The 116,434-nt window shown below is 44.9% G+C and overlaps 2 protein-coding genes across 2 annotated transcripts in view; one reads left to right on the top strand and one right to left on the bottom strand.

Moving 5' to 3' along the window:
* Positions 1-2,814: 2,814 nt before the first annotated feature.
* On the bottom strand, positions 2,815-74,867 carry XPO6 (exportin 6). Its single transcript, XM_070954802.1, has 24 exons — positions 74,851-74,867; positions 57,642-57,732; positions 56,217-56,329; positions 54,642-54,839; positions 52,947-53,106; positions 50,832-50,909; positions 47,010-47,463; positions 41,861-41,987; positions 38,543-38,652; positions 34,433-34,541; positions 33,686-33,778; positions 28,659-28,728; positions 25,318-25,477; positions 24,890-24,982; positions 22,826-22,970; positions 20,247-20,393; positions 18,168-18,357; positions 14,126-14,281; positions 13,239-13,353; positions 11,469-11,640; positions 10,270-10,431; positions 8,446-8,544; positions 6,496-6,726; positions 2,815-3,639 (listed from the first exon to the last, which is right to left on the bottom strand). The coding sequence occupies exons 1-24, from the start codon at positions 74,851-74,853 to the stop codon at positions 3,538-3,540; spliced, it is 3,378 nt and encodes a 1,125-aa protein (XP_070810903.1). The 5' UTR covers positions 74,854-74,867; the 3' UTR covers positions 2,815-3,537.
* Positions 74,868-97,559: 22,692 nt separating this feature from the next.
* The window catches only part of SBK1 (SH3 domain binding kinase 1), an 83,305-nt gene continuing 64,430 nt past the window's right edge, over positions 97,560-116,434 (top strand). Inside the window, exon 1 of the mRNA XM_070955235.1 lies at positions 97,560-97,621. Within this exon, the coding sequence (XP_070811336.1) occupies positions 97,560-97,621 (62 nt within the window). The remainder of the gene's footprint in view (positions 97,622-116,434) is intronic.

Genomic DNA, 116,434 nt, shown 5'->3' with positions numbered 1-116,434 from the left:
TCTCAAGCTAGGAGGACAACATTAGGTTTTTCTCAATATTGGTGTTTTAGGAGTGTCTAACCCCCAAATAGACAGCATACCCTGTTTTCCCCAAAATAAGATATCCCTTGATAATAAGCCCAATTGGGCTTTTGAGCGCATGGCAATAAGGCCAAGCGCTTATTTCAGGGTTCAAAAAAATATAAGACGGGGTCTTATATTCGGGGAAACACGGTACTAAAAAGCAGAGACATCACCCTGCCAACGAAAGTGCGTATAGTCAAGACTATGGTTTTCCCAGTTGCAATGGATGGCTGTGAAAGTTGGGCCATAAGGAAGGCTGAGCGCCAAAGAATGGAGGCCTTTGAACTCTGGTGCTGGAGAAGACTCCTGCGAATCCCTTGGACTGCAAGGTGATCAAACCAGTCAGTCCTAGAGGAGATCAACCCTGATGGCTCTTTTGAAGGCCAGGTCCTGAAGAGGAAATTCAAATACTTTGGCCACCTAATGGGAAGGAAGGACTCACTGGAGAAGAGCCTAATGCTGGGAACAATTGAGAGCAAAAGAAGAAGGGGACAGCAGAGAAGGAGGTGGCTGGATGGAGTCACTAAAGCAGTCGGCGTGAGCTTAAACGGACTCCAGAGGATGGTAGAGGCCAGGAAGTCCTGGAGGAACGTTGTCCATGGGGTCGCGATGGGTTGGACACGACTTCCCGACTTAACAACAACAAACCTCCAAATATCAAAAACACGGCTCGTTTCACTTGGCTCGACACTGTCCAAATATATCGGTGTCCTCGGTCGATCGATCCCGATAAAAAAATACGCACGGGGTAAACATTCAACTTGCAACTAACCAGCCTTTTCGCAAGCTGCTGATCCCATCCTCAGGCCAGGGACACCAAGGCCGGCTTTGGGGCCAAAATCCACCTACAACCATGGACTGAGATTGCACGTTTCAGCACCTACAAGTCGAAGAATAAAGGCACGGAGAAAAAATATGAACCCACAGGATTCCAAAGATCCGGTCTGCCCAGAACGTCCTATTTGGAAACAGAAATCACCAGCGAGAAAAATCCGGAGCTACAGAATTAAAAATAAACCCAGCAGCATTGAAAGCCCAGCACTAATCCATGGTCCGAATTAATACAGCAGAGGGATTCAGGGATCGAAGCTGAGATATCTGTGGTTTAGTTTATCCATCTTTTCACTAAATGGCCTTAAGCATCTCACTCAGCATCCGTTTATCCGTTAGGACAGGGGTCTGCAACCTTAAGCACTCAAAGAGCCATTTGGACCCATTTCCCACAGAAAAGAAAACACCGGGAGCCACAAAACCCTTCCTGTGCCTGACTATTTCTCGAGCAGCCACAAAACTAGCATACGTAGTTGAATTAAATGTTCTGTTTTCTTCTGAAACTTTTCTTTTCTTGGCCTATCAGGGGTTGAAAAGCTCAATAAATCGTGTACCGGCGGGTGTTGCACATTGGTGGTTGTGACGCATATTTTGAGTGACAGGGAGCCACAGCAGAGGGGTGAAAGAGCCATATGCAGCTCCAGAGCCAGATGTGGCTCCAGAGCCGCAGGTTGCTGACCCCTGAGTGAGGAGAAACAGAGTTTTCTGTTATTGGGCTATCACAAAGAAAAGCATGTCTTTTTTTTTTTTTTTTAAAAATCAGTATAAAATAATGCAGGATACAGGTAGTCCTTGACGTATGACCGCAATTGAGCCCAACATTTCTGTTGCTAAGTGAGATGTTTGTTAAGTGAGTTTTGCCTCATTTTATGACCTCTCTTGTCACTTGTTTTAACGAAACAAGTTGCTCGCCTGAACCAGTAGTAAAAAAATGCTTAAAAAGTTAAAAAAAAAAAAAAGTTCCAACGATCAGCTGAGCGATGTGTAATTCTCAGAACTTTTTTTTTTTTTTTTAGTTTTAAAAGCATTTTTAAAGCATTTCTCCGGAACCAGTAGTAAAAAAATGTTTAAAAAGTAAAAAAAAAAAAAAAAGGTTCCAACGATCTCGCGTCACTCAACTGATGGTCGAAACTTTTTTTTTACTAACTTTTTTTTTTGAGCAAACCGGCCCAAACCGGTAGCATTTCACCCCTGATGGGGACCCTCCAGTGATAGCATCTGGATGTCCTGGGACCTGAGATCCTTCTATGAAAGTGAGGCTGCTGTTGTGGTCTGCCCGCAGCCTGCGGAGCTGGCAGTGGAGTCGGACAGTGAGGAGGCTGAGGAAGAACATGGGCCAGTCCTGGAGGCTGCGGAAGGCCCGGATGAAGGCTCTGTGTCGGAGGCAGAGATGTGGCCAGGGCCATCTGGGAGCAATGCGCTGACTCCGGAGCCTCCAGAGGCTGACAGCAGAGAGGAAGAGGAACAGGAGGAGCCTGTTCCTAGTACACGCATGAGAAGAGCTGCCAGAAGGCAAGAGCAGCTCAAGCAAAGAGGACGACTCGGGAGTAAGGCCAAGAGATGATTGGCCCCTCCCATAAGGCTTAAAAGACCAGCAATGGCTCTTGGGCTCTTTGTCGGAAAACAACGTTGATAGATTTGTTTCTTGTCTTGCTGCATTTATTTCTTGTCGGCGTCTTCTGCTTCTGAACTTTTGCCAAGAAAAGCCTTTGGCAGGTTGCCTAATTAGACCAAGGTTGGTGATAAGACTGAAGAATTGTGTCATGAAGAATTTGTTTTGAATTAGTTTGGACTACGCTGAGAATGAGTTAATTCTCAGCTGTTCTAACAAAGTCTGTTTGTTTCGAACTGATTGCGTCTGATAACACCTATTTGGGCCTGGGTCACAACAGCTGCTTTCCCATCTGTTTAAAACAACAAAGTAAGCATTTTTTTTATTTCCATTAAGCACAGTTTAGTTATCACAATGGAATGATGAGGAAAATAAAAACAAAAACCACGGTTTTAAAAAATCATAACAAAAAGAAACAGAGGTCAGTCTGTTGGTCTCTCTCTTTCTCTCTCTCTTTTCCTCTGTGAATTTCCACCAAGGGCAGGGAGGGTTCAAGGCATTGTAAAAACAGAACCGGAGGGGGGGGAGGAGGATGTTATTGGGGAGGGACCGTCCTTTCAGCGACGGGGGGAGAAGGGCAGGGCAGCAGGTGGAATGGCATGAAAGTGGGAAGACCCCCCTCAAGTATAGACTTTGTGGTGTTTCTGCCTCATGTTTGTTACACAAGACGAGTCACCGAGACCTGTAGACTTGAATCAACGCCACGGTATTTAAGACACAAAACACCCAGCCGGGGGGGGGCGGGGGCGGGGGGGCGGGGAACACGGCCAGTCTCCGGGTTTCCGAGTCCCCTTGCGGGAGGATAGAGCTGCCGACTCAGCCGTTGAGGTCGAGATGGGAGGAAAACGGAGGAAGGGGCACGGCCTTGGCCTTCCGTGCCCTGACTTGCACGTGGGTGGGTGGGGGACGCTCCACACCCACCCGGAAGGGCTTGTCGAGATCGGAGGAACAGAGGGCAGCGGCCACGCCAGGTCCACTCCTTAACGGGAGATGGGAAACGTCGAGTCCGTCGTCGTCGTCATCGCCGGCGGCTACAACTTCACGGTCCCTGGAGGCAAACTGTCGTTGCAGAGTCTGTAGTAGCGCAGGTCGTTGACCAGCCTGTGCACATTCTGGGTGAACGACGGCAGATCCTGGGAAGGGGGAAGAAAATGGCAGAAGGAAGCGGGTTAGAGCCAGAGGAGGAGCTTTGCTGGTTAAGCTCTGGTCAGCTGGAGGCTCAAAAAGGCTGCTTAGAATAGGAGCATTTCCCTGGTGCTCTCTGAGCTTGGTTGTTTTGTTACAGACGTTTCATTACCCAACTATATAACATCATCAGTGCTAGAAGGGAGTGCGGTTTAGAGAAGGAGAAGGAAGAGGAGAGGGAAGAGGAGGAGGAGGAGGAGAGACTGTGAAGACCTTGATGCTCTCTGAGCTTGGTTGATTTCTTGCAGACGTTTCATTACCCAAGTAGGTAACATCATCAGTGCTAGAAGGGAATGGGGTTATTAGCACTGATGTCACCTAGCTGGGAAATAAAACAGTCTGCAAGAAAACAACTAAGCTCAGAGTCTATGGAAATCCTCCGTCATCCAGGTCATGGTTGTCCCAAAGGTGCTTTTTCAAGAGGCAACTGGACTTTCTGGTTTTCCTTTGAGCTGAAGAAGCTTCTTGGATGAGAAGCGAAACGTCTTCAAAGAAAAAAAAAAGTCCAGTTGAGCTACAAACATTCTCCTTTTATTGATTTTTTCCCATCATTTTTATGGCTCGGTTTTATTAAGCTTTTAATCTCCGAATATTTTCTTGTATTTAAGTCCCAGGGAGTCCAGACTACCCTGTGAAACTTTGGGACCAGTAAAATAGCAGATCCTATAAACAAATCCCTACATAATGGATTTCACACATCACACTGCCTCATCGCATGGGCTTCTTGGTTCTGGCTCAGCATGATAGGAGGGATCCAGCCCCGGGGCTTTGTAAACTTAGTGTCAACTCGCAAAGCATTCCTGGCCTGCTCTCGAGTTGCCATAGGCAAGGGGTTGGGAAACCGAGGAAACAGCACGGCAGCCAAAGACAGATGCACATTCCAGACTTCTCTCTCTCAAGGCTGTATCCCAGGGTTACCCACAGCAGCCGGAGGGGAGTGATCTCTACAATCCACGAAATTGCCGAATGTGATTGATGACACGCCCTGGGGGGAGGGGGGAAACAGGGTCATGATTGGAGCGTAAATTATGTGGCGCAGAGCTGGCTTCACTTGGGAACCTGCCGACATGAAACTCCTAATAAATAACTGGATTTCTTTTGGAGCTTGGCTCGAGGCTCGTGATTTAATTAGGGCACCCATCGAATCCTGACACTTAGTTTATGGATGAGTTTGATCTGTGTGAAGGCTTTGGTGGGAAAGAGGGCAGAGTATGATAGAAAATGCTCAGTTTTCAATAGGATCTTATCGGAATGTAAGTGCATTTGGGGAAGGCTACATTTACCAAATACAGCTGTAATCCTTGATTTACAAACACAACTGAGCTGAAAATTTCTGCCACTAAGCGAAAAGTTTGTTCAAGTGAATTTTTTGCCCAACTTTACGACCTTCCTTGCCACAGTTGTTAAGCGGATCACTGAAGTTGTTAAGGTAGTAACAAGGTTGTTAAGTGAACCTGGCCGCAAAAGGGGATCACGTGACCCTGGGACACTGCAACCGTCATAAATATGAATCGGCTGCCAAGCGCCTGAATTTTGGTCGTGTGATCATGGGAATGCTTCAAGCGTCGTAAGTGTGAAACGTGGCCCTATGAAAAACGGTCATGGCTAATTTTTTTCAGGGCAGCTGTAATTTCGATCGGTCACTAAACAAACAATGATTACCTGCAAAACCTCATAAAGGGTTGTTTTTTTTTTAAACTGAGGACATTTTGACTTTACCAGCCTCCACGGAAAAGCAAATGAGATTTCTCAATCAATTTTCTTGGTTTTTTGCATCATTTGATGAAAAGTCACCGAGCCAATGTAGAAATACGCAAGTAAACAATTCAAAGTCCATGGTTCTGGGGAACGATTTCTAATTTTTTTACGATTCTCGGAAAACAAGCCATGGTCTTCCCAGCTTCCCAGAATGCCTCCCAGCAAGAGGACTGGGTGGAAATAACCCCAGGAACAGCTCAGGATGGCTTATGGAATAGGAAAGCTGGCATGCCACGGACAGGGTTAAAATGCGATGGCCCTCCCAAGGAAATTCTACAGGCAGTCCTCGATGTACGACCACAACTGAGCCCAAAATTTCTATTGCTAAACGAGACAGTTGTTAAAGTGAGTTTTGTCCCATTGTATGACCTTTCTTACACAGCTGTTAAGTGAATCACTGCGGTTCTTCAATTAGTCACATGGTTGTTAAGTGAATCACTGCAGTCTTAGTCACATGGTTGTTAAGTGAATCACTGCAGTCCTTCAATTAGTCACATGGTTGTTAAGTGAATCACTGCGGTCCTTCAATTAGTCACATGGTTAAGTGAATCACTGCAGTTCAATTAGTCACATGGTTGTTAAGTGAATCACTGCAGTTCTTAGTCACATGGTTAAATGAATCACTGCAGTCCTTCAATTAGTCACATGGTTGTTAAGTGAATCACTGCAGTTCTTCAGTCACATGGTTGTTAAGTGAATCACTGCAGTTCTGCAATTAGTCACATGGTTGTTAAGTGAATCTGACTTCCCCATTGACTTTGCTGGCCAGAAGGTCGCAAAAGGGATCACATGACCTCGGGACACCGCAGCTGTCATAAATATGAGCCAAGTGTCTGAATTCTGATCATGTGACCATGGGGATGCTGCAACGGTCGTAAGTGTGAAAAACGGCCCTAAGTCATTTTTTCCAATGCCATTGTCTAACTTCGAATGGTCTCTAAAGGAACGGCCGTAAGTCGAGAACTAACTGTACTGGCCACCGGGGATAAAAGAGACCGTCGGCCTTGCGCAGGGCCAGCCCCAACCCAGCTTCAGCCCAAATTCACCCTGTCCATTTTGAAGTTCCTCCCGAGGACGTTTTTCTGGTTGGTGTCCACCCTGTCGCAGCCGGATAAAAACCCCGGGAGGAAAGCTGAGTAGAAGCTGTCGAAGTCCACGGAGGCCATGTTGTAGATGGCGATGCCGATTTCCTCTTGCAGGAGGTCGTGGGATTTGTGGACCAGGACCTGAAGCAGCACGTTCACAAACTGAAAGAGCATCGACGCCCGGAAGAGCTTCTGCAGCAAACGGGAAACAAAAAAATGTGTCAGGCCCGGAAGCCATCTTTTGCGTTGGGCCTTCAGGCCTGCCACGTTTACTACTGTGGGACTGTATGGAGCATAGGTGATATGTAGCCATAATAACATTCCTTTCTCAGAGAGTCAAGGACATCCTGCCCTGCACCTGGAGGGGTATGACTGGGAGGCATCTCCAGTTGGGATGGTGCTTTGATTGGACCATGGGATGGACATGTGGGTGTTGGGAAGGGACTTGGACTTTCCTTTGGGTGGGGAAAACCTGGAAGCTTTCAGATTCAGGTTTTCCCAGATGTGCCAATATGACATCTCTCATAAAATGGAACTTTGAGGAAGCTCAAGACTCAGAGTTTTCTTTCGTTGGGGGTGTTACTTGGAACCTTGACAAAACGGGGTGAAAATGGGGGTCCTCCCCCCCCAAATCTACCATTTCATTACAGGTCTGGAAGACATTATCAGTCATCCAGGACATGGTTGTCCCAAAGGTGTTTTTTTTTCAAGAGGCAACTGGACTTTCTGGGGGTTTTTTCTTGGAAGACGTTTCGCCTCTAGGAGGAGGTTTCGAAGTATTTCTAGCTGGAGTACCAGATTCTGTAACAGCTTTGTTCCCTAGGCCATCCTAGGGATAGGATGGTAAACTCGCAAGTTTAGTTTTTCTCGCCATAAACATGTATAACTAGACTGTGTTGTTTCTCTGTGTCATATAATATAAGTTGGTATATACATAATTATATATGTATGTATGTATGTATGTATGTATGTATGTATGTATGTATATATGTAAGTATGTTTTATCTTGTCACGTTTATGTAGTGTAAAACTGGAGGTGGTGACCCTTTAAGAGCTGTAAAGATAAAGGTTCCCCTCGTACATATGTGCTAATCGTTCCCGACTCTAAGGGGCAGTGCTCCTCTCCGTTTCAAAGCCGAAGAGCCAGCGCTGTCCGAAGACGCCCTCCGAGGTCATGTGGCCAGCATGACTCAACGCCAAAGGCGCACGGAATGCTGTTCCCTTCCCACCAAAGTTGGTCCCTATTTTTCTAGTTGCATTTTTTTTACGTGCTTTCGAACTGCTAGGTTGGCAGAAGCTGGGACAATAACGGGAGCTCACCCCGTTACACGGCACTAGGGATTTGAACCGCTGAATTGCCGACCTTACAATCGACAAGCTCAGCATCTTAGCCACTGAGCTACCGCGCCCCTCTGTTAAGAGCTGTACGCAATGACATTTCATTTTTAATGTCTGCCAATTAGTGTACATTCAAAGTGACAATAAACTATTCTATTTGTAATTTCTGTTATTTATTTCCATTATTTATTATTTATTACTTATTATCTGTTCTGTTCTGTTCTGTTCTGTTCTGTTCTGTTCTGTTTTATTCTATTCTATTCTATTTTATTAAGCTTCTTCAGCTCTGACTGGATGGTGCCTGAAGAAGCTTCTTGGATGAGAAGCAAAATGTCTTCAAAGAAAAACCAGAAAGTCCAGTTGCCTCCTGAAAAAAAAGAGGCAACTTTGGGACAACCATTTCACTGCAGACATATTTGCCTTTTGGTGGGGAGTTTTTTCAGAAATGGCAGGTGTGCCAACCTCTCGCCAAGCCAACAGTCCTTCCTATGCAGGAAGTTGTGGGGAAGAATCTTTTCTGTTGTCTGCAAGCTTATCCACCTCTTCTGGCTTTCAGAATAAATCGCTGCTCACCTTGTGGTACAGTTTTTGCTTGGTGTTGAGAGTCTCCAGATAGAACAGGTTCTGCTTGAACAGGTGTATGTCAGGTTGCAGGAAGGACTGGCCGAACGCCTAGGGAAGAGAGAAGTCTCAAGGCTGCTGGAGGTTCGCAGGGGTTTGGGAGAACGTCTAGCTAAGATCCTGTGCAGTCTGAGAACCCCCAAATCCCACTCCTGGCTGGCCCCACCTACCCACCCTGCCCCTCCCCTCCCAGGAGTCCCCACGCGGACTGTTTTGGATACAGGTAAGTGCAGGGCGCGCGCGGAAGCTTGGGGAGGGTGAAAAACGGGCCTACCGGAAGTTCGGAAGTCCAGAGGCTGCGGAGGCCATTTTCACCCTCTTGGAGGCTCAAGGGAAGCCTCCGGAGCCTGGGGAGGGCAAAAACGCCCCCCAGCAACCGGACAGAGAACCCCTTGCTAAAATTTTTGAAGCCCACCCCTACTCAGAAGAGTGTGGCTGAGGCCCAGTGGGAAGAAGAGAGATACCCCCGGGTAACTAAAACTGGAAGCTTGTGGCAGCACAGAATGTGGACTTGCACTAAAGGAATCCTTCAGCCTGTCTTGAGAACAGCGTGCATTCAATCTCTGGAGCGAGGGAATTCTGGGAGTTGAAGTCCACATATCTTAAGGTTGCCAAGGTTTGTTCTGGAGTAAACCACAGTACCATTTTCAATAAGTTATCCTAAACCAGGGTTTTTTCTGGCTGGTCTTATTCCATCCTCTATACCGGGGGTGGGGGTCTCCAAACCATATATGGCTGGTTGGCAAATCCTGGGAGTTGAAGTCCACAAGTCTTAAAGTTGCCAAGTTTGGAGCCCCCTGCTCTATTCTCTTGTGACCCACACAAATCTACAGATTCTGGAAAGGCCATCAGTAGCTGCCAACCGTGCCCCAAAGATGCAGGGGAGCTAGAAAGGCGAGAAACAGAAGAAAATCTGATTTGTCAAAAGAACCAAGAGCAAAACATCCTTCCGTTATAGCAATAGCAATAGCACTTAGACTTATATACTGCTTCACAGTGCTTTTACAGCCCTCTTTAAGCGGTTTACGGAGTCAGCCTATTGCTCCCAACAATCTGGGTCCTCATTTTACCCACCTCGGACGGCTGGGAGGCTGAGTCAACCTTTAGCTGGTGAGAATCGAACTTCTGGCAGTCGGCAGATTTAGCCTGCAATATTGTGTTCTAACCACTATGCCACCATGGATGGATGGATGGATGGATGGATGGATGGATGGATGGAAGGAAGGAAGGAAGGAAGGAAGGAAGGAAGGGCAACAGCAATAGCACTTAGACTTATATAGTGCTTCACAGTGCTTTTACAGCCCTCTCTAAGTGGTTTAGAGACAGCCTCTTGCCCTACAACAATCTGGGTCCTCATTTTATCAACTTCGGAAGGAGGGAAGGCCGAATTAATAGCAATAGCCCTTAGACTTATATACGCTTCACAGTGCTTTCCAGCCCTCTCTAAGCGGTTTACAGAATCATAGCCCCCAACAATCAACAATCTTCATTTTACCCACCTCGGAAGGAGGGAAGGCTGAGTCAACCTTGAGCCTGGTGAGATTCGAACTGCCAAATTGCAGGGAGCCGGCAGTCAGCAGAAATAGCCTGCAGTACTGCACTCTAAGCACTGCGCCACCGCGGCTCAATAGAATGACACCAGCCAGGGCATAGAACAACTCAAAGAAGCAGTGCAAGATCAGAAGATGTGGAGAGAGACCTGGCCCACAGAATCGCCGAGGGTCAGGCGTGACCGAATGGATAACATCATCATCATCATCATCATTGTTATGATACCTGCATAATGGCACTGAACTGGGCTTCGTTCTCCATCTGCTCCTCAGCTACTCCTCTCTGGACGCTGGCCAGGACGTTGGACTTGAAGAAGTACCGCCAGTTGTGGTGCAAAATCCGAAAAAGCAGCTCGTAGAGTTCAGCTTTCACATCAGGAGATGACCGCTGGGGGGGGGGAATGACAAGAAAAGCACACGGGGGTTGGAACGGGTTCTTCGGACGGGACTGTTTGGGTCCAAGACAGATGAAGAAAGGCAAAGAGTTTGCCAGAGAGGGATGCTCGCTGCAGGGTAATTTGAGATGGTAAACATATCTAATACTTCCTTCTCCTCATATTTTCCCCACAGCCAGGAATCAGGTGGGTTGCGCTGAGAGAGACAGACTGGCCCAAGTTCTCTCAAATGATTTTCATGCCTAGGGTGGGACTAGAATTTATGGTTGCCTAGTCATTGGCCCAAAGTCACCCAGCTGGCTTTCATGCCTAAAGTGGGACTAGAACTCTCAGGCTACCTGGTAATTGGCCCAAAGTACCCAGCTGGGTGGGCGTGGCCATGGTGGGTGTGGCCTAGTCGGCCTCCTGCACCATGACGGGCAGGGGGGAGGAGGGTGTTTTTGCCCTCCCCGGGTTCCAGAGGCTTTCTTCGAGTCTTCGGGAGGGCAAAAACGGCCTCCCCAGGCTCCAGAGGCCCTCTGGAGGCCGGAAATGAGCCCGCTTCTGGACTTTCTGAACTTCCGATATGCTCATTTTTCACCCTCCCCGAGCTTTTGCGCGTGCCCTGCTCTTACCTACATCCAAAATGGCCCAAGTGGGGACTCCTGGGAGGGGCGGGATGGGTGGGACCAGCCAGGAGTGGGACTTGGGGGTTCTCCGAACTGCGCAGAATCTTAGCTAGAGGTTCTCCCGAACCCCCAGCAGCCCACCCCTGGGTGTATCTAATAGTTATGTAGATTTGTGCTTTAGTCTGGCAAGATTCCTGCCTACGGGTGAGCAACAAGAAAGAAATCACTCCAAAGTAACTCCTCGTGTCGTTCTTAGTTCCTTGCACAAATGGACTGTCTCGCTTTGCTTCATTGCTTTGCCAACAAGCATTTGCAATTTGGATGAATGATAAGCCAAGTCCTCAGCAGCTACTCCTCTTTCCCACTAATGTAAAAACCAACTACATCTCCTAGTTTTCCCCCATTGAGGCTGCTCGTCCTACCTCGGCGACGATCGGATAGACTTGCTCCATGCAAAGTGCAATGATATTTGGTAAGAAAGGCTTGAACACTTGGCCGGGTTCCTGCACCACGACCTGAAGGATCTTCAGGAACTTCTCCACCACCCGGCAGCCGGTGCTCCCATCGTGAAGGATGCTCTCGGCCAGCTGCTCCCTGTGGCAAAAGACACAAAAAGCTGGTAAGATAAATCTGCAAGTGGCCTCGACGACTCTCTAAAAGGTTGCAAATGACCAGCTGTCTGCAAGGAGTATCAAGCCTTCCATTCCCCAATACCATCCAGTCAGAACTGAAGAAGCTTCTTGGAGGAGAAGTGAAACGTCTTCAAAAAAAACCCAAGGAAGTCTGGTTGCCTCCTGAAAAAAAGCGCCTTTGGGACACGAAGCTGGTGACTTTAAAGAGATACTCAAAGTTGGGTAGGTCTCTGAGACCGTAGATTGGGCCAGGTTCAAAACTCTGCAGGCTATTCTGTAGTAAATTCTGGACCCAAGGAAACCCAAGTATAGTGATGGCAAGAGCCGGCCAATGATTTATATATTTGATCTTTTTTAATCCCACCTTTATTATTTTTAGAAATAATCCGAGATGGTAAACATGTCTAATTCTTCCTTCTCCTCATATTTTCCCCACAGCAAGGAATCAGGTAGGTTGCGCTGAGAGACACAGACTGGCCCAAACTCACTCAAATGATTTTCATGCCTAGGGTGGGGCTAGAACTCTGAGTCTCCTGGTCATTGACCCAAAGTCACCCAGCTGGCTTTCATGCCCAAGGCGGGACTAGAACTCTCAGTCTCCTGGTGATTGGCCCAAAATCACCCAGCTGGCTTTCATGCCTAAAGTGGGACTAGAACTCCCAGTCTCCTGGTGATTGGCCCAAAGTCACCCAGCTGGCTTTCATGCCCAAGGTTGGACTAGAGCTTTGTCTCCTGGTAACTGGCCCAAAATCACCCAGCTGGCTTTCATGCCTAAAGCGGGACTAGAACTCACAGATACCTGGTTCCTAGGCCAACACTTTCGCCACAAATCCAAATTGGCTCTCTAGGATATTTTAGTTCTATTCCCAGGGCAATACTTATTAATGGGATGACCTGGTTTACAAAGTGACTCCTTTGATCTGGAGGAATCACTGCTGAAATCAATCAAATCAAATCCTTTATTGTCAATGCACAACGTATGTGTACAATGAAATTGAATGGGCTTCCCTTGGTGCAGCCCCCCCCCCCCCCGAAACACACAATACATCTCCATAAATAACTCAATAAATGAAAGCAATAGAATCCCTAAACCCGAATAAGTAATAACTAACACACATTCCCAAATATCCCCCTACCCCAAATTTCACACCAGTTCAGTTAATAAGCCCTTGACGGATGAACTGGCACCTGCTTTTCCAGTAGCAAACTCTCCTGCATAACTACTAAAGACCAGGGGTGAAATCCAGCAGGTTCTGACAGGTTCTGGAGAACCAATAGCAGAAATTTTGAGTAGTTTGGAGAACTGGCAAATGCCACCTCTGGCTGGCCCTGGAGTGGGGTGGGAATGGAGATTTTGCAATATCCTTCCCCCAGGAGTGGGGAGGGAATGGGGATTTTGCAGTATCTTTCCCCTGAAGTGGGGTGGGAATGGAGATTTTGCAGTATCCTTCCCCTGCCACGCCCACCAAGCCACGCCCACAGAACCGATAGTAAAAAAATTGGGATTTCACTACTGATAACAACCGATGTGTGCGTCTGGTATTTCCACAGAGGCATTACCTGGTAAACATGTTGAGGAATGTTTGTATCACCTGCTCGGTGAAAGGCACCCCCATCTGCACCCTCAGACTTTGGAAAAGGGTCAGGAAGAAGCTTAGCATTTTGTCTGTGATGTCTGAAAGAAAAAAAAAAGGGAAGAGGGCAAGAAGGAACAAGGATCAGAGGATTGAAAACTGCTCTCCTTCCCCAGTGAGTTTTTCCAGTGTGTGTCAGAGGTGGGTTTCAGCAGGTTCTGGAGAACCGTTTGCGGAAATTTTGAGTAGTTCGGAGAACCGGCAAATACCACCTCTGACTGGCCCCTCCCCCATCTATTTTCTGCCTCCCGAGTCCCAGCTGATAGGGAGAAAATGGGGATTTTACAGTGTTCTTCCCCTGGAGTGGGGTGGGAATGGAGATTTTGTAGTATCCTTCTAGAGTGGGGAGGGAATGGGGATTTTGCAGTATCCTTCCCCTGGAGTGGGGTGCGAATGGAGATTTTACAGTATCCTTCCCCTGGGGTGGGGAGGGAATGGGGATTTTGCAGTATCCTTCGCCTGGGGTGGGGAGGGAATGGGGATTTTGCAGTATCCTTCCCCTGGGGTGGGGAGGGAATGGAGATTTTGCAGTAACCTTCCCCTGGAGTGGGATATCCTTCAAGACCTTCAAAAGCAGGTCCATGACTGAAGCAGGGCACAATTGATTAAATACAAGGACTGAAGAATAATCAGATCAACATTAAGTTGAAATGGAAATGACGCCCAGTTTGAATTTTTGTCCTGCTCTTATCCTTCTTCTTTGGAGCACATCTATGATCTGCTATCCAGGAAAAAAACCAACGTGATCCTGATTTAATTTAAGATGGACATACGAAGTTCAACCGGCTGGCAAAAGCCGGTCTGAGTTTATACCTGACTGATGAATGAAAGCTGGGAAGAGAGCAAGGGAGACCTGGACAGACTCCTGCAGCGACTGGTAGCAGATCTGGCGAGACTTGGTGGCTTCCCCGGAGACACTCTCCACGATGTCTTCCAGGACGCTAAGAGTCTGGTGGATGAGGACTTTTGCTGCAAGATCAAGAGGAAACATGCTGTGACTATGCTGAGATAAACAGTAAAATGAAGATGATAAATGTTAACAGTTAAAATAATGTGTAAATATCTTAATGATTTATATTTTTAAGATATATCCATCCATGCTAAAAGAAAAAGAAATTGAAATGATATTTGGTTAAGGATTTTAAGATTTAGGTAATGGGTTTCAAGACATTTTTAATTAAGTAGAATTTATGGCAATAATGGTATAGAATATTAAGTTGTGCTATTTGGAAATTAAGATTTGAGGCGTAATAATAGAAAGGTAATTGATTTGTGTAAATTAATATAAGCTAGACATTTTTTTTGTTTTCTTAAAAAAAAAAAAGATGGTAACTAGTGGGGATTTGGGAAAAACTTTTGTTAAAGAGAAATTAGTAATTGTACCTACTTAGGACCGGATCAATGGCTCGTTCTGAAAGGATGTATTGTATGTTTTTGTGTTTAAAAAAATAAAAAATTGTTTTTTTTTTTAAAAAAAGAGGAAACATGCCAACCGTCACCCCACAGCAGTATCAGCAGCTATATTCAGGGGTGGGCTTCAGATCCTTTAGCAACGGGTTCGCTGCCCCATTGCTGGGTGGGCATGGCCATGGTGGGTGTGGCCTAGTCATCCGCCTGCACCTGTCAGAACGAGCACAACTCAAAGCGCACTGACGATGTCTCCTCGAATGGTGACGAAACGGTTGCAAACCAAATTGCCAAGCTCGGAGCTCAAACCAACAGCCTAACTACCAACCCGAGCTACTAATATTGAAACACATTTCATCCTTTTACAAAATGTCCTCCCGTTAAGGGCACAAATGGCAGCCTTGAGCATTCCGAAAGAGTTTTAAACTCAAAAACAGGCCCCCAACTCTGTCCTGAGTCAACATACTTCTAAAAGTGCTCCAGACCATAGCTTTGCATGTGTACAAGATGTTACGTGGAACTTTGCATCGAATATATAAATTTAAATAAATAATAATAAATTTATTTATTTATTTGTTTATTTGTTTATTTATTTATTATATTTCTATACCGCCTTTCTCCCGTAGGACTCAAGGCGGTGTACAGTCAAGAAAAATATAGACACACAAACATCATAAAATTGCTAATTAAAATTATTACTTAGTTTGGTCAATTAAATAAAACCCAGAATTAGATCATTTATGATTTAAAAAATCATTCACATGTTCATATGTTTAGCCCCGCCTGTTGGAACATCCGGGTCTTGAGGGCACGGCGGAAAGTACGGAGATCAGAGATATTCCGTATCTCTGGGGGCAGTTCATTCCAAAGGGTTGGAGCCCCCACAGAGAAGGCCCTCCCCCTGGGAGTCGCCAGTCGACATAATTTGACTGACGGTACCCTGAGTAGTCCCTCCCTGTGAGAACGAACTGGTTGGTGGGAGGCTATTGGTGGCAAAAGACGGTCTTGTAGGTACCCAGGTCCTAAGCCATGGAGCGCTTTAAAGGTGATAAATAACACCTTGAATCGCACCCAGAAGACCACCGGGAGCCAGTGCAGCTCGCGTAGGAGAGGTGTTACATGGGCGTAACGAGCTGCGCCCATAATCACCCGCGCGGCTACATTCTGGACCAGTTGGAGCCTCCAGGTGCTTTTCAAGGGGAGCCTCACGTAGAGAGCATTACAGTAGTCCATACGGGAGGTAACTAGGGCATGAGTGACCGTGTGCAAGGCGTCCCGATCCAGAAAGGGACACAACTGGCGGATCAGGCGAACCTGATAAAAGGCACCCCTGGCCACGGCCATCAAATGATCTTCTAAAGATAGCTGTGAATCCAGGAGGACACCCAAGTTGCGGGCCCTCTCTGTGGGGAGCAAGATCTCATCCCCTATTGTCAGTGATGGTACCAGCTGACTATACCGGGACGCTGGAAGCCACAGCCACTCGGTCTTGGAGGGGTTGAGTCTGAGCTTGTTTCTCCCCATCCAGATCCAAATAATAATACAGCCCAAAATAAAACATTTTGTACGCTGCTAATTACTTACGATAGCTACGCTAAACATCACCGGTACTGGTTGCATACAATTACTGTATTTTTCGGAATATAAGACGCACCAGAGTATAAGACGCACCTTAGTTTTTTGGGAGGAAAATAAGAAAACAGCTGATTGGCAGATGGATCGGCCTCTCAGAATACCCCCATCAGCTGTTCCCATAGGTGAATTTTAGCAACAGGTTCGTTGGTTGTGAGCTCTGTGCCTTGCTATTTTTCTGCCTCTGAAATTTCTGAAACTCCATTTCAGAAAAAACTTTTTTTCTGCCTCTGAAAAAAGCCTCTGAAGCTCTGTTTGGAGACTTCTTTTCTGAAGCTTCTTTCAGAGGCTTCTTTCTTTGGTATTGGTATATAATTAATTTATATAACAAATTATTAGTATATAAATTGGTATATAAATTCCGATCTGTTGGCTATTGTGTCCTTCTCCAGATTTGTTAGCATAATTTGGTTAGAACCTTTACTGATTCTTTTTTTGTTGCTTGCCATATTTTAGATAAAAACCTTTTCTTCTGAAGCTTCTTTCAGAGGCTTTTTTCAGCCTCTGAAATCTCCATTTGCGAGGCTGGGCGGAGCTACATTTGGAGTATAAGACACACCCAGATTTTCACTCTCTTTTTTGGGGGGAAAAAGATCCATCTTATACTCTGAAAAATACGGTCAGTTCAAACCAGATTTAATACATTTACTTATTTATAGCAAAAAGCCTTGACAAAGCTTAGGCTAATACAGCTATTAGTACAAACATCATTTGCAAATGATAAAAAAAAAATCCAATTTAAAAGCTTTCAACACCCCCCCCCCCCCAAAACAGGCTTTATGTTATTTTAATACCTCATCCCCAAACATTATCTTTTTATCTGAAAATGGATAGCATTTCTCAAAATTTCGGGGGGGGGGGGGAACCCAGCCTGTTCGAGTTTTCAAAGAAACCTTGGGAACATGAGCTGTTGGAACAAGTTCCTTGAGGATCAAAAAAGGAATTTTTAAGCTAAACAAAAAGTATATTTGCGTTATGTCTGCCAATTTCTAGCCCCGCCATCAGCTTGTGGGGGAAATTAATCTCCTTCTGAGCGAAGGCATCATGCCAATTGGTAGTTCAAGCTTGCTTTTTTTATCAACTTTGTGGCTTGTATCTTACGATTTATATTAATTGTTTTATTTAGTGTCCTAGTACGATTTATGTTGATTGCTTATCCTATGACTATCACTAAGTGTTGTATCTTATGATTTATGATAAATGTGTTTTATGATCATTATGATAATGATTTATTACTTATTGCCTGTGTGTACACTGAGAGCTTATGCACCGGAGACAAATTCCTTGTGTGTCCAATTACACGTAGCCAATAAAGTTATTATTCTATTCTATTCTATTCTATTCTATTCTATTCTATTCTATTCTATTCTATTCTATTCTATTCTATTCTATTCTATTCTATTCTATTCTTTTCTTCTAATTCTAATTCTAATTCTAATTCTAATTCTAATTCTAATTCTAATTCTAATTCTAATTCTAATTCTAATTCTAATTAATTCCACTCCACTCCACTCCACTCCACTCCCATACTATCATGGAATGGTAAACCTCTGTGTCCAGTATTTTGCTCCTGGGTTGTCTCAAAATAGTTTTTTTCTGAATTGTTTTTATACCAGAGTTATAATTGCATTCAACAATGAACTAAAGGGCCACCATCAGTGAGCTGTTGGACAGCAATACTTGGTCTGTTGTGTGGATGTTTGGGTGGTTTAGGGTAAGGAATTTGTGGTGGGTGGGAGTGTGTTTGGGGATTGTTATGTGTGTTGGACCTGGTCTTTGGGTGTTAAGTGAATTTCGTTGCACTGGGGTGACTTACTATTGTCCTGCTGATTTTTCCTCTGGGGCAAGATGGCACTGGATTTCAGGCTGCGGTAATCCCTGGTGAGGGCCGATACGAGGCTGGCATGGTTAGTTGAACGAATGGCCCACTGCTGTTCGGCCTCCGGGAGGTTTGGCCACGGTAGGAGCAAGATGTTTGACAGTGATCTGCACAGGAGGATTTGGGCCTGCAGAGAGGAAGATCAACCAAGCTGAAGGCCAGAGAGAGGAAGGAGAAGAAGAAAGATTGCGCAACTAGAACAGGGGTGTCAAACTCAAGGCCCGCGGGCCAGGGATGGGTTCTACTTATCTTTACCACCGGTTCGCAAAGGGATCGCGTGCGCGCTCGCTTTGCTTACACAAGCGCCTTCCTTCTGCGCATAAGCAGATCGCTGACGATGACATCCGGGGCAGTGGGCACTGTCTCCCACTTGGTTCTTGTGAACCAGTCCGAACCAGGGGCAACCTTGGTGGTGCAGCGGACTAAAGTGCTGTTAAGTGCTAGCACTTAGCTGCCAGCTGCCTGCAATTAGTGCAAGTTCGAATCTCACCAGGCTCAAGGTTGACTCAGCCTTCCATCCTTTCGAGGTAAGTAAATTGAAGACCCGGATTGTGTGGGCAATAAGCCAACCGCTTTGGAGGGGGGGGGCGAAAGCCCTAATAAGCAGGTATATACAAAAAAGTATGCGGGCTATTGCATACTCAGGGTAAGCCGCCCTGAGTCTACGGAGAAGGGCGGCATATAATTTGGATTAATAAATAAATAAATAATAACCCACCACTGTCACGGGCTGAAACTAGCTCATGGGATGCTTAGATCTAGCCCGTGGGGCTGCCCTAGAAACAATGAAGGACTGGCCTGTGGTGCTTCTATCAGTGAAAATGGAGCTCGGGAGGGCTGCACGCGTTTTAGCTGACAGAGCACTTGGGCCGCCACAGGCACCCCGACACGAGTGACGGCAAGCTGGCCATGCTCACCTTGGCCACGCCCACCCCTGGAGGTCACACGCAACCCTGATGCGGCCCTCAACGAGATCGAGTTTGACACCCCTGAACTAGGAGCTGCTCTCTTGACCATGGTCAGAAGGTTATGGTATGGCAGAATATAAAATAACAGAGATTGAACCAGTTATCCCTCTCTTATTTTTTCCATTTTTTAATGCTGGGACACAGTTGGAATCCTAAGGCTGCAAAACTTTAGTAAAATGACTGAAATTCAGGAGACAGAGAGAAAAAAAAATACTACTTAACACAAAGTCAGACTTTTGAAATGTTTGACAGACTGCTGATTCTCTGATATTCCAAAGAGGAAAATAGCAAAGCAGATGGTAGAAAAACAACTGTTCATGGGGAAGCCACAAAGTTAAGCGAATTGGGTTCTGAGTAGGACTAGCAGGTCTGAGGGAAGGGAGCCAGTTTTGTGTAGTGGTTAAAGATACAGAATAACAGTGTTGGGAGGGACCTTGGAGGTCTTCTGCTCCAACCCCCTCCTCAAGCAGGAGACTATAGCTCTGACTCAGGGGTGAAATGCTCCCGGTTCAGACCGGATCGCCCAATCCGGTAGCGATGGCAGCAAGTGGTTCGGAGAACTGGTAGGAAAAATCCGGGCCCCCCTCCCCATGCCCAGCTGAGCTACGCGATCATCAGAGGCTTTTTTTTTTAACTTTTAAAAGCATTTTTTCTTCAGTCGAAAAAATGCTTTTAAAAGTAAAAAAAAAAAAGTCTCTAATGATCGCACGGCTCAGCTGGGATTGTCAGAGCCTTTTCAAAGCATTTTTTCTATAATGTCTTCGGCCGAAGAGGTTGTAGAAAAAATGCTTTTAAAAGTTTTTTTTTAAAAAAGTTGGCCACGCCCACCCAGTCACATTACCCCCACCCCCACCAAGCCACGCCCACAGAACCGGTACATTTCACCACTGCTCTGACTACACAAGTTCCAGACAAATGGCTGTCCAATCTCTTTCTGGGATTTTGTTTCAAGGAACGAGAGCGAAAGCACCGGGTTTGAAACGGACCGGAATGCCTGGCGCATCTAATCGTGATGCCTGAGCTTGGTCCTTACCAAAGTCGTCCTTACCTTATCCGAAAGGCGTTGAGTAGAGCTGTCGGTAATCCTGTTGAACATTTTCTGCACGGTTGGGATGCTAATGAGAAACACGGGCCGCACCGTGGTGGCTAAGGAGACAAGCAGATGGCAGGCCGACAAGAGGAGCTTCTCCTGTACCTGGAGGGAGGGAGGGAGGGCGGGCAGGGTGGGAGGAGAGAGGGAAGCGAGAGGAAAAATGAGAGACCTCAGCTTCCGATGGGGAAAAAAAAAAAGGCAATAGAATAGAATAGAATAGAATTGAGTTGGAAGGGACCTTGGAGGTCATCTAGTCCAACCCCCTGCTCACACAGGAGACTTGTACTACGGATTCGAACCTACGGACCTTTCTGATCGACAAGCTCAGTGTCTTAGCCATTGAGCTACCTAGTCAGGCAGAATAGAATAGAATAGAATAGAATAGAATAGAATAGAATAGAATAGAATAGAATAGAATAGAATAGAATAGAATAGAATAGAATACAGAATACAATATGGAAAAAGAGAATAGGAATAGGAATAGGAATAGGAATAGGAATAGGAATAGAATAGAATATGGAAATAGAGTAGAGTAGAGTAGAGTAGAGTAGAGTAGAGTAATGTAGAGTAGAATAGAATAGAATAGAATATGGAAATAGAGTAGAGTAGAGTAGAGTAGAGTAGAGTAGAGTAGAGTAGTGTAGTGTAGTGTAGAGTAGAGTAGAGTAGAGTAGAGTAGAGTAGAGTAGAGTAGAATAGAATAGAATAGAATAGAATAGAATAGAATAGAATAGAATAGAATAGAATAGAATAGAATAGAATTCTTTATTGGCCAAGTGTGAGTGGACACACAAGGAATTTGTCTTGGTGCATATGCTCTCTGTGTACATAAAAGAAAAGATACATTCATCAAGAATCATAAGGTACAACACTTAATGATAGTCATAGGGTACAAATAAGCAATCAGGAAACAATCAATATCAATATAAATCGTAAGGATACAAGCAACAAAGTTACAGTCATACAGTCATAAGTGGACGGAGATGGGTGGTAGGAACGATGAGAAGATTAATAGTAGTGCAGACTTAATAAATAGTTTGACAGTGTTGAATGAATTATTTGTTTAGATGGCATTCGGGAAAAAACTGTTCTTGTATCTGTTCTGTTGTTCTGATGTGCAGTGCTCTATAGCATCGTATAGACACAAGAACAGTTTTTTCCCAAACGCCATCATTCTGCTAAACAAGTAATTCCCTCAACACTGTCAAACTATTCACTAAGTCTGCATTACTATTAATCTTCTCATCGTTCCTATCACCCATCTCCTCCCGCTTATGACTGCATGACTGTAACTTTGTTGCTTGTATCCTTACGATTTATATTGATTGTTTCCTAGTATGATTCGATTGCTTATTTGTACCCTATGACTATCATTAAGTGTTGTACCTTATGATTCTTGACGAATGTATCTTGTCTTTTGATGTACACTGAGAGCATTTGCACGAAAGACAAATTCCTTGTGTGTCCAATCACACTTGGCCAATAAAAAATTCTAATCTAATCTATTCATCTTTCATCACCAACGGTTCTACTGATTGTGGAATTTAGGAGCGGCCATCTAAAATCTCCAGAAGTGAAGATTTTTGGGGAGGAGAAGCAGCTAAGATTCCGCCTCCCTCTTATAAGACAGACCTAACCTCCCAACTCCAGGATCTTCAAGATGTTGAAATGGACCAATTCTCCAAAACACAAAAGACTGGGCAGAGAGAGAGAAGCAAGAATGAAGTCAAGGTCTGCCTCTGATTCTGGGTTGGGATGGTGGGAAACTTTATTTCAGAGATCCCTGTCAATCAACTCCCTCACCTGTCACACTCCTCCTCCCTCCTCCCCCCCCCCCCGCCAGAAAGGAAGTTTAGCAAAGCTGAACATAGGGCTCTGTGTTCTGCCCCAGCTACGGCCCCAAAGAACACAGCACACACAAAGTTTCTACAAAACTTAATTTACTAAAATAACTCAGTCTTTTTCAAAACAAAGGCTGTTAATAAGCCTACAAGAAACCAAAGATAAAGTAATCACAATCTTACTAAGGTTGGCAGAAAGCCCAGAAGCAATTTGCAGAGAATCCGGACGCGAAGGAGAGTGAACTAAAGTTGTTCCCTACAAATTGCTTCAGTCGGCGTTCCTCCTTAAATAGGCTAAGGGAGTGACCAATTAGCCCCAAGCCTTACTCTCGAGGAGACCTCCTCCTAAGGAGTTACTCCTGTTGTTTGGCAGCTCTGCGCGCCCGTGCATCGAGAAGAGGCTCCTCCTCTTCGTCCTCTTCACTTAAAGGAGCTTCTGGAGGTTCTGAAGGCCCTGGCTGAATCCCTGCCTCTGGCACCACATCTTCTCCAGCCTCCTCACTGTCTGACTCGAGTGCCAGCTGCACAGGCTGCTGGCGCAACACACCAGCCTCCTCGCTGTCAGAGTCAGCTACAATCTGCACAGGCTGCTGACGGGCCACTACACTTTGGAGCAAGAGAAGGGATCCCTCAACAGATAAAAGCAATGCCTGGCCAAAGGAGGAGAAAAATGGAAAGCCGGGCAGGTGATACCTTAGAACTGATCAACGGAGCAATCGCTTCCAAAGCAGTGGAGACCAAGGAGACAAACTGGGTCAGGTTCTGATGATGAACCTCGTTGTAGAACTGAGCCAGCCAGTGGCAATAAGCCTGCAGAGCTGCCAGGGATTGTGCATGTCTGGAAAGAGAAGAGACCTTAAAAGTTAAAAAGGAAGGAGAAGAGTTGGGGAGGGGTGTGTGCCCTAAGGCTGTTGTTTCTCAACCGTGGCAACTTTTAAGACCAGTAGGACTTCAACTCCTAGAATTCCCCAGACAGCCATGCTGGTTGGGGAATTCTGGGAGTTGGAGTCCACCGGTTTTAAAGTTGGCATGGTTGAGAAACATTGCCATAAGGCAAAGTCTTGAGACCTCGGAAGGACGACAGGGTTCAAGCTGGGCCTCTCCTGTACAATTCTCCATTCATCATAAATTTTAATTAATTAACAGTAACAGAACTGGAAGGTACCTTGGTGGGCATCGAGTTCGACCCAGTGGTGAAATCCAAATTTTTTTACTACCGGTTCTGTGGGTATGGCTTGGTGGGTGTGGTGTGGCTTGGCGGGTGTGGCAGGGGAAGGATACTGCAAAATCTCCATTCTCACCCCACTCCAGTGGATACTGCAAAATCCCCATTCCCTCCCCATTCCTGGGGGAAAGATATTGCAAAATCTCCATTCCCACCCCACTCCAGAGGAAAGATACTGCAAAATCCCCATTCCCTCACTACTCCTGGGGGAGGGATATTGCAAAATCTCCATTCCCACCCCACTCTGGGGCCAGCCAGAGGTGGTATTGGCTGGTTCTCCAAACTACTGAAAATTTCCGCTACCGGTTCTCCGAAATGCTCAAAATTTCCACTACCGGTTCTCCAGAACCTGTCAAAACCTGCTGGATTTCACCCCTGGTCCAACCCCCTGCTCACGCAGGAGACCTGTACTAGGGATTTGAACCGCTGAACTGCCGACCTTTCTGATCGACAAGCTCAGTGTCTTAGCCACTGAGCCATCTAGTCAGGCTAGGTGAATGAATGTATCTCAAATTATACAGATTGGGTTTATTTCCCAGAGGTGAAAAGGGAGCGATTAGGTCCTCATTAGTAAGAGTTAATGCACCCAAAATGTCCAGCATTAGCACAATAACATTGAGAGCTTTTCTCATGTCCTTTTGCGAATGGGACGAAGGGCAAAAGGGCTCAAGATACAGGAGCTTATTTAGCTGGGATGAAATAAGCAATACGGAGGACATCTGATGCAAAGACAGCAGGAAATTAGCAGAGAGGGTAGGATTGAAGAAAACAAGCGTCCCACAATATTTGGGGCAAGGGAAGTGGTTTCCTGTCAAAAGCTACCAACAGCTTGCTGATAGAATAGAACAGAATAACAGAGTTGGAAGGGATCTTGGAGGTCTTCTAGTCCAACCCCCTGCTTAGGCAGGAAACCCTACACCACTTCAGACAAGTGGTTATCCAACATCTTCTTATAAACCTCCAGTGTTGGAGCATTCACAACTTCTGGAGGCAAGTTGCTCCACTGATTCATTGTTCTGACTGTCAGGAAATTTCTCCTTAGTTCTAAGTTGCTTCTCTCCATTGCTTCTTGTCCTGCCCTTAGGTGCTTTGGAGAAAAGCTTGACTCCCTCTTCTTTGTGGCAGCCCCTGAGATATTGGAAGACTGCTATCATGTCTCCCCTGGTCCTTCTTTTCATCAGACTAGACCTACCTAGTTCCTGCAACCGTTATTTGTATGATAAATGGGGGCATGTGGGAGAAGAGGACACAGGAAGAACACTTCCTTGAAGGCTGTCAAAGCCTGGGAGAATGACTTGATCTTGGATCTTGAGAAATACCATCTGCAGAATGCCTGGAGGTGGCCTGGTTGAGATGACTCAACCACGGTTAAGCCCATCTCATCCCAGAATAGGCTCTTGGTATCTCCGGAAGCAAGGCTCAAGGATGATCCGTTATAGGAGGACAACATTTATGGGGTTCAATAAAAGGCCCGGAGTTTAGGAGAGCATTTCTAGTGCCTTTTAGTGTTGCGGTTTTCACATCATACTCACACGTCAATAAGGTCAGGTTTTAGTACAGATGGCACCGCCGTTTCAATGTTATAGAGTTTAATCTGGGACCCGTACAGTGTCACTTTGACCAACCTGGAAGATCAGGTTAAAGGGAAGGAGGGAGGAAAAAAAAGGAAGTGAGTTGCAATTTATGAATGAACAGAATTTTGCTGCTTGCTATAACATCAGCTGAAGAAGTTTCTTGGATGAGAAGCGAAACCTCTTCAAAGAAAAACCAGAAAGTCCAGTTGCCTCTTGACTTTGGGGCCTTTGGGGCAAAGGCTGAAGCATCCGTAGCCAACAGCAGGGTGCAGCACATAAAGGAGGGGGGTGGGAGGTTCTGGGAACTGAAGTCCACCCATCTTAAAGTGGCTGAAAGGTTGAGAAACGTCACTTTGGGCAATTATGTCCCGGTGGGTTTGACTTACCTCTCCACCACGGTAAGAGCATCGCTGAACCTGGCTGCGAACATGTCTCCAGTGAAGTACTCCGCTAGCCGTCCCACTGCCTGTAGTAAGGAGCTGAGGTCCCGCAACGAGCAGTGCAAACGCCGGCAGTCGTTCTCCGCGGTGATGTTCAGTCGGTGGCCTGGAGGGGCACCCCACATGCCTTGATGGGAAAACGTGGGGACGGCTTGTCCCATTTAGCAAAAACCCTATCGAAATGGGCCTCTGCTCCCCCATTCCCTAGGTCAGGTGACAGCAATCTGCGGCTCCGGAGCCACATGCGGCTCTTTGGGCTCTCTGCTGTGGCTCCTTGTCGGGTGATCCCACCACTGGCTGGCCCCGTCCCTCGCCCTCCCCTCCAAGTCACTCCTCGCCTGGCCTGAGAAGGTAAAGGTGACGGCAGGGAATGGAGAAGTAGCCGGGGCAGAGACAGAGACATACAGAGAGAGGTGGGGGGAGAGAGAGTCATAGAGAGATACAGAGAGCCGGGGAGGGAGGGAAAGATGTCAAAAGGGTTTTGTGGTTCCCCCTGTTTTTTAACAACCGGTTCTCTGCCCTAATGAGTGGCTGAGTAGGTGTGACTAGAGGGTCATGTGACTGATAGAAGTGAGAGATGTTGAGTTAGCCACGCCCACCCAGGTTTTGTGGCTCCCGGTATTTTCTTTTCTGTGGGAAACGGGTCCAAATGGCTCTTTAGAGTGTTTAAGGTTGCAGATCCCACCCACTAGGTCCAGGGGTGAGCATGGCTGGCTCAGGAATTCTGGGAGTTGAAGTTCATGGGTTGTAAAGGGGCAATAGTTACCCCTCCCCCCCCTCCCTGGACTAGTCCCAGTTTTGCTCTTAATGGAATTTAAGGACTGAGCTTGTCCAGAACGATAACCCTGAAAGCATACGAAGCTCTCAAGTGGAGAAATCTAATTATAACGTTCCCTTTTGCAGGAAATGAAACAATTATTGGGATTGCATTACAGGCATTTGGTCTAAGGAGTGGTTTTGCCCATTGCAGTTCTGAACTGGAGACTCTTTCATGGCTCCAATTAAACGAAAGGACGATTCTGAAAAAGGATAGTCTTACTTTAATTCTCCCTCATCCTTTGCTCGTCTTCCTTCCTTTGAAAGCTTCGGGCCCTTTTCAGAACAAGGCAACTTTACGGTACCACAAGCAACGATCCAAGATTCAAACCCCAAATCTTGAGTTTGCGCTACAGGCGGTCCTCGACTTATGACCACACTTGAGCCCAAATTTTCTGCTGCTGACTGAGACGGTTGTTAATTGACTTTTGCTCCATTTTACACAGCCAGCGTTGTTAAATGAATCACTGTGGTTGTTAAGTTAGTATCACCATTGTAAAGTAGAGTAGTGGCCAAAATTGTGGGAACCTTTTTGGGAAAAGTGTATTTTTGAGGTTTGATGGCTAATAACATCACTTTTTTTGTTTGGAGTTTCAAGATAATCCTATTCCACTGCTGGAATGGCCTGGGAATAACCCAGACCTTAACCCAATTGAAAATCTATGCAGCGGACTCAAGAAACTTGTTAGTCAGAAGCGACCCAGCAATAAAACCCAGTTAATAGAAGCCATCATTCAATCTTGGTTTCACATGATAACAGCTGCAGAACTAAAAGACTTGGTTCACTCCATGGGAAGACGTTGTAAGGCCGTAATTCATGCTTAAGGTTACCTAACTAAGGATTAACTGACATGGGGATCATTTTTGTATATATCGTTTTTTCTATGTGTTTCACTTTTCTTCTTTCTACTGTAACTGCTATTCCAATAGCAAATCCTTCATAAAAATTATTGCATTATATTCTTGATTAAATTATCTTTGCATTGATATATAATTTTATGGTACTACTCAAAAAAGAAGTGGTGTTATTAGCTAGTTTTAGAAAATAAACTTTTCCAAGAGAGAGAGAGAGAGAAGGGGAAAGGAGAGGAAGAAAGAGAGGGGAAATAAGAGTAGGAGAAAGGGTTAGAAAGAGAGAAAGATGGGCGGAGTGGGGGAAAGGAAGGGAAGGAGAGAAGGAAAGAAGAAAGTTGAAAAGAATAGAAGAAGGGAGGGAAGGGTAAGAGGGGAGAAGGAGAGGAATGGTTGTTGAGGAAGAAGGGAGATATGGAATGGTAGAAGAGCAACTCCAAATGTATTTTAAACTTTTAGGATGAAGAATGAACCAATATGGAAACCAAAAGATAATATGTGTGATAAGAATGATTAAAGAGATTGTACATTTATGTATGTTTTATGAGAAATAAAAATAAAAAACTTTTATAAAAAAAAGAAAAAAGAAAATATACTTTTCCCAAAAAGTTTCCACAATTTTGGCCACTACTGACTTTGCTGGTCAGAAGGTCGCAAAAGGGGATTAGGTGATCCTGGGACACTGCAACCGTCATAAATATGAGACAGCTGCCAAGCACCCAGATGCAGGCTCTTCCAAAACGTCCTTTTCAGTCCTCTCCTTTAAAACACCATTGTCAATCAATGTCAAGCTACCACCTCATTTTGTACTTTCCTATGTCTCCGTAACGATTCTGGAGACTGTTAAAAATGGTTATTAGCTTGGAATGGAGACGGCAATAACGAAAAGCTCAAAGCTGATTTATGAATGCATGTTCTTCTGCGGAGCACAATATACCCTTCATCAGATATAGCCAGGTATAGTTTCTCAGAGATAGCCCCAAGAAAGGGGCGTACATTTGACGCAGCTGTCAGTTCGGTGGGGAAAAGGCGATGGGTAAAATGGCAAAAAAGAGAAATAGGAAACAGGCAGATCCTACGTATTCTGGCCACTGACAAAAGGGTTGTTAGGAGTGGCACCAGTATTTTAGCAATGATGAATGGTACATAACCCTTGTATGAAATCCTGCCCTCTCTCAAAGCTGGGAAAATGGGTGTTAAAATTCCCCATCACATTCTAACTGAGCTGTTCTTCTGTGCCAGACCCTGATCTCTTTCAAGAGAGATATGTTTTCAGCTTCTTTCAAATTCCAGTAACTGAGATCTTTTCCCTTTAATGCCCCGACTCTTATAACAATAGCACTTAGACTTATATACCGCTTTACGGTGCTTTTACAGCCCTCTCTAAGTGGTTTAGATTCAGCATATTGCTCCCAACAATCTGGGTCCTCATTTTACCTACCTCGGAAGGATGGAAGGCTGAGTCAACCTTGAGCCCTGTCAAGATCGAACTCCAGGTTATGGCAGAGTTTGCCTGCAATACTGCAATTTAACCACAGTGCCACCAGGGCTCCTAATATTAATGAATATTGGTCACATTGAATTGACCTGAGACTTCAAACACAGAAAGTTTATCTTACCTGTCCCTGAGGTGACAATGAACTGTTGGAGTCCTAGATACACATCCAGATTTTCCTGGAGCACTGGAAACTAAAGCAAAAAAAAGGAAGGTGTAACTACAAGAGCTGAAATTAAAGTCAAAATGGATGACACATCTCAAGCACGATGAATGGGAAAAAAAAATAATTCAGAAATTCAGTTTGAAAGCTCAGCGTAGCTCCATGGCATGGTTCCCAATCTGGCCTTCTCAGCAAGTGTCCAAGCACAATTTCTATTGTCTATGGAGATTCTCAGTCATCCAGGTCATGGTTGTGCCAAAGGTGCTTTTTCAAAAGGCAGCTGGACTTTGTTTTTCCTTGAAAGGGAGTCAGAACTGAAGAAGCTTCTTGGATGAGAAGCGAAACGTCTTCAAGGGGAAAAAAAAAGTCCACTAGCCTTGTTCAGCTTGCCCAGTTTGCTCCTGGGGAGGAAAGCCATGGCAAAGCTAGACCGCATACTAAATGGCAGAGACATCACCCTGCCAACAAAAGTGCGTATAGTCAAGGCTACGGTTTTCCCAGTTGCAATGGATGGCTGTGAAAGTTGGACCATAAGAAAGGCTGAGCGTCAAAGAATGGAGGCCTTTGAACTCTGGTGCTGGAGAAGACTCCTGCGAGTCCCTTGGACTGCAAGGCGATCCAACCGGTCAGGCCTAGAGGAGATCAAACCTGACTGCTCTTTAGAAGGCCAGATCCTGAAGAGGAAACTCAAATACTTTGGCCACCTAATGAGAAGGAAGGACTCCCTGGAGAAGAGCCTAATGCTGGGAAAGATTGAGGGCGAAAGAAGAAGGGGACAGCAGAGAACGAGGTGGCTGGATGGAGTCACTGAAGCCGTCGGCGTGAGCTTAAATGGACTCCAGAGGATGGTAGAGGACAGGAAGGCCTGGAGGAACGTTGTCCATGGGGTCGCGATGGGTCGGACATGACTTCACTATTAACAACAAGCCTTTTGAAAAAGCACCTTTGGGACACAATTTTGATTATTTCCAGACAAGCATAGTTCTTTCAGGGCAAAATCACTGGAAAAACATTTTTCAAGAGGAAGAAGTATTTTCCAGTCTGACCTACACCATGTCTTATTTAAAGCCACCTTGGAAATTCATTTGTAAAAAGTAAGTTTTAAACCTGGAACCACCAATTTAAAGCCTCGTCATCTTTAGGCTACATTGACACACGCCATTAAGTTTGTTGCTTTTCGACAGGTAGTGTTCTGATTTTTATCTGTATTTTTAATTATGGATTATTGCCATGTGAAATTATTTAGACTGTTTCATTAGAGATTTAAGGCTGTTTTATTAGAGATTGCCACAAGCTTCTTTCTCTCAACACAGCAGGTATTGAATAAATAAATAAAATGTCTGGAGTGATTTAGTTCCCTGCAGGAAAAGTCATCTCGTCCTTTTTAAGCAATGGGGAGAAACAGTGGGGAAACCCCCTGGTCTCTGCAAGATGTGCTTGTCACAACCAAGAAATTTAAAGCGATAATTTCAAGGCAAGGACCGTGATGGAAGCTGGCAGGTATGCCCCAGTTTCTCAGCAGGAGATGATTATGAAACGTACAGCGCAGGAATCATAATCAGCTTTTCTTTCCAGGAACCTAGTTAAACCAACATTAGGCTGACTTCCTATGGTTTGCCTCCAGCTGTCCTGTTTTATTTGTGCAAAATTTTCCCATAAAGGTAGTCTTTGAGACTTATGTCTGTAATTGAACTCTGGTGCTGGAGAAGACTCCTGCGAGTCCCTTGGACTGCAAGGCGATCCAACCGGTCAGTCCTAGAGGAGATCAACCCTGACTGCTCTTTAGGAGGCCAGATCCTGAAGATGAAACTCAAATACTTTGGCCACCTAATGAGAAGGAAGGACTCACTGGAGAAGAGCCAAATGCTGGGAATGACTGAGGGCAAAAGAAGGGGACGGCAGAGAAGGAGGTGGCTGGATGGAGTCACTGAAACAGTAGGGGTGAGCTTAAATGGTCTCCGGCGTGAGCTTAAATGGCCTCTGGTAGAGGACAGGAAGGCAGTTGTCCATGGGGACATTTCGCTTCTCATCCAAGAAGCTTCAAAGCTGAAGAAGCTTCTTGAATGGGAAGTGAAGCATCTTCAAAGAAAAACCAGAAAATCCAGTTGGGTCAAGGTAGGGGTGGTTTCAAAAATTATAGCAAGGGGTTCTGTGCCCGGTTGCTGGGTGGGCGTGGCCATGGTGGGTGTGGCCTAGTTGAACTCCTGCACCACGGGGGGTGGAGGGGGCATTTTTGCCCTCCACAGGCTCTGGAGGCTTTCCTCGAGCCTCCGGGTGGGCGAAAACGGCCTCCCCAGGCTCTGGAGGCCCTCTGGAGTTAGGCCCATTTTTCGCCCTCCCCGAGCCTCCGCGCACCCCCTGCACTTGCCTGGATCCAAAACGGGCCACGTGGGGACTCCTGGGAGGGGTGGAGTTGGTGGGGCCAGCAAGGAATGGGATTTGGGGGTTATCCGAACTGCACAGAATTTTAGCTAGAGGTTCTCCTGAACCCCTGCGAACCCCTGGGTCAAGGACAAAGTTTATCAGAATAGATTTGGTATTAAAATGTGAATTAAGAGACCCATGGATCAAAACTCTATGATGCACTCAAAGATTAGAACGGACATAATAACGGACTTCACTCCCGTAGTAAAATAAGGCAAGGAAGTTACCCTTGGGTAGCAAGTGGGAAAAGAAACAAAATCACAATGCAGGAACACTCTCCAGAAGTAACAAAAAAGAAAACATTGCTGTTTCTTTTTTGTTCTAGCGTGCAAGAGATTGGGAAATGCTCTTCCACTCAACGGGACATGGCATGTGCCCGCAAAGATCCATCCGTCCACTAATAAGAAGAAACACAGAGCGGCTTTCATTTCTCAAGCTTGCTTTTATTATCTGCACGGTGGCTAATCACATGTTTCCAATGTTATTGGAACAGGGATGTGAGATTCAAAAAGTTACAAAACAAACAAACCGAACATGCTGAAAAAACCAATCACGTGAGCATATCGCAAATAAGGAAGGAGAACACATTGGAAACTAGTGAAAAGGGAGCACTTCCACTGCGGTTAAGTAGTAAACCAGTGGGAACAGTTGGGAGTTTTACAGAGGCCTAAAAACGAAGTTGCTTTTATCTATTTGGGTTCCCAGATCGGAATTTCCCTCAAATCTTCTCTGTATAAAAGTTTGCCAAATACTCTCGCTTGATTTCTTACCACCTCATTTTAGGCACGATAAACTTTTTAGCACGATGTTTTTCCATGGCGAGTTGGGGGGAAAAAATTAAACTTCTAGCTCTATAGCAATAGCACCTAGACTTATATACCTCTTTACAGTGCTTTACAGACCTCTCTAAGCGGTTTACAGAGTCAGCCTCTTGCCCCCAACAATCTGGGTCCTCATTTTACCCACCTCGGAAGGATGGAAGGCTGAGTCAACCTTGAGCCTGGTGAGATTCGAACTGCCAAATTTGCAGGCAGCCGGCAGTCAGCAGAAGTAGCCTGCAGTACTGCACTCTAACCACTGTGCCACCGTGGCGCTACCGAGTGTTTCTCAACCATGGGAACTTCTAAGAGGTGTGGGCTCCCCATAGCTGCCTGAGGAATTCTGGGAATTGAAGTCCACCATTTTAAAAGTTCCCAAGGCTGAAAAATACGGAATAAAATTAAATGAATCAGAAGAAAGCAATGAGCAATGAGTGCCCAGAGCAAGCGCAAGAGATGAGATCCAGGACAATAATCACAAAGGGAAGGATTAACAAGGGTGTCACCCTGTCGTGTTTAACGTAACTTCTTTTACCTACTCCTGTTTTCAAATAAACCCCAAAAGTTAGACTCTTCTCCCAAATACCATAAATAGGATTTTCCAGGCTACATCCAAATGGCAGGCCAGGTTCCACCCCTGCCAGGTAGCACTGACAGCCTGAGACATGCTGGTTGAAGAATTCTGGGACTTGAAGTCCTACACCCTTTAAAGTTGCCAAGGCTGAGAAAGACTGCTTTAGTGTATCCTGCACAGAGCAGGGAATAGGACTAGATGGCCCTCCCTTCAGGCTTCCTGGGCCTCTGCCTGGCCTTGCTTCTAGCTTATGTGACTGATAACCCTTTAGCAGGAGGTCATCCGCACTCCAAGTCCCTTGCATCTAAATTATATCCTTATCTATCACAGGATCAGAGTACTGTATTTTTCGGACTATAAGACGCACTTTTTTGTCTCCCAAAAGGGGGAAAATGTCTGTGCGTCTTATAGACCGAATATTGCCGAAGTCCCGCCCGCCCACCCGCCGCCCGTTTTTTGGCTTCCGCATGCCCTGTTTTGGGGCCCTTTTTTGGCCCATTTTCAAGGCTTTCTTTGGCCCATTTTCAAGGCTTTCTTTGGCCCATTTTGGGGGCTTTTTCCACCCCTTTTTTGAGGCTTTTTCCACCCCGTTTTCAAGGCTTTTTTCGGCCTGTTCCCCCCCCCCAAAGGGCTGAAAAAAGCCTAAAAACGGGGTGGAAAAAGCCTAAAAAACGGAGTGGAAAACTCCTCAAAAATGGGCAGAAAAAAGGCTGGAAAAGGCCAGAAAAAAGGCCTGAAAATGGGACACATGGAGGCCAAAACCTTTTTTTGTCATTGTTTCTTCTAAATTTAGGCGCGTCTTAGTCCGGTGCATCTTATAGTCTGAAAAATACGGTAATTTAAGCCTCTAAAACCGTATCACCCAGCTACCTTCCATGACATAATGCTTAAGGTATTTTTCTTGCACTGGTCTTTGTATTGTCAGTATGAGTTCTCGGTAGGAGCCCTTGTTGGAAGATAATTCTGCTGAGTACTGATGAGCTAGGTACTGTTTGTTAATTGGTGCATTTAACCCAGAATTTGGCATATTTTGCAAGTCTAAGGGGACACCGTCATGCGTTTTTATTTGTTCTGGTCTCTGGTCTAAGACTGTAACAAACTGATTCACTAGATGGCCTCTAAGGTCCCTCTCAGCTCTTTATTATTTTATGATATTCACTCCGTCCACTTACCAGCGTAGAGAAGGCATGAGTTGGCAAAAGCTCCATAACTTTGGCCACAACTTCTAAGCTCTGAAGGAGATACCGCTGCCATTCGGTCTGTTGCTGTTAAGGGGGTAAAAACAAAGACGTAATCTGCCATTTTTTTTTATTTCCTTCAAAGCCGGGCTCTTAATTCTAAACCTGGAACCTTATTGGAACAATGGAGGGGAGAAAAGCAATTATATTATGAAGTCAAAACAGCTCCAAAGAGAAAGGTTCTAATCTCCCCATGCCGGTTTCCAAATCATGGGAAATATTTTCAGCATGGTGGATGGTTTAAAGATGATGTTACCCGTTTGTGATCTAAAGCAGGGGTCCCCAATCTCCAGTTCATGGACTGGCACCGGTCCATAGCATGCCAAAAACAGTCCCATGCAAATAAGCGAAGCCCCCCCCCCCCCATCTTCATGATGCAGGCAGCATGTGAAACCACTTTCTCTCCACTCCGCGGAAAAACCTCTCTCCACGGAACCGGTCCCTGGTGCCCAAAAGGTTGGGGACCACTGATCTGAAATGGAACAGTCCATTTTATCTCATTTCCCTTCAGGGCAACAGGAGTTTGATCAGGGGTGTCAAACTCAATTGCAAAAGTTTAAAAAAAAAAAAAAAGTTGGCCACGCCCACCCAGTCACATTACCCCACCACCACGCCACGCCCACAGAACCGGTAGTAACAAATTTTACATTTCACCCCTGCTTCAAGGACTCCGTTTCTTACATCATCATCCAGCGTCTCGTCGTCCAGCTCTTCCAACTGGGCCTGGTTGTACCTGAACTGTATTCGGTTTAGTACTTCGGTCAGGAGCAAAACCAAAGCGTCCTCGTACCTGGAGAGGGGGGTGGGTGGGGTTGGGAGCAAAATGGTCCAAAATGAGGAAAGAAAGAAAAAAAAAGGTTCGTGTGACCTCACGTGTTGCAAGCAAATACTCCAGCTGGCCCTGCTGGAAAGAGGAAATCGCCAAGTAGACAGCAACCCGACTTGTTCGAAACCCCGTTTCCTGTTCGTGAACTTAATCGAAGGGTTTCCTCAAAGCATCGTGCGTGTGTGCAGGCAACGTGGCCTGCTCTGAATTTTGCAAAACAAAGAGAAGTTCCCAATTTATTGAGATTTATCCCATACTGAGGATACCGGGTCCCTGGAAGCCATTAGTGAAACAGAGCCTTTAAAAAAAATGAAAAAAAGTTCTCAGGGATTGGAAGCTTTTTGAAGCTTATTCCGATGTCGCTCGTCTCCTGTGAGAATAGATCAGGCTCTGGGGCTTGTTTCTGTAGGACAAACACCTGTAGGACAAAAACGCTCAGGACATTCTCTCCTGGGCTAGAAGGACAGGCAGTCCTCGATTTACGACCACAACGGAGCCCCCAAATTTCTTTTGTGGAGTGAGTTTTGCCCCGTTTTACAACCTTTCTTGCCACGGTTGTTACAGTACTGGCTAAAATTGTGGAAACTGGCTAATAACACTTTTTTTTTTTTTTGAGTTTCAAGATAATCCTATTCCACTGCTGGAATGGCCTGGGAATAGCCCAGATCTTAACCCAATTGAAAATCTATGGAGCCGATCAGGGGTGGGTTCTACTTATTTTTACTACAATTCATAAGTTCGCAATGGGACTGCACGGGCATGCGCAGAAGCTTCCTGACGACATCTGGATTGGTGGGGGAGCCTCCCACCGGTTTTACTACCGGTTCTTGCAAACCGGTCCGAACCGGGGATAACCCACCACTGGAGCCGACTAAAGAAACTTGTTAGTCAGAAGCGACCCAGCAATAAAACCCAGTTAATAGAAGCCATCCTTCAATCTTGGTTTCACATTAGAACAGCTGCAGAACTAACAGACTTGGTTCGCTCCATGGGAAGACGTTGTAAGGCTGTTATTCATGTTAAAGGTTACCCAACTAAGTATTAACTGACATGGGTATCATTTTTGTATATCTTGTTTTGTCTACGTGTTTTACTTTTCTTCTTTCTACTGTAACTGCTATTCAAATAGCAAATCCTTCATAAAAGTTATTGCATTACATTCTTGATTAAATTATCTCCCCATTGATATATAATTGTATGGTCCTACTCCCCCCCCCCAAAAAAAGTGGTGTTATTAGCTAGTTTTAGAAAATACACTTTCCCCAAAAGGTTTCCACAATTTTGGCCACTACTGTATGTGAATCACTGCAGTTGATAAGTGAGTAACCCAGTTGTTAAGTGAATCTGGCCTTCCCCGTTGTCTTTTGCTTGTCAGAAGATTCCCACGAGGGGATCACGTGACTCTGAGGGCCACTGTGACTGTCATAAATGTGAACCAAGTTGCCAAGCGTCTTGAGTTTTGATCTGAATAAGACGCTGATCTGAATTGGATCATAATAATGGTACCGGTCAGGCAGGGAGCCGAATAAGGCAACTGGCAGCCTTGGTGATCCCGGGATCCTGCAAATACGATGCTCTAATGAATACACAAAGCGGTGAAGTGGCTACGCTAAGCAGAAGTCTCGAACGCTGGCCCTGTGTTGCAACTGCCCTCTCATTTACATGTAAACATTCACTTTACATTTCCTGTTCCCATGATTGCTGGAAGAGCTACAGCAAAAGAAAGGCTCTTCCACACGAAGAGGAATGCAATCTTATTTCTGCTTGTTCGTGCCTCGCTATTACAGGGACAGCTGGCTCGGCTGGCTCCGTTCGAAGTCATCTTCTACCACCTCTTACAATATTAGACAACACAGTATCAACAGTAGAGACCTTCAAATTTCTAGATTCTACCATATCGCAAGACCTAAAATGGACACCTAGCATCAAAAACGTCATCAGAAAAGCACAACAAAGAATGTTCCTTCTGCGCCAACTCAGGAAGCTCAAACTGCCCAAGGAGCTGCTCGTACAGTTCTACAGAGGAATTATTGAGTCTGTCATCTGCACCTCTATAACTGGTTTGGCTCTGCCACCCAACAAGACAGACGCAGATTCCAGAGGATAATTAAGACTGCAGAAAAAACAATGGCTATCAACCTGCCTTCCATTGAGGACCTGTATACTGCACGAGTCAAAAAGAGGTCTGTGGAAATATTTACAGACCCCTCACATCCTGGACATAAAGTGTTTCAACTCCTACCCTCAAAATGACGCTATAGAGCACTGCACACCAGAACAACTAGACACAAGGACAGTTTTCCCCCAAAATGCCATCACTCTGCTAAACAAAGAATTCCCTCAACACTAACAAACTAGTTACTAAGTCTGCATTACTATTAATCTTCTCATCGTTCCCACCACCCATCTCCTTCCACTTATGACTGCATGACTGTAACTTTGTTGCTTGCATCCTTACGATTTATATTGGTTGTTTCCTAGTATGATTTGATTGCTTATTTGTTCCCTATGACTATCATTAAGTGTTGTATCGTTTTATTCTTGATGAATGTATTTTATTCTCCTTATGTACACTGAGAGCGTATGCACCAAGACAAATTCCTTGTGTGTCCAATCACACTTGGCTAATAAAGAATTCTATTATTCTATAAAACTCAGATTGAAAGAATCTGTTAAGAATTGTTCCAGACTTAATGGGCCAGACCACAACATTGTCCTCTGATACATTAGCTTTTTTGTTCTCAAACTTACTACAGGGAGTGCTTGAGGACTGGAGGATGCACTTACTGGATATTTAATATGTATTTAAGATGCTGCGCATTCCAGACTGACTCCTACCAGTGGTTTCAAGTGAAACAGCTCATAATCCCATGTGCCGACTGTAATTCCACATGCATGGACTATGGTTTCTTCAATCTTTCCCAAGCAAATAGTACAGGCAGTCCTCGACTTACGACCACAACTGAGCCCCAAATTTCTGTTTCTGAAGGGAGTTTTGCCGCAGTTTACGGCTTTTCTTTGCCACAGCTGTTAAGTGAATCACTGCAGGCGAAAAGTTAGTAAGCCACTTTGTGAAGTGAATCTGGTTTCCCCACTGACTTTGCTTGTCGGGAGGTCGCAAAAGGGGATCACGTGATCCCGGGGACACGGCGACCATCGTGAGTCAGCCGTCAAGCAACTGAATTTTGATCACGTGACAGTCGGGATGCTGCAGCAACAGTTGAAAATGTGAAAAATGGCCATAAGTCACTTACGTTGTAACTTTGAATGGTCACAAAATGGGCTGTTGTCAGTGGAGGATTACCTGTACTCGAATAGAATAGAATAGAATAGAATAGAATAGAATAGAATAGAATAGAATAGAATAGAATAGAATAGAATAGAATAACAGAGTTGGAAGGGACCTTAGAGGTCTTCTAGTCCAACCCCCTGCTTAGGCAGGAAACCCTCCACCACTTCAGACAAATGGTTATCCAACCTCTTCTTAAAAACTTCCAGTGTTGGAACATCCACAACTTTTGGAGGCAAGTTTTGCTTTGGAGAATAGCTTGACTCCCTCTTCTTTGTGGCAGCCCCTGAGATATTGGAAGACTGCTATCGTGTCTCCCCTAGTCCTTCCTTTCATTAAACTAGACATACCCAATTCAAGCAACCGTTCCTTATATGTTTCAGAATGTCTGAAGGCAAGATGGGTACCACAGAGCAATGACAGAGAGATTCTGTGAGAATACACCTTTGGTATTGATACCTGGATGATTGTGTTTAGAGGCCGTAATTGTCCAAACACAAAGCACATAGCTAAAAGACCTTCACTGTTCTGAGCATCCCTGCCAAGGACCGTGAAACCTTCAAGGGAGACAGACAGGGGAAAAGCACTGCAAAAAAACAATGAGTCAAATAATCAAAACATGTCTTTTTTTTTTTTTTTTTGGTACCCTACCTGAACAGCAAACTCGGTGGCTTACCTGTTGAGTACTGCTTCTTTATCTGCCAAGCGATTCTTTATTTTACTGGTCAAATAGTCCAAAAACAGGGCCCAGATGTCTAAGCAGGAAAAGTAACCTTCATGCGTGGGCTGAAAAAGGCACATGAAAAACAGGTTGTTTAGCCACACAACTGGTGGTGGAACAGACACATTTGTAAGTCATTTCGTTAAAAAACAAACTTAAGTTTTCCTGTCCTATTCAGAGGTTTTGTTTTCTTTTTAAGGGGCACATTCTGAATAAACCTGGAGCATCTTTCAGCTCTGTGGTGGCGAAATAGTTAGAATACTGCTCTTTAGAAGGCCAGATCCTGAAGATGAAACTCAAATACTTTGAGAAGGAAGGACTCACTGGAGAAGAGCCTAATGCTGGGAAAGATTGAGGGCAAAAGAAGAAGGGGACGGCAGAGAACGAGGTGGCTGGATGGAGTCACTGAAGCAGTTGGCGTGAGCTTAAATGGACCCCAGAGGATGGTAGAGGACAGGAAGGCCTGGAGGAACGTTGTCCATGGAGTCGCGATGGGTCGGATATGACTTCACAGCTAACAATAACAACAAACTACTTCTGCCAGCTGCCTGCAATTTGGCAGTTCAAATCTCACAGGGCTCAAGGTTGACTCAGCCTTCCATCCTTCCGAGGTCGGTAAAACGAGGACCCAGATTGTTGGGGGCAATGTGCTGACTCTGTAAGCTGCTTAGAGAGGGCTGTAAAAGCACTCTGTGAAGTACTATGAAGCTATGAAGAGGTATATAAGTCTAAGTGCTATTGCTATTGCAGGCTAACTCTGCCCATTGCCAGGAGTTCAATCCTGACCAGCACAAGGTTGACTCAGACTTCCATCCTTCCGAGGTCAGTAAAATGAGGACCCAGATTGTTGGGGGTAATAGGCTGACACTGTAAAGCGCTCAGAGAGAGATGTAAAGCAGTGTGAAGCGGTATATAAGTCTAAGTGCTATTGCTAATCCCATGGATTCTCTGATATTCTTCTATTATTCAGCTGTAGGACACGGATGGGCCACTGGTTTACAACATTCCATGGAAATAACTTCCTTTTCTGCTTATTTATTTGATTGGGGACTATACAAAGTCACAGCTACATCTCCACACTATTGTGCAATGAATCATATTTGGAAGGAAAGCTCGCCTTTACCTGGTTGGTTGAAATGGTCCATCTTCCCAACCCACAACCAATGGGAGCATTGCTCTAAAGCAGTAGTGTCTGTGTGGCAACTTTAAGACATGTGGACTTCAACTCCCAGAATTCCCTAGCCAGCACGAAGTCCACATTATCTTAAAAGTTGCAAAGGTTGAGGAAAAATGGTCTAGGACTCTGATTATAGGTTTGATTACAGCACTGAGGGGTGGATTTTAGGAAGACCTGAGTTGGAGACAGACCCTCCTGGAGAAAATTGGTAACTGCTAAGAGTCAAATCTGACTTGGTGGTTCATAATCAATCAGTTATGACTTCAATTTTAGGTAAAGGTAAAGGAGTCCCTGCAGATTTTACTCCGCTAGTCATTGCCAAATATAGTGTGTGTGTGTATGTGTGTGTGTGTGTGTGTGTGTTTATCTCCATTTCAAGGCCTTTGAGCCAGCGCTGTTTGAAGACAATTGCACGATCACTGTTACCTTCCCACCGATGTGGTACCTATTTATCTACTCACATTTGCATGCTTTCAAGCTGCTAGGTTGGCAGGAGCTGAGGCGAGGATGGGAACTCGCCCCATCATATGGCGCTTGGGTCTTGAACCTGGGCTGCCGGCTTTCCAGCCGACAAGATTGGATTTCTGAATCATTGATTCCATGATATCAAGTCAATGTCATCTTTTAGCAACCACAGCTGGGCCCTTTAGGCCTCTCAAGTGGTACATTCATTGCTCTTTTCATTGAGTACCTACACCTTGCTATTGGCCGTTTTCTTTGTTTTTCTTCCAACTTTCCTAGTAATATGGATTTCTGAAAAGAGCTGGGTCTTTGCGCTGATTAGGTGGCATCATTATAGTGTCAACATTAAGCAACCACCTAGATATTCTCAACAGGGACCCTTCCCCAACCTGGCCCTTCAGGGATTGCAATGGTTCATCCATAGTCACTCTGATCAAGTCCATCAAGTTCCTGGCTTTCTTCCTCTTTCCTTCCCTTTCACCTCTTTCCTTTCACCTTTCACGAGCATCACAGGTTACTCAGGTGAGCTGGGTCTTTTTTTGCAATTCTGACTAATTATATGCCAAGGGTTGATTCTTGGTGTCTACAGGAAGTCCTCAACTTACGACCCCATTGAGCCCAACATTTCTGCTGCTAAGTGAAACATTGGCTAAGTGAGTTTTGCCCCACTTTACAACTTTTCTTGCTGCGGTTGTTAAAGGAATCCCTGCAGTTGTTAACTTAGTAACGCGGCTGTTAAATGAATCTGAGTTCCCCACTGACTTTGTGTCAATCTTTGAATCCAACCTGGCAGCAGCCATTTTTTTCTATTTCTCCGTTGCCACAGAGACGGGGGAGGGGGAAGGAGGATGAAATGCATTGCTAGACAAAACACCAAGCTTTCTCGTGGGAACCAAGGTCATCTCTACAGGTGGTGGATAGAGACGGGGAGGAGTGCCTGGAGAGCCCACCAATTAACTTAACTGGCCAACGTGACCTGTGACTTTTGGGGAGGGAGCGATTTCCTCTTTTTAGTTATACAGAAACCGGGGTTAGAGTTGGTTTTCCATTTGATTGTGCCGATATAATGTACCCAATAAAGAAGTTCTTAGAGAAAGACCTCAGCCTCAGAGTTCTGATTTGCTTGGATTTGTTAGTCAGGATCATCACACTTTGTCAGAAGGTCACCCAAAAATGATCACATGACATCAGGACGCTGCAATTGACATAAATATGAGTCAGTTGCCAAGCACCTGAATTTTGACCACCTGACTATGGGGATGTTGCAATGGTTGTTAAGTGTGAAAAATGGTCACAAGTTGCTTTTTTCAGAGCCGTTATAACTTTGAACGGTCACTAAATGACCGTTGTATTTGAACTGTTGTAAGTTGAGGACTACCTGTACATAGATAGATCTTCTCCAAGATGGGAAAACATACATACGGTTTTTGCAGAGGACGATCAAAGGTGGGCACTATTTTGAAATACAAGGTTAATAAACAAAACAGGAAAAAAAACAATCAAGAGTTCCTCATGCAGAACCGCTGAACCCAAATACACAGAAAATAGTTTTGCACCTTCACAGAAATATATTTCTATGCAAGACAGCGATCACGACACGGGAACAGAGCTGCCTGTTTCAAAGGAGGGAGTACCTGATGAAAGGTGTATTTGAACAGCAGTGAAAGGAATTCAACCACAGGGAACTGCGAGTAGGACTCGATCCTTCTCAAGTGGACACTCACAAAAAGGCGTAGAAAGTCAGTAAACTTCTCTATGTAGCTGCAAGAGAAAAAGGAAGGAACACCAGTAAGCGAATGGGGAGATTGCTAAGAAAGCAACGAAGAATAACGAATTAAAAGCCACTTGATTGTTCTTTGAAAAGATAAACAGATTCATCGTCATTTTTAACAACTGAATGGAAGCTCTACGGTTATTACCTATGCAGCGGGCAACCCTTCCTTCCATTATTACCTGAAACAGCAGAAAAAGATCTTGTTCAAAAGCAACTTTATATTGCTTGTTTAAGCTAAGAGCTTCCACAATGAAACCCCCTTAATGGTTTAAGCATTTCACCATTGCTGATACTGGGTGGAGAAATTGGATTAGTTAAGAATTCTGTTCAAGTTTGAACCTACAGCATGTTGTGATCTAGGCTTACTGAGTCATTACAAGACACAATTAGTCCCAAACAAACCTATTTTATTGTAACAGCTGAGAATTACATTCATTCCCAACTGAGTCCCAATTAGTAGCAAAACAAGTTCTTTGGAACTTGTTCTTCGGGATAATCACCAACCTTTATCTTCTTTGATACCCTGCCAAAGGCCTTACTTGGCAAAGCCCCACTAAGTTCAGAAACAAACAAAAGATGCTGACTAGAAACAGAGTTAGCAACATTGCTTTCCTGCAAAAGGCCCAAGTGCCTCGGTTTCTCTTTTAAGCCTTATGGAGGGGCCAATCATTTCCTGGCCTTACTCCCGAGTCGTCCCTTTTGCTTTAGCTGCTCTTGCCTTCTGGCAGCTCTGCGCATGCGTGCACTAGGAACAGGCTCCTCCTGTTCCTCTGCCTCTCTGCTGTCTGACTCTGGAGGCTCTGGAGTCCACGCATCATTCCCAGATGGCCCTGGCCCCCTCTCTGCCTCCGACACAGAGCCCAACAGAAGTTTCTACCCTGAACAGAGGGCAGGTTGAAAGCCATGATATTGATTTCCTTCTAACAAACTTAAGAGTTCCCAACAGAATGCTAGTCTAGATATTGTGTGACATTAAGCATGAGCGTATACAGCCTTCTTTTCAAAGTAAAAAAAACCTGTGACATAAATAATTCTCTAAATACTGGGTCTTCTTTCATAAAGCCAACCAACTGTTAGAATAATACAACGCTGAGGTAATGAAAACACGAAGCTGTCATCCCAAACATTCATTCAGTCTGATCCCCAAATCTGTAAGCAGAACTTATGGCCTATCAGGTCTTTATAAAAACTGCCAAGTCTGAAAATTCTGATTATGCAAAGGAAATATGCAAAACAAAACAAAACAAAACAAAACATACACTACCGCTTCAAGGTTTTCAGCTATGTTCACTCCACTCACAAAATTTAAAGGGCCACAACGTAAAACCTTTTTTTTTTTAGCAATTCCCATATTTTCACTTTTCCAAAGCTAGACACGATCATCATAAATGTGCATTTATTTGATATCGAAGAAAGCAATACTTTATACAATTTCTATCAGAGGAGGAGCCAACAACCTGTTTTGTACAGGTTGGAGAGTTCTCGGGAGAGAAATGATTGTCCTAGGCCCCTGCCAAGCTTAAAAGCATGCATTTTGTCGCTCACATCCCCCAAATGGCAAAGAAAATCACCCATGAAAAAGGTTTGGGGTGCAAGAGAAATGCTGACGGGCCATCTATAGCTCTGGTTGCATTTTCCCCTCCACCTTTCAAGACTTTTCAGATGCTTCTCTCTACATCCTCCAAAAAATTCTAACCTCTGTTCTTGTTTTGCCCCAAGAGCTGCTGATTCAGTTCTACAGAGGAGTTATTGAGTCTGTCATCTGCACCTCCATAACTGTCTGGTTTGGTTCTGTCCCAACAAGACAGACACAGACTTCAGAGGATAATTAGGACTGCAGAAAAAACAATGGCTACCAACCTGCCTTCCATTGAGGACCTGTATACTGCACGAGTCAAAAAGAGGGCTGTGAAAATATCTACAGACCCCTCGCATCCTGGACATGAATTGTTTCAACTCCTACCCTCAAAATGACGTTATAGAGCATCATATAGAACAGAACAACTAGACACAAGGACAGTTTTTTCCCGAACACCATCACTCTGCTAAACAAATAATTCCCACAACATTATCAAATAATTTACTAAGACTGTATTACTATTATTCTTCTCTTCCTTACCAGTACCTATCTCTTCCCACTTATTACTATAACCATCTTGCTTGTATCTTTCAATTTATATTGTTTTATTTGTTTCCTAGTACAGTTTGATAGCTTATTAGTAACCTTGGCTATCACTAAGTGTTGTATTTTATAATCCTTGACGAATATATTTTATTTTTTCTTTATGTAGACTGAGAGCATATGCACCAAAGACAAATTCCTTGTGTGTCCAATCACACTTGGCCAATAAAGAAATCAAATCAAATCAAATCAAATCAAATCAAATCAAATCAATTCAATTCTTCTATTCTATTCCATTCCATTCCATTCCATTCCATTCCATTCCATTCCATTCCATTCCATTCCATTCCATTCCATTCCATTTTCTATTCTATTCTATTCTATTCATCCTCCAATAACTCTAGGGCTCGTACAAGGACCATAACTGAGATCCAATCTTAAATCAGGGCTGAGATCCTGACCTTAAACCAGGACTATTTGACTTGTGACTCTTAAGAACTCTTATCCCCTGACTGCACTAGCTTTCAGATTGTCCCACGTCCATCAGAAGGGAAGAAGAGAAGGGCTGCTGGTAATATGAAGGAAGGAATTGGTGGGATTTTGCCAAGCAAGCAAGGGAGATGGGGGAGAAAATCTCAGTTTAGAGACTTCAACCAGCTTTTGAAAGGTTTAATCTCATCCTGTTTTTCCTCCCAATTTAGCGCTCCCTTCAGCCAATCCACAGCAGCTGTAGTTGCTAGGGCAACCATCCAGGTTTAACAGAGATTTCACTCAATATCAGCCCACCCTTCTTTGGATTAGGAAAGAATTCTAGAAAAGAAATGTGGCGTGAAGAGATCAAATAGGGGTCCAGAGGTTAGAAGGTCCAGCGCAGTGTTTCTTAACCTTGGCCATTTTGAGATGTGTGGACTTCAACTCCCAGAATTCCACACCAGCCATGGGTCTAGAACAGTGTTTCTCAACCTTGGAAGCTTGAAGATGGGTGGACTTCAACTCCCAGAATGGGAGTTGAAGTCCACCCATCTTCAAGCTTCCAAGGTTGAGAAACACTGGTCTAGAAGGTCCAGAGAAGTGTTTCTGGACTTCAATTTCCAGGGCATCTGGACTTCAGGTCCCAGAATTCCATAGTAGCATGGTTGTCTGTGGAATTCTGGGACTTGATATCCACAGATCTCAAAACAACCAAGGTTGAGAAACACTGGTCCAGAGATGAGAAGTAATGAAGAGAATAACTGGGTATCGTTAAGATCCGACTGGTGTCCTCAAGTCACTCGCATATATTAAAGAAAAATCTCCCTCTCAACAGTCTACAACAGCTTCTTTCTAAGAGTTTTTGGTTTGTTTCATTTTTTTTTAAAAAAAAGAAAGCGACATTCCATCGACATTTGACTGCAGGCAGAAATTTTCCTGCCGGCTACGACTGAATGGGATGCCCAGCAGATCAGCAGTAAAATGCGAGGGCTGCATTCTGTAACCGCTCCTACCAACCTCCATTTCAACAACGCTTGCCAAAACCTAAAATGTTCCCTTTGTGCTTTAGGCCCTTTCTTCAACGGCTGTCAAAACAAGCCCGGAAGCTTTTTGGATGGAGTCTGCAAACAAAAAAACCCCGAAATCCAGGCTGAATCTGGTCAAAAAAGGCATTGGCAAGGAGAAGGAAACCAGAAATCATCATCCTCTTTTAACAACCCCATAATCCCTTGCAGGATGGAGTCTGGGCAACAGAATGGAGCTGAGTATTTACTGGCCGGATGCCCTTCCTGTTGCCAATGAGCAGTTTTGTTCAGCAGATATATACTCATTGTGCCCAGAAAAGAGAAATATCTGCCTCTACTTAGGATCGAACTCACAGTCTCCTGATTGTCAGGCGAGAGCGTCACCTCTAGGCTACCGCACCACCCCGGAAGGAAATCAGAAATGAACAACAGACTCTGCTTTTGGAATGCTTTTCTGACGTAATTTATTTCCAAGCAGCTAAATTCATTCCAGCTACTGCCCTACCTGAAGTTGTTCCTACAATGCTTTGAAAAAAAAGAAAAAAGAAAAAAAAACAACACTAAAATTCTGCCCTCACTTTCTCCAAGAGGCTGTCCCGGAGAAGAACTGACCGCATCTCCCGCCGCCCTTAGCCAATGCAGCCCTCAGGACAGTGGTGGGATTCAAAATTTTTTACTACCGGTTCTGTGGACGTGGCTCAGTGGGCGTGGCAGGGGAAGGATACAGTAAAATCTCCATTCCCTCCCCACTCCAGGGGAAGGATACTGCAAAATCCCCATTCCCTCCCGATCAGCTGGGACTCAGGAGGCAGAGAATAGATGGGGGTGGGGCCAGTCAGAGGTGGTATTTACCGGTTCTCCGAACTACTCAAAATTTCCGCTACTGGTTCTCCAGAACTAGTCAGAACCTGCTGAAGACCGCCTCTGCCTCAGGAGACCACCCAATTTGGAGAAAAACACCTTCCTAAGGCCTCTTCTCTTCCCTCCAAACCGGGCCCATCCACCCCTTCCTTGCCAACCAGAAAACCACCAATATCCCTTTACCTCACCGCGTCTCTTCGGCTGCTTACAGCAACAACCGAATGGAAGCAAATTGAGATCTTGGACCACCTCAGACCTGCAGCCAAACTGTAACGAATGGGGGAGGTTTGAAGGGGGGTGGGGGGGTGGGAGAAGAAACACAACTCCTACGCCACCACAAACTCATTCCTGCCAAAGTTGACCGCCCCACGGCCACGTACCTGGGTCACACTTACCTGGCTGTTTTCCCCGCCTCCGTCCTGGGACTCTGAAAAAAGGCGATTAGACACACCATGCATAACAAGTCATCGGCAAAAGTTATCCTGAAATTAAACTAGAAGAGCGGTTGGCTTGATTTCGCCCAGCCTTACCTCTCGTCCAGCTGTTCTAGCCGGCTCTTCACCGAATGGGCGTTGTTCTCCTTGGTGATCTTCTGGAGGAGGTAGAAGGTCTGCTGGAACATCCGGAGTAAGTACTCCTCGAATTCCACAGGCACACAGTTCTTTGACATGAGTTCGTTGATGCAAGACATGGCCAGCACGCCCAGCTGTCCACGTTCGTGACTCAAGGAGGCGTTTTGGCTGCTGCCGTTGATGGAGGACATCTTCCTGCCGCGGGTGTCGCAGCCGAAGCGGGCGAAATGGAAGATGGTGGTGAGGAGGGATGGGGTGATACTGGTCGACAGAGGGATCCAGCTGAAGAGGTGGGCTAGGCACTCCAAAGCCAGGGAGCAAACGTATTCGCTCTCTGAGTCAAGGACGGGGATTGGCTGGTTCAGTAATTTGGCCGCACTGGGACTCTGCAATAGGCTACTCAAGAGATCGCCTGTACAGGAAAAAGCACACGTGTACAAGTTAAGTTCCGGTCATGCTAAGACTTGCCAACAATATAGCAATAGCACTGAAGACTTACATACAGCTTCACGGTGCTTTACAGTGGTTTACAGAATTACCCCATGGCCCCCAACAATCTGGGTCCTCATTTTACCCACCTCGGAAGGATGGAAGGATGGGCCAATCTTTAGCCAGTCAGGATTGAACTCCAGACTGCGGGCAGAGTCAGCCTGCAATACCACAATCTAACAACTGCGCCACCAAGGCTCCTAATGCAACATCCAATCAACTACAGCAATAGCAGCAGCATTTAAACTTATATATCAATTTACAGTGCTTTACAACCCTCTCTAAGTGGTTTACAAAGTCAGCTTCCTGTCCCCAACAATCTGGGTCCTCATTTTACCCACCTCAGAAGGATGGAAGGCTGAGTCAACCTTGAGCCGGTGAGAATCGAACTGTTGGAAGTATGCAGAGTCAGCCTGCAATTACTGCATTCTAACCACTGCGCTACCACGTCTCTTCAAGGCATTTCTCAACCTTGGCAACTGTCAGATGTGTGGACTTCAATTCCCAGACTATGCAGGTAGTCCTCGACCTATGAACGGTCACTTAACGACTGTTTAAAGTTATGACAGCCCTCCAAAAGCTACTTATGACCAAGGACTGTGGCGATTCAATGAGGGGCGAAACAGGCCCAGGTTCTGTGGGGTCCCCAAGGGGTGGGAAACCGAACAGGGGGTGTCACTGGGGTGAGAGAAGCTTTGGAAGGTTTGGGGCAGGTGTGCTAGTGCCTGCACTAGGCTTCCTTCACCCAAGGCACTTTGTGCGCTGCTTAATGACAGTACCAGGGAGAGCAGTGGGATGGGGATGATTTAAGTGAGTCAATCTCACTTAACAAAACGTCCGTGACATGAGGTCATAATAGGCAGGATCCAGTGGTGGGTTGCCCCCGGTTCGCACCGGTTCTATAGAACTGGTAGTAAAACCGGCAGGAGGCTCTGCCCACTGACCCCGATGTCAACAAAATGCTTCTGTGCATGTGCACAAGAGCGCACCCGCGTGTGGCCCCACTGCAAACCGGTAGTAAAGGTAAGTAGAACCCACCCCTGGCAGGATCCACTAGAGCAGGGGTGTCAAACTCGATTTCATTGAGGGCTGCATCAGGGTTGTGATTGACCTTGGGGGGCCAGGATGGGCATGGCCAGCTCGACGTGATTTATGTCGGGGAGGGGGGAGTCAGAGTATGAATATTCATGGACTGGAATAGATCAGCCAATGGGAAGGCATGGTAACAGGTCAGCCAATGAGGCTTATTTGGAAATAGAAACTTAAGGAAGAAGTCTGGGTGTGGCTTAGGCAACTGAGTCTGTGCAGAAGGTCTGAAACAGAAACTAAACAAGTCTGGACTTGCTTGCCTGCTCTGTGCTCAGATCTAAAATGAAACTAAACTGAACTTGTCTGTGTGAGCTTGTCTGCTCTGCTGAAATGAAACTAACTGTCCTGTCCTGCCTTGTGTTCCGCCTGTAACTTTCTACCACGTCGAAGAATCAACTATTGGTATTATAAAATTTCTTTCATCTGTTATTATGTATATAAAGAAGTTTATGAATCCTGTTGAATCAGTGTGTGCTTCTGGATTTGATTTTTGCAAGAAACTCTGATGCTGGGGGCGGGGGGGGGGGGCTGTGGTGGCCTGAGCACTTTGCCGGCAAAAACGGGTTCCCGAGCTCCGTTTTCAGCTGCGACGGCCTCCTGCAGCCCTCTGCCAGTGAAAACGGAGGTCGGGAGGGCCACCCGCAGCCCCTCCGAGCTCCGTTTTCGCTGGCAGAGGAACCATGGGCCGGTCCTTCACTGTTTCCAGGGTGGTCCCCCGGGGCCAGATCTAAGCACCCCATGGGCCGGATCCGGCCCCCGTGGGCCTTGAGTTTGACACCCCTGCATTAGAATCATAGGCTGAAGTATCCCTGAATCCTTTTTTTTTTTTTTTACCCCAGCAGCCTAGTGGAATAGACAGAAAATCCTGCTGACTTGCTCTTGAAATAAGTCATTCAGAAGAGGACCTTTGGGGTTACCAGCTTAATCATCCCCCCATCTCATGTTTCTGAAGTGAGCTTCTGATCTCCCCTAATTAAAACTGGGCAGCCAATATCGGGCAGGAGCCCTACTTTTTTTTAATGAATTGACAGCCTGCGATGGCTGTCGGTGTGAGGAGCAATCTGTGCTAATGAGACAGCAAGCCGTTGCCATTTTGTAGGATGGCTTTAATTAGTGTGAATTATTGTACCCTGGTTTAGGCTTCCCAGCCTGATGAACTTCTCTGTCTGTCGAGAAAGAGGCCAGGCAGTGGAAGTCATTAGAAAGTTTGCTCGGACAAGTAGCAAACTTACAATGTGGCTCCCTAATGCAGCGTTTCTCAACCTTGGCAACTTGGAAGATGTGTGGACTTCAACTCCCAGAATTCCCCAGCCAGCAACACATCTGAAAGCTGCCAAGGTTGAAAAACACTAATTCGTAAGGGCCAGAAGCCCTGGGATACATCACAAATCCATCACAACCAAATCCCCACAACCTACGGTCACTGTTATCCCTATAGCAACAACATCGTCAAAATAAGCTACACCACAGCCATTTCTGTACAACGTTCAAGTTTTGTTGTATAGAAACCATCTTGTCTTCCTTCCCTAGACCCAGATACTGACTTCCCCCCCTCCCCCCCAAAGACATGGGTGTCATTAAGAGGAGTGATATTTCTCTCTCTGGGCACACCGAGAATATATCTGCTGAACAAAACTCCGCATTGGTGACAGGAAGAGCATCCGGCCATTAAAACACTCTGCTAGCTCCATTCAGTTGCCCAGACTGCTACCCCGCAAGGGATTATGGGGTCGTTAAATGAAGATGATGATAATGATGATGTAGGTGTCACTAAGAATTACAGGCAGTCCTTGACTTACAACTACAAGGGGGACCAGAATTTCCACTGTTAAGCACAGTCGTTGTTAAGCATGCCGTGCTTAATTTTACCACCATTTTTGCCCCGGTTGTTAAGCAGATCATGCGATCATTAAGCGAACCCGTCTTCCCCCATTGACTTTGCTTGTAGGAAGCTGGCTGGAAAGGTCACCAATGGGGAGATCACGTAATTCCGGGATGCTGCAAACTTTGTAAATACATGCCGGTTGCCAAGCACCCAAATTGTGATAATGTTAACTGTGGGACCGTTGCAAGCGCGAGGACCGGTCATAAGTCCCTTTCTTCAGTGTGGATGTAATTTCGAATGGCCACTAAGCAAATGGTTGTAAGGTCGAGGACTACCTGGTATGGACAACAAACAGAAGGAGAAGCAAAGATTTTTACCACTTTCTCTGGACGTCGGAGATGGTGGTGGGGTGGCAGCCGTAACACTGTATTTATCCCAAATGCTCTCCAAAATACCTGTCACAAAAGAAGAGCAAAGTCTCAGCAGCTGCAAATTCGTTCACACATTCAGCGCCGAGCCTCAGTTAACAAGTTTGTTATTTCAGTGGAATTCGGGGAATTGGAGAACATGGTTTAACCTCAAGCGTTGATGCCACGCGCTCTGTGTGTCATGGTCTCTTTACCTGTCAATCAGGGCCAGATTCCTGACTGTATTTTTGAAAAAAAAAAAAAACCCATGGGAATGCCGAAGGAGAGAACGCTGATAACATCTCTTTCTTAGCAGAAAACAAAAAAACGGGTAGGTGGTCTTAAGAGACAGCAGGATTTCCAGAAATAAAACTGATAATGAAGAGGGTTATTTTGGCAACAAATGTGAGGTTATTTAGGGTTCGGATTTGAGTCAGCCGACTGTTAAAAATAATGTGTCTGCTTTGTACTCTCTTGAGGTCCTAACACTGTTTTTGTTTCATGGGGGGGGGGGGAAGGAGAGATTGATGGGGAAACATAACAAGAGGCATTTAAAATAATGTACAGTGTGGGAAAATCTTCTTTTACAGTATTAAGACTTCAAAGACATCTAGTGAAACTATGCCATTAAAAAAAGAAATAATTCCCTTCCACTTCTTCTTCTAATTTCTCATCTATTTCCTGATTTAAACTCCTACCGCTATAGAGCACTGCACACCAAGACAACTAGACACACAGTTTTTTCCTGAATGCCATCACTCTGCTAAACAAATAATTCCTTCAACATTGTCAAACTATTCACTAAGTCTGCACTATTACTACTATTAGTCTTCCCATCGTTCCTATCACCCATCTCCTCCCACTTATGACTGCATGACTGCTGTAACCTTGTTGCTGGTATCCTTACGATTTATATTGATTGTTTCCTAGTATGATTTGATTGCTTATTTGTACCCTATGACTATCATTAAGTGTTGTACTTTATGATTCTTGAGGAATGTATCTTTTTTTTTATGTACACTGAGAGCATATGCACTAAAGACAAATTCCTTGTGTGTCCAATCACACTTGGCCAATAAAAAATTCTATTCTATTCTATTCTATTCTATTCTATTCTATTCTATTCTATTCTATTCTATTCTATTCTATTCTATTCTATTCTATTCTATTCTATTCTATTCTATTCTATTCTATTCTATTCTATGCCATTCCATTCCATTCCATTCCATTCCATTCCATTCCATTCCATTCCATTCCATTATTCCACTCATTCCCTTCCATTCCATTCCATTCCATTATTCCACTCATTCCATTCCATTCCATTCCATTCCATTCCATTCCATTCCATTCCATTCCATTCTGAATATTATGTTCGTTTTTCCGCCCCCAATTGTTGAGTAGTTTATACATTCAATTCCAGTGGTGGGATTCAGCTGGTTCTCTCCGGATCGCGTGAACAGGTAGCGGCGACTGCGGGAGGCTCCGCCCACCCACCCAGATGTAATGCGCGACTGCTGTGCATGCACAGAAAGCCGTGCGCATGCGCAGAGGTGGTGCACGCTCACATTTGCACCTCTGCTCATTTCTTTAGACAATCCCCTTGTCTCCTCATTGTTCTTTATCGTTTGATGCACGTTTTTGAGCATTAAAATTATTTCTTCATTCGCCTCTTATTATCCCCTGTAGATCCATTTTATAACAATTTAATAAAAATTACTCAGTATACCTCTTTAGTTCCAACGTCTCAATATTTAAAAACTCCCACTTAATATTTCATGGCTGGCTTGGAAATTCTGGGAGTTGAACTCCCCACATCTTAAAGCCTGGATGGGGCCTTGCACGGCCCGGTTGCTGGGATGCCGCAGAGCAGTGCTGGTCCACAACCCAGAGGTTAGGGACTCCTGGCTTAGAGTCCCCAACTCTAAGAGTAGACCCATGGCAAGGTAGGATGCAAATAAATTTAACAAATACGTATATAAATAAATAAAATTAAATTAAAAGTGCTTTGGCAGCCATTCAAAAAGGAATATTGCCAGCTTCCCTTGTCAGCTTGCAGTACAACCTGGGTTTTCCTGTCTCACTAACCTGTGAGAAGTCCAAGGACATTCTGAACCTGCTCCAGGAGCAGCTTCCGCAGCTCCTCCTTCCGTGCGATGCTGAGGTCCTCCCGTGGGCAGGCCAGCTCTTCGGATGTGGTCTTCAGCATGATCAGCCCAAGTGGAGTTGTCACTGGGGACTGGATTAACTATTAAAGAGAATGGGTTTTTAGCATGAACAGTTTTCTCTTATTTGTCTATCTGTCCATCCCTCCATATACGCACCACCCATCTGTCCACCCTGTTCTGACCTAGGCTTCCTGATATAGTGAAAAGCACACAATTAGTCCCAAAAACCCTTTTTTTGATTTTAATGGCTGTGAATTCCTTTCATTCACAGCACGTGCTGAATTGCTAAGAGCTGATAAATAGTCCAACAGAAGTCTGCCACAGTCCTTCGGATAAGGCTGGTGAACACCCACCTTTATCTTCTTTGACACGCTGCCAAAGACCTAATTGGCAATTATCTTGGCAAGGTCACATGGAAACACAGTCAAAAACGGAGCTTCAAAGTACAAACCGACATCATCCACAACGTTGCTTCCCGCAAAGATCCGTGTGCCTTTGCTCTTCCTTTATATCTTATGGGAGGGGCCAATCATCTCCAAGCCTTACTCCTGAGTCGTCCCTTTAGTTTTAACTGTTCTTCTGGCAGTTCTGCGCATGCGAAACTAGGAACAGGCTCCCCCTGTCCTTTGCCTCTCTGATGTTCAACTCTGGAGGCTCCAGAGTCTGCACATGATTCCCAGATGGCCCTGGCCCCATCTCTGCCTCCGACACAGAGCCCTCGTCCGAGCCTTTCCCAGACTCCAGGACTGGCCCATGTTCCTCCCCAGCCTCCTCACTGTCTGATTCTGCTGCCAGCTCTGCAGGCTGCTGGCGGACCATAACACGTCCATCCATCCATCCCTTTCTTTGGAAAGCTACCCGCAGAATCAATATATTTAGAATAGAGAACTAGTCTGGTGTATAGACCGTCCTCAGTTAATGATGCTCATTAGGACTTGAATTTCTGTAGCTAAGTAAGTTGTGTAGTTGTAAAGCACACCGTCACATACCTGCGTCGCTTAGCAACAGCAATCCACATTGGCGCCATTAAGCAAGTACTGTGGGTCCTTAAAATGAGTCCTAGGCAGCTTACAAACAGGCTGGCAGGCAAGGTACGGTGCCAGCATGGCGGCACCAGGGATAGCTACTGCCAGATGGGGGAAAGTGGAAGACTTGTGATCTTCCCTATCGGCTTCCAATTGACTCTGCTCATGTGAAGCCAGCAGAGAAGGTTGCAAATGGCTATCATGTGACCCCAGGTAAGGTAAGACATTTGCAAATGTCCAGATCGTGGTTACGTGACTATGGGCAGTGCTGGGAGGTGGAAATTCGAGGACTAGTCACGAGTCTCTTTTTTTCAGTGCTGTTATAACTTCGAACGGTCGATGAACAAATGGTTGGTAAGCGAGGATTGCATTGCAGTGATTAAGACATCAGGCAAGCAACCAGGAAGCTATGAATTCTAGTCCCACCTTAGCCACAGGCCAGTCTCTCTCTCTCAGCCCTAGGAAGCAGGCAATGGCAAACCACTTCTGAAATTCAGGCGTCAGGACTGACTTGAAGGCACCAGCATAAGAATGGACCACACTTAAGATGACTTTTGTTTCCGAACAACAGAGTTAGCTTTTAGTCTTACCTGTAAAATATTTGTGAAGAAGTCATGATAAAACATGGGCCAGTCTTGCCGGCCAATATCCACAATGACCTTACAAAGTTTGTTTCGGATGAAGTAAGGCAAAGTTTTATGGTGAGCTAAAAGAAGTTTTGGCAGGCAACTGCGAACCTCCGTTTTATCCTGAGATGGGACCCCAAGCCACATCTTGTTAATCAGGTTCTGAAACAGACAGACATTATGATGATGAACCAGGTTGACACATAACCTTCTTTGCTCAAGTCTACAGCTGATATTCAAGGTATTAAATATAGAGGTTAGCTTGCTAAAAATACCAACTTTTAAAATAGATGCTGTTTGGAAAGCTGTTTTTGTTTATTTGCTAATTGAATTCAGTGGGAAAGTATTTATTTACAATTAAGAGGCGAGTTCTCGTTCACAAGAAGGAATTAAACCTCTACTAATTCATGCCAGTAACTAATACTAGGAGTGCAGGAGAACAGAGAAATAGGTTAACTATTGAGACTAATTTAATCTCATTTTGATCCCTTTGATTCACGCTTGAAAAAAAATATACCTGTATCTAACTCAGAATTATAAACAATAAAATAAAATACTTTCTCTGCCATAAAAAGCTTGACTTCTTTTAAAATTGACAACTTTATATGCTTCGTTTTATAGCTTTCACCACCCACACAAAAACATTCAACCCTCTTGCTTTCTTTATGAATTGCTTTTGAGTGAAACAGATTGAATAATTTGTTAGGGTGCAACATTTCTTGGTTCCCCCTCCAATACATGTTTCTGCAACCCAAGTACAGATTCTGGAACAAAGTACAGTACCAGCGCAAAGGAATGAAATATTCATTTAATGGACCACATGGGATGAAGAGATGTCTGTTAAATCCTGATCCTGCAGCCCATTACTGGACCAATGGCCTATCCGGAATTGGGCCATACGAGTGGCTGACTGGAGCACATGCATGTGTGCAACTCAACTTGCACGAGCGACGGGGCAGGACTTGTGCGTATGTGCGCCTACCCACCACTCGCGCAAGTCGAGCTGTGCCTACCGACCAGCCTGCCACTCGCGTGGCCCACTTCCCAGGGGTGGGCTGCTGGGGGTTCGCAGGGGTTTGGGAGCTAATCTAGCTAAGATTCTGTGCAGTTCGGACAACCCCCAAATCCCACTTCTGGCTGGCCCCGCCCACCCTGCCTCTTGCCTCTCAGGAGTCCCCACGCAGACCGTTTTCAATGCAGGTAAATGCAGGATGTGTGGGGAGGCTCGGGGTGGGGAAACGGGCCTACTGGAAGTTCGGGAAGGCCGGAAACAGGCCCGTTTCTGGCCTCCAGAGGGCCTCCGGAGCCCGGGGAGGGCAAAAACGCCCCCGCGCCATGGTGCAGGAGGCCGGCTAGGCCATGCCCACCATGGCCACATCCACCCAGCAACCAGGCAGAGAACCCCTTGCTAAAATTTTTGAAGCCCACCCCTGCCACTCCCCCCCCATCCCGCCAGCAGGGCCACCACACCGCAAAGGTTGGGCCCCGGTGTTATAAAGAGCCTGTTACGAGCATGGTTAGCCCAGTTTGGTAGCTCACCTCAAATACTGTTAAACTGTACATCATGACGTAATCATTTCTCGTGCTCGACAGGAAATAGAGGCAGAATCTCCAGGCACCGACCTGCTGAGCGAAGTTATTCAGAAGCTCCTCTGGATAGGCAAATAAAGCAAAATCAAAACCAAACCTGCATTAGAATTTAGAACCAAAAGAGGGACTGCGCAGGAGAAAGTCATTTCTATATCCCTCTTGTTTTAGGAGAAAAGCCAGAAGGCCTGGCCCTGAGCTATTTATACCATTATTTACATTCAACTTACTATCGATCAGAGGTTCTAAAAGCTGCAGCCAAAGACTACTTGAGCTTATAAAAAGAATGACTGATGTGACCCTAACCCACAGGACTTTAAACTTATTTTTAACCTGCTGATGTTGAAATGCTTTAAAAACTGGCTTTTCCTTTGAACCACTGGGATAAAAAGTCTTGGTTGATCTAAGGTCGGTTCCCCAGGGCTTGGTGGTTTTCAATGTACTTCTAAACCCACTCCTGCTCTATTCATCAAAAATAACGGAGTGAATAACATTCCATTATATTGTACTGTACTTATATACTGTATAAGATGCATTCCCCCCCCGCCCCCAAAAGAGGGTGGAAATGTTGAGGCCTCTTATACACCGAATACAGCCATTTTTGGCCTCCCGAAATCCTGCCCCACGTGTCCAGTTTCCGCCAAAAACAGGCCCGTTTTTTGCAAAAACAAGGCCTGCAGAGGGTTTGGGAGGCCTGCAGAGAGCTCCTGGGGGCTGGGGAGGGCAAAAATCCCCCCGTTTTTGTGAAAAACAGGCCCGTTTTTGGCCTCCCAACCCCCCTATGCAGCGCGTTTTTGCCCTCCCCAGCCCCCGGGAGCACTCTTCAGGCGTCTCAAACCCTCTGCGCATCCTATTTTTGCAAAAAAGGGCCCATTTTTCGCAAAAATTGGATGCTCAGAGGGTTTAGGAGGCCTGCAGAGTGCTCCTGGGGGCCAGTGAGGGCAAAAAAAAAATTTTCTTGTTTTTTCTTGTTTTCTCTTTGAAATCTTGGTGCATCTTATACTCCAGTGCGTTTTATAGTCCAGAAACTACAGTAATTCATATCCCACTTTCATCAACTTTCTACCTGGTGACTGCCCCCCAATAATTGTCCTGTAGCTAATTAAGGTTCTCTGGCACAGAAAGTCTTTTCAAACAATCTGGCAGATTATTGCATTTTTTTAAAAAAAAAGAAAGAGAGAGAGAGAGAAAGAGAGAGAAGAAAAACATCTTTAAAAAAGGGAAGAAAAAAAATGTGGAATATTTTGGAAGCATGCAACTTCAACTTGCTGTGCTCAAAGGGGCTTATGAGAGCAGACACCAGAACAAAACAAAGTTGCCTTAATTCTGAAATCTGAGGCAAAACTTGGGAGAAAATGGGAAAAGAGGTCAGCTTACCGATTTCACGCTTTCTCTCGTTCGTAGTGCAGTTGTGGAAAAACTCCGTCATCAGGCTCTCCAAGGCTCGGAGCGAGGCCTCTTCTGATGCCTGCCAAAGATGTTTTAAGAGAAATGGTCACACTTGGAAATGTTTACAAAATGCAGCCTTATATTGTCGCAGGAAAAAAAATCTTTTATGCATCTCTAGTGGTTCAACGCATACTAAAAAGCAGAGACATCACCCTGCCAACAAAAGTGCGTATAGTCAAGGCTATATGGAAGTAGTGGAAATGGAGGTAGTGACAGATTTTATTTGCCTGGGCCCCAAGATCACCGCACATGGGGACTGGAGCCAAGAAATTAAAAGACGCTTGCCCCTGGGGAGGAAAGCTATGGCAAATCTAGACAACATACTAAAAAGCAGAGACATCACCCTGCCAACAAAAGTGCATATAGTCAAGGCTATGGTTTTCCCAATTACAATGTATTGCTGTAAAAGTTGGACCTTAAGGAAGGCTGAGCGCCAAAGAATGGAGGCCTTTGAACTCTGGTGCTGGAGAAGACTCCTGCAAGTCCCTTGGACTGAAAGGCGATCAAACTGGTTAGTCCTAGAGGAGATCAACCCTGACTGCTCTTTAGAAGGCCAGATCCTGAAGAGGAAATTCAAATATTTTGGCCAACTAATGAGAAGGAAGGACTCCCTGGAGAAGAGCCTCATGCTGGGAAAGATGGAGGGCCAAAGAAGAAGGGGACAGCAGAGAACGAGGTGGCTGGATGGAGTCACTGAAGCAGTTGGCGTGAGCTTAAATGGAGGATGGTAGAGGACAGGAAGGCCTGGAGGAACATTATCCATGGGGTTGTGGTGGGTCGGACACGACTTTGCAACTAACAACAAATATGTGTGTAATGCTATACATTATTTAAAGAAATCCCAAATAATTACAAAAATGACACGACTTCGCAACTAACAACAACAACAACAAGTCTTCCAACAGTTTATATCCAAACAATGCAAAAACTGTCAACATAAAAATGTCATAAATCCATAGTATTAGGTCGCGGTTGCATAATACTCAACCAGACCCCAGAATGGAAGTGTATTACAACTGGAAACTTCAAATCAAGTAAGACTCCTTCAACTTTTAGAAACACACAGGAACACTAACTCTTGAGTCCATCTGTTGGGTTTCTCCAATTTTCACAGGGTAGATTTTATAACGACAGCTTCTCCTACTTTGATCAGGACTATTGGCGCTCACATTGTTTAGGAAAAACTGAATTTAGGCTGGCTTACTCACTGCAGCTTGTATCTTAGCAACAGACTACTGAATTTTCATCGGCTCTTCGTAAGTTTTAAAATAGAAGGCACTTCCCATAAGATTACTGATCCGGAGATTGATTATTCCAGGTATGAAAAATAGGGAAAATATTGTCAAACTAGCCAGCCAAGTGCTTTAGGTTCAAATTTCAGTTCTCCTTCACAACTCTTCGTAAATTTATCTTTTAGATAGCAAAACAGGTTGCCTGTACTTTTTCATCATGTTTATATATTTTTTTTGCAATGCTTATTCCCCAATGCTTATTTATTTTATTTATTAAATTCATTGGCTGCCCATCTTACCGCAAGGTAACTCTGAGCGGCTTACAATATTATTATATTATCACACAGTCATTATCACTGAGAATATTCTTCTCCTTTTCTGGGTTCCAGCTCAAATTTGAATGTTTGGACCAGATATTCTGGTCCTCCGCTTTACATTGGAAAACAGGGTAAAACCGGAGGTAAAAATCAAGAATGGCGATGTTGCCATTGAAATATGGTCACTGCAGTAACGGATTAAAAGCACTTCAAATTTGCTTTCTTTCTAAATCTTTGGTCCTTGCCAATACAGCATTAGCTCAGGACTCTCCAAACATAATTTTTTATGTTTTTTTGGCCTAATTTTTTAAGTGTTTTTAAGTGTTTTGTTTATTGTTTTTAATTAACGGGGCCAAATTTATATATGTATATTTTTAACTGTATTTTAATATTTGTACTTGATGTTTTTACTTGGCTGTTCACCGCCCTGAGTCCTCAGGGAGAAGGGCGGTATACAAATTCAAAATAAAATAATAAAATAAAAAAATAAACTTGGCAACTTTAAGACTTGTGGACTTCAACTACCAGAATTCCCCAGCCAGTTTGGAGACCCCCCCCCTGGGCTAATGCTATATCGACAAAGACCAAAGATTCGGAAAGCAAAACGAAGAGTGTTTATAATCTGTTTGCTGCAGTGAACATATTTCAGATGGCTGGGGAATTCTGGGAGTTGAAGTCCACAAGTCTTAAAAGTGGCCGAGTTTGGAGACCCCCCCTGCACTAGCCAATTTGGGTCTTTCTGACTTATTGAGTAAGGAGACTGCACTATTTCTATCACCTTTTTTTTTTAAATCTACAAAACAAGAAGCTCAGTCCAGCTGTAATCTTACCTAGAAGAGATGATTGCCAGGCAAACAATAATACACCAATGGTTCCTCTTTCATTTGCAAAATAACATTTTTAATGCATATTCTACAAGGCTGCCAAACCCACATATGTTGAAATATTAAGTAATCTCGCTACAGCCTCCTCCATCTCTCATGTACGGTACGATGCCAAATGTTTATAAAATATAAGAATTGTTTTTCTGGATCGGGCCAAGGCCTCTTCGTTTAGAATTTTGCTTCACAGGATAGCTAACAAGATATTCTGAGCACTTGAAAACAGAAGATGGAGTCCCGCATCTTTGCCACTGGTAACTAGTATCAGCTAGTATTTGGAAATGCCTTCAAACAGGCTAGGATAGTGAGTCTTCAAGGCCAAGAATTTGGACAGACCTGTTGTCCATCAATTTACTTAACACTCTTTGAAAACAACTCTTGATAAGGCTGACTCTGCTGACTGCCAGCAGTTCGATCCTGACCGGCTGAAGGTTGACTCAGCCTTCCATCCTTCCGAGGTTAGTAAAATGAGGAGATTGTTGGGAGCAATACATCGACTCTGTAAATTGCTTAGAGAGGGCTGCAAAGCACTATGCAGCAGTATATAAGTTAAAGTCAAAGTGCTATTGCTGTTGCTATAACACTTAGTGTACAGTACATATAGCACACAAGGATCTTTGGACAAAGAAATGTAAAAATGATGTCCGAATTATTCCTAATGTACAATTTTAAAGTCAGAATTTATGATTTTCCTCTTCCCTTAAAACATCATGAGCCATCAGGAGCCACGGTGGCGCAGTGATTAGAGTGCAGTACTGCAGGCTACTTCTGCTGACTGCCGGCTGACTGCAATCTGGCAGTTCAAATCTCACCAGGCTCAAGGTTGATTCAGCCTTCCATCCTTCCGAGGTGGGTAAAATGAGGACCCAAATTGTTGGGGCCAATATGCTGATTCTGTAAACCGCTTAGAGAGGGCTGTAAACTGACACAGACTTCAGAGGATAATTAGAACTGCAGAAAAAACCATTGCTATCAACCTGCCTTCCATTGAGGACCTGTATACTGCACGAGTCAAAAAGAGGGCTGTGAAAATATTTACAGACCCCTCGCATCCTGGACAGAAATTGTTTCAACTTCTACCCTCAAAAAGACGCTATAGGGCACTGCACACCAGAACAACTAGACACAAGGACAGTTTTTTCCCGAACGCCATCACTCTGCTTAACAAATAATTCCCTCAACACGGTCAAACTATTCACTAAGTCTGCACTACTATTAATCTTCTCATCGTTCCTATCACCCATCTCCCCCCACTTATGACTGTATGACTGTAACCTTGTTGCTGGTATCCTTACGATTTATATTGACTGTTTCCTAATATGATTTGATTGCTTATTTGTACCCTATACTATCATTAAGTGTTGTACCTTATGTTTCTTGACGAATGTATCTTTTCTTTTATGTACACTGAGAGCATCTGCACCAAAAACAAATTCCCTTTGTGTCCAATCACACTTGGCCAATGAAGAATTCTGTTCTGTTCTGTTCTGTTCTGTTCTGTTCTGTTCTATTCTAAAGCACTGTAAAGTGGTATTTAAGTCTAAGTGATTTTGCTAACATGAAAGACTGGCCAGTTATTCACTAATATCGTTGCCTGCAAACTGTTCAAAGGAGTTGTGGGAGGAATGCAATACAATGCTGCTTTGATTTACGAAGATGCTTTTCAGAATGAAAAATACATTCGATTGTCTATATTTGAACAGCTATCCAGTATTTCAAAAGCCATGTCTTCCCAATGACTAATGAATTCAAGCTTCTTCCTTCCAAGCATGTGCTTGGAAAGACGATATTTTTAAAAGTTGTACTGTAATGGTTTTCCATGTCATCACAAGCTGTTCTCCTTACTAACTCCCAATTAGTGGTCGGGAACAGCAAGAATTGATTGTAAGAATAGCTTTGATGTAACAGGGTGAATCCAACTGAACGTGTGATTTACATGAGGGTTTAAAACAAATTAACGCTGTTGCCGATGAGCAGAATTCCAAACCACCAAGTACTTGGTGACAAGGCTATAAATTTATTTATCTAGGCTTTTTAAGAGTAATAAATGAGAACATATGTGTCTCTTCATTTAGTCATTTGCAAGGTAGCTTTACTGAAATGTAGTAATCATTTAGGAAGCTTGTGGTTCAAAAGAGGATCTGACCACCCATCTTAGCATATTTTTCGGAGTATAAGACACACCTGTTTCCCCCCAAAAAAGAGGGTGAAAATCTGGGTGCGTCTTATATTCCAAATGTAGTCCCGCCCAGCTTCTCAAATGGAGGTTCCTGAGGCTGAAAAAAGCATCACAAACGAAGCTTCAGAAACAAAGCCCCCAAACAGAGCTTCAGAAAAAAAGCCTCCAAACAGAGCTTCATAGGCTTTTTTTCTGAAGCTCTGTTTTGGAAGCTTTCAGAGGCAGGAAAAAAAGTTTTTTTCTGAAACAGAGTTTCAGAAGTTTCAGAGGCAGGAAAAAAAAAAAAAAAGCAAGGCACAGAGCTCACAACCAAGGAACCTGTTGCTAAACTTCACCTCTGGGAACAGCTGATTGGGGGTATTCCAGGAGGCCGATCCACCCGCCAATCAGCTTTTTTCTTATTTCCCCCCCAAAAAACTAAGCTGCGTCTTATACTCTGAAAAATACGGTAATTTAAATCCGATATGCTCATTACATTATCACAATCCTGTAAATGGAAATAGTTCTTCCTATCCCATCAAAGATATTTCTACAGACTGAAAAAAAAACTCTGCATCAACCTCTGGATTTGCTATAGTTTCTTAGTAATCATGCAAGACTTTCACACCAATGGATTCACAAGGCTGACTCAGGATTTTAAAAAACATTTTAAGAATTTCTACAAAGGCAGGATCATGAAGTTGTTTATTTATTGGGATTTTTATCACAGCAAACATACCTAATACCTCCTGTTATTTTCCCGACAAAACAACCCTGTGAGGCAGGTTGAACGGCTGAGAGATAGTGACTGGCCCAAAGTCACCTGGCTGCCATTCATGTCTAAGGTGGGACTAGAACTCCCCGTCGCCTGGTTTCTAGGCCAACACCATAGAAAAGTTAAGATACCCCCCCCAGTACAGTGATATGGGGAAAAAGTATTTTAGAATATCTATTCAGAAGATGGTAGAGGACAGGAAAGCCTGGAGGAACGTTGTCCGCGATGGGTCGGACACGACTTCGCAACTATCAACAAAACAAAATTTTATTTCTATAAGGCAGAGGTGTCAAACTCAAGGCCTACAGGTCGGATTCGGTGCTTAAATCTGGTCCGTGGGGCCAGCCTGGAAATATCAAAGGACTGGCCCGCAGTGCCTCTGCCGGCTAAAATGGGCTGCGTGAAGACCCCCTGCAGCCTGTTTTCGGCCTCCACGGCCTCCTGCAGCACTCTGCTGGTCAAAAATGGTCCATGAGGAGGCCCCCATGAGGCTGGCAGAGTGTTGTATTTTTGGCCGGCAAGAGTGCTGCAGGAGGCCATGGTGGCCAAAAACAGACTGCAAAGGGCCTTGTGCAGCCCCCCCGCACCCTGTTTTGGCTGGCAAAGTGCTGCAGGAGGCTCTTCAGGCCGAAAACAAGGCCATTCAGGATGTGCAGGAGGTGTCCATCCCGTTTCCCTGCCCTGCCGGCCCTCGGAAGAGAACTAAAATGCTGATCTGGCCCTCGAAGAAATCCAGTTTGACATTAAGGTAATCATTGACTGTGTTATCTAATCACCCTCCCCACTCCTTGCTGTAATTTTTCCAAGCCCTGAGTAACTTTTATAGCATCTTTCAGGGCACAAAATACTTCACAACTCCTATTTAATTTCAAACAAACATTGCAACACAGTTGAAAGCAACCCAACAATTCATGACCAAAACTGAACTTTTACCTAAATCTAAGATTTTATTTGCTCCACCTGTTGGATTTCCGCCTTGAGACTTGCCAATAAACAATCAGAAGCTTCACAAACAGCAGGATCGTCCTAGTTCATTCTTTTGGCGCTAAACAAGATTCCATAAATTTAATCACTCATGTTGCTGAAAAATAATGGCATTTAAACGACGATTGACTCATCACTACATTATTAAAAAAATATATTATGTGTATATGAAATCTTATTCTGTTCACTGCCCTGAGTCCTTCGGGAGAAGGGCGGTATAGAAATTCAATAAATAATAATAATAATAATAATAATAATAATAATAATAATAATAATAATAATAATCACACCAAGTACCGTGTTTTCAACCCCATATAAGAAACTTCCTTCTCAAAGAACAAAGACCCATTTTAAAGAGGCTGAAATCTCCTCTGCAAAATCAAAACTTGTTTGCAAAATGAAGTAACACTGTGTACAATATTTACCAAATAATAATAATAATAATAATGTGAAAGGCTAACATTAAATAAATCTATACAGGGAGAAGGAAAATGTCCTTTTATCTATTTCTTTCCCGCGTGTGTTTAAGCCCTTTTTACAACAGGTCATCCTTCAGCTTTCCTCAAGGAAGTCATTGTTGGAAGATCAACTCATGAACAAACACTTGCGGTTCAAACATTTAGATGCAGTAACAGTTCAGAGCACAGCAGAAATAAAAGAAGAAGAAAACATTTTTAAAGTATGGTCCAGCGTCTATCTATCTGTCTGTCTGTCTGTCTGTCTATCCATCCCTCTCTCTCATTTCTAGATTCTCTCCCTCTCTTATGTATGCATGTATGTATGTATTTATCTATCCCTCCCTCTCTCATTTCTATCTAGATTCTCCCTCCCTCCCTCTCTCCTCTATCTATTCTCTCTCTTTCATCTATCTATCATCTATCTATCTATCTATCTATCATCTATCTATCTATCTATCTATCTATCATCTATCTATCCATCCATCCATCCATCCATCCATCCATCCATCCCTCTCTATCTAGATTCTGCCTCCCTCCCTCCCTCCCTCCCCATCTATTCTCTCTTATCTATCTCTATCTATCTATCTATCTATCTATCATCTATCTATCTATCTATCTATCTATCTATCTATCTATCTATCTATCTATCCCTCCCTTTCTATCTAGATTCTCCCTCCCTCTCTCCTCTATCATTCTCTCTCTCATCTATCTATCTATCTATCTATCTATCTATCTATCTATCTATCTATCTATCTATCTATCTATCTATCTAATCTATCCCTCCCTTTCTATCTAGATTCTCCCTCCCTTTCTCCTCTATTCTCTCTCTCATCTACCTATCTACCTACCTACCTACCTATCCCTCCCTCTCATTTCTATCTAGATTCTGCCTCCCTCTCCTGTCTAGATTCTCTCCCTCTCTTATCTACCTACCTACCTATCCCTACCTCTCTCTCATTTCTATCTAGATTCTCTCTCTCTCTCTCTCTCTCTCTCTCTGGTTGTTGTTACAATTACTTTATCCAACCATTCAGACAGGAGCTCAAGGCAGTCTATATCTCTGTCTGATCCCGATGACTAAGGGATGAAACACTCTAGAGACAGATCCAGAAATCTCAGCACACATGGGGTTCATAGGGGAAGAATTTATGCTCATTAAACTGACTTCTCAGCTTGAAAACGCAACAGAAAGTATACAAAGCTTTGACAATTATCCTACTTGGGTGCTAACAGGGTGCAAATTAGACTTAGTTTTGGTCAGGAAGCTGTCCAGGATAGTCCTCGACTTACAACCATTTGTGTAGTGACCATCTGAAGTTATGACGGCGTTGGGAAAAAAAATGACTTAGGTTTTTCATAGTTACAACTGTTGCCGCATCCTTGTGGTCATGTGATCAAAATGTGGACGTCATATTTATGACGGTCGCAGTGTCCCAGGGTCGTGTGATTCCCTTTTGCAACCTTCCGACAACCAAAGTGAATGGGGAAGCCAGATTCACTTAACAAACCAGGTTACTAACTTAACAACTGCAGCAACTCATCGTCCAACAACGGTGGCATTAAAGGTCATAAAATGAGGGAGGGGGGGAGAGAATTCACTAAACAACTGTCTTGCTTAGCAGTTGGAAATTTTTGGGCTCAATTGTCGTAAGTTGAGGACTACCTATATGCTTTTGGGATGCTGTAGCAGTCAGTTCATATCACAGTAAAAAATAAAACAAAACACGATTGTAAGATACAACTCATTGTGTCTGCTGGTAAAAAAAAAAACGCTAAAGCCAGTCTGACCAGGTTTTAAAGGATTTGAAGAATCAGGTTTCTTGAACAGGAAAAAAAATGTGATTCGTATCACAGCTCATTAGTTGCGAGATGGGAGGTTTGACATGTACTCAAAGATGCCAGGTCAAGTTCTTAATTGAAACTGAAAATGAGCATTAACATAAACTGGAGAGTTCTCCATGTCGTTGGCATTATGTTTTTGTTTAATTATTTCTGGTGAATGCAGTGCCGGTTTCAAAATAATAATAATAGATTACTTAATGACCTAAGAGCAAAAATATTCAACGGCATCATGGGCACACAATTTTCTCCTGAGTCAAGTTGTGAACTCAGTTATGACAATGTCAACAGGAAATGGCATGAGGCTTAAGAAAGAGGTTAATACCGAAGAACTTGTAACACAGTGCTGTGGAAGAGAAATGGGAGACCGAAAACAAGGAATCTGGACAAACGGGAGTCTTGAAAAAGTTCAACAAAAAGGAAAAAAATCGAAATAACAGACACCAACAGCTCCAGAAGAATGACAATGAAGTTGTTGTTTTTTTGTAATGCTCCCTGATTATATCTTCTTTTAACGACCCCATAATCCCTTGAGGAGGTAGAGCAGGGATGGGTTTCAAAAGTTTTTACTACTGGTTCTGTGGATGTGGCTTGGTGGGCGTGGCATGGCTTGGTGGGTGTGGCAGGGGAAGGATACTGTAAAATCTCCATTTCCTCCCAATCAGCTGGGACTCCAGAGGCAGAGAATAGATGGGGGCATGGCCAGTCAGAATTTTTAGTACCGGTTCTTCGAACTACTCAAAATTTCCGCTACCGGTTCCCCAGAACTGGTCAGAACCTGCTGAAACCCACCTCTGAGGTAGAGGCTGGGCAACTGAATGTTTACTGGCCGGATGCCCTTCCTGTCGCCAATGCAGAGTTTTGTTCAGCAGATATATTCTCATTGTACCCAGAAAGAAAAATATCTGCCTCTACCTAGGATTGAACTCACAGCCTCCTGATTGTAAGGCGAGAGCTCCACCTCTAAGTCACTGCACCACACCAATGCTCCCTGATTACATACACACACACACACACACCTAAATAAATTCATGACGTTCGGTCAGATTGAAATTGTCTTCTTCCGTTACTTTGATCCACTGCTGATTAGGTAGTCCTCGACTTATGACCACAATTGAGCCCAAAACCTATGTTGCTAAGCAACGCATTTGTTCAGTGGGTTTTGCCCCATTTTATGACCTTTCTTGCCACAGTTGTTAAGTGAATCACCGCAGTGGAGAAAGTTAGTAACCCGGTTGTTAAGTGAATCTGGCCTCCCTGTTGACTTTGCTTGGGAGAAAGCCGCCAAAGGGGATCACCTGATCTTCGGACACAGCAAGGGTCGTAAGTATGAACCGGTTGGCAAGCATCTGAATTCTGATCACGTGATCATGGGGATGCCACATAGGTTGTCACCGTGAAAAAATGGTCACAAGTCACTTTTTTTCATTGCTGTTTGGAATGGTCACTAAGTGAGCTGTCGTAAGATGAGGAGGACTACCTGTGCAGCCTCATGTATCTTTTGGTTTATTGGCGTTGCTTTATGCAGTGACAAGCCAGAAAAGTGCTAATCCAAAATGAAATAATTGTTTTGTTTCTCTCCCAATTTCAATTTTCAATTTCAATTTCAATTCTTCATTGTCAGTGCACAACATAGGTACAATGAGATTGGTTGAGCTCCCTCGATGCACACCCTCCCAACACAATACAACTCACAGTGAAGACAGGAAATCCCTAACCCAATAAATCTTATTAACAAAACCATCAGTCGTATTGCACCAGTGTGAACATGTTACACATTGCACCGGCCCTGCAAGTCCATCATACTACGTAGTTATGATGTTATTTCTCATTCAGGAGTCTGACAGCCCACGGATAAAAACTGTTCTTCAGCCTGTTCTCCCAAGCCATGTTTTGTAAGGACACCGTCTTCTCTGTACTTGTGTTGTGAAATCATAAGCTGACATTTGACCAGCTTTCCCTCCAACCCCAGCAAAGTAGGACTTTCTGGCCACACATTCAAACTAGGCATTGTTTAAACAATAATGCTTAACAACGGACACAATGACTCTGTTCCCTCAAGATCTGTCTGCTTCTCTCTACCTGTGGCGCCCTACATGTACTGGCCACTTCCGTAAATATACAGGTAGTCCTTGACTTAACGACAGTTCATTTAAATTTTGGATTTCACCCCTGCCCCGAATCATCCTCACCCCCCCCTCTTTCTCTTCTGAAACTCAGAAAAGCCGACAAGCACAAAATGGCAGAGTAGTGGGTCTTCGTTTTGACGTTTTCAGAATGACTTTCAAAACCATTTTATTTTAGCAGGGTTTTTTTTTTCTCCCCAGTGGGGCTTAAGATTTATTTATTCTGCCACCTCCTCTAATGTATTTATGGCCTTCATAACAGCTGTACTGTGTGTGTTATAATTTTGCTTTGTGTTTAGCTTTCATTTCGTGAGAGATATGTTGCACAAACAAATAAGCTACCACACGCTATCTTCAGTTGGCATCTGCTTGGAAACATGTGGCTAAATTAATAAAACCATCTTTATAAATGTAAGCCCAAGAAATATGATTAGGGCCCAACCAAGCTTTAATAGACCGCTAAACACTGTATCTTCTCGACCAATTTTTTTAATTTCAATATTTGGCTTTTATCCTTTGGTATTTGGCTGAAATCTACAGCCCACCTGTGCCTTACTTCTCTACCTTTGAAAACAAATACTGCAAACGACTACAGATGAGCAGCAATGTGGCACTGAAATAAAGCTTTAAAGACAAAGTTAAAAACAAAAGGATTAAACTTTTAGAAGCCAGCACCCCAGAGAGGCTGAACTACTTGCTTTCTGAACCTGGAAATCACCCATTCAAATTTCACTCTGCCATAGCCTCCTTAAAATGGATTCTCACTATTAACTTGGTTAATTCATTTTTTTTCCCCCATCTGCAATGTGGAGGTTAACAGTACTGACCCATCTCGTGATAACATGGCAGTGTGGGACTGGCGTTCAGCTGGGCATCTTACCATCTCAGCTGAATTTCACAAGACTGTTCTCAGGATCAAAGGTATGACAACATCCTGAGCTCTACCAAGAAAATTTATTTATTTATTTATTTATTTATTTATTTATTTATTTATTTATTCATATTTCTATGCCGCCCACTTCCGAGGACTCTGGGCGGCTTACACCAAAGACAGTAGTATACTGTCTGTATACAGTAGTATACATATTGCCCCCAACAATCTGGGTCCTCAAAAATTATTTGAAGCAGGGGTGGGCTGCACAGGTTCGGGAGAATCTCTAGCTAAAATTCTGTGCAGTTCGGAGAACTCCCAAATCCCACTCCTGGCTGGCCCTGCCCACCCTGCCCCTCCACTCCCAGGAGTCCCCACACGGCCCATTTTGGATTCAGGTAAGTGCAGGGTGTGCGCGGAGGCTCGGGGAGGGTGAAAAATGGGCCTACTGGAAGTTTGGGAAGGCCAGAAACACAACGGGCCTGTTTCCAGCCTTCAGTGCCTGGGGAGACCGTTTTCGCCCACTCGGAGGCTCGAAGAAAGACTCCAGAGCCCAGGGAGGGCAACCCCCCCCATGCCGTGGTGCAGGAGGCCAACTAGGCCACACCCACTATGGCCACGCCCACCCAGCAACCAGGCAGAGAACCCCTTGCTAAAATTTTTGAAGCCCACCCGATTTGAAGCATAATGTATAGGACTTTGTTCAGCACTACATAACTACGAAAGCACCAACAGACCTGAATTCCTCCTGTTATGACAAGTATTGTATTCCACTCTTCTCAAAAAAAAATCCCAGGAACCCATTTTAGGTTCCACAATATTGAACTTTTAACATAATCTTCACCCCTTTTTTCCTTCTCAAGAACCCTATAAGCTCCAACTCTCCTTTCTAGCTTGAGAAGGAATTAAAAAGTGTCACATTCAAAGCCAGGGAAGTTTGGAGAGAAGGTCTCCTTCTTTGGTATGGAGTCAATTCTTTGACGATCACTTCGTTTCGATTGATCAGCATGGCCGGGGAAATTGACATCCACTTAAATATTAACTTTATAGAAACGTAAGGTTTCAAATTTGCTATGGCAAATCTAGACAGCATACTAAAAAGCAGAGACATCACCCTGCCAACAAAAGTGCGTATTGTCAAGGCGATGGTTTTCCCAGTTGCAATGTATGGCTGTGAAAGTTGGACCATAAGGAAGGCTGAGCGCCAAAGAATGGAGGCCTTTGAATTCTGGTGCTGGAGAAGACTCCTGCGAGTCCTTTGGACTGCAAGGCGATCCAACCGGTCAGTCCTAGAGGAGATCAACCCTGACTGCTCTTTCGAAGGCCAGATCCTGAAGAGGAAACTCAAATACTTTGGCCACCTAATGAGAAGGAAGGACTCCCTGGAGAAGAGCCTAATGCTGGGAACGATTGAGGGCAAAAGAAGAAAGGGACAGCAGAGGTGGCTGGATGGAGTCACCGAAGCAGTAGGTATGAGCTTAAATGGACTCCGGGGGATGGTAGAGGACAGGAAGGCCTGGAGGAATGTTGTCCATGGGGTTGCGATGGGTCAGACACAACTTCGCAACTAACAACAACAAGGTTTCAGGAGGCCGTGGAAGATTTTTAATTCACCTTGCTGCCCAGGGCCGAAATCCTGATATCACCCTAGACGAGTGGTTGTCCAATCTTTTCTTGAAAGCCTCCAGTGATGGAATAGCCACATCTCTAGAAGGCAAGTTGTTCAATTGCTTCAACTGCTCTGATGGGCAAGAAATTCCTCCTTATCCCAAGTTTGCCTCTCCCACTGTTAAGCTTCCATCAATTTTACTCCCAGCCTCAGGCACTCTGGCAAATAAATCCACACTCTCTTCCCTCTCAAATATCAGAAGATGGTTATCGTGTCTTCTTTGCTCCTTTTCCTTTTCAGGTTAAACATGCCTAATGCAAGTTCAGAGAGGAACAATTAATCCCCATGTTCTCAACACTGTACCTTTATTAATGCAATGCAAAAATTGCACTGGTCCATTTGGAAGCAATAAGCACATGGCTAGTTTATGTTCAGTCTATAGCAGAGGTGTCAAACTCAAGGACCGGGGCCTGGATCTGACCTGCGGGGCCGCCCTGAAAACAGCGAAGGACCGGCCCACGGTGCTTCTGCCAGTGAAAACGGGCTCCCAAGCTCCATTTTTTGGCTGTGACGGCCTCCTGCAACCCTCTGCCAGTGAAAACGGAGCTCGGGAGGGCCACGTGGCAGATCGCTCGGGCCACCACAGGCGCCCCCGATAGGAGTGACGTCAAGCTGCCCACGCCCCCCCTGGCCCCCAAGGTCAAACACAACCCTGATGCAGCCCTCAATGAAATCCAGTTTGACACCTACTGGAAAGATTGGCAAAAATGTTTAAAGACAAATCAGCTAGATGTTGGAAATGTCATCAGATACCGGGGTCGTATTATCCTATGTGGTGGACATGTGTAGAAGCCAAAAAATATTGGGCAAAAATTCGTATGTGGTTGGAGATGACGACGCAGCAACACATTGATTTAAAACCTGAACTATTCCTGTTGGGGATTCTACCAAAAGCTTATAGTAAAGAAAAAGAAAATGTATATTTGATTATTCATGTAATAACTGCAGCTAGAATGGTATTTGCACAAAATTGGAAAAGTGGAGAGATCCCTACGGATGAAAATGTGATTAAGAAAATATTAGAATATGCAGAAATGAATAGATTAACACCTGCAATTAAAGGGAAGGAAGAATCTGATTATTATAATATATGGGAATTATTTTATCAGTGGTTAGAGAATAAATATGAAAGTAATATATTGTAAAGTCAAATAAGTTAAGAAGAGAAATGGTACAATGGTAGGTATGTTAAGTATTAGTACCCTGTTTTCCCCAAAATAAGACACCCCCTGATAATAAGCCCAATCGGGCTTTTGAGCGCATGGCAATAAGGCCAAGCGCTTATTTCAGGGTTCAAAAAATGTAAGACAGGGTCTTATTTTTGGGGAGACATGGTAATAATATAAGAATAGATATAAATAATGAATATGGTGGTAAATTTTAATTGTTATGACACAAAAATATGTACTCGGACAACAACACACTGTTTAATGAAAGATGAAATGTTTGTATTAAAAGAAAATAAAAAAAATTATATATACAAAAAAAAAAAAAAAGAAATTCAGTTTGACACCCCTGGTCTATAGTCTGTCAGAATAGCCAGATCCTTCTCATAAAATCTACTCCCAAGAGATCTTTCTTCACTTAAGAGTGGGAAAGGTTTGTTTATTATATGTGCCTTAAAGTATTTTTTTTAACTACACTTGCCTTTTGTCTTTGTTCTTAGTACAGTATTTGTCTTCATAGGGGAGAGGGGAAAAAAACCCGTCAGATAAATGATGAAGGTAGGTAAGTAGTTTTCTGCTCTAGACTCACACCAAATGAATAGCACGATTCTCTCTTTCTCTCCTTGCAACATAAAGGAACCATGAGAATGAATTTGTATGACTCAAATTGTGCAAAGGAACAGGAAATGCAGTGGCGAACAACAATTTGAAAAATTAGATTGATACAAGGCAACAAGCTTCTGTGTGCTTGAAAAAGAAAACTAAATGGAGCCCAACGAAATGAAAACTAAAACTAAACGAAATCTTACTTGAAGGAAAAATGTGAAAAAAGCAATGTTACTTGACCGCTCAGAGGTAACTTATGTAACTGTAGCCGAATTTTTAAAATGTAAAACATTTCTTTGGCATTGTTGGGCGACTTAATGAATGATGCAACAGAATCACTTCCTGGATAGTCTCTCCTATTATTAATTCTTCATTCATGCCTTTTCGAATCCTTGTCTCAAAATATGTACTGGTTATTGTTTTCTAACTTATAAAGGAAAAAAAAAATATTGCTAGAAAGATATACAAAGAAAAGATGGCCTCCTTTAGATCAAACTTGCAACTTCTATGCCCAGACTATAGAGCTGTGAGAATTCACACAGTTAATTGTATAGCAGGACAGATGTATATAAGGGTATTAATTTGCATAGCATTGCACGCAAGAAAAAAATAGCATTAATTCAATTATCAGACAATGAAGAAAGGCACATAACTTCTCTTCAGATCACCTGGAATCTCAAGCAACCTTGCCATCTGGTAGCTACTCAAGCCAGCTTTTAAAACCCCATTGATACCTATAACTGGTAGCTGAACTATAGTAAACATTGAAGACTGAAAACAACTCATTAAAGGTTGTAGCTAAAGTTACATTGATGTAACAAATCACCCAGGGAAATATTTTTAACAATCTGAAAAGATACATGCACAAATATTTGTGATCTAGCTTATTTATATTTAGCACTAGATTTTCAGAAATCAAAACACCCAAATATATCGCTTTCATAACGTAAGAACTGTAGAAAACATTACTAATTTTTCTACTGCAAGTACACCAGATACTTTTACAATTCTTAATTGGCACAAATATATAGTGTTTTTTTTTTAATGCTAATAAAATTCACCCTTCCTGGTTCTGAAATGGCACAAGAAGCTTTCTCAGATGTGGACAAGTACAGCAAAGTCATTTGGCGGTCCTGGAAACCTGTAAATAAGATTTTTTTTCCTTCCTCCCAGAAGAACATTTTGAATTCTCACTGGATTCATCTTGGACTTGGCCAGTGGTGAAATCCAAATTTTTTTACTACCGGTTCTATGGGCGTGGCTTGGTAGGCGTGGTGTGGCTTGGTGGGCATGGCTTGGTAGGCATGGCAGGGGACGGATACTACAAAATCTTTATTCCCTCCCCACTCCTGGGGAAAGGATATTGCAAAATCTCCACTCCCTCCCCACTCTGGGGCCAGCCAGAGGTGGTATTTGCCGGTTCTCCGAACTGCTCAAAATTTCCGCTATGGGTTCTCCAGAGCCTGTCAGAACCTGCTGCATTTCATAATCTTGAGGCTTTTCAGATGTGATACAGATTGCAGCAGTTTTACAAATGCATGCAGTGGGACTAAGGTCCCTGCCCCTTTATGAAACATCCTTTCTTTAACCATAGCCATAGTTTTATGACGCCAGCTGACCAGAAAAAAAAAATGAGCTGCAAAGCCCCTCCAAGTATCCAAGTTTCTTTGTTAGCAGTGCCTCTGAATCTGTTCCTTCCATGGGACAGCCCAAACGCAAGAAGATCCACAACTCAAGACTGTTATCTGACGATGGCATCTATCATTGCACCTTATATAGCATGAGCCCCAATCACTAGCAAAGCAGCATAGACGAAGGATCATTATTTTGGCATAGGAGAAGCTAAGAAAATACCACTACCTCCGCCCTCCACCCACCCACCTACAGCCTGTGGCGATGCTTTGGGTCCTATGCCCCCTTCCACACCCCACGAATATCTGCCACAAGGATATAATAACCCCCCCAGGAAATCCACCAAGCGGGTGAGGATGCAGCAAAGCAGGAAAAAGAAACAATTTTTTTAACCCATTCTTCTTGCAACATATTTCAACTCACCATGGTTTGTTGGGAAACGTCCATCCAAGATTAGCAAGATCCCCAATCCTCGGATGGGATTTTATTTATTTATTTATTTATTTTTGGCCCCAGCTCAGGTCATGGTTTCTCTGGGGAGGGTGGAAGGACTTTCTTCCTCCATGAGGAAGAAAAAAGAAGAATAAAATAAAAATAAAAGCACCCCCCCTTTCAAGAAAGCTACCTATTCCTAGCCTGTGGAGGCTTCAGGGACCCATCAAGACAGGCAGGCAAGCAGCAGGCAGGACAAAAAAATAAAAATAAAAATAAAAATAAATAGGGATTTATTTATTTAAAAAAGCCTCCACTTTGGCCCAAGGTTTCATTTTAAAAGGAGCCCATGCAATAAAATAAAAGGGGGAGAATAAATGGGTGGGAAGAAAAGGGGTGAGGCTATAGGGGGGCTCCTCACATGGGTGGGGGGGGCAGGGGCTGGGTCCAGGGGCCTCCAATGGGTGAGGGGGGTCTTGGGGGGGGTCAGAATAACGGGATATTTTGGGGAGGGGGCTCTGCTTGAAAGGTGGGGGCTCTGAAGGGGGGGACCTGTCTTCTGGGGTGGAGGGGGGGGGAATTGGCCTAACTGGGTGAGTGGGTGGGTGGGTCCTGCGCCTGGGAATCTCCTCGGTAGCCCCCTCCTCCTCCTTCCTCGCAGCCCCTGCCTTGGCAATCGCCCCCAAATCCGGACGGGCACTTCCGCCTCTCTTTCTTCTTCCTCTCTGGCGGGGCGGGTGGGGAGGGGAATGGCCACGCCCACGGCCACGCCCCCTTCGCGGGCTCGCCCTCCCTTCCTCTCCGCCCGCCTGCCTGCCCGCCTGCCTGCCTAACTTCCGGAATCCAACCGCACCGGAAGCGGACTCCCCTGCGGGCGCGCGACCCGGGCCTCTCTGCCGGAAGTGGCGGTGGCGCGGCGAAAGAAGGGCCGCGCGGCCGCGCGCGCCTAACGCTCGCTCGCGAGACGAAGCCCCGCCCCCAAACCCCTCCCCATCTCTCTCTCTCTCACACACACACACCACACCGCTCCCTCCAATGGGCATGCGCAATGGGAATCAACATTTTTTTTTTCTTCCTCCCGCCAAAATAGAGAGCGGGAGTTTCACCTTTCAAGCCTCGACTTAATTCGAGATCTGTTTATTGCAGAAGAATAAAAACGACACCTCTTTTTAATTAAAGGATTAAAATAAACAAAGTGATAAATGAATAAATATATAAAATAAATATATAAATAAATAAATATATTCATTCATTTAAAAATAAATAAATAAATAGAATTAGTCAATGTATGCATTGATTAAATTAAATGACATATTTAATTAAAATGTCTTTAAGATTAATTAAATGTAAAATGGGATCAGGACTAAAATTAGTTAAAACAATTAAAATATTAATAATAGCTTCTCAGTTTCAGTAACATGACAGTGTGATTAAATGATTAAATTTTTGCATTGCACCTACTGTTAAGACTAGAAACATTAAATATATTCAGTAATTATCTTCCCGAGACTACAGTTAAAATACTGATCAAAATAAGTCTCAATATTATAGTATTAATAAGTATATTAACTAAAATATTGATTAAAAGTCGATCAAATATTAAAAATCATTTTAAAAAAAGCAGGGGCTTGTAAATAGCCTTCATGTTTTTATAAATATCTGCCCTTATGTTTGATTGTGGAAAATGCCACAAAATTCCACTCACCCACCTGTGCAGAAAGCTGAAAAACCTTGTCTTTTCAGCTGACCCAGAAGTCCCTTTTATTATTTATTTCAATATTTTTGCATTATGAATTTAATATTTAAGATGTTATCAAAGCTAAACATTAAAATATTGACAAATCAGATTAAAAATTAGCCTTGGATTGAATGGAAAACGGGGTGTCAACCAAATAAATAAACAATAAACAAACAAACAAATAAAAAACTTCTCCAATGGGTTTTACAGGTAGTCCTCACTTAATGTCTCTAATTAGGACTGGCAACTCTGTCACTAAGCTGTATATTTACAACGAACAAATAATAAACATGCACTAAAATTACTGCAGAGACTTAGACATTAAAAAAAGCAGGGGCTTGTAAATAGTCTTCATGTTTTTATAAATATCTGCCCTTAGGTTTGATTGTGGAAAATGCCACAAAATTCCACTCACCCACCTGTGCAAAAGGCTGAAAAACCTTGTCTTTTCAGCTGACCCAGAAGTCCCTTTTTAAAGCCTGTACGTCCATTTTTATTTGTTGATTAATTAATTTATTAAATGTGTATGGTGTTAATCTCACCACCAAGCAACTCTTTTACAACGCACCTTGCTTTACTTACATTAAACAAATAAACTTTCTGACCAAAACCAGATTCACAAACCAGATTCATACTTCCAAATTTCACCCTTAATGCACCCATGGAAAGACGGAAACTGCTACCCAAAGGTTGGTCCACCTAGCCCCTAAAACAGCAATTCAAAAATGTGCAAATAAGCAGATATAATCCCAGGATTATATGAAATCATATTTGCCTCTGGCAAAGGCAGTATAAAAGAACTGGAGGAGGATTTCATCACAGACACCCTGTGGTTGTTCCACGAATTGGTTCTGATTTGCAGTTGAAAAATGATACAGATGCTGGTTTCACAGGAATTGCTAGGACTAAATCTTTGCATCCATTCCCCAAGGCAACTCAAAGAATAACTGTGCCACGAAGAGGGTGAGAGAAATTTAGCATATTGTTTAGGAGGTGGCCGTGACGGCAGGATTTTGCAGCTTTGCAGGCATGAAAATGTCATCAGTTTCCCAGATGGAGAAGAACATCCTGTGCTGAACAGAGAGATTGCCATCAGTCTTCCCTCTCTTATTTTTCCATTTTTTATGCTGGGACACAGTTGGAATCCCAAGGCTACAAAACTTTAGTAACATGACTGAAATTCAGGAGAGAGAGAGAGAGAGAGAGAGAGAGAGAGAGAGAGAATGAATACTATTTTTTTTTTAATTTGATTTATATGCCGCCCTTCTCCGGAGACTCAGGGCAGCTTACAATGCGCTAAACAATAGCCTTCATTCTTTTGTATATTTATACAAAGTCAGCTTATTGCCCCCACAACTGGGTCCTCAATTTACCTACCTTAGAAAGGATGGAAGGCTGAGTCAACCTTGAGCCTGGCGAGATTCGAACCTGCAGTAATTGCAGGCAGCTGGTCTTAATAACAGGGTGCTTTAGACCACTGTACTACCAAGGCTCTATTTAACATGAAGTCAGACTTATGAAATGTTTGAGAGACTGTGATTCTCTGATATTCCAAAGAGGAAAATAGCAAAGCAGATAGTAGAAAAACAACTGTTCATGGGGAAGCCACGAAGTTAAGTAAACTGGGTTCTGAGTAGGGTTAGCAGGTCTAAGGGAACCAGTTTTGTGTAGTGGTTAAACATACAGAATACAGAATAACAGAGTTGGAAGGGACTTTGGAGGTCTTCTAATCCAACCTCCTGCTCAAGCAGTAGATCCTATACCATCCCGGACAAATGGCTATCCACCTTGACTTAAAAACCTCCAATGATGGAGCACCCACAACTTTTGGAGGCAAGCTGTTGCACTGATTAATTGTTCTCACTGTCAAGAAATTTCTCCTTATTGGATTAGAAACTAAGAGACTGAGTTCTATAAGTAGTCCTTGAGTTACAACTGTAATGGAGCCTAGAATTTCTGTCAATAAGTCATGATGGTCTTAGGTTGAAGCACCGATGCAACTGATCTTATTTTGTGACTTTTATTTGTGACAGTCGTAAAGCGAGTCCATTCATTCCACTGGAAACCACCAATCATGGTGGTCAATCATCACATGACTGTGGAATGATGCAACTTCTGAAAATAGTAACCCCTGTTACTATGCTCTTGTTCCTGCAATGACCAAAGGTCAAGACTGACTCAATTGACTGCAACAAAACAAGATGACCACAGGATGGTAGCAGTTTTCTGTGTCTCTTTACTGCCATCTAATGGTACACTGATATTTTGCAATAATCCAACTCTTGAGCTATTTTCCCCAACTGCAGCATAGTACTCCTGAAAAAGATCAGATTTTCTGTCTGGTCTTGTTGGCATGCCTATTCTCTCCAAATTGCATGTTGAAAATTTCAAGTGGATCCATTGGAATCCAGACAAGCGAGTCATGGGGCTAAGAATAGGATTCAGAAAAAGCATCCAAGAGGATCAAAGGGGATAATTCTGGCTTGGCAATTAAAAACGATTTTGCAATGAAAAAGGATTATATTTTTTATAAACGTTGATGCCTAAGTAGTCCAATCATTAAAAGCCTAGAGGAACATTCCATTAAAAAGAACATCCCACAGTTGTTCTGGAAACTGGTTAAAAATTAAACATCAGATGGACAACACCTTTTATTGGCAAGAGTTTCAAATATCGTCTGGGAACAAGACTATCTGGCTATTTTTAACAAAACCATGTCAGGTCCCACCCCTAAACTATACAATTTTGGACTGCACAATCATAGTTCTCTTCCTTACTTCCTACAACACATAATCCATAATATGATTTGTTTATTCTTGGCAATGTGTAGATTCAGACACTATTTATTTATTTATTTATTTATTTATTTATTTATTTATTTATTTATTTATTTATTTATTTATTTATTCATTCATTCATTCATTCATTCATTCATTCATTCATTTATTTATTTGTTTATTCGATTTATATGCTGCCCTTCTCCGGAGACTCAGGGCGGCTTACAATGCGTTAAGCAATAGCCTTCATACTTTTGTATATACCTGCTTAGTAGGGCTTTCGGCCCCCCCAAGCGGTGTTCTTTTTTTTTTTATACAAAGTTAGCTTATTACCCCCACAATCCGGGTCCTCATTTTACCTTCCTCAGAAGGATGGAAGGCTGAGTCAATTATGAGTTAGAATCCATCGTTCATGGTTCAATGCGCTCTCCTTGAGTCCATTCAATGGTGGTTAACTTAATAATCTAGCTAGATAAGTCATGTGAACAAGGTTGGTCAGTCAATCAGACATGTCCCACTCAACAGGTGTTGTTGTGTAGACAACATTGGAGAAGGAGTCTCTGTCTGCAATCTTGTGCTTCTGAAGGAGACAGTTAGATCTCAATGCATCCAATGAATAAAGCTACTCTAAATTTGTGCAGTTATTCATTAAACTGATAGGTGGTTCAAGATGGGGGGGGAAGCATTTTTCCAGAAAATGTGTCTGCACAGGGATGCTTGGAGAGTGGAGTTGAAAAAAGTCAAGATCAACTGCACAATCAAAGACCTGCCCCTGTTTTACACATATCGAACATGTATACAGAATTTATGAAACACATGAGACCAAAAAAATCCATGGTACCTTAATCTTATATTTGGTAACTGCAGGAAGACTGCTCTGTGTTTAATGTTGGAAATATTCCCGAACGATAGTACGAAGTTACAGTTAGTGAAAGTCATGGAACATTGGAACTGGGCAGAGATGGCAAAATTAACAGCTCTCATTAGAGGAAAGATACTAGTGAACTTCAACAGTAACTGGAAACCTTTGGTGGACATGTTGGAAGAAATGTCCAACTTGGTCCAGTTCCAAGTGGGAAGAAAGACACTGGAAATGTTAAGTCGTGGGCTCAAGAATGGACAGGACACGCAGTAGAATCTAACACTCTTTATTAGCTCCGTAATCGCAATGGAGAATCCTAGCCGCGGCAGCTCCCTTTATAGTTAGGAGCTGTCCACGGCTTCAGCCACTGACGTTATTCTGAATTTCCCACTCACGTCCCTGATTAGTCCGTTCAAATCTGCCATTCAATACTCAACAGGAAACATGGAGACTGCTTGGAAAGATGGTTTAATGGTGGACAGGACATGTGGTTTTTGGGTCCTGGGCAAAATGAGCACATGATTTAGAGAGAGAGAGAGAGAGAGAGAGAGAGATATTTATACACAGGAACAGGAAGCCTTCGAGCTTCCTGTTCCTGTGTAAGAAATGTATTCTGATTGGTTGTCAGTCTCCCATGGGGCCATGCAGGAGTAACTTTGTAGGTTGTCTTTTGAGTCCCAGGCCTGGTTGAATCTTGCTGGGTGATGATGTAATGAAGAGGGTTTTAGGCAATTCCTATTATGGCTGTGGGCTAATCCTACCTTTGTTGGATATTGGGTGAGAGCATTTGCTTATGAATAGACCTAGCTATCTCTTTATCTCTTAAGTGCTGACATCTCTGTGGGCTATTGAGGAGGGTGGGAGCTATTAAGAGTGAGTCTGCTTCCTGCCTCAGGAGAAATGTTTCTCCATTTCTCATCCAGGGAAATATAATATTCTACCTTTTTAATATTTCCTAGACTATTTCATTCTTCTAGGAGAGGGGTGGGTGCTAACTTCCTACAGGCATTTTGCGAGAAATAGAAAATTCCCCCCCCCAAATTATGACATGCGGATTTGATTATTGGTAAAAACTACTGATTGTTGGGAAAATTGATTCTATGATGTAGCCCTAAATTAAGAGTTGGATTTAAGTTTTATTTCTATCCTTTGTAACAGAAGTTGAAAGTAACTTTCTTTTTATACTTTTGGTTTTTTATATGCCGGTAGTTTTTGTTTTCGGCACGCTTATGCTCTACCTTTCTCTTTATTCATTCTATCTATTCTTCTTTTTGGCTATTTATGTTTGTTAGTTTTTTATGTTCTATAAAAACTTAATAAAATTATTTTTTTTATATACAAGACCTCCATCTTCCAATGTATCTCTGACTGTTCTCAGCTAGATGGCAGCATCCAGCTAATCTTGGCTGCTCTCAAAAGCCTAAGTAGAATTGAGTTGGGTAGGAGACTTTCAAGGAATTTCAGGGATGTAGACCAGTGGTGGGTTGATCCCGGTTTTGTCCAGTTCTTGCGAACTGGTAGTAAAAGCGGTGGGAGGCTCCGCCCACCCGCCCGGACGTCATAATGGACAATCTGTGCATGCTCCCTTTGCGAACCGGTAGTAAAGATAAGTAGAACCCACCCCTGCTGTTGGCTATATTTGTTCTTTTTGTGTCTTCAAATCAATGCTGAACTCTTGAACAAATATGTAATTTTTTTGGCTAGATTTTGGAAGTGATTGGACAATTCCTTCTTGGCTGGCTAGGGAATTCTGGAATTTAAAGTTCACAATCTTAAAGTTGCCAAGGTTGAGAAACTCTGCTCTACAGCAAACTGGATAATGATGAGGATGATGATAGAGAATCTGGAGGGGGAGTGGGAGTGGGAGGAGATATCTCTGCAGTTTTCTTGAATTCAGATATGGTTTGCTATTGCCTCCTTCCTAGGATGAGAGAAAGTAACTGGCCCAGGGGTGAAATGCTCCCAGTTCGGCCCGGTTCGCCCAAACCGGTAGTAAAAAACGCTACTGGTTTGCCGAACTGGTAGTAAAAAATGTAAAAAAAAAAAGTTCCGACGATCAGCTGAGCGATGCGCAATCATCGGAACTTTTTTTTTTTTACTTTTTAAGCATTTTTTTACAATTTCTGTAATTTTCTGAGTTTGTATGGAATGATGACCTTATTAGCTTTTTACTTCATTCTGCATTTTATCTGCTTTTGGTGATATTTTGAGATGTTCGTTTTTATATTATTGTGTTACTTTGCACAGTAATGGAAGAATCTGTAATAATTCCTTCCAACCCGAACAGATGTGGTCCTGAAACAGAGAGTGATCTTTTTCTTTGTGAATACACACCAATAAGAGAGTATGGTAATCTGTTGTCAGGCACCAGGCAAGACACCGGGAGACTGTGAGTTCTAGTCCAGCCTTAGTCACAAAAGTCAGCTGGGTCGGCATGCGTATGTGTGCTTGTTTTGCTCGCACGCGGCGCTTCTGCGTATGCACAGAGCATCCGTGATGACGTCCTGGCGGGTGGGCAGAGCCTCCCGCCACCGCCACTACTGGTTTGCCCGAACCGGGGCAAACCGGTACAAATCCACCACTGGACTAAGTCCAACCCCTCTTGAATTCCTTTTCTAGCGCCAATTTTCCGCTGACCGAAAGTTGACTAGATTCTTGTGTACAGTACATGAATAATAAATTGACTTAACTGGAACTTAATGTGTAGTCCCAATTCTTTGAGCCTGACAGCTATGCCCTTCTGAAAGCATCTGCCCCCAGCTGCATTAAAGTACATCCCCCCCACCTCTGCAAGGTGCAATTGCCAATTTAGGAAGTTTCCATCCCATCGCACAGCTCCTTGTAGCAATAGTCAGCCCGCCGAGATATACTGCTTGAAAATCTCCCCATTTATTCCACGGAGGGTGCATAAAACAGCCGAGCTGGGCCATTCGTGACCCTATAAAACAGCCTTCCCCACCAGCTCTTAAAACCTACCCATTTCTCCTAAACCTAACATATTTTTTTTTTATTGAGCTCTGCTTTGTGTTTTGCATGGAAGTGAACAGAATGAAGCCAGTCCAAGAAGATACTGGCTTTAAATGTCCCCTCTGATTCAGAGTTCCCAAGACTACCCGGGAACTTCCTTTTTGGAACTGGTTCCAAATTTCAGGAGAAAAAAAAAAACCCATCGTTCCATTCCGAGAGTCAGGTGGGTGTTTTTTTTTTCCATTTTTCTGCTGGGTAATCTCCAGAGGCTTTCAATATCCTTGGAAAACATTGAAGTCCTAAAAGGCCTTGTGCTAATGGGGAGCATCGGAGAGGCGGAAAATGGTCTAAGTAGCTCAGGAAGAGACCAGGGCCAAAGACATTCTGTTGTCCTTGAAGGACACTCCTTTCAGCTTTGAAAGGAAACCTGAGAAATGAACCCTCCTGATTGTACAGTCCAAGAATTTCATGTCCCCAGGCTACAACTCATTAAATCTATAAGGTAGATCAGTAAGAGCATTCCTATTTTGCAGACAAAATAATTAAAAGGAGGAACGGGATGGAAGATAATCCATTGCAAGCCACCATGATGCAAACTACATTTGGCTGGATTTACAGAAGACACAAGACCTAAGGGAACCCACCGCATTCTATCTTAACACAATGTGTGAGAATAGAACATCTAAAGAACCTTTTCAAAATGTAAAAGGACTTCTGCAATCACGACATAAAACTGAAGACTGAAAATCAGGCTTGTCAGATGTTACATCTTTTTTATCCTGCTCTACGGAGTAGAAAGTTGGTCTCTGATGGAAAACCACTTGAAGAAACTAGAAGCATTTGAAATGTGGATTTACAGATGGCTGTTACGTATAAACTGGGTTGACAAAATCAGAAATGAGGTGGTGATAAGCCGCCTGGGAAAGCCAAGGGAAATCATCAAAGCCATTAAAAAGCGAAAGTTAGAATATTTTGGACATGTGATGCAACACCCGGAAAAATGCAACATCCTTCACTTAATCCTCCAGGGAAAGATTGAAGGCAAACAAGGTCCAGGCAGAAGGAGAACATCATGGCTTCAAAAAACTTAAGGGATCGTTTTGGACAAAACTCAGCAGCCCTTTTTCATGCGGCTGTTGACAAAAATAGGATTGCCAACATGATCGCCAATGTCCGATGACGGATATGGCACAAGAAGAAGAAAAAAAGGTATAGGCAATCTGAAGTTAGGCAAGTCAGATCTGGGCTGCAAATATCTAGGGCCATGATGGCGAACCTATAGCACACGTGCCACAGGTGGCACACGGAGCCATATCGGTGGGCATGTGAGCTCAGCTCTGGCGTGCATGTGTGCACCGGCCAACTGATTTTCAGGTCTTCTGGGCCCACCGGAAGTCAGGAAGCAGGTCGTTTCTGGACTCCGGAGACACTCCAGGGGAGTGGGGAAGGCCGTTTTTGCCCTCCCCAGGCTCCTAGAAAGGCTCTGTAGCTTGGGGAGAGTGAAAAACGGGCCTTTCGGTCCCACAGGAAGTCAGCAAATGGGCCTATTTCTGGCCTCCAGAGGGCCTCGGGGGGGTGGGGTGGGGAAGGCTGTTTTTGTCCTCCCCAGGCTCCTAGAAAGCCTCTGGAGCCTGGGGAGGGCAAAAAACGGCCCTTTTGGTCCCACAGGAAGTCGGCAAATGGGCCTATTTCTGGCCTCCAGAGGGCCTCGGGGGGGTGGGGAAGACTGTTTTTGCCCTCCCCAGGCTCCTAGGAAGCCTCTGGAGCCTGGGGAGGGCAAAAAACTGGCCTACTGGGCCCACCAGGCCAAAGCAGAGGGAGCGCGGAGGGGGGGCGCACGAGCATGCGCACGGAGGTGGGGCGCATAGAATTACGGGTGTGGGCATGTGCGTGCGTGACCCCCCTGCGCTCTCTCCGCGTGATGGCAAAAAGGTTAGCCATCACTAATCTAGGGAGTTACTTGCTGTTTTCTAATGGTCACCTGTCTTTTTGCAGCCCAGATCTACGGTCGTTTAAATTTTAAGAGCCCAACTGGTCCCTACATCCTTTCTTTGCTTCCCATGCCATTTATTAAACTGATGCTTCCAAATTTTACTTTCCCATTGTCTGGAAGCTGGACCCAAAGACATTCTCCAACAGTTCTTCTCAAACCAAAAAGAGATGAAGTTGGTGCCATCTGTTTAATCTCCTCACCCTGAACACTGGACTGAAAAGGGGGCATCAGCCATGGTGCCCTCAAAGACTTTGGCGCATATTTCTGCCTGGTTGCCTTGAATTTTTAGTAGATAAGTTATAGTGAGATTTAGAGACTGAAGTCTGCAGGTAGAGGATGGATGAGTGAGAGGAAACAAGTGTATGAAAAAAAGAAGAATGAGATTTAAGACAATTGAATATGTATTCTGGATGTGTTCATTTTTTTTCCCTTGGACTTCTGTATGTTTCATCCAAGAAGATTATGTGTTTGTAAATCTGAAGCGTGTGTATGTATACTGCAGATTCATAGTTTTCAAAATGGATTAATAATTCTAGCCAAACAGCAGGTATCAGAGTTTATAACTAACAACAAGGAGCCTTGGTGGCGCAGCAGACTAAAGCACTGTTAAGTAATACCAGCTGCCTGCAATTACTGCAAGTTCAAATCTCACCAGGCTCAAGGTTGACTCAGCCTTCCATCCTTTCGAGGTAGGTAAAATGAGGACCCGGTTTGTGGGGGCAATAAGCTGACTTTGTATGAAAAAGAACACCGCTTAGGGGGCCCCCGAAAGCCCTACTAAGCAGGTATATACAAAAGTATGAAGGCTATTGCTTAACGCATTGTAAGCCGCCCTGAGTCTCCGGAGAAAGGGCGGCATATAAATTGAACCAAATAAATAAATAAATAAATAAACAAGGTGTATTAACAAGGTATTTTAGTTTATCATGCTATACAAACAAAATCAATGACATTTAATAAAATAAAGCACTTTCTAGGTTATGTTCTGTATTGCTGTGCCAATCATGGAAGAAAGGAAATGATCTTACATTACCTGGGTTTATGCATTGCCCTAAACCATGCTTATAAGGGATGCGGTGGCTCAGTGGCTAAGATGCTGAGCTTGTCGATCAGAAGGTCGGCAGTTCAGTGGTTCGAATCCCTAGTGCCGCCTAACGGGGTGAGCTCCCGTTACTTGTCCCAGCTTCTGCCAACCTAGCAGTTCGAAAGCACGTAATAAAAAATGCAAGTAGAAAAATAGGGACCATCTTTGGTGGGAAGGTAACAGCGCTCTGTGCGCCTTTGGTATTTAGTCATGCCGGCCACATGACCACGGAGACGTTTTCGAACAGCACTGGCTCTTCGGCTTTGAAACGGAGATGAGCACTGCCCCCTAGAGCCAGAAACGACTAGCACGCATATGCGGGGAAACCTTTACCTTTACCTTTAAACCATGCTTAAATATGTATTTCTTCCTGTATTTATCCAACAAGCCTTAGATTGGCTTCACAGATAGCGTTAAATTCCAATGTCATTGATTTACTTTCGGATCCTTGGCACAGCATGCCAACCCACCCAGTTGTAACTTATTCAACAGCCCACGATTAAAACGAATCCCAGCTTAGGGTAATGTGTCAGCTCTTTGCTTGTCGCTTCTTCAATCCCTTCTCTGGCTTTCTGATGTAGCCACGGCCTCTCCATGCTGTCCCAGCCGAAGATGCCAAGCGCTCCTGTGTGCAGCCACTGAAAGCCTCCTGGCCCTCGAAATTAAGGCACAATTGATTTTTCCCATTAGCCAGTCCAGGTCTGGCTTGGGTGGTGCAGAGAAAATGAAGGCCTGCTGAATAATTCAGGAGATGAGATGACAAAGTCCTTCCCTGCTCTCCACAGGCACCACAACACAAGGGCATCACAACCGCCGCTGCACTCTCCACCCAAGTTACAGGTAAAGAAAAGGAACCCAGCAGATGGAGCAAAGTTCCTGCTTTTTTCTTGCATTTATGTCCCATCTCCCTCCCCCTAATGAACCCACAGGAGTGGAGTCTTCAAATCCCACCCCCATTTTTTCCTTCACAGCCATCTACTCAGATAAGTGGTGATAGTTGTTGTTCAGTTGCTAGGTTGTGTCTTCACAACCCCACGGACCATGGCATGCCAACCTCTCCCTCCCTCTCCTGTCCTCCATTGGCTGCTGGAGTTTGTCCAAATTCATGTTCATTGTGTCGGTGACCCTATCTAACCATCTCACCCTCCGCCGTCCCCCTTTTGCCTCCCCTCTTTCCCAGAATCAGGGTCTTCTCCAAGGAATCCTCTCTTCTCATTTGGTGGCCAATGTATTGGAGCTTCAGCTTTCGGATCTGTACTTCCAAAGAAAAGTTCAGGGTTGATGGGTTGATCTCCACCCTGAATGGCAACCCGGTGGGTGAGGCGGGGCCAGCTAATAATTTAACAACCAGTTCGGACGAAGTGGTGCAAACCAGTTGAATCCTACCACTGGTTGATTTCCTTTAGGATTGACTGATTGTATTGTGGCCCACCAGCAGCCAGCAGAGCTGGCAGCAGATTTGGACAGTGAGGAGGTTGGGGAGGAACATGGGCCAGTCCTGGAGTCTGGGGAGGCTTGGATGAGGACTCTGAGTTGGAGGCAGAGAGGGGGCCAAGGCCATCTGGAAGTTCTTTGCTGCCTCCAGAGCATCCGGAGTCTGACATCAGAGAGAGAACAGCGGGAGCCTGTTCCCAGTGTGCGCATGCACAGAGCTGCCAGAAGACAAGAATGATTAAGAAAACAGAGTCGACTTGGGAGTAAGCCTTGGAAATGATTGGCCCCTCCCATAAGACATAAAAGAAGAGCGAACGGGATGTGAGCTTTTGCAGGAAGCAATTAGTTCATCTGGTTGGTTAAAGCTTTGGAAAGTTCTGTTTGACTCTGTGCTAAGTTTGGCCTTGCCCTGCATGTGGCAATTAGTTCTCTGGGAGCATTCCAAGGGAGATAAGGTGGGTGTTTATAAACATTCCCCTGAAAGACTGTTTGAGAAGCTTTTCGAACTGTGAATGACAATAATTCACAGCCCCATGAATAAAAGAGTTTTGCTGGGGCTAAGATTGTGCTGTATACTTTCTAAGGAAGCCTAGGTCAGAACAGATTGGATCTTCTTGCAGCCCGAGGGACTCTCAAGAGTCTTCTCCAGCACCACAATTTGAAACCACCAATTCTTTGGCACTCCTTATGGTCCAACTCTCACAGCCCTACACTACTACTGGGAAAACCATAGCTCTGACTGTCTATGGAGATTCTCAAGTCATCCAGGTCGTGGGTTGTCCCAAAGGTGATTTTTTTTTTCCCCAAAAGGCAACTGGATTTCCTGGTTTTTCTTTGAAGACATTTTGCTTCTCATCCAAGAAGCTTCTTCAGCTTCTTGGATGAGAAGCAAAACATCTCCAAAGAAGAACCAGATAGTCCCGTTGCCTTTAGAAAATGCACCTTTGGGACATAGCTTTGACTATACGGACCGTTGTCGGCAAGGTGATGGCTCTGCTTTTTAATATGCTTCTCAAGGTTTGGACTGAGAAAATCTGAGTCATCTAGAGGGTTTTAAGCTCCAACTTTCCCAGTTGCAGTTTAACGCAACATTTCTCAACTTTGGCCACTTTAAGACCAGTGGTGCGTTTCTACCGGTTCACCCCGGTTGGGGAGAACCAGTAGGGGCAGCAGGAGGCTCCACCCACCTGCTTGGACATCATCACTGATGCTCTGCGCATGTGCAGAAGCGCCCCACGCGCACGAAGCAAGCACACGCACACACGAGCTCACAGTTCCGAACCAGTTAGCGAAGGTAAGTGAAACTTACCTTACGTTTAAGACATGGGAACTTCAATTCTTTGTTGCTTTTCCTGTTTTTGCAGTTGTTTGGGCCACTGTAAATGAGTTGGGGTTTTTCCCCCTTAGGTTGCAAGATTTTTGTACGGTATTCTTTGTAATTTTGATATGTAAAGATTTGAGGGGACTGGTTGGCTTTTGTTGTAGTCTGCCAGCAGCCTGTGGAGCTGGCAGCGGAGTCGGACAGCGATGAGGCTGAGGAAGAACATGGGCCAGTCCTGGAGGCTGGGGAAGGCCCGGATGAGGGCTCTGCGTCGGAGGTAGAGATGGGGCCAGGGCCATTGGGGAGTGATGTGCGGACTCCGGAGCCTCCAGAGGCTGACAGTAGAGAGGCAGAGGAACAGGAGGAGCCTGTTCCTAGTGCACGTATGAGAAGAGTTGCCAGAAGGCAGGAGCAACTACAGCAGAGAGGACAACTCAGGAGTAGGGCCAAGAGATGATTGGCCCCTCCCATAAGGCTTAAAAGACCAGCAACGGCTCTTGGCCTCTTTGCCGGAAAACAACCGTTGAGAGAATTGCTTCTTGTTTCACTGTATTCATTTCTTATCGGCGTCTTCTGCTTCTTGAACTTTTGCCAAGAAAAGCCTTTGGCAGTTTGCCTAATTATACCAAGGTCGGTGATAAACTGAGGAATGGTGTTTTGAAGAATTTGCTTTAATTTAGTTTGAACGACGCTGAGAATGAGTTAATTCTCAGCTGTTCTAATAAAATCTGTTTGTTTTCGAATTGTTTGCATTTAATACTAACTACTTGGGCCTGGGTCACAACAGCTTTGATGTTCTAGCACAGTGATGGCGAACCTTTTCGCCACCAAGTGCCAAAAAAGGTCGCATGAACACATTGTGTGCACGTGTGTGCTTGTCGGGGCCGTGCTTTGGAAAAGCTGAGCTTCCAGGTTCTAGCACGCATGTGCACCGGACAATCAGCTGGCCAGCGAGCATGCGCACATCGGTTTTGGCACTGCCACGCACGCAAAGAACAGCTGATCGTCACGCATGCATACACACCAAAAACCAAGAAGACAAATAGGCAAGGTCACATGTGCCGGGTGACATGGCTTCCCGTGCCACTTTGGGCACGCGTGCCATAGGTTCGCCATCACGGTTCTAGCATTTTCATTATTTTGAATCCGTTTGTTTGTTGTGCACCCAACCTCTTCATAATTATTTAAATCTGGTCCTGTTTGATTCCTCCAAAAGTGGAAAAGGAATCAGTGCTCAGTGCTCCAGTGCAAAAGGACTTTTATGGGCTTTTTTTGTTGAGAATAAATAAAAACGAATGGATAATTTCTTGATTAAAAAGTACATTTACAGAAAAAAAGAGAATTCTGTCATATACAGTAATTTAGAAGGGTGAAAACTAACTATGTTAATCTCCAAAGAAGATTGGAAATCATTTCTTTAAATATTTTTTTCTCCTCTTTTCCCCCTCATTTTCTCTTTCTCTTTTCCCCCCTTTCTCTTTGTTTACTTCTCTTCTTCTCTTCTTTTCTTTTTACTATTTTTCTTTTTATTGCTGCTTTCAACTTTGTCAAAGTTTTATACACGTGCGTGTCAGTGGTGAAATCCAATTTTTTTTATTACCGGTTCTGTGGGCGTGGCTTGGTGGGCATGGCAGGGGAAGGATACTGCAAAATCCCCATTCCCACCCCACTCCTGGGGGAAGGATACTGCAAAATCTCCATTCCCACCCCACTCCTGGGGCAAGCCAGAGGTGGTATTTGCCGGTTCTCCAAACTGCTCAAAATTTCCGCTACCGGTTCTCCAGAACCTGTCAGAACCTGCTGGATTTCACCCCTGGTGCGTGTGCACGCATACACACACACACACACACACACACACACACACACACACACACACACACACACGAGTCCTCAATGTTCAGGGAGCACCCGCTTTTAGGCAGCTACATTTCCAAATTCAATCCGAAGCTCTCCAGTTCATTGATTAGAGGCCAGGATAATGGCGGTGCATCAATCCACTTTCTGCAATTTCCATCTCTTTCTGCAAGATATATTATTAAACTCGTCTTTGGCTCCTGCCGCATATCAATACCCCAGGGCTTGGCACTGACTGGCATTACAGGGATGTATTAGCGGCACAGAGTTCCTTTTTGTCAAAGAGCTGCCCTCGCAGGCAACCACCTCACTGGGACTTTGTAAAAGCCCATCAAAAGCCAAACAAACATTTTTCAGAAGACGTTCTCTTTGTTGCAACATGACGAAGCTTCGGAAAGCCGTCTGAAGAATTTTTTTTTTCCCCTCTGGTTATTCGACGCTGGCAACCATTTGCTTTCAATTATGCTCCCTCTCCTGATCAATCTGGGCCAGAACAGAGAGACACAAGAATGACGAGTCGAAGAGTTGAAGTCCACACATCTTAAAGATACCAAGGTTGAGAAACACTGCTCTAAGCTCTGTTCCAATATTTGAGGTGGGGTGTCAGAGGTGGGTTTCAGCAGGTTCTGACCAGTTCTGGAGAACCGGTAGCGGAAATTTTGAGTAGTTCGGAGAACCGGTAGTAAAAATTCTGACTGGCCTCGCACCCATCTATTCTCTGCCTCCCAAGTCCCAGCTGATCAGGAGGAAATGGGGATTTTGCAAAAAGCTTCCCCTGGATTGGGGAAGGAATGGAGATTTTACAGTATCCTTCCCTTGGAGTGGGAAGAGAATGGGGATTTTGCAGTATCCTTCCCCTGGAGTGGGGTGGGAATGGGGATTTTGCAGTATCCTTCCCCTGGAGTGGGGTGAGAATGGGGATTTTACAGTATCCTTCCCCTGGAGTGGGGTGGGAATGGGGATTTTGCAGTATCCTTCTCCTGGAGTGGGGTGGGAATGGGGATTTTGCAGTATCCTTCCCCTGGAGTGGGGTGGGAATGGGGATTTTACAGTATCCTTCCCCTGGAGTGGGGTGGGAATGGGGATTTTGCAGTATCCTTCCCCTGGACTGGGGATAGAATGGAGATTTTACAGTATCCTTCCCCTGCCATGCCCACCAAGCATGCCCACCAAGCCATGCCATGCCACGCCCACCAAGCCACACCCACAGAACCGGTAGTAAAAAATTTTGAAACCCACCACTGGGGGCTGCCACAAAGAAGAAGTGGGTCGACCTATTCTCCAAAGCATCAGAAGGCAGGACAGGAAACAATGGATGGAAACTAATCAAGGAGAGAAGCAACCTAGAACTAAGGGGAAATTTCCCGACAGTGAGAACAATGAATCAGTGGATCAGCCTTTGCCTTCAGAAGTTGTGGGGGCTTCATCACTGGAGGTTTTGAAGAAGAAACTGGATAACCGTTTGTCTGGAATGGTATAAGTCAGGCAGTGGTGGGATTCAAGTAATTTAACAACTGGTTCTCTGCCCTAATGATTTCTTCCAACAACCAGTTTGCCAAACTGCTCAGAAAGTTAACAACCGGTTCTCCCGAAGTGGTGCGAATTGGCTGAATCCCACCACTGAGGTCAGGGCAGTGGTGAAATGTAAAATTTGTTACTACCGGTTCTGTGGGCGTGGCTTGGTGTGTGTGGGGGGTAATGTGACTGGGTGGGCGTGGCCAATTCTTTTTTTTTTTTACTTTTAAAAGCATTTTTTCTACAACTTTAAGAGGTTGCAGAAAAAATGCTTTTAAAAGCCTCTGATGATCCCAGCTGAGCCGCGTGATCATCAGAGCTTTTTTTTTTTAACTTTTCAAAGCATTTTTTCGTCCGAAGATCCTCTGATGATCGCGCGGCTCGGCTGTGCATGGGGGGGGGGAGCGCAGGGATTTTTGCTACCGGTTCTCCGTACCACCCGCCGCCATCGCTACCAGATTGGGCGATCCGGTCCGAACCAGGAGCATTTCACCCCTGAGTCAGGGGTGTCAAACTCGATTTCATTGAGGGCCGCATCAGGGTTGTGTTTGATCTTGGGGGGCAGGGGTGGGCGTGGCCAGTTTGACATCGCTCATGTTGGCAGTGCCTGTGGTGGCCCGAGCACTCTGCCAGCGAATATGGGCTCCCGAGCTCCGTTTCAGTTGCGACGGCCTCCTGCAATCCTCCGCCAGTGAAAACAGAGCTCAGAAGGGTCACATGCAGCCCTCCCAAGCTCCATTTTTGCCGGCAGAGGCACCACAGGCTGGTCCTTCGCCGTTTACATGGAGGCCAGATCTAAGCACCCTGTGAGCCGGATCCGGCCCCTGGGCCTTGAGTTTGACAGCCCTGATATAGGATCTTCTGCCTGAGCGGGGGGTTGGACTAGAAGACCTCCAAGGTTCCTCCCAACTCTGTTATTCTGTTATTCTGTTAAGAAGGTTCTCAGCCCAGCGGTGGACTTTCTCTTTGCCTAAAGAAGCTCTTTGGGGTCATTTAGTGGCATTTATGTAAACCGTATACATAAATCTCTAGATGAAGGCAAAAAAGGTTATTGTCTAAGATTCTGATGAGAGCTATTTGCTCATCGGCAGTTACGTTCACGCACAGGACCCTAAACTGGAGGGCAGTTGGTTATTTCATGATTATATTCTGCAACTTCAGGCAACTGGGTTAATTTGGGAAACCACGGTTCATTAAACTGAAACTAGAATGTCGTACGAAAAATGGCCTGGGCAGAACAGCCTCCAAATAAATTGGATTCCTAGTGTTTTCATACCCAGAAAAGATCACATTGGGGGACGGTTTAGATTAACAGAGTTGGAAGGGATCTTGTAGGTCATCTAGTCCAACCCCCCTTGCCCAAGCAGGAGACCGTACACCAGTGATGACTAACCTTTTTGCCATCACGTGCCAAAAGCGGGGGGAGAGGGTCGTGTGCGCACCTGCCCACAACCATAATTCTATACGCCCTGCCCCCGTTCATGTGCGTGTGACCCTCCAATGCTCCCCCCATGCTCCCGGCACGCGATGGCACGGGAGGCCCTTTTTATGCTCTCCCCAGCCTCCAGAGCCTTTCTAGGAGTCTGGGGAGGGCGAAAATAGCCTTCCCCACCCGCCCGGAGGCCCTCCCGAAGGCCCTCCCGAAGTTGCCAACTTCCAGTGGGACCAGAAGGCCTGTTTTTTTTGCTCTTCCCAGCCTCCAGAGCCTTTCTAGGAGTCTGGGGAGGGTGAAAATGCCCTCCCCCCAGGGGCCCTCTGGAGGCCAGAAATGGCCCATTTGCCAACTTCCGGTCCTAGAAAGGCTCTGGAGGCTGGGGAGAGAGAAAAACGGGCCTTCCCCACCACCCCCCGAGGTCCTCTGGAGTCAGGAAACAGCCTTTTTCCCTATTTCTGGTGGGCCCAGAAGGCCTGAAAATCAGCTGGCTGGCATGTGCATGCATGCCGGAGCTGAGCTCACATGCCCACCGATATGGCTACGCATGCCACCTGTGGCACGTGTGCCATACGTTCGCCATCATTGCCTTACACCATTTCTGACAAATGGCAGTCCAAACTCTTCTTGAAAGTCTTCAGTGATGAAGCTCGTATAGTGATGAAGTGATGTGTAGATTAAGATAGCTAGAAGGTCCTGTAACCACATCATCTAAATTTGGACACACAATGACCGGCCCACATTTCCAATCGTCACAGCATCCCATAATCACGTGATCCGCATTGGACACCTTCCCTGCCAGCTTCTAACAAATAAAATCAATGGGGAAGCCGGCAGGAAGCCACAAGTCACTTAACGACCCATGCAGTCCTTGCTTAAGGACCGTCACAAAAATGCCACTGTAAGTCATCGCAGTCCCCAAACAGATCTTCCATGGTGAGCTGTCTCAAGGAAAGCAATGGCATGGGGGACAAAGGAAGCTATACAAATAATAATAATAATAATAATAATAATAATAACAACAACAACAACAACAACAACAACAACAACAACAACAACAACAACTTTATTGCCATTGTATGTGTATATACAGTATACCCATACAACGAAATTCACTTAACACCCAAAGACCAGGTCCAACACACATATCAATCACCAAACAGACTCCCACCCACCACAATTCCCCACCCCTAAACCACCCAAACACCCACACAACAGACCAAGTAATACTGTCCAACAGCTCACGGATGGTGGCCCTTTAGTTCATTGTTGAGTGCAATTATAGCTCTGGGATAAAAACTATTCAGAAGACGTTTGGTCCGAGTTTTAAAGTTTTAAAGACACACTGAAAGCCTCTCTCAAGACCCTGGATATCGACACCGCCTTCTGGGAAACCCTGGCACAAGATCGATCGACATGGCACACGTTGATCCATCAAGCTGTTTGATGGATCAACGCTGCCAGATGTTTGAAGACAGAAGGACAACCACAGCACAAGAGAAAGCGAGCACTCCGCAAAGTCAGAGCTGCAAATACTGCAATAGTGGTGCCCACGCATATCTGCCCGACATGTGGCAGAACATTCCGTGCCCGTACAGGCCTTACCAGCCAGCTGCGGACACATCATGGATAGCCCACAACCTATTAGATGTCAAGGTCCTCTTCGAACACGATGGACAAACATCATCAATTATTATACTGTTGAATTATTATTACCTTTCCCATAAGATACAGTATTATTGTGTGCTCCCATCAACCTTATGATGATGATTAAATGTTGAATCTGATTCATGCAGGGGGCTAAGGGCTATGGCCAGTTTGCCACGAGATGCTGAATCATAAACGGCCCAACCTCTTTGAACCAAGTCCAGCATATCTTGGGAATCTAGCTGAGTTAAGGTCAAGGTAAAGGTCCCCCTCGTACATATGTGCTAGTTGTTCCTGACTCTAGGGGGCGGTGCTCATCTCCGTTTCAAAGCCGAAGAGCCAGCGCTGTTCGAAGACGTCTCTGTGGTCATGTGGCTGGCATGATTCAACGCTGAAGGTGCACGGAACGCTGTTACCTTCCCACCAAAGGTGGTCCCTATTTTTCTACTTGCATTTTTTACCTGCTTTCGAACTGCTAGGTTGGGCAGAAGCTGGGACAAGTCACGGGAGCTCACCCCGTTACACGGCACTAAGGATTCGAACTGCTGAACTGCCGACTTTTCTATTGACAAGCTCAGTGTCTTAGCCACTGAACCACCGCGTCCCCCTAGCTGAGTTAAGACCCCCCTTTTTATGCCCCGCAACCCAACTTAGCCAATCCAGTTTTTCAGTTATGTTTATTGTCATGTTTTTTCCCTTTCCATTCCTTCAGGCAAGGCTGCTGTCAAAGGCACCGGGAGCATGAGTAGCTAAAAAGGGGAGGGGGCACCCCACTGCTCCAGCCTCCAGAGACTGGTCATCCCGAGACCCCCCCGTTCTCTCTAAGAGAGAGAGAGGCAGGAAGGAAGGCTGCTGTTCAGCCTTCAAGGCATGTGGACCAGAACTGCGGCAGGGGAAGAGTTAACCCTCCAGCCTCACCGCGTGAAGCTGGAGCTATTAATACCCTGCCTGCTTTATCTGTCAGAGAGAGAGAGAGCTGGCTGCTCGGTCAACCAGACAGCCCTGTGAATCTCGGTCTATTCAGCAGGTCTTGGAAGTTTTGATTCCCAGGGCAAAAAAAAAAAAAAAGACTGTGAGCATGGAACTCAGCCTTGGCTGCCCAGGGTGAATCCTTCCCTTCCTTCCATGTGCATGCACATCTTTCTCTCTCTCTCTCTCTCTCACACACACACACACACACTCATAGAGGTGCTACCTTCTACCAAGGCATCACTTTTCTTCTTCCTGACCAAGAGATACAGAGTGTAGAGCTGGCTGTCTCCACCTGAAAGGTCAGTGTCTTCCCTTCCCAAAGGGAGAAGAAAACTTTCCATAAGGCAGGTTGTCCTGGGTTGTCCGGAAGACCGCAGGGCAACGCCTGGCTTGGTTATCTGGGCTGAATGGGATTTCCCCCATCATTTCCAGAAGAACCAGAGTCAGTGAAGAGAAACAACTCCAGCAGGTGATCACCCACTTTTTTGGGAAGTCACCAGCAGAGACATCCATGGGAAAAATCTCAGAAGACTTGATTTCTAAGTTTGTCCAAGCTTTCTGGCTGAAGATTGAGAGAACTTCCTTGACTTCTTCTCTGGTTCTGGAATAAGGGTCTCTTTGGAAGCCTATGCCTGCAACCATCAGGCCATTGCAAGATTTAAGAAGAGGAGAAGACATAGAAAAGAAGCAGAGGCTTCTCTGATCTGCTGCCAAGAAGACGTCAACGTCAAAGGTTCTCCAAGGAAGAGCACCCTCAAAAAACTGCTCAGCAAGGTCTTGTGAAGGTGGCCCCGATTTTCAAGGAAAAGCTGTTCTTCAATGGAAGCCGGGACCTGTCAAGGAATCTGCTAGATTACCTACAAAGCAACTGGCTCTAAAGTTCCTGATTTCCATCTCCAGCAGAGCGACCCCACAACAGGGGGGAACTTTTGCACCCTGGAAGGGGCAGCGGGAAATTGGAGAAGCGAAGGTGCGAAATGTTCGCCCGTGGAAGCTGGGCCAGAACAGCTGAGCGTGGAAGGCGGTTCCCATTCCTTGCAAAATGCTGATGTCTGTCAGGTGTGGCCCGGCCAGGATTGCCCCTTGCCTTGCTTCCTCGGAGAGATGGATTCCTTCTGCTTCACCTGCTTTCAGAAGGAGGAGCTCCAGCCTTTGCAATCCAACAGGTAGGGTCCCATTATTTCTCGGCGCACCCATGCAAAGCGTGGTAGGCAAATCTGCAGGAGTCGAGGTGTTCTGATGTTCAGGTTGCAAGTTCAGAAATAAGGAATCCTAAACCTCGATCGATAGGGTCACGGTGGCTCAGTGGCTAAGACACTGAGTTTGTCGATCAAAATGCTGGCAGTCCAGTGGTTCGAATCCGTAGTGCCGCGTAACGGAATGAGCTCCCGTGACTTGTCCCAGCTTCTGCCACCTTAGCAGTTCGAAAGCAGGTAAAAAATGCAAGTAGAAAAATAGGGACCACCTTTGGTGGGAAGGTAACAACATTCCGTGCACCTTTGCTGTTGAGTCATGCCGGCCATATGACCACGGAGACGTGTTCGTCCAGAGCTGGCTCTTCAGCTTTGAAATGGAGATGAGCACCGCCCCCTAGAGTCAGGAACAACTAGCACATATGTGCGAGGGGAATCTTTACCTTTAAACCTCGATCCCAGACTCCACTGTGCAGGGAGGGTGGTTATTGTAACAATGATTTGAGGGATAACACATGCAGGTTGTCTGTATATGCTCAGGGACACTGTTGCCCTTGTTTCTCCCATCCTAGAAATGCAGTCTGATGTTTTAAGTGGGCTCTGTAGCCCATTTCACCGGGGCAGGAGATTAAAAGCCTCACTGGAAGTTTTTAAGAAGAGGTTGGATAACCATTTGTCTGAAGTGGTGTAGGGTTTCCTGCCTAAGCAGGGGGTTGGACTAGAAGACCTCCAAGGTCCCTTCCAACTCTGTTATTCTATTCTATTAGACCAGATCAGGCAATTATTCCACCATATATAAGAAGAGGGAGTCCAGATATTCTCCAAAGCATTAGGAAGGCAGGAAAAGAAACAATGGGTGGAAACTAATCAAGGAGAGAACTTAGAACTAAGAAGAAATTTCCTGACAGGGAAAACTATGAATCAGTGGAACAACTTGCCTCCAGAAGTTGTGAATGCTCCAACACTGGAAGTTTTTAAGAAGAGGTTGGACAACCATTTGTCTGAAGTGGTGTAGGGTTTCCTGCCTAAGCAGGGGGTTGGACTAGAAGACCTCCAGGGTCCTTTCCAACTCTGTTATTCTAATTCTAATACTCAGAACTGCCTACTCTGAAGGGTAGGCTGGGAACCCATCGCACATGGCACATCAAGTCCAACCGTCTACCTTTTTAGCTTAGCAATTTGGGTCGGTTTAAGTTGCAGGCTGTGAATGCAAAACACGAAGTTAGCTGGATAAACCCTGGTTCAGAAGCCTGTTGAAACTTCTCAGAGGAGTAGAGTTGCCATGGTTCTCTCCTCTCTGCAGAGATCGAGGCTTTATGCCCAGCCAATTTTAAATCAGAGAGTAGAGATGACATCACTCCTTACATCCTTTTCCTTAGGAGTGTGTGACTCTTCTCAATCACCAGCAGAGTCGAGGCAACCAGGTTGCCCCGTTCCTCCGCCTCTCCAACTCATATCATATCATAATATCACAAGTTTATTTGTCAAGCATATATAAGATAACAGGTAAAAGTATAAACATAATTTGAATACATGAAAAGAGTAAGTAAAAAAGGAATATTAGGACAGGGACGGTAAGCACGCTGGTGCCCTTATGCACGCCCCCTTACAGACCTCTTAGGAATGGGGTGAGATCAACAGTAGACAGTTTAAGGTTAAAGTTTTGGGGGTTTGGAGAAGAAACCACAGAATCAGGTAGTGCATTCCAGGCATTGATCACTCTGTTACTGAAGTCATTTTTTCTGCAATCGAGTTTGGAGAGGTTTACCTTGAGTTTGTATCTATTATTTGCTCGTGTATTGTTGTGGGTGAAGCTGAAGTAGTCACTGACAGGAAGGACATTGTGGCAGATAATTTTATGTACTATGCTTAGGTCAGACTGAAGTCGGCGTAGTTCTAAGTTATCTAAGCCCAAAATTTGGAGTCTGGTGGCATAAGGGATTTTATTGCGGTTAGAGGAATGGAGGACTCTTCTCGTAAAATATCTCTGGAGTCTCTCGATTGTATTTATGTCCGATATGCAGTGTGGGTTCCAGACAGATGAGCTGTATTCAAGAATTGGTCTAGCAAATGTTTTGTATGCTCTAGTTAGTAGTACAACATTACCAGAAAAGAAACTCATTCATCTCCTCTTTTTTTCCATCCCTTGGACATGATGTTGCTTACCTAATTATGTATTTATTGGTATTCCCTCCCCCTTTATTATTTTTATAAATAACTCGAGGCGGCGAACATATCCAGCATGCTTCCTCCTCCCATTTTCCCCCAAAGAGAGATTAATTTTTATGCTGTCTTTTGACTAGTTCCAAGATCTGTCTGCTTTATACTAGGACCGTGATGGCAAACCTATGGCACGTGTGCCAGATGTGGCACGCAGCACCCTCTCTGATAGCACGCGAGCCGTCACCCCAGCTCAGCTCCACAGCGCATGCACGCCTGCCTCCCGCCGGCCAGCTGATTTTCGGGTCTATTCTACCCCTATTCTAGTCCAACCCTCTGCTCAAAGCAGGAAATGTAATACCATTTCAGACAGATGGTTTGAAATCATAAAGAGGTCAGCTTTGCATATTGTATGACTCAGGGGTGGGATTCAGTCGGTTCGGACCCGTTTGGGTGAACCGGATGCTAATTTTACATCTGGTTTGCCGAACCGGTAGTTGCAAGGACTGGCTGGCCCCTCCTATCCCTCCCCTCCTCTCCCAGGAGTCTCCATGCATCCCGTTTTGGATGCCATGTAAGTGCACTGGCCTCTCAGAAGTTCTGGAAGTCTGGAAACTGGCCCATTTCCAGCCTCTGGAGGGCCTCTGGAGCCCGGTGGAGGCCGTTTTCGCCCTCCCAGAGGCTCAAGGAAAGCCTCTGGAGCTTGGGGAGGGTGAAAAACAGACCTACCGGAAGTCTGGAAACTGGGCCATTTCCGGCCTCCGGAGGGCCTCCGGAGCCCGGTGGAGGCCGTTTTTGCCCTCCCAAAGGCTCGAGGAAAGCCTCTGGAGCTTGGGGAGGACAAAAACCGGCCCTACTGGAAGTCTGGAAATGAGCCCATTTCTGGCCTCCGGAGGGCCTCCAGAGACTGGGCGAGGCCATTTTCGCCCTCTGGGAGGCTCAAATAAAAGCCTCTGGAGCCTGGGGAGGGTGAAAATGTCCCCTCTCCCTGCCATGCAGGAGGCTGAGTAGGCCAAGCCCACCATGGCCACGCCCACCTAGCAACCGGGCAGAGAACTGGTTGCTTAGATTTTTGAATCCCATCTCTGGTGTAAATCCAACCTAAGAAAGACAGTTTCTTAGTTTTCCTTTAGCACGGGACTGTACAATCAGGCCAGCAGCAAAGCAGGTGTCCCATTGCTGACCCAGCTTTCAAATTATGAATGACCGGATGGCCGTGTGAGAGCTGAGCCTGCTTGATAACAGCTTGACCTCTCAGCCAGAAGGGTGTTAAAAATGCTGAGAAACTTCAACAAAACGTGATCAACACGGGTGGATTATTTGTTGCTAAATTGTCCTCCAGAAGCCAACTTATTTATTTATTAGATTGGTCTCCTGTCTTTCTTTTTCTTTTTCTTTGCACTGCCCACACCTCTGCTTAAAATAGCGGTGCGAACCAAGCTTAGAATTCATTTCGGATAGGTGTCAATTTTTCAGAAATGCACCTCGCCCATACTTGAGAGCACAGGTGGATGAATTGGAAACGGCTTGAGAGACAGAATGGGGGCAGGACGAGAGATTAAAAATATATATATATATATATTGGATGACGGGAAGAGAGAAGGTGGATTTTCAAACCACGAGGATTCTTGTAATGCTAAATGGTGCTCCAGTTTCTATAACAGGAATGTCAAACTCAAGGCCTGCGGGCCAGATCCGGCTCATGGGGTTACTTAGATCTGGCCCGCGGGTGTTGTGGCTCCGTCCTCCGAGCCTATTTTATCGGAGGAAGAAGGCTCCGAACATGAAGGAGAGGAGTCGGCCAGGCCTCCCTCTCCAGGCCCCTCCTCTCTGGCAATGCCTGAGGTGCCGGCCGAGGAAGAGGAGATTAGCCAGGAGCCAGGTGTCTCCGATGATAGCGATGGAGGCGATCTGTCGTTCCTGGATCCACGCCAACGAAGGCGTGATAAACGGTTGCAGCAGTTGAGGAGGCATGCCAGGGATTATAACTGAGTCACTGGACCACACCCCAGAGACTATATAAGAGAGTGTGGTGGCTATTTAAGACTCTGTGACGGACAAAAACTAACTCTGGCTAGTCACTTTGAACAACGCCTAAATCTGCCGAAGGTTTCTTGTTTTGAACTGGACTATTTGCAAACTGTGTGTATTGCTGTTTATCTGGTGAAGGGATATTAAGTAAAAGCACTTGGCAGTCGGTGCTCGTATTGCTGCCAAGTTTCTGATAACAAACTGTGTGTGCCAAGTGCTTCCTTTAACCCTTTAACCCTGTGTGTGTGTGTGTGTGTGGAGACGTGGACAGTACAGCGGGGCCGTTCTGGAAACAGTGAAGGACTGGCCCGCGGTGCCTCTGCCAGGACAAAATGGCGCTCGGGCGGACTACCTGCGGCCTTCCCAAGCTCTGTATTTGTTGGCAGAGGGTTGCAGACAGCCGTCCCAGCCGAAAACGGAGCTCAGGAGCCCGTTTTTGGCTGGCAGAGCACTCGGACCACAGATGCCCCTGACACGAGTGACGTCAAACTGGCCATGCCCACCCCGGCCTCGCCCGAGGGCAAATACAACCCTGGTGCGTCCCTCAATGAAATCGAGTTTGACACCCCTGTTCTGTAAGGAGTTGCTACTTCAAGCGCAAATGATACTTTGGATCTCCCAAGTGCTGCTGTTCATGTGGCCAACCCTCCATCCTGAAGGTACTTTTTCAAGAGGCGACTGGACTTCCGTGTTTTTTTTTTCCCCCTTGAAAACGTTTTGCTTCTCATCCAAGAAGCTTCTTCAGTTCTGAACTGAAGATCTGAAGGAAGCTGCTTGGATGAAAAGCAAAATGTTGCTTTCAGACAATCATTTATTTATTTATTTTTATTTATTTCTTTTATTTATCAAATTTCTATACCGCCCTACTCCCGAAGGACTCAGGGCGGTGAACAGCCAAGATAAAACACAGATAATACAAACATTAAAAATCCATTAAAATTATTAAATTTTTTGGCCAAAACAAATTTAAAACACCCAATTTATAAACAGATTAAACGATTTAAAATTTAAAAGGGAGAGTTAGGCCAGGCTAGCCTGCTGAAATAAAAATGTTTTGAGAGCACGATGAAACGTGCGCAGATCCGGGATCCTCCGTATCTCCAGGGGGAGCTCGTTCCAGAGGGTAGGTGCCCCCACAGAGAAGGCTCTTCCCCTGGGGGCCGCCAGTCGACACTGTTTGGCCGACGGCATCCTGAGAAGCCCCTCTCTATGGGAGTGTACTGGTCGGTGAGAGGCTATTGGTAGCAGAAGGCGGTCTCGTAAATACCCCGGTCCTAAGCCATGGAGCGCTCTAAAGGTGGTAACCAAAACCTTGAAGCGCACCCGGAAGACCACCGGGAGCCAGTGCAGCTCACGCAGGAGGGGGGTCACATAGGAGCACCACGCCGCTCCCATAACCATCCGCGTGGCCGCACTCTGCGCCAGTTGGAGCCTCCGGGTGCTCTTCAAGGGGAGCCCCATGTAGAGAGCATTGACCATCATCCAGGTCAATCATGACCTGGATGATGGAGAATCTCCATACACATTCCCCCATTCCAGGGGTGGGTTCTACTTACCTTTACTACCGGTTCGCATCGCTCGCTCACGTGCGCTCTTCTGCGCATGCGCAGATCAAAGGCTGACCAAATAGATCAAATAGCTGACTTTGTATAAATATACAAAAGGATGAAGGCTATTGCTGAGCACATTGTAAGCCGCCCTGAGTCTCCGGAGAAGGGCGGCATATAAATCAATTTTTTTTTTAAAAAAAAGGTGGGTTTCAGCAGGTTCTGACCAGTTCTGGAGAACCGGTAGTGGAAATTTTGAGTACTTCGGAGAACCGGTAGTAAAAATTCTGACTGGCCCCGTCCCCATCTATACTTTGCCTCCCAAGTCCCAGCTGATCGGGAGGAAATGGGGATTTTGTAATATCCTGGAGTGGGGTGGGAATGGAGATTTTACAGTATCCTTCCCCTGCTACGCTCACCAAGCCACGCCCAACAAGCCATGCCATGCCACGCCCAACAAGCCACACCCACAGAACTGGTAGTAAAAATTTTTTGAAACCCACCACTGGCACAGATCACCTTTGATGATGATGTCTGGGTTCCTGAACCTCCGGTAGGCCCATTTTTCACCCTCCCTCTGCCTCCACACATTTGCATCCAAAACTTACTTGCATCCAAAACGGGCTGTGTGGGGATTCCTAGGAGAGGTGGGTGGGATTTGGGGGTTCTCTGAACTACACAGAATCTTAGCTAGAGATTCTCCCAAACCCCTATTAACCCCCAGTAGCCCACCCCTGGGAAAGGCCCTTTTGCACACCGTCTTCCATTCTTGGACAGAAAATGCCCAAAATTCCGACAATAAAAGAAATGCATTAAAAAAAAACGAACAAAGCAACATTTGAGAATTCTACCCCTTTCTAGCCTTCCCGATGGTACGCATTAGTGCCGGAGCCTGCAATTGTCAACTTTAATTGAGCGGCTTGAATTACAGGAATTTATTTCCCTTGGGACCATCTGCTTTAACAACTGTGTTCGAAGGCTGCAGAGAGGGACATGGCTGGATTGCAACCACGAAGGAGAAAGATGGAGGAAGAGAAGCACTGAGGGGTCTGTGGTGTAGGAGCAGACGGACCAAACTCTCATGTTCAAACTCATTTGTCCAATCGCCTTCGGTTTGGGACTGTACCTTCTCTGACCAGCTTACCCTACAGCTGGGGTGGGCAACTCTGCCGACTTTACGACCTGTCTGGACTTCAAACTCCCAGAATTCCCGAGCCTCAAGAATTCTGGGAGTTTGAAGTCCACAGGTCGTAAAATTGTCATAATTGCTCACTCCTGCTCTACAGGGTTGTTGTGTCAGGGATGAAAATGAAGAGACGCCCACCTAAACTGCTTTGAATCCTTGGAGGAAAGGCGGCGTTGTTTATTTATTTTTTATCATATTTATTGATAGCCAGCCTTTATTATTTTTACAAATAACTCAAGGCAGTAAACATACTCCCCTCTCCTCCTATTTTCCCCACAACAACTATGTGAGGTGGGCTGGGCTGAGAGAGAGTGATTGGCCCATGGTCATCTAGCCTAAGGCGGGGCTAGAATTTAGTCTCCCAGTGATTGGTCCAAAATCAGCCAGCTGGTTTTTCATGCCTAAGGCGGGACTAGAACTCACAGTCTCCTAATGATTGGTCCAAAGTCAGCCAGCTGGTTTTTCATGCCTAAGGCGGGACTAGAACTCACAGTCTCCTAATGATTGGTCCAAAGTCAGCCAGCTGGTTTTTCATGCCTAAGGCGGGACTAGAACTCACAGTCTCCTAATGATTGGTCCAAAGTCAGCCAGCTGGTTTTTCATGCCTAAGGCGGGACTAGAACTCACAGTCTCCTAATGATTGGTCCAAAGTCAGCCAGCCGGTTTTTCAAGCCTAAGGTGGGACTAGAACTCACAGTCTCCTAATGATTGGTCCAAAGTCACCCAGCTGGTTTTTCAAGCCTAAGGTGGGACTAGAACTCACAGTCTCCTAATGATTGGTCCAAAGTCACCCAGCTGGTTTTTCAAGCCTAAGGTGGGACTAGAACTCACAGTCTCCTAATGATTGGTCCAAAGTCACCCAGCTGGTTTTTCAAGCCTAAGGTGGGACTAGAACTCACAGTCTCCTAATGATTGGTCCAAAGTCACCCAGCTGGTTTTTCATGCCTAAGGCGGGACTAGAACTCACAGTCTCCTAATGATTGGTCCAAAGTCAGCCAGCCGGTTTTTCAAGCCTAAGGTGGGACTAGAACTCACAGTCTCCCAGTGATTGGTCCAAAGTCACCCAGCTGGTTTTTCAAGCCTAAGGTGGGACTAGAACTCACAGTCTCCTAATGATTGGTCCAAAGTCACCCAGCTGGTTTTTCAAGCCTAAGGTGGGACTAGAACTCACAGTCTCCTAATGATTGGTCCAAAGTCAGCCAGCCGGTTTTTCATGCCTAAGGCGGGACTAGAATTCACAGTCTCCTGGTGATTGGCCTAAAGCAGGGGTGTCAAACTCGTGTCATCATGGCATCATCACGTGACGTATCAGGACTTTCCCCCCACCGCTAAACCGGGCGGGGATGCGGCCAGCATGTGACGCAACTGGCCCGTGGGTTGCGAGTTTGACACTCCTGGCCTAAAGTCACCCAGTCAGTTTTTCCTGCCTAAAGCAGGACTAGAATTCACAATCTCCTGGTGATTGGCCTAAAGCAGGGGTGTCAAACTCGTGTCATCATGGCGGTGTCATGTGACGTATTGGGACTTTTTCTCCCTTCGCTAAATTGGGCGGGGGTGCGGCCAGCAAGTGATGTAACCGGCCCGTGGGCCGCAAGTTTGACACCCTTGGCCTAAAGTCACCCAGTTGGTTTTTCATGCCTGAGGCGGGACTAGAACTCACAATCTCCTGGTTTTTAGCCTGGTGCCTTCACCACTAGATTAACAGAGAAAACTGGAGAATTTTAGAGATTTCATTCAAGTTTCCAATCCTCTCCCCCACCTCACATACGCAGTGTCAAAATTGCAGATGGGTAAAAACTGAAAAATTGGTTGGTAAAAGAGAGCAACAGATTGGAAAATGTTGTCAGGAAACATTATATACCTATATTGCATTTGCTGTGCCAGAAACCTGGCTTTTTAAGACCGACTAACATTATTTTCTCCTCGCAATCTTCCAACGCAGAGGCAACCCCAAGGCATGTCAAAAGTTGTGATGGTAGCTAGGACAGTGTGATGGAAGAGTTGTCTCTTTTGGTGAGCATCACATACGTTGATGTATTTGCGAGACCTCCGCTGCACTGCTGTGGCTGCCATCTTCACTTTTGTTGACTTTAACCCGGCAAACACACCTCTTCCCAATTTTTCCCCACCTCCCTCCTTCCGATGACATCAGACAAATCCATTCGGGACGGGGAAGGGACATTGTTCTGTTCACAGAACACTTCAAGCCCAGTTTGTTTGACTAGAATTTGTGGGATGGAATGCAACATGCTAACCTACAACTGCTGGCTCATCCCCACAAAGCTTTTTTCCCAGGAGGCCAAACTGCAAAATAACCAACTTCATTTTCTCCTAAAATGTGTCAGAGTTCCAATGGATGTCCTCCTTAAATCATGAGCCTGGAGCCAAGCTTCAAAAGAAATCCAGTTATTTATCAGGAGCTCCATGTCTGCAGGTTCCCAAATGAAGCCAACTCTGACCCCACATAATTTATGGCCCTAATCATGACCCTGTTTCCCCCTCCCCCCAGAGTGTGTCATCAATCACATTCGCCAACAGAGCAATTTCCCGGGTTGTGGAGACCACTCCCCTCTGGTCGCTGTGGGTAACCCTGGGAGACAGCCTTGAGAAAGATATGTCTGGAATGCACTCCTGTCTTTGGCTGCCAGCTGCTTCATCGGTTTCCCATCCCTCTTGCCTATGGGAACTCGAGAGCAGTCCAGGGATGCTTTGCGAGTTGACATTGTGTTGTATGAATCTAACAAGCCTCCATCCCAAGCCAACCTCATTATCCCTTGGGATGTTGAACCAACCCAGTCCATGATGGAAAATTGGGAACACTTAGGTCAAAGTCCCAAGGATGCTTTTTCAAAAGGTAACTGGACTTTGGCTTTCTTAAAACCCACAAAGAAGGACCTCCACTCAGACCAATTGTCAGCAGCATTGACTCCGTCACCTACAACGACGTGAAACATCTAACCACCTTATTAGCTCCTCTTATTGGCAACACTAGCTATCTTCTTCCTCCTAGCATATTCCCGCAGGTACAGGGTCCGCTTTTCAGATCATTGAACACCACTTTGCACAGTCAGCCGCATCTCCAGGGCATAGGCCCATGGCTTGCATATCTTTGTTGATGGTCTTTTGCCATCTCTGTTTGGGCATCTGTGAGGTCGCCAGCCATTGACTTCTAGTCGATAGGCAGTCTTGGCCATGGTGGAAGATGCTGCTCTCTGGACATGTCCATACCAGCGGAGCCAGTCTTCTCTTCTCTTCTCTATAATTGATGCCACACCGAAATGTTGTCGAATGATGTCATTTGTGATACGGCCAAGAAAGGAGATGCCTGATATCAAACGGAGCATTCACATTTCCATGGCATGGAGATAGCTATCGGTCCTGTTGTTGCTGCCCAGCATTCAGTGCCTTACAGTGCAACAGGGCAAATGGTTGTCTTGTAGATCTTAGATTTGAGACGGGTTGGCATTTTTCTGTGACATAACACACCGGTGAGTTCACGCTAACGCATTCAGGCTGCGTTCACTCTTGCTCGCATCTCGCCATTGATGTTGCCATTGCCTTGAAGGTGGGATCCTAGATACCGAAAAATGTCCACTTTCTTTAGGTTTTCAGGGGTGGTGACAGAGAGACTGAGTACTTAGATTCAGTTTTCTTGATGTTGAAGCAGAGTCCAAAATGGTTGAGGCGATCATTCCATGTTTGAACTTGCTGCTGTAGTTCGCTTCTGGTGGGGGAAGCAAGCCACCATCATCAGCATACCACCCATCACATCAACAATTCACAGGATGTTCTCGGCAAGGTTTCGAAACGAAAACTGGGATCCAGATGAGGCTACGGTTTCTTACGATGTGGCTTCACTCTTCACCTGCCTTCCAACAATTGAAGCTGTCACGGTAGTGAAGAAACGGCTGCTACAAGACAATGTCAACTTGCAAAGCTTTCAAGTTGCCATGAGCAGGAGGGAGGGAGAACTGATAGAGCTGATTGATTTCCCTAACTGAAGTGCATTCCATACATTCTTCCTGACCGCACTTAGAAGGAGGGTGTTGGATTTCACAGCCAGCCAAAGTGGTTAATTGGAGAATGTGATTTATGACATGGCCAGAGAGGAGGGGAGAGACAGGGTCATAGGGGAACGTAAATCTACGTGGGATTAGTTCTAACTGCATCCAAATATTGCCGAAATGGTGCTCCTAATAAATGACTGTATTTCTTTTGAAGTTCGGCTCATGGCTCATGAATTAATTAGGGCATCTTTCGGAAACTTCACAGACAGCACATTAGGTGACAGAACCAAAAAAAAAAAAAAGGAAAAACACAGTCCAGTCGCCTTTTGAAAAAGCATCTTTGGGACAACCATGACCTGGATGACTGAGAATCTCCACAGATATCTAAGTCTGGGCTATCCAGCCTTGGCAACTTTAAGACTTGTGGATTGTTCCCCAGGGAATCTGTTGAGCCCTTTTCCCCACCTCCTGCATTCAGAGCCTGCCATGTGTGCTTAAACTAGTTCAGGACATTTCTCTCTACATATAAAGAACGATTAAACATACAAAGAACGGTTGCTGGAACTGGGTATGAAGAGGTTGCAGAAAAAGAATGCTTTTAAAAGCCTCTGACGATCCCAGCTGAGCTGCACGATCATCAGAGGCTTTTTTTTTTTTTTACTTTTAAAAGCATTTTGAAGAGGTTGTAGAAAAAATGCCTTTAAAAATAAAAAAAAAAGCCTCTGATGATTGCGCGGCTCAGCTGGGCATGGGGGTTGGGGCTGGGATGTTTGCTACCGATTCTCCGAACCACCCGCCACCATCGCTACCGGATTGGGCAATCTGGTCCAAACCGGGAGCATTTCACCCCTGCGACAGTGCATTTTGACTGAAGCTTTGCCCTCAGGCAAAATAGCCCAACTATCTCTTTTTTCTGACTGTGGGGATTTCTTCCTGTATGCAATGAATCCTCAATCCTGATGCCATCTTTCACAGCAAGGAAACGAGATGAAAATCAACTGTTCCATTCCAAAAAAATCTTTTTTTAGGCTTCCCTGGCTGTGTTCGGATGCAAATGGGCCACGACGTATCGGTTACTGGCTCCGCGGAGTGTGAAGTTCTAGCAGTACAGTTGCCGTTGTGTGTGTGTGTGTGTATGTCTCCTTGTGCGTGCCTAATTCACTCATCTTTTTTGCACTTCTGATATGTAAAATTAGCAGGTCACACGGTTTGTCTCCCCGCCCCATCTTTTCTCCTACCTAGAGAGGGATAGAGGGCGAATTGCTACCTGTTAAGATTTGAGGTGTGATCTTCGGCTTTTTCTGAGGGCAGAGGAGAAGAAAGAAAATGTCACTCTTCTCGGAATATAATCTGAAGTCGTGCAATGAAGCAATCAAGCAGAAACAACATTTATTTACCCGTAAAAATATACAGTAATCAGGGTAGAATAGAATAGAATAGAATAGAATAGAATAGAATAGAATAGAATAGAATAGAAAATAGAATAGAAGAATTGAGTAGAATAGAATAGAAAATAGAGTAGAATAGAATAGAAGAATTGAGTAGAATAGAATAGAAAATAGAGTAGAGTAGAGTAGAGTAGAGTAGAGTAGAATAGAATAGAATAGAATAGAATAGAATAGAATAGAATAGAATAGAATAGAATAGAAAATAGAATAGAAGAATTGAGTAGAATAGAATAGAAAATAGAGTAGAGTAGAGTAGAGTAGAGTAGAGTAGAGTAGAGTAGAATAGAATAGAATAGAATAGAATAGAATAGAATAGAATAGAATAGAATAGAATAGAATAGAATAGAATAGAATAGAATAGAATAGAATAACAGAGTTGGAAGGGACCTTGGAGGTCTTCTAGTCCAACCCCCTGCTTAGGCAGGAAACCCTACACCACTTCAGACAAATGGTTATCCAACCTCTTCTTAAAAACTTCCAGTATTGGAGAATTCACAACTTCTGGAGGCAAGTCGTTCCACTGGTTAATTGTTCTCACTGTCAGGAAATTTCTCCTTAGTTCTAGGTTGCTTCTCTCCTTGATGAGTTTCCACCCATTGCTTCTTGTCCTGCCTGCAGGTGCCTTGGAGAATAGCTTGACTCCTTCTTCTTTGGGGCAGCCCCTGAGATATCGGAAGACTGCTATCATGTCTCCCCTAGTCCTTCTTTTCATCAAACTAGACATACCCAGTTCCAGCAACTGTTCTTTGTATGTTTTAGCCTCCGCTAAATTTACCGCTGTTTGCAACGTGCCCTAGTTACACGACTACATTTAATGATAGTTTTGCTGAAAACTAGAACTTCCAGGGTTTAGTAAAACTGCACCCACAGCAAATCACGGCTTTGCCATAAAATTGGGTTGGTCACATAAGTGAGTGTGATTTATGACTGTCATGATTTTACAACCACAATGGGCAAGCCTCCATTACAGTTGTATGTCAAGAACTAATTGTATTTCCTTCTATTAATCTGTTGTAAAATCTGCATGTCTTAAAATCGTCTTATAACCCGTAATATTGAAGGCTACTTCTAAGAGGAATGGCAAGTGTCTTGTCTTGTCTCTAATATGAACAAAATTTCCTAGATTCCTGACTGAGGGTCATTTACACTCAGTAGTAGACAACCTGTTGGCTCATAAAGCCATATGCTGAAAATTATCTGACAATTATAAAGTATTCAGCTCGTGCAGAGGTGGTTGGCTCGATTTGGGCTTCGTGTGATGATGTGTGAACTCACAACTCAGTCGCCGGGGCTTATTCAATTAATCATAGGAGTGCAACGCGTGTGTGCCACCAGCCAAACCAATTTGCAGAATTATTTTGGAGGCGACGAAAGTCCCTGGCGAGGTTTTCTCAGATGTGGTAGGGCAAACTCATGTGCTTGGAAAAATGCCCAGATTGTGCTAAGAACACGCTCCTTTTTTGTCTTGGAAAACAATATTTCTCAGAAGGGAGCATTATATTTGGAGAAAAAAAGAAGAAAGCAAATTTGGATATTTTCCTATTTGAGATATCTTTCAGATTTTGATCAGTGGTAGCTTTCAAAATTTTTTACTACCGGTTCTGTGGTTGTGGCTTGGTGGGCGTGGCATGGCTTGGTGGGCGTGGCTTGGTGGACATGGCAGGGAAAGGATACTGTAAAATCTCCATTCCCTCCCAATCCAGGGGAAGGTTACTGCAAAATCCCCATTTTCTCCTGACCAGCTGGGACTCAGGAAGCAGAGAATAGATGGGGGCGGGGCCAGTCAGAATTTTTACTACCGGTTCTCTGAACTACTCAAAATTTCTGCTACCAGTTCTCCAGAACTGGTCAGAACCTGCTGAAACCCACCTCTGCGATACATTTTTTTAAAAAAGACGTTAACAACTGCCACAAAAAAAGGTTGTAGAATCAGTCCAGTCACATGATTACCTGTTCTATGTCTATTATGTCTTGCCACTGTAATTGGCGGGCCCCTATTATGGTTGTAGGTCATTGGTGGAATTCAATTTTTTTTACTACCAGTTCTGTGGGCGTGGCTTGGTGGGTGTGGTGTGGCTTGGTGGGCATGGCAGGGGAAGGATACTGCAAAATCTCCATTCCCTCCCCACTCCTGGGGGAATGGCTATTGCAAAATCTCCATTCCCACCGCACTCTGGGGCCAGCCAGTGGTGGTATTTGCCGGTTCTCCAAACTACTCAAAATTTCCGCTACCGGTTCTCCAGAACCTGTCAGAACCTGCTGAATTTGACCCCTGTTGTAGGTCGAGGGCTAACTATACTGTAGATTTCAACTTGATCACTTCAAATTCCTTCTGATCCTTTCCGATAAAGGTCTGTGGCTAAATGAGACAGAGATTAAAGGAGGTTTGCTCCATTTTACGACCTTTCTTGCCACTGTTGTGGATCACTGCAGTGGTTAAGTTAGTAACACAGTTTTAAATGAATCTGGCTTCCCCCTTTTTTTTTTTTTTTAATTTGATTTATATGCCGCCCTTCTCCGAAGACTCAGGGCGGCTTACAATGTGCTCAGCAATAGCCTTCATCCTTTTGTATATTTATACAACGTCAGCTTATTGCCCCCACAAACTGGGTCCTCAATTTACCTACCTTAGAAAGGATGGAAGGCTGAGTCAACCTTGAGCCTTGGCGAGATTCGAACCCTGCAGTAATTGCAGGCAGCTGGTCTTAATAAGCTTAATAACAGGGTGCCTTAAACCCCTGTACTACCAAGGCCCATTGACTTTGCTTGTCAGAAGACCCTGGGACAGTGCAACCATCATAAATATGAATCAGTTGCCAAGTATCTGAATGTGACCAAGAAGATGCTATAACGGTTGTCAGTGTGAAAACCAGTCATAAGGCAATTTTTTCAATGCCGTTCTAATTTTGAACATTCATTAAGTGAACTCTTCTATCCCAGGTAGAGGCAGATATTGCTCTCTCTGGGCACACTGAGAATAATATATTCACACTGAGAATATAGCTGAACAAAACTCCGCATTGGTGACAGGAAGGGCATCCGGCCATTAAAACACTCTGCTAGCTCCATTCAGTTGTCCAGACTCCATCTCATAAGGGATTATCGGGTTAGACGCTGAGCTTGTCGATCAAAAGGTCGGCAGTTGAGCGGTTCGAATCCCTAGTGCCGCGTAACGGGGTGAGCTCCCGTTACTTGTCCCAGCTTCTGCCAACCTAGCAGTCCGAAAGTACCTAAAAAATGCAAGTAGAAAAATAGGGACCACCTTTGGTGGGAAGGGAACAGTGTTCCATGCGCCTTTGGTGTTGAGTCATGCCGGCCACATGACCATGGAGATGTCTTCGGACAGTGCTGGCTCTTCGGCTTTGAAACGGAGATGAGCACCGCCCATTAGAGTCTGAAACAACTGGCACATATGTACGAGGGGAACCTTTACCTTAAATGAAGATGATTAAATGAACTGTTGTAAGCCAAGGACTACCTGTATTGAACCTGAAGAGGGTGCTTACCTTTATAGTCCACAGCTCAGGACAATTATCCCTCTGCTTCTATTTCAGTAATCCTGCTCTGCCACCAGGCAGGTGCCAACCAAAGCCAAAACTTTAACCAGTCCATCCAATGTCCTTCCCATCCAGTCTCCACGAGCCGGTAATCTCCTCCCGCTTCTCCATCCCTGCCCCTCCTGCTGGGTGATGGCCATAACCTCTGTTTTAAATGGATATGATCGTGCCAAGCAGATGGTGATGGATGGGGGCTTCTTTCAAATGAATACTTTCCAAGGTCGTAAAAAAAAAAAACAAATACAAAGAGAAATTGGCAGTCTCAAACCTCTCTGCTGGTGTAGCTGACTTTCGAGCTGAATGGTTGGTGACTCAGAAGCAGGATGTGGGATTTAAGTGATGGGAAGAAACCGCAGAATTGACAAGAGAATATCTGTAGCCCAGGTTTTGAACGGTGGTGTCCTTGGTGTTTTCTGAGCTTGGTCATTTGCTTGCAGACGTTTCATTACTAGCACTGATGATGTTACCTAGTTTGGTAATGGGAAAGGGGGAGTCATGGTACCATTTGGTAATGGTAAGGGGAAGCAGAGGAATACAAGTTGGATTTGTCTGGATTTGTCCTGCTTGAGCAAGGGCATGACAATTTGCCATGGCCAACTCACCACGGCCAAATCACCTTGGCCAACTCACCTTGGCCAACTTGCCATGACCAACTCACCATGGCCAACTCGCCATGGCCAAATCATCACGGCCAACTAACCACCAACTCACCATGGCCAACTCACCATGGCCAACTCACCATGGCCAACTCACCACGGCCAACTCGCCATGGCCAACTAACCATGGCCAACTCGCCATGGCCAAATCACCATGGCCAACTAACCACCAACTCATCATGGCCAACTCACCACGGCCAAATCACCATGGCCAACTCACACGACCAACTCACCACGGCCAAATAACCATGGCCAACTAACCATGGCTAACTTACCATAGCCAACTCACCATGGCCAACTCACCACGGCAAACTCACCATGGCCAACTCACACAGCCAATTCACCACAGCCAAATCACCATGGCCAACTAACTATGCTAACTCACCACGGCCAACTTGCCACGGCCAACTCACTGCAGGACAACTTGCCACAGCCAACCCAGTGCAAGACAAGTCGTTGTGGGAGAAGGGTTACACGATGAGCTGCAGTGGCATAGTGGTTAGAGTGCAGTACTGCAGGCTACTTCCTCTGATCACTGGCTGCCAGCAGATTGGCAGATCAAATCTCACCAGGCTCAAGATTGACTCAGCCTTCCATCCTTCCGAGGTGGGTAAAATGAGGACCCAGATTGTTGGGGGCAAGAGGCTGACTCTGTAAACCACTTAGAGAGGGCTATAAAAGCACTGTGAAGTGCTATATAAGTCTTAAGTGCTCTTGCTATCAAAGAAATGATGGAGTAGTCTCATTAATGAAAGCATGCAAAAGGAGGGACAGAATGAAATGTGCATGGCAAAGATTAAAATATTTTTTTTCATTCATTTTAAATAATTAAATAGAATTGTTAAATTGTTAACCCGCAGCGAGTTGTCCCTCGGTGAGTTGGCCGCAGTGAGTTGGCTGCAGCAAGTTGTCCCATTCCGTTGAGAAGACCTCCAATGACCCTTCCAAGCCTATTATTCTGTGTTCTAGGGATCCTTAGCAAAGCAGCCTCTTCCAAGCTCCACTGAGCTAAGAAACAGGCAGTAGGAACGGTTAAGGTCCCCTTGGGGGAAGTGGCCGGGGAGGGGGGGGGCCTCCAAGCAACTTGGAAGGGAGACACCATTTTTTTAAAAAAAAAACTTGATCGGCATTGCATTCTTTGTTTTGCTCCTGTGCCAGTCCCACTGGGCCATTGTGGCAGGCCAGCCTTTGAAAACCGCTGTGATATACAGATCTAAATGTACTTATTAAAAATAAATAGGAAGTTTCTGTCTTGCTCAACCTTGACATTGATGTGAATGGGGAAAAAAAAAAACAAATGCAAATTTGATGGCTCTTTTAAATCAGAGGATAAGTTGTCCTTCCAGAGTCGGAGAGAAGGAAATTGGTCCTTCAGCTTAAAAAAATTAGACTTCCGTAATACAACGATACTTTTTTCTTTTCTTGTTGGAATAAAAACCCAGTCTAGTTCAAACCTGGGAGAAAAGAAGCTGGAAAGAAAATGGAGGCAGGCTGAAGGAAAGGAGGTCTCTGTTTATTTGGTAGCCAGAAACTTCAGTGACGGCAGTGTGTTTCTGGGGTAGCTGACAAAATGGGGTTGAGAGTAGGTGGGGTTTTATACATTCTTCGGGGCTTTGTGATCGAGATGCCTGTTCCTGTGTAAGAATGTGTCCTTTAATATTTTAATGGCTGTTGCCAGATTCCTACGGGGTCATGTTGGGGTCATGGCTGGCTCTACAGGGAAAAGGGGAAATGCAAATCTTAGATGTTTGTCTGAGCTAATCTTGTCAGCTTTGGCTTGCCTAACTGTGTTGCTTATTTGGAGTCTCTTTCTTTATGAATAGATTGGCCCAGTCTTTCTGAATGGATACAAAATCTCCATTCCTAAATCTCCTCTTCAAGATTCTGCTTGAGGCTGTTTTCTTAGGGCAGGAAGATCGGAGGCTGCTTTCTGCCTTTGTTAAGATTTTTTTCCTCCTCTTCTGATTTAGGGGAAATATTCTATCCTGCCTCTTTTTTAATACTAAGAATATTTTAATCTGGGGAGGTGGGTGGGCTTCCTACACACTGAAGCTCTATTTTGGTTTAATTGGGCTTCTGCTGACACTGTCCTCTCTTGCATCTAATGGGAAAAGATGAAGTAACAGAGATAGTGCTCAAATTTCCTTTGTCTACCCTGTTTCCCCGAAAATACAATCTACCCTGAAAGTAAGTC

Source organism: Pituophis catenifer, unplaced genomic scaffold (assembly GCF_029215685.1).
Source record: "Pituophis catenifer annectens isolate HBS135680 unplaced genomic scaffold, rPitCat1.0.hap2 SCAF_16, whole genome shotgun sequence".
Lineage (NCBI taxonomy): Eukaryota > Metazoa > Chordata > Lepidosauria > Squamata > Colubridae > Pituophis > Pituophis catenifer.
The sequence above is the reverse complement of the archived record's forward strand: the minus strand, read 5'-3'. Positions and strand labels throughout refer to the sequence as shown.

Bases quoted from the DNA above. Each gene is read 5' to 3' on its own strand.
- XPO6 (XM_070954802.1), bottom strand. The intron at 50,910-52,946 runs GTTAGTGAGACA...CTTTTGTGACAG, and splicing joins TGTCCTTGGACTTCTCACAG to GTATTTTGGAGAGCATTTGG. The intron at 28,729-33,685 runs GTAAGTGGACGG...TTTTTGCTTTAG, and splicing joins CTCATGCCTTCTCTACGCTG to TTTCCAGTGCTCCAGGAAAA.